Raw genomic sequence first — 138,213 nt, 5'->3', positions numbered from 1 at the left:
GTTCACGTTCTTCATAAGCCAGGCGACAAAAAAGCATTGCCAGATGTAATGACCGGTGAGAACTGTAATCAAGACAACCTCACGCGTTTCCATCGTTGGAGTCCAAATTCTACGAGGTTGTCATCAGACGTCTCTCTTCCCTTATTGCCTTTCGTTCCCGTGTCCCGTAGCTCTGCTGCAACGTAACGGTTCAGGCTGCCGTCAATATCAGTCTCCGCTCTCCGGTAACCACGCCTACAAGTCGATGACGTGCAGGTAACCACGCCACAAGTCGATGACGTGCCTTGATTGCGTTCACACACTCCTACGCCCCCCTACCCTAGGCCTGTACGTCACAGTCTTCAAAAGATGATTGACAGTGACAATAAATTAAAAACTTGTTTTTTTTTTTACTTGGATATTATGGATTGGGATCAGTCCAAAGTTGAAATGAAACATCCATAACCTCGTCCATATAGGCTACGTTTAGTAGTCCCAAAAAAAGGTTTTTAAGATTAGATTACTGATTAAAATGTATTGTCATCATACAGCACAAGTACAGTACAACGAAAATAACTTTGGCATCCAACCAGAGTGCAAATGTAGCACTGCAACATAAATATAGTGTACAGGTGGGGTATTATAGAGACAGTTACTACTGGCCAGCAGTGTAACTATAGTAAGAGTATATAATATGTACAGAATGATATAGATATAGTAAGGGACTATGTGCAGGCTTTAACCATTTAAAAACAAATACACCTCTTGCACATTTAAAGCATCACAAGACATTTCTGTCTAGATTATTTTTATTTTTATTCGTTTGATTGATATTTGATATTTGTATGTTTTAATAATGACTTGTTGAAACGAAGGGGAGGACTTTGAATAAGCCCTCTGGCCTCCTTCATCTAATTTTCAACATATTTTCTCTTTTTTTTTTACTGCATATTATTTTATCATAACTACTGTGCAACTAAACTAAACTAAATTAATATGAAGTTTACAAACAGACAATTGTCCAAATCAATTAGTAAAACTTGAATGTGCATTTATTCATACTGGCCCTTTAGGTCGCCAATTACAGTGGGATAACAGTGACATCTATAGTGAAAGCTCAGGAGCTCACCCTTCCCCATATAAACACTTTAGTATGCATGATTCAAATGGACACATAGTCATACTACACACTGTACACACATTATATGCATCGCATGGTTCAGTTAATCAAAATGCCATGGGATGGCTATATTTCTTAGAGATTCAATACAATAAAAAGTGTGCTTTTTCAATCACGTTGCATTTTTTAACAGAAGGTCTGTTGATGGAACATTACCCAAAATGTTAGAACTGTCGTTGTTGTCGTTGTTGTTGTTGTTGTTGTTGTTGTTGTTGTGAAAATGATGACTAAAGCCATTGATGTCTATCCCCCAGGATATCAACAGAATCAAGCCATTTCGGATATCCAATCTGCTGCTCTGCATCCTTGAAGATATACAGTACATACAGTACTCAGGTTACCCTGCTATAGGCCTATCAGTCACATCTAGCTGAGTGGTGTATCTGTTCTACTGTAGTGTTTAGTGAACAGAAAGCACCCTCAGCATACTGTCTGTGCTCAGAGAGGGTGCATTTAAAACACCTATAACAACACAAATTATACACCTGAAGCTGAAAAAAACGACATTAACATCCCATAATAAGCAATCTTATAACTGAATTAAAAAACATCAATGTACTGAATCTTCAATTTCAACATGTTTCAACTACTATCTTCTATTTCAACTACTGGTGTGATCACATTGGGCTCTGTAGCAGAGATTTCTGATAATGATAATGCTGTAGCCATTGCATACTACACTATTTAGAAAGTAAGTTTAGTAGGAGAAAATACAATTTTAAACATCAGTTTGCACGTATCACACTTAAACAGATGTGTCCATCAGTTATTGGTGTAAAGTTGTGGAATTCTCTCCATAGCGAGCTTAAGGGAAGTAATAGTGTTTATAAATTCAAAAAAATATATAAAAAAGAAATATTTAGTCAGTATGAAAATCAAATGTGATATGAGTGAGATCTTTTCTTTTTCTTTTCTTTTTTTTTCTCTCTTTCTTTTATTCTTTATTATTATTATTATTATTATTATTTAATTTTTTCTTTGTTTAACTGTGGATTGTGAGTTTCTGTATAATGGTATAAATTATTATTTGTATAAATTAGGTTATACGCCGACCATTAAGAAAATACTTTTTTCGTTTAGGAATAAGGGGCAGGTAACTATAAGATTTATTCTTCTTCCTGCTCCTTTTGTCCATGGAATGTTATTTATGATTGTGTAATGAAGAAACTCTGATTGTATGATTCCATGTGGCAAATAAAAACTCTGAATCTGAATCTGAATCTGAATCTGAATTCACTTTTGGGAGGGGGGTGCTTACAGTATTTGGCCTCCCAAGGGCCTGCAGGGTGCAGCTGCAGCCTCTGTATTTATACCCCCGACTGCAGCCTCTAGACAGAAAGCTGGTGTAAACAGGTCGTCATCCGGCATCGGGCTCTGCGTGGCAGGCAGGTGGACGGGCAGCACGGCTGAGTCAGGCCAACTTCTCCTTGTGGGCGAGCAGCCGGGTATCTGCCCCCCGTCTCTCTGTAGTCGACAACTGCAGTCGCTCCTCCTCTCTGACTCATCAACTTGGAGCAATCGGGAACTGATTTCCAAAGGTCAGTGAATACCACGACCGCAACACCAGAGGGAGCTCCACAAATCATGTTAAACCCAGATTCGGCTCAAACAAGGGACTAAACACGTTTCGCAATTATGCCACATCAATGTGGAACGCCCTACCCAAAGCTGTAAAGCAATGTGAATGCCTACCCACCTTCAAAACCACTCTCAAAGAGCACCTACGGGAGACTGCAATTCGAAACTGGCCCCTGTAAATGTCCAAACCCAACCCCCTCCAATGTACAGTAAATGACCTAACCCAATAATACACGAGACCCTCTTCTTGGGACCAAGTAAGGTTTCGTCGATAATCCAATGTATAGTTACCCCCCCCCCCCCCCCACCCGACCCGACCCCACCTACCCAACCCCCCCCCCCACCCCACCCACCCAACCACCTCCAATGTACAGTTTCCCCCCCCCACCCCACCTCACCTACCCAACCCCCCCCCCACCCCACCCACCCAACCACCTCCAATGTACAGTTTCCCCCCCCCACCCCACCTCACCTACCCAACCCCCCCCCTCCACCCCACCTACCCAACCTCCTCCAATGTACAGTTTCTTCGTCAAATGTATATAGTCTCTTTTTTAGACTCTTTTTGTATCACAAACAGTACTGTATTTGTAAATCTGGTATGTCATAAATGTCTAGATGTAGCAGTACAACTGTCTATCTGTATGTCATATATGTTATGATGAATTGAAAATGGGGGACCCTGATGTAAACAAGACGAAAGTCTTTCTCTGGTCTGCATCCCCTTAACAATTGTGTGTATTGAGCTGTACTGCAATAAAGTGCGCAATAAAGGCCTTTCACAGAATGTTTGGAATGCCAATTTCTGAAGAGGAAACGGTTGCTCTTTGCAAAACAACATTTTGCTATGTGTTACTGTATATATAAGAACAGATGTGTATCAACATTAACAACGATTTTAATATATTGGTCGGATTTAATCGTATCGAGCGGACATGACCGGGTAGCCTCTATAGGCATTGTCCAACTAACACCTCTCCCCAAGGCTATACCGGCCATGTCCGCTTCCATTCATTGTGCTAAGCTAGGCTAACGAGGAAACTGGTATCTATGTTGTTGTCTCTCTCTGGAGAAGACGGTAAGCTAATTTCCCGAAATGTTGGCGTGTTCCTTTAATTTTAGGCTGCCACAAACTCTGGATCTGACCCTGGATTTATGGTGGCGTCCTCATCATTCTAATCACATCCAAACTATGCAGCCCTTCGGAAATATGGATAAAAATGAGCACATCAATTAAATTAGTCTGACCTTCTGCAAAGTCAGGATTATGTGTGTATGGCTGTGAGCTCTCATCACACTGATGGCCCCTCGTGCAGAGTCTATAAAGTAAGTGTGTGTGTGTGTGTGTGTGTGTGTGTGTGTGTGTGTGTGTGTGTGTGTGTGTGTGTGTGTGTGTGTGTGTGTGTGTGTGTGTGTGTGTGTGTGTGTGTGTGTGTGTGTGTGTGTGTGTGGTGTGTGTGTGTGTGTATGTGTGTGTGTGTGTGTGTGTCTGTATGTGTGTCTGTGCGTGCGTGCGTGCGTGTGTGCGTGCGTGCGTGCGTGTGTGTGTGTGTGTGTGATACTTTACTGATACAAACATGGTCGGACAAGCTTGAAACCCACAGGAGTTAGCTAGGGGATGGGCATACATTATACAGGAAATTAGTTTACTGTTGTTGCTCAGTGACTGTAACTAATTCCGCATGTGTGCAGCAAACACAGCCTGACAGGCTACTCCTATCCAAATCCCTGCTGGATAATATAGTGAAAGGACGGTTACTTAGGGAGGATTTCATGAACGTGTATATTGATCTCCCTCTTCTCCACGGTCATATGCTGACAGCTGCGCCAATAAGTGATCTATGATGGCGGAGGAAACAGGAATACGGATGGGCTGTTGCATTTCTCATATTTTCTCAGGTGCTTGTCACAGTGCCCATTTGAACCCGCCTTCATGGCTTAATTTCCCCCAGGATGAGGTGCCATACATCTTATATGACAGGCAACAAGGAATACATACCTAGAGGACGTCTTCAACGCACCCCTTCAACCAATAGTGTACAGCACATTTACAAAAGGATTTGCACGACATCCCTACCTCATTCTTGAATTTTGGCATTTTAAAAGGCTTACATTTGTACTTTATTGTTTGCATTTTGGACTTCACTTTGTACTTTAGGTTGTACTTGAGTTTGTATATTGTATATTTTGTATAGTGTTTGGCCTTTATTCTTTTAACTTTTTTACTGTATGAAGCACAATCTCAGGGGGCTCATAGAGAACGAAGCATTTCACTGTAATGTACATTATATGTGACAAATAAAACAAACCTTGAACTTGAACATACAGTTTTTCCCCACATGGTTCTTGGATTGTTTGCAAGACAATATATTATTAATGTGCTATTGTATCATCAATTTAGGAACTCTATTTGCGGTGGTCCTGTTTGTGGGTCCGTGGTGGGCTACACTATGGGTAACAACAGCACAGGTAACACTGAAGAAGGTATACTCTGCCTCCCCTCACTTCACTGGTCTCGTTGCTACCCTGTAGATTACAAGTTCCAAGTTTTGTTTTATTTGTCACATATAATGTACATTACAGTGAAATGCTTGGTTCTGTATGAGCCCCCTGAGATTGTGCTTCATACTTAAAAAGAATAAAGACCAAACACTATACAAAATATACAATATACAAACTAAAGTACAAAATGCAACCAAAATGCAAGAATGCTAAATGAGCTATAGGGATGTAGTGCAAACCTTTAGTAATACATAGATAAAATATGGTGTAGTGTTAAAAAGTGTTGATTACATCTGTTTATGGGCTACAATGTGTGGTGTATAGAGGACACGTTCTCTATCACAAGACATGCTTCAGGAAACAACACATCGAACCAAATCAGTGCTAACTTGATAAAGGCCATATACATTTGACAGGTAAATCGTATTTAAAAGAGTGCTCGCTGTGGCTCGACTCGCTAAGGTGCATACCATGCGACCGCAACGTCCTGGGTTTGAATCCGGCCTGTGACCTTTGTCCCTGATTTGACCTTCTCTCTCCCCTGATTCCCTGTCCCTATCCGATGAAGCAGAAATGACAAAAAACAAATACAAATCAGTAAAAAAAGAAATGGAGCTATAGCTGCTTCAGTAGAACCCGCTGCAGGGGCTTGGACAGTACTTTACATTGTCTGCTCCCGGCTGCCCTTGAGGGGAAGGACGACGGGACGGGAAGTGCAGAGAACATTTCATCAGTGTGTGTTAAAAAGATCTGCATGACAAATAAAGACTTCTTCTTAATCGGTCAGTGGCAGGAAATGAAAAACAGTAGGCCAGAGAAAGCAGATTGTTCACAGCGTTGGTTGTTGTGTTTGTTATGGACAGGGGGGGGGGGGGGTAGTTTAGGATGATTCCAAGGGCCCAGCACTGGGGGGGCCCAATTTTTTTTTTTTTTTCTTTTTTTTACTAGACATCACTCAGGTGTATTATTGATGCTCTCATTGATACTATGTTTGTTTCTGAAGTGTGTGTGTGTGTGTGTGTGTGTGTGTGTGTGTGTGTGAGATATATAGAGAGAGAGGGGGGGCTTTGGTAGACTATTGCATTGGTCCATTCATTGAAGATGAACGCAATGCGACATCCTTTACTAGGCTCACCCACCAACAGTGCAGGTGCTGAACTGCTGATCCGAATGTATAGGTAAAAACCATATTATGCGTTTTCATCAATAAAAAAATTGCCAAAAAAAATTCCATTCACTGGGGGCCTACAAATACATTCTTTCATGGGGCCCAGAATCTGGAGCTACACCCCTGGTTATGGACACAGTAAATCCCTTCTACCATGGTTAGAAAACACAAATGTTTTTCATAATTTAACCTCCAACCCAGCAGATGCACGTGGTTCTGAAGAGAATCACCGCTGATGTATGGAGCAGAAGACGGAGCAGCACAGAAACGCTGACACCGACTTTAATTACTCCGTGCTCAGATCTTTTCCCCGGCGGCACCAGTTCCAGGCTGACAAATATCAAAACCGTTCATGTTTAACATGTTGCTCCCCTAGATAATAATAGATTAACATAATCTAATGGGACAAGATGAGTGAATATCCCAGAGGTTCCGCAACCTTTATGCGATTACCCCACACACTGAAAGTGCAACATTTAATAACCCAACTCACCACGAGTCCTATTGGTGGCTCCAATAATGAAATGACTGTATAGTATAACCTGGCTTTGTTCACATCTACAGTGTATAGTTTTAAATCAGAAGAGAGATTCCCAGATTTGTGATTATATCAAATATGTCATCAAATATGTCATCGTTATAATGTCACATGAGAATTTTGCAGTATTAATTAGGGAAGCCAATGATGGTTTATCTTGTGTCTCAGATTGGTTCCAGACTAATGAGCAATCGTTCTGTATCGTATCGCTCTCGCTCGGCATCGCTCTCTGCACTATCTCGCATACGTGCACGCGCACTGAATAAAGACCACAATGTACCTTTAATCCCAATATTCGTCTGACCACACCCCTATCAGCTTACCCATATAAGCAGGGGTGGGGCCACCCACTCGCCTCCTTCTCGCTTTCACCACAAGGAAGAAGTGCCTCGGTAGATCCCCACACTTGACACCATGATGGAAGAAAGGTTTAGGAGCAGCTTTGGGAAACAAGGATACGTTGACATCATATCTTTATTTTCTCTCTCACTATTTTCGAGAAAATACGGCGATATTGTCTTCGTACTGGAGTGTCTGGAAGATGATGATCATTCTAAAAACCCTCCACCGGTTTTCGTATTGGGAGCACGCCGCTGCATGCTTCTCAACTGCAGTTCCTTGCTGTGTTTGTTGGGGTGAAACCTGTCAGGCCACAGCTGAACTGTCGGACATGCCGCTGTTGTGAGAAGCGGTGCGTTCCAGGTTGGGTGAGTAGTGTTTGCTGGCGGGCTCCACTTGTCTGTTAGTGCTATGGGGGCTACTTGACAAAGTTTATGGAAACCGGCCCCAGGCTAGGGTCCTTTGTTCAGCCACCTAGGCGACAGAAGGCCTTGGTCTGAAGACCATTATAGTTTTAACTAGTGGGCCGCGACCATTGACACTGGTGATCCCTGTGTGTTCTGGACGAGTGGATTCTCTCTGTCACCGTGTTAAGGCCCCATCTTTCATATCCAAATGAGAGTATTCCTTCACGAGGGGATATGTGCATGTAATGTGCGATAGCGGCAGATTCATGTTCAAAGTCAGCTACACAGGCCAGTTGGTACTGTGCTGATTCCGTCGGGTGTGGTAAAGTCACCGTTGTGAAGCGGTGTTGACATCTTGTTTTCTCTCTTCTCTTAAAAAGTGAGGAGAGGTTCAGAACGGCGGCCTGTCTGGGTGAGTGTTATGTCATTGTTTACATGTTCATAGCTTACGGTTAGCCAGTCAGCTGTTAACTGCTGCGTTAGCCTGCTGGATCGCTGCATGGCCTGCTTAGGGCCTACTATTAGCCAGTCAGCTGTTAGCTGCGGGGCTAGCATGTCGTGGTCGCTAGGTAACGTTAGCTTGCTGCTATAGGCCATGGCTGGCGCGGGGTAGCTTAGCTTCTCGCGCGCCGCCGTGAGCTCGCTTCTGATCGCGTGCGTCGTTAGCTCGGCATCTCGCAAGCAGAAGCAGTAGCACCCGAACGGTTGGAGCGGCCGTTAGCTTGATGCTATTCTGTTGAACGTGCTTTGATTTTAACATGTTTTACACTCTTGACCGCGACGTCATCCTTGACAGGGGATGTTTCGTCGACCCTGCCCTGAGCCTGGACGGCAAGGTTGCATCAACGGGGGACTGTAGTACGGGTTGGGGCGGTGACGCTACCCAGTTCGGACAACACAGGAGCGGCTGTGTTCCTACGGTGTCTGTGACTGCACTTCGCTGATCTGCGTTCCGGGTAGGAACGGGGTTGACCAGACCTCATAACACGTCTTCTGGTTTTACTTTGCTAAATGTATTGTGAATAACGGTGTTTTTTCCCAAAACGTGTGTTGTTGCAATGCATTTAGGATACGTTGCGGGTTATGTGTGAGCTGTTTTTTGTCACTGGCAGTTAGCTTCTCCGTGCAAATCGGGATGTAATGATCTGGTTGTTGTGTGAGAAACATCATGGTGTTTATATGTACCGTGTACTCACAACTAAGGTAACTAACCTATGAAGCTATGCTTGGTGACAAGTGAGTAAAAGAATGTTCTTTCTCAGACTGTAATGACAATGAACAGTGTGTTCACACATTAACAGGTTTTCCTGTTTTAACTGGCCGTATTGAGGGTAAAATAGGAGGATTGTGTTTCCCCCCCGGTTCCCTGGGGACTTTTTCATCCTCCTATCAGACATGTTGTGCATTAATTGTGTCTTTTGTGTGGTAGGGATACGATGTAACTCTTAGCTTGATTGCTGAGGTTGTGCTAAATCTGCTGGAGAAACTTATTTCCTAAAGGGAAATTGGTTTGGTTGCTGTCATGTGTGCTTAGCAAGGCCTGTGGTCGATACTAATCAAGAATGATGTATTCTCTCATTGTGAAAAAAACGGCGTTCCTCTGTTGAGTGTTTTTGCCATTTTTTGTAGGTGATGATGGGTTGTGTGTGTCATGTGACCTACAACTGGGTTGTACTGGCCACAGAAGCACATGTGTATGTTGGACCGGGGTTCTTAGAGCCCTCTCTATTCTGTGTTTTTCCTTAGTAAAAATCAGATAGCAGGTTAGCTCATGCGCTGTGTGGAGCTGTGAAACGCTTCATAGAGCTGACTATGACTGTGTCATATTCTCTTTTTGTCGTTACATCGTATCATGGGTGTGGGGTCGTAAAGGGGTGAACTGGTAACCTTTCCTCTCCCCCTTGTTTCTGTCGGTCAGGGGTACACCCCCTGTCCTTCAAGGTTCCCGTCACGTGGCGGTTCGGCACGTTACGGGGGGGGGGGAGGGAGTTCCTGGTCCCACGGCCTGGTATATTGGGCGTGTGCACAGCAGGAATTCCCCCGCCATAGAGTACGTCACCGTGCGCGTCTCTGTTGGTAGGACTTCCGTGTGCTGTTCAGGTCCATGTGATGGATCTGTTTTCAGGGGGGGTGGTCAGGGCTCCTCCTCACCAAGCGCCTATTCAGGCCTTCTGTGAGTTCGGACTCCTTCTTCCATGTGAGGAAGCCTCCATCAGAGTACAGAGCCTTCCTCCTCAGATTGTCAAAGTGAGTGGACCCTCTAGAAGGGTCCTTTTCTATTGTATGTATATTCGATTCAATTCGTTTATTGAGTGTGTATGGGTTCAGTGCCTCTTCCCCGGAGGCCCTAAAACCAGTTTTTTACATGGCTCAAGGTGCAATATATTCTTTTCAATCTGTACAGCTCGCGTGGGAAGTCTCTCTGGGGATCCCCGTCTCTTTCCTATGGGAGGGTGGTGGGATGTAAAAATGTGAACATTTTTTACCCCGGCTGTGTAGACTGGGATACATACTGTTGATGCTTCCTTCTTTCTATTCCAGAAGTGTTGGAGTTAGGGAGTGTCACACCCCTCTTGTCGTTCCCCTGGGCGCCTTGGGGATTCAATGACAGGTCTAAATAGCCTGTTCATTGATGGGGGTGTGTCCCGACGCACGTATAGTGCTAGCTCGCTGTAAACAGGCGATTGACTGGCACGCCTTGGTTGCTTGTGGTTGAAACAGCGTTTTTATAAAGCAACTGAGATGGGGGTTTTTCCTCTTCCGACGACCACATCCCATGACCTGGGTGGGTTGTCGACGGATTCTCGTTCATGTCTGGGGGATGATGACGGGATGGATCTGAACATATGTGGTGGGGTCTCACGCCCTTGGGGTGGGCCACCAGGCGCGGTTCGTCCGAACGTCTGGGTGGCGCCTTCTTTTCATGTTAAGATCAACACGCATATCTGCCCTTCTCCTGGAGTAGGCATGTCGGCGTGGTTAGGGCACGGGACTGGTTCTGGTCACGCTGGTCCAGATCAGTTGAACCCGTTGTCCGCTGGGGATGCAGATCTGCTGTTCTGGTACCCTGAGGGACTTGGGCTTTTTTCAGGGGGAAAAATGCCAGGTCGGTCTGGGTGTCACAGGGTTAAGCGCTATGGAGACCCTGGTTGGGTATGTTTTACTCAGCACTGTCGTCATGGCTTACAGCCATGCCATTCTGTACGCGCTCGATCTCGTCGGATCTCGGCCGCTACACAGGTTGGTCCTGGTTAGTACTTGGTTGGGAGACCGCCGGGGAATACCAGGTACGGTGTGCTTAGGGGCTGGTTCTCCATTATTTTTCGCTCCTCTCTCACGCATGGCGAAGAGGGGCCTGTGGGGGTGGTTTTTTGACCTCCTCTGGTGACCCTGTGCTTCCCGTACTGCCAGGCCCGGTCCGAAGTGATGTTTGCGACCCGTAGGCCTGGGTTAACCCTTTTTGGAAACTGAAACACTTGTACTGCGGTATAGCCGGTGTATACCCGCAGGTGTGTTTTGGAGTTTTTTCTTGAGGGGTTATAGGAACAACCACCGCATTGGGTAACACCGAGGTGGTTGATTCCCTGGTGTGTTGGAGCAGTGTCAACTCCCGGGTTCACCGTTTGAGGGTGCCCCTGCACGTTCATGACGTCTGCCAATCGTGTCAGCCTTCTCTGCCTCGACCCCTCTGGGTGGGGGTTTTTAAATGGAGGCTTGGTCATGCAACACCGCCAGCTTACGCTCCTTCCGCCGGGGCGGCTGTGTTCAGCTGTCCCCTCTGGCGCCTGTCTCGTCCGCAGTCTCCAGGCTAGGGTTAACAGCCTGTTGCCTGGTTTTTCCCCGGTGCGCTGCCTGCTTCCGTTGGTTAACCTTTTTTGTGTGCTTACGGCCATGCTGACTGCCTGTTCTGCAGGGTCAGTGTGCCAGGCGGTGTACTATTGGGGGGACAGGGCCCGCTCGGCTTACGGCCATACCAACCTGAACACGCCCGATCTCGTCCGATCTCGGAAGCTAAGCAGGTTCTGGCCTGGTTAGTACTTGGATGGGATTCCGCCTGGGAATACCAGGTGCAGTAACTGAGGGGCCTTTGTCCGAATACGCTGGCGATGTGGGGGGCGGGGCACTACGTGCCCACCTGGTGGGGTCTTGATGCTGGCATCATGGACTTCTCCGGGCCCCCATTCTAGGGAGTCCAGTCCTTTTGGTGGGTCTGGGTCTTCCTTCGTGCTCCGCTGCTACGGCCTTGCCACGGGGTTGGGTTTGCCCTTGACCCCGTGATTCTGGGGGCAGTAACGAGGTTGTTCCTCCGTTCGTTCCCGGGTGGCATGCGGGTTGTGCGTGTGTGTAGTCGTGGGGTCAAGCCACGGTCTGCTCACCCTGTGCGTTGAGTTGCTTGAGTGCCTCTTCGCACGGTCGGGTCCGTCGCCCTCCCGTGAAGCCCCTAATAGGGGGGGTGCCCGCCATTAGGGTGGGTCGGGGGGGCTCGGCCCTCCCTGTTCTGATGGTTTGTGGGGGGCTGTCAGCGGGGTGTATTTGTCGGCCGTTGGCTCTCGCTCGGCCTCCCTTGTGCAGAGAGCGATGCCGAGCGAGAGCGATACGATACAGAACGTTAGGTTATGACTATAACCAAGTTCTGTTAGTATAGCGACGCTCGGCATCCGACGCCGCTGCAGCCTTTGACCTCGCCTTGTGGCGAAAGCTTGGGAAGGAGGCGAGTGGGTGGCCCCACCCCTGCTTATATGGGTAAGCTGATAGGGGTGTGGTCAGACGAATATTGGGATTAAAGGTACATTGTGGTCTTTATTCAGTGCGCGTGCACGTATGCGAGATAGTGCAGAGAGCGATGCCGAGCGTCGCTATACTAACAGAACTTGGTTATAGTCATAACCTAACGTTAAATGTAGAAAAATCTAAGTTTATTGTATTTTGTAATAAAGGTAAAAGTTATTCGAAAAAGGAGGCAAAGCTATTAATCGGTAACACCGAAATCAAACAAGTAACTTCAACAACGTTTTTAGGGATCTTAGTTGATGATAAACTCAATTGGAAAAAACACATTGATCATGTTTGTAAAAAAGCAATGAAGTCAGTAGGTATAATTAGGAAGGTGTGTTCATGGATAAATAGAAGTTGTTTAATCCTGTATTATAGTCTTATCTTTCCTTACATATCTTATTGTAACATAATATGGGCTAGCACTCATTCATCTCATCTTCAAAAACTTATTTTACTTCAAAAAAGATTTGTTAGACTGGCAACCCTCTCAGATCGATTTGAACCATCTTCTCCTCTTTTCAAGAAACTAAACATTCTGACTGTGTCTGAGGTTAATTCTTTCAGATATGTATATTTTTTCTTTTAATTCAGATGTTCATTCATATGTTATACGTCAGTCCAGGGACCTGCATATACCTTATTGTGGTACTTCACTTAGGCAGTTCTCAGTGAGGTATAGAGGGTCCAATCTTTGGAATGCAGCTGATCCTATACTGAGGAAATCTCCATCTCTGCTTATTTTTAAAGCAAACTACAAAAAAAATGCTCATATCCAAAAGTAGTAGATAGATAAATAGGTCATACATGTAGGTATGATTTTGGTTATGTGGGTGGGTAGGTTTGTAGGCAGGTGGGTGGGTTGTTATATATTATTATGTATGCAGTATACAGTATATGCATGTATGTACTGTGTGTATGTATGTTTAACACGTATCTTTTTAATGTATTCTGGTATTTTATAATATGTATATTTTTGTATGTTTGATTTTATAAAACAGGAGAAGTTCTCGATAAGCCGCTAGGCTTCTAACTTCTCCTTCACAATGGTTATAACTTATTATGTATTGTTTTTACTTTTGTTTAACTGTGTTAATAAATAAATACAAATACAAAAATAGGTAGCAGGGAAATGTGGATTTTGAATAAAACACAAGATACTTGAGCCCTAATCATAAGGAAGAAACCCAATCCCATTGCCAACATGTCTATACATAATTATACCATGGAACTACACACTGAATGTATTTCATGGCTCATAATTGCCCGCAAACAGCATTGCCAACTTCAACAGACCCGTGTCCCTTATTATGTCCCCCTGATGCGATAATGACACAAGATGGCATTGACGGAACGAATACATCACTTATTACAGACATGTTATACTGTAGTTCACGTGAAGCATTCATAATCAGCAGATACGTGCTGGTTGGTATAATGAGACTTACAGGATACAGAGCTGATGAATGATTTTCTCAGGTTTGAATCTGCTTAAGGGTTAATTTAAATTAAGCAAGAGTTTAACAGGTTAAAAGCCACGTGTTACATTCAAATAGAAATTACTTTACATTAATCAGTTATTAATTTAGGCAGTTATTCATTTTCAAATTGTAATCTGTTATTATTATGATCATGTGTGGTAAGTAATAAGTGGATATGGAATATTTCAAGGGACCCTAATTTGAATGGAATGGAAATGTATTGTTTTTCTGCCCACCATTTTGTTTGTCTTACTGTCCCAATAAGGTAGGAGACAGAAGCAGAAAGTGCATTTTGCAACAGGCCAATCAAATGCCATGCCTCTCAACTGTGAGATGGCAATTCATCGGCAAGGAGTAAAACACAACTAAACGGGAGTGTGCACTTTTATTTGACCATTGCATTACTGAAGGCACAGTGGAGTGATGGGAACGCAGCCAAAGTATGCGATACCTTCAGCTGCTTGATAGAAGACTTTAAACCAGGGGCACCCAAACCTTATGACATGGATTGAGTCCAAGCAATGAAACGTAACCCAGATGGTGGGATATGTGTGTTTGTGTGTGGGGGTAGTCTAAACATAATGCAATCTGATAAGGATTATTGAAAGATGCACTAAGATCATTTTAAAATGAGGACTGCGTAGGATCAACCACACACGACACGTGGAATAATAAACACTTGATTCAGTAGTGTACAGGTGGGCGGATTAAAACCTTACAGGAACACATAAACACGTAGTCACTTAAAACAAGGAAACATCTTAAGAGCATCTATAGAAACACAAGGTAGGAATACATTTTTATCACTTAATAAAAAAGAAAGAAATTGCATAGAACATGAAATATCTCAGGAACCTTTCGGAGGGCCAGAGTACATGTTAATTACTGTGGAGGGCCACAAAATTTAGATGGCCCCGCTTTAAAACAAAGAGAAAGGCTGCCATCTAGTGGCAAACATAAGGCAAGTGACAAGAAATAGCAAACAAGTGCAAAAAGATAATTTTTTAATTTGGTTCCTTCCCACCAGTAGTTTATCAACAATCAGACTGAAAGAAAAATAGACAAAGGTACACAAAAATGCATGGATTTTTTATATATATATTTATATATATATAGCACAATTAATTTTATGGAGACAGCGCTGTGTGTGCATACTTTTAAGACTAATGCCAATATCTCAACCATTCAGTTCAAAAGGTGTCATCCCAACGTTTTGGGATTTGGTTATGCAAGGATGTGGGGAGGGGGGGAACTGACGTTAGTGAAGCACAAACATGAACACAAAACCCAATCACTTATCCATAAAAACAGAACATTACATGGTTTCACTCACCACTTTCAATGACAATTTATTTCTGATGGAAGAATGATATTTTCCCCCACCTGTAGGCTAAGAGGTAATACTAAAAAAACACTCTTTATCCACTCACAAAGATCAGTAAATGTCTTATATTCAGGGACTATATATACCCTCCGTACATGTAAAAGAATAATAAAAAAAACAAAAACAAAGTACTTAAAGTGCTTTCTACCGACTCAAACATACATAATCTCTCAGAGAATGGTATTTATACAGCATGTTTGAGACTTAAAAAATCACTTCTCTTGTCTTCTGATTTAGCTGAGTTCAGTGCATGAGGAATAAAGACTTTTAAGGATGTAAGGCATGATTGCGATCAGATGGTTGGCTAAAGAGACACGGTGTCTGTGCCATATTGTGACATCACACATACATTATGTGACATCACACACACATTGTGACATCACACATACATTATGTGACATCACACATACACATCTTTTAACAGTGGCTTCTGCAGGGGATGGTGATGGTGTGAGCCACGTCAGAGGGTCATGAACGTTCCGAAGGTAATTCGCTTACATGACATCAATACATTGAAGGACTCTGTGCCATTAGGGGGTAAAAACAAAGTGTTCTGCAGAAAAATTATTAAATAAAATTCAACATTTTACACTAAAGGGATATTCCACCAAAATCGCCAACCGCACCTCATTTTACACTTTTTTTTAGACAGATTCGACTAGGACCTCCCCCTACTTTCTGAAATATACAACAGAATATACATTTTCTAACCACATTACTTTATTAGCGCTCCAGTATCGAAAGTCCGAAAACCAGTGTACAAAACGAGGCACATCTGTAGAGATTCATGGGATATCCTTTTAAAAAGGTGCATAATGTACGTAAACATCATTATAAACGTATTATTTTTAAATTTATTTCACGAATGGCCCCGCCGCCCCCCCCTCGAATGAATGACGGTGATTGTGACTGCATTTAAAACAAATGTTAAGGGTAAAAAGCTGGTTAGCATGGGGGGGGGGGGGGGGGGGGGTGTAGCGAGACACTATAGCCGGTACCTTCGGAGGCGAACCTCTCCGGGTACTCGACTCCACGCCATCAGAAGGACCGGCGTGGCGTTTTATACCAAGCACCACTTTTCTATTGTATACGATGCAAGTCGTCGTCTCGCGCCGTGTTCTTCTTTTTTTTTCTCTTTCTTTTTTTTTTTAGCTGAGTGGATATAAAAATATAGACATTTGAAACCCTGAATATATGTTCATTATGTGATTCCTCCGCAGCAAGACAAATGTTACAGCCGTCCCACTGACACGTATACATGTTCATTTTCAAGGTCCTCCTCCCCTCCCCTCCCCTCCCCCTACACACACACACACACACACACACACACCTTTAACATGTTCTCTCTCATTGCATTTAGAACACAGAATGGTCAATTAGAATGTTATCATCATCATCAACAACACGTCTAAATCCATCATTCCCTTGTTAATAGCCTAAGATTACCTCTGGGTGTGTGACACAAATTTACCAGGGAAAGAGGAGAGTGTGTGTGTGTGTGTGTGTGTGTGTGTGAGTGTGTGTGTGCGTGCGCAGGCGTGTGTGTGTGTGATGCTGCCGTTACATCAACATGTCTTTGTGGTGCCTGGCTATGTGCTGGCTCTTCTCCGACGGCCTCCTGAAGCCCTTGGTGCAGTAGTCACAGCGGTGCGGGTAGTCCTTGGTGTGGATGGAGATGACGTGGCGTTTGAAGCCGGAAGCGTCCGTACTGTTGTACTCGCAGTATTGGCACTGGTAGACCTTCCTGCCGCTGTGCGTCTTCATGTGCTTCTTCAGCTCGGCCGGCTGCCGGAAGCCCCGCCGGCAGCGCTTGCACTTGAAGGGCAGGTCCTTGGTGTGAACGGACAGGATGTGGCGACTCAGCGTGAAGGGGTCCGAGGTGTTGAAGTTACAGTGCCGACACTGGTGCACCTTGTTGCCCTTGTGCGTCTCCGCGTGCTTCTTCAGCTCAGAGGGCCGGTGGAAGCCCTTCTCGCACACGTCGCACTGGTGCGGGAAGTCCTTGGTGTGCACCGAGATGATGTGGCGCTTCAGGTCGCTGGAGTTGGTGCTCTTGTGCTCGCAGTGCGGGCACTGGTGCGTCTTGTGGCCCTGCACCATCTCTATGTGCCGCTGGAGCTCGCGCGCGTCGGCGTACGCCTGCGGGCAGTGGCTGCACTTGAAGGGCAGGTCGGCGCCGTGCTTGCTCTTGATGTGAGTCTTTAGGTTCGACTGGTCGGCGCAGCGGAACTCGCAGTGCGGGCAGTGGTAGGGCTTCTCGCCCGTGTGCGTCCGCATGTGCTTCTTGAGCTCCGACGGGTGGCGGAAGCCCTTGGCGCACTCCACGCACACGTGGGCGAAGTTCTTGCTGTGCACCGCCAGCAGGTGGCGGTTGAGGAGGCCCTGCTCCGCCGTCTCGTAGTCGCAGTACTTGCAGTGGTGCAGCTTGGGCTCGCGGTCCTTGACGATGAGCTTGTCGGAGCCCAGCGGGCTGGACTCGTGGTGGCGCCGGGCGTACTCCGTGTACTCCGGGGAGCGCTCGCCGTGGCGGCTCAGGAGCTTGTGGCTCTCCAGGTGGTTGTGGAAGTTCACCTTCTTGTTGGTGGTGAAGTCGCAGTCGGTGCACTGGTACTTCTTCTTCAGCAGGTGGTCGGGGTGGTTCTTCATGTGGCACTTGAGGAAGCCCCGCGAGCGGAACTTCTTGCCGCAGATGTGGCAGGGGTAGACCGTCAGGGGCAGGCCGTCCGGGCCGATGATCACGGCTGAGGGAGAGGGGGGGGGGGGGAACAGAATGGTTTAGTTTAGCTTAGCTTAGTTTACTCAGTTTATTTGATCAGGGACAGTGCATATCAATCAAACTTTATACATTTATAAATTCATACAAATTAAAACTGTAAATATGCCAACATTGCTAGTTGCTAGTTTTCAGTTGTAGTCCATGGGCTAGATCAGTGCTTCTCAAACTTTTTCTGTCAGGCCCCCCTTTGGCGGACCAAAATATCTTGGGCCCCCCCCCCCCCCCCCCCCTCGCCCCAACAAAATAGTCATGAAATGGCTGAAATAGTCATGTTTAAATGTATTGAAATAACACCAATATCGTGACCTTTCAAATTGACAACACCTTCCCTCGCGAGAGCCACCTTGCCTCGCTGTGAAGCAGCACTGCAGAATGGTCAGCTCCCATCTCCTCACACAGCGCAGAGAACAGGCGCGCTTTCAGGGGTCGGGTTTTGATGAAATTTACCACGTTTATAACTTCTGTCAAAACCTCATTCAGCTCAGGGCTAAGCTGTCTTGAGTTGACGCTGGCGCCTCTCTGTGAATTTACAGTGCGTCCATTGCGCGTTTGGCGAGACCCCCTTGATGAGCGCCTGTAGCCCCCTCCTTTTCCCTGCGCACCGTCAGAGCAAAAGCCCACACAGTTTTCCCATTTCCCACTGAAACTAGCTCTCCAGGTGGTATCAGATGAGATTTCAATTAGTTCTTCCAAGAGTTTGGATGGAGATGTGTCAGGAAGCTTCGTCTCAATGTTGTCTGTAAAGTTTTTTTTTTAATCGAGAGTAACTTGGTGATCCTTTTCTGTGTTTTATTAAATAATGATTTTCAGATTTTGAGAAATGGTCAAACTTATCCAAATATGGTATTTTCATGGAGAACAGTGCAGCTGCAACAGATAGCACTTTAGTGATAATTTTCTAATATATTCTTTTTTATATATAAAAAAAGAAATTATGATGTTTATTATCATTATTATGTTTATTATTACTGTCATGCCTCTGCGCCCCCCCTAGATGATGTTTAAGCCAAAAAAACGTTACGGTTCTGTGAAATCGGATAAAAAGCAGTAGAAAACCCCTCCAACAATTAACCCTTTCACTGCCACACTACCAAAGGCCCAGGGTTAACCCTTTCACTGCGACAACGCGGAAGGTTAACCCTTTCACTGCCACACGACCGACAAAGGGTTAACCCTTTCACAACCACAGGTTAACCGTCTGTAGTGTGGTAGTGAAAGGTTAACCTTCTGTAGTGTGGTAGTGAAAGGGTTAAAAGAAAACAACATTAAATCACAAAATAGAGATAAAAATATACTAGAAAGAATATACTAGAAAACTACAACATATATATCATGCCAGTTAGGATACCTTGTGTATACTGCACCTGTGTATACCGTTTACTTTACTTACTCATAGTATATATATATTCAGATTCTAATTCTTTATTGCCCATATTTATTGTAACTTATACAATGGCATGCACATTTCTTGATTCTGAAACACTTCTTTCAGACGTTGTTATTTCTCATAACACTCCACGTGATCCCAGAACCCGCCCACAACCGAATAGCTTTTTTACGAATCACTCCGCCGTTCGTGTTTTTATGAATGAAACCAAGATGGTGGACAATAATCTTTATGAATGGATGTATTGATATCGTCATAACGACTCATTCAAAAACGATAAAGTCACGTGGAATGTGTTAGTTGCTTACACAATGTTGGATTATGTAATTGGTTAGTCATGACTCATTGTGAAACAAAATATAAATCGCGGGAAGTGTGTTAGATGGCATTCGTTGTAGAACCTCCCTCTCCTTCAAAAGGACACTGTCATTTCACTGTTAATAAAATGTTCAATCAATCAATCAATCAATCAAATAACAACCGCTAACTTCACTGTTAGATGGCATGCTTTGTAGCAACCTATGTATAGATGTAGCACTGTCTATCTGTATGTCATATATGTTATGATGCATTGAAAATGGGGGACCCTGATGTAAACAAGACGAAAGTCTTTCTCTGGTCTGCATCCCCTTAACACTTTGGATGCCCAACCCGAGTTCTCAGGTTTACCCCCCGCGGGTTGAATGCCCATAACGAGAATATTCGTTTTTCCTCGTTTTTTTTAATTTATTAGCGATCTGAATTCATATTTCATCAACCGAGTCTACCGTTGGAAAATCAGCCACCCCAGGCGCTCAGATGTGAAAAAAGCGCCCCCTATCATCTCCCAGATGGTCATTCACCCTTTTGGATTGGACTCAGTGAAAATGAATGAGAAAAAAAGACCCGGACTCCACATTTTACTTCTCACTCATGTAACCGGGGTCGATCAGCTTCATGCTGGACCCTCAGAGCAGCGGGGATTATGTGTTTTTACTGTATACGCGGTGGATCAATAAAAGGATAGATTTTTTCGAATGGCGATCAGGAATTGGAATAATCCATTTGGATACCATCTGATCTCAGGTAAGGAATCTATGTTACCAGTCTTAGGATAATCAGACCCGTTTTCACGGAGATATAAGCATTTTCTTTTTTTTGTGATATGGCTGTTTGACTCTAAGAGCGATCAGGAACTGAGAGAATCGATTTTCAGCGCACGGCACTAGCGTGCACACGTACACATATACTATCGATAATCTAGCGTTTATTTGAAAACAATTCATAAAATAGGCCGACAAATGACAACGTTCTAGAATATTACAGTACATCAGCGATTATCATGGAATCCTCTTTTTTTTCGTGAAAACGAGGGGTTTTCTAAATGCTATGAAACGGAAATGAACCGATAAAAAAACAATCTGCTTCGACAATGTTGACTGGAAATAGGTCATTGATAATGCGACGGGCAGATTAGACACATTTAAAACATAGATTAGGCGATATTAATGCTAACATTGAAGTGGATGTGGGCATTCAAGCACTAAATGTGCGCCCCCTGCTGGGCATTCAAAGTGTTAACAATTGTGTGTATTGAGCTGTACTGTATTGTACCCATTCTGCAATCTGTTAATACAATTTTCAATCAATCAATCAAATAACAACCGGTAACTTCACTGTTAGATGGCATGCTTTGTAGCAACCTGCCTCTGCAAAAGGACACTGTCGCACAAAGCGATTTCACTGGATGTCCCGGACACAATGGAAGTATGGATATATTCGTAACGAATAATTTAAAAAAGATACCGTTAACTGGAATATGTTAGTTGTTTACACAATGTTGGATTATGTAATTGGTTTTGTTAGATGGCATAGGTTGCTTTTTTTTTTACCAACTTTTTCTGCCGATGGTTTTGTGAATAAATCTCCATTATGCTTCAATTACTGTGTGTTTATTGTATAGCAATAAGGTTGGATGAATTCGGCCATTGTATAAAAGTATTACAATTTACACCACTTGAAGTCGTGCGTTATATAAATGAGATCACGCCTATGGGGGTCTAACTACCCTCGGCTGCGCCTCGGGCCTAACAACCACCCATAGGCGTGATCCAATTTCTATAACACACTCCGTGGCGTGATGTAATGCTTAAATATGATATAACTGATAGGGCATACAGACCCTCATCTGCACCTTTGATTACACTGCTTACTTTATCTTTATTATAATTGTATTGCCTATATTTATGTCTTTCTACCATTACCCTGCCCATAGCTGTACCTCCCCTCCCCTCATGATGCCATGACGTCCCAATTTCCCCAAGGGTAAAGGAATATCTCATCTTAAAACTTGAGATCAAAGCGTTTTATGGTGCGGTACAAAGAATATTCATCTTTATGTTCCCTTTCGTGACCACATTGTTAAATGAGCCCCGGCGGGAATGTGGTGTTCATACCAGTCTGACACTGGCGCGCCTCTCCCTTCTTCCTCTTCTTGGTCTTGGGTTTGAGGGCGCGGTTCGCCCCCAGTCCCTCTCTGATCTGCAGATAAGGCGTGGCCGTTCCATTCTTCACGGGATCAATGCTGTTACCTGCACAGACACCCACCATCATGATTCAACTGAAACGTCATCGTTTTTTTTCCCGTTCGGTATAGCTGTTTGGCACGACGGAACCAAAGTGTTTACCATAAGCGTTCGCCCAGGACACGGGCACAAACATCTTGTTGTTCAGGGAGTCGTCCAGCTGGGCCTCCTCCTGTGCCGCGGCCTCCTCCTCCTCCTGGTCCACCACCACCTCCATGTACACCTGCTCAGCCATGTCCCGGTCGTCGTCTAGAACACAGTCACAGAGACAGACCACGTTCAAACGCCTTCCTTCCCCCGCTCGTCATCGTGCATCCACTTCCAAGAACAACAGGACCCGGCTTGATTAGACGTCGAGTCAAAAAGCATCAGATCAGTCGGCGACGGCGTCGCACTCTGTAACGCCTGGGTACTTACTGATGTCGTTGTCTTCTTCTTCGCTGTCCTCGTCCTCGTCATCCTCGTCCTCTTCCTGCTTCTTGACCGCCATGTAGACCATCTTGTCGCGGCCCACTCCCAGTCGGCCCGAGGACGCGGCTTCGAGATCGGGGTGACCGTTGTGGTAATCGTCCTCCGTGATCACCTCTGTTCCTCCTTTAGAGATAAAGGACAGTCAGAGCCATGATTCAGACACTTTCTTGGAGGGGGGATAGCCTCCAGATACTTTCTAGTCTCAAAGAGACTTCAAAGCACCGAGATGGAACAGAATAGAAGTACTTTATTAATCCAGAGGGAAATTCAGCACCACAGATCGCTCACAATAAACATGTACAGTAGGTAGTCAAAAATGAAAAATAATACACAGTCAAAGATATTCTAAAATATGTTCTTTCGTGATATTGATACGATGATATTCTGTCATGGAGTCACTTGCCCAAGTCGTCATCCGCTTCAGCTTTGAAGATGTAGACCTTGATGACCTCAGATCCATCCTCCTCTTTGGGCTCCTCGTCCTCCATCACCTCAGTGCTGATCTCCAGGGGGGTGTCTCCTATGTCCAGCTTCTCTCCGACCTCATCCACTGTAGTGATGCAAATAATTCATTACTTTTAGCCATAACTTAGTAGCCAAAATGCATAGCATGCCAGCAATGATTGAAACAAAAAGATTAAAGGGGAACTATCTTATAAATGGCCTTTTTCAGTGTTTAGCATTGTTTCCTAGCTATGTGGACTTATATTAATATGATCTATGTCTCTAATTCTCATATTGGCGCATTCTTCCAATTCTCCTCTCACAATATTCACCCTCACTGAACTGAGTCATCTGAAAATGTGATGATTTGTGATGTCAGAGAGACTCAGCTGCATAATAATGTTCAGGCGGCGCAGTGGTTTAGGAGCCCAGGCTCAAAACGGCTTAAGATCTTGAGGTAGAAAAATGCTGTTTTTGAGGACTTGATTAGAAATACAAAACAATGAATTAAAAAAAATAAAAAATTACAGAGGTGTTCCATAAACTCACAGGAATTGTGTAAAAGTGCCCAAATAGTGAAAGAAATAGTAAAATAGTTCCCCTTTAAAAAGCCCTGTAAGGACCAAATTAAATTGACATTATCAACTTCAGAGGCCAGAATGTGGGACCTATAAACACATTTACCATCCAATAGCATTGTGAGCTGAACAACAGGACCCATTGACTATGTAAATGTGTTAAAAAGAAATTATAAAAAAAAAAAAAAAAAAAAAAATATCCAAAAGCTAAAAGTGATTTTGTAATTTTGCAGCAGAGGGTCTTTTCGCACATGCATTGGACTCCTGACCTTAACTGCACATTGAACGCAAACATTCAAATAAAAATATTAATTAACACAGCAGAGCGTGTTGATTAACGTAGACTAACCTGTAGTGTTCCATACACAACAATGTTGTACAGTGGGCATTTCCCCAAAATGTACGGTTTGTGGGTAGAATGTATATCTGCGTTATCATTCAGGACCAAGGACAAGACACATTTGTCTCATCACGATTTGAGCGAGTTTGCGAGGTGCGCGGCCCAATGTGTTCCAAACAGTGACAGTGTGTGGAGGAGGGCGCCTCAGAGACAGCAGCAAAGTCATACATTTATATTCAGTGTTTTAGCCTGTATGAAACTATTATTAAGTAGTCATCATTTGTTAAATAGATTAAATAGAGTGTATCTGTCTCACATGTAAAAAAGAATACATGTGTGCGAAGCGGAAAAGGAGCACACGCTGTAACTAAAGATTATAACCTACAAGCGGACGGTTCAATGATCCCCCGCCCCCCCCCCCGTGCTGCATATAGGTTCAGTGTCCCATATGGCTCTGCTTGGGCGGCCTGCCCAGATAGATTAGGAGCCGCCCAGGTAAGAAAAAAAAGTCTCATTTCAAAACGCACACAGACCAGCGTGGACCTTCAATTTTAGAAGCTATGACATCTAGCTATTCATTGCCCTCTCGCGAGTTACGCCGTCTCTCTCTGTGTGCACTGCAGTGTAAACTCTAGCAACGGTTCCAATGCATCCAACGTGCTTTGCATCCTCACCACCCCTGTATGCCCAGGTCATGGTACAAACTAAACTAACATTAACTAAAATGGCCCCAAAAAACAGTTAAACCAACCCTGGAGCCGCTCACAGTGGAGCAGTCCTCTGGGCGAGTGAAGTTTGATTTTTGCGGAGATCCAACAGTGAGGAATGGGAGGGTCTGAGCCAGGCGGGACCCCTTCTCTCTCCCTCTCTGCAATGCATGTTAATAAATATTTCACTTAAGTTAATTCGCTGAAATATTCTAAAATCATCAAGTCTGCTATAAGCCATTCTCCCTCTCTCTTGTGTGTACATTTGCTATAGGCTACTCTTTTGACATGGATTAGTCTAATTAGCTTTAACAATCCTGATTCCTGAGCCTATTTTATTAAAAAGGAAGATATTGATTTACATATGTATATATATATATATTATATATATATATATATTAAATTATATTACATTTATAACCGTATCTCCTGTGCTGGCACAAGCAATAACATAGTGTGGACGTGGAGATAGGTCTGGCTATGCGAGACACTCAAGTGTAACAATATACTGATGGTACCCAAACGAACAATATGTTCACAAGTTCACAGAGTACCCCACCACGTCCAGTTAATCCCCAGACACCCCCTATTAAAGAAAACGTTCAATTTAGCGACGAAGGGGAGGATGAACACAGAAGGTTCCAGCTGAATAATTCAGTGAAGGTCTTTTTATATATAGATCTTTTTTTTCCTATTTCTTTTTACAGATGGCTGATGGTGGAAGAATTAAGGTGTGCAACTACTGCAGATATATTTTACTCTCTAATATCAGCATCTACCATAAAAATCCAGTATGGGTCGGGTCTCGTAAAAAAAAGTTTAATCTACTCTGTACAGAATATAATTGACCTTTATTTAATTTCAAACCTTTAATTTAACTTGAATACTTTTTTGGGTTGCCCTCATTGCGACCCTCCGTACACAGGCAGAGGATGTCCCCATCTGTCATGCCCTTGCTCTGCCTAGCACGTCGTTTAGGACCCCTCGCCTAAACCAAGCGCAGTATATACGTGAGAACACGTCTGCTATGGGTTTGGTATTGAAATGGTGAGGTTGATGGCCTCTTCATCTAACATTGCACAATATGGTCTGCATTAGGGCTGAACGATTAATCGATTTTAAATCGAAATCGCGATTTTAAATTATGCAAATCGCTAAAAAAAAATCGCACTAAAATAATTTTTTAACCAGGAAGTCCCATTGAGATACAAGATCTCCTTTGCAAGTTGTTGTTATTGTTGTAGGAACGGTTTGGGAGAGGGAGGTAAGGGGTTTTAGATTGTGTGTTGTGAAGTTTAGACTTCAGAGAGGGAGAGTAAAGTACAGAAAAAAGGTACCGTTGGGTACCGGTATCGATTCCCAGGTAAAAAGAAACATTTTCAGGCTCTGTGTCCCGAACAGACCCAGTGCGTAGGCCAGCTGCAAGCCGCATTTTACAATAAACCTCTGTGGGGCTGCCTAAATTTTTTTATTATAATCGCAAATTTAATCGCAATCGCAATATCTGTCAGAAAAATCGCAATTCGATTATTTCCCAAAATCGTGCAGCCCTAGTCTGCATGTGCATTACTTCATTATGTAGCGTGTGCTACATGGACGAAAGGGCAACTCCAATAACTCCTGCATCCCCATCTGTGTCATGCCCTTGCTCTGCCTAGCACGTCGTTTAGGACCCATCGCCTAAACCAAGCGCAGTATTTATATACACGTGAGAACGCGTCTGCTACGGAGAATCGCACGGCGTGCGCTACATGGACGAAAGGGCAACTCCAATAACTCCCGCGCCCGATTTTCTGGGGATTGTCCAGAGTTCATGTGCGGAAAAAGTCTCAACTCTAATGCAAACGAGGCTTGAAATGCATTGGACAGCAGAGCAGCATAACTCCAAAACCAAAAGGCATGTTGTTGTAGGGCTGGCGCTCTCAACTCACAGGAGATCATGAGGTAATCCTCCGAGTTGCTCCTCGCATCGTCGTCCTCGTCCGTCTGCAGAGCGACAGCCTCGGCGGGCAGCTCCTCGTGGATGATGGTCTCGGAATCGGCCTCGTCTACCATCACCTCCTCCGACACGAGCTGCTGGTCCAGGGTGTTGTCCTGGTGTTCGGACAGCAGCTCTGCCACAAACACCTGGTCTGGCATGTCGTGGTGGTGGTGATGGTGGTGGTGATGGTGGCGGCGATGACCAGAGTCCCGGATGAGGTTGGAGGTCAGAACGTGGTTGTGGTGATGGTGGGCCTCCAGAGCTTCCTCTATGGCGACTTCCGTCCCTAGAATGTTGTCGGGCATGATCACACTGTGTTCCGAGGACACCATGTCCTCGTGGCTCATCTCGTGGCCCTCCACCCCCTCAGTCTGTAAGTCTTCAACGTCGACCTCGAGACCGTCGACCACCTCCGCTTCCAGGCCCTCCACTTCCACCTCCTCCTCGAGGCCCTCCACAACGTGGGCTTCCAGGCCCTCCACTTCTACCTCCTCCTCGAGGCCCTCCACAACGTGGGCTTCCAGGCCCTCGACGTCCACCTCGGTCTCCAGGCCCTCCACCACCTGTGCCTCCAAACCCTCGACCTCCACCTCCTCCCCGTCCAGCACTTGGGCCTCGAGCTCCACCACCTGGGTCTGCAGGCCGTCCACCACCTCGGCCTCCAAGCAGTCCACGTCCGCCTCGAGGCCCTCCACCTCCTCCGTCTCCAGGCCCTCCACCTCCTCCACCTCCAGGCCCTCCACCACCTCCGTCTCGAGACCCTCCACCTCGAGGCCGTGTTCCAGCAGGATGCCTTCGTCCGTCATCACGTCAGACAGCAGCATCCCCTCGGGCACAGACACCACAATGTGCTCCCCGTCGATGTGAGCCAGGCCCCCCATCCCTGCCACTGGAGACACAAACACACAAATTATGTGATGGATGACAAAGAGCACGCAAAGATAAAACAGGGTGCAGTTTACCATAAAGACAACTGTCACGTAGCCTCAGTCTACACATCTTCAAAAGACAAGCTTAAAACCGATCTCTTTGCTCAGGCATTTAAATGAAACATCAGGGATATCCTGACACAAATTGTATTTTACCTGCACTATTCTTACCCTACCTACACTTCCTATCAAATCCATGTGTCGGTTCTATGCACTGTAATTTTAAGAGCACTGCTCTGTTGTAATTCAAAATTGAACTATTTTATCACACTTTTTTACTTCTTACTGATGCACTGCTCTGTTGTATGTTAAATACCCTGTTGTATGCCCGTTCTATTTTATAATTTTTAGAAACTGAATCCAACCGCACTTTGGTTTTACTCTGTCTATTCTATTTGTATTACTGAATGAAACTGTAAACAGAAAGGCCTATTGGGACGCTAGATCCTAATGTGAAACACTGTGATTTACCTTACTACCTATCTATCTTTTTTTATGCTCGCTTATGCCTGTATTTTTTTTTACTGTTGTGAAGCACTTTGAACTGCAACTTCTGTATGAAAGAAAGTGCTATACAAATAAAGTGTCTTATTATATTACACATTGACCTACCAAAGTCTTGCATGATCATAGTATGGGTCATCTTCAACTCCTGTGTGTGCAGCTCCAACACCCCTCCACCTTGATCCATGTCTCCACTGTGAAAAGACTGAGAAATACAGCTTGCGTAAGCGCTTTGAGATGCCTAATGTAAGGCGCTATATAAAATACATTTATTATTATTATTATTATTATTATTATTATTATTATTATTATTATTATTATTATTATTATTATTATTATTATGTCAGGACTTTCTGGCTGTTCAGTGTGCAGTATGCTAAATGAAAGCAACATTAAAAAAAATATATAATAATAATAATACAAAATCAAATGAAAGGACCAACTGTGCCAAAGTGATGGTGTAGGTGTGTAGTATTGGGTATACCTTCACGTCAGGCTCTCTAGAATAAAACCAATAGGCTATTTGCGGTGCTCCATTCCATTAGAGGAAAGGATACCTGGAAAGAAAACAATACCATTAAGTGAGGCAAAAATGGTACAAATACACTGCTATGCATCATCATTAATGGTCATGGACTGAGGTTATTACACATACTACTCCAGATAGCTGGAATAGGTCAAAATACTGCTAATGCCATCATCACTTCTGATTATATGCAACTGTATTGGGTCAACTTTTAGTCCCAAAAACAATACATTTTATTTGGTGCTGCTGCATATACGGGACAGTTACAAATGTGCCATGTTTATTAACAGAGATACGATCTCCACTGCTGCAAGCCATCTCGTGATATCATGGGGAGAAGACAATTATGGACCAGTTCACTTTGTTATACGCTGTAGTAGGGATATGGGATATGTTTGGACTTAAATTGAGGGAGGAAGGATTGATTGATTGAAAACTTTATTAACAGATTGCAGAATGGGTACAATACAGTACAGCTCAATACACACAATTGTTAAGGGGATGCAGACCAGAGAAAGACTTTCATCTGGTTTACATCAGGGTCCCCCATTTTCAATTCATCAGGACATATATGACATACATGACATACAGATACAGTACTGCTACATCTATACATTTATTTCCTCATATAAAGCAAACACTTCCTTGTATCTAAGAGCATTCAGTAAAGTCTTGTTCTTCCCATGACTCTTTGAAGCAAACCCACACATGCATCGAATTTTAGGGCTGCCAATGAAAGCTCTGCAGACGTTATGCAATGATACAAGGGCAGGGCGGCCACCGCCCTCCATCCTCCTCCCGCCGGGGGGAACTAGCAGCAGTCCTCCCGCTGGGGCTAACTAGCAGCAGGCTAGCGCTGCTCCCCCCGGCGCCATTTTGTTTAGCTCAACGGCTAACATATGTAATTTTAAACATCGATACTCTTAAGTCGCCACAGTATCGTTAACACAATGAAATATATTGAACTGATGGCCGCTGCACGTTGTTAAATAAAAAGATGTAGTAGCATATGTGTTTTCGTTGCGTTTTTACTTGTAACTTTGCAAAGACGACGACGAGCGTCTGGCTGGCTAGCTAGCGTGCTAACCTAGCTAGCTACACAGCAGCTCATGCCGCATTATCCATGTTGTTTTTGAAAACGGGCTGAAAGAGGCCTGGCTACGGCCGACTGGGCCCTTAGCGCCGTATTCGACATATCGTTCCAATCGATCCAAGATTTATTTACCTGATAACGAACTCGTCCGAGTCTACCGTCGATTTCCCCCTTTCTCGGTCGTGTCTGTTATTGTTTTGGTTTGTTTTGCACGGGAAGCTAAATGCGGCCTGCAGTTTTGGATCCCCGGGCACTCTTTGCTAGGCCTCGGCCAATCAGGTGGCTCGCTGACAACCAAAGGGAGGGCGGGGGGGCAGACAATGCGTGGCCTCGTTCACCGCTGATCCCTTTCTATTTGCGTCATGCATAAGAGAGCAGAGTTACACTATAATGCGGTTATTCTACGAGTTATAACTCTTTTTTATGTTATTCCATGTCTCAAAATTGCTACATTATATTATAGTAATAAAAGTTTTCCCACGTGGTTATTACTGTTATTACGCTCAGTCAGCGTGCACAGGACAGAAGAGGAGGCCTGCAGGCCATTTCCATCCACAAAAAGTGGGCAGCATTGAGCGATGATACACCCAACAGTTACAAGCAGGAGATGGTGACCTAAAGCTTTTTTTTATCTCTATAGTGTACAAGGAGTTGATAGCGGCTGTGCATTATGTAATTGATCAAGTCTGAGACCTCAACTATATTTATTCTAAATAAATAAAAGAAGACATTTATTAGTTCTGGTAGAGTTTATTGTTAATTTTTTTTTTTTACACCAGCTCCTAATTTCCAGAGGCACTCCGCATGAGGGTGCATAGCGGTCTATAAAGGCACAAGGCCTTCGTGCATAAACATTTTCTTTTATTATTACAGTGGTATCCAAAAGCAAACACTCAATTCACTTACAGATATACAGTAAAAACACCTGGAAAATGCATTCAGTATCTTCGACTACGAGTTCTTCTGGAATTAGAAAGTGTTGCAAGTTAAAATGCACCTTGGCACAAACAATCTACCCCGACGACAATACAAATCTTCTCTTTTCTTCAACAGCAGGTTTCACTTGTAATGATAAGGGCAGTGTGGTCCAAAGAGGTTGCATTGCAGTGTCCGCAGAGAAGCAAAAACACAAAGAGGATGGAGGATCTCTCAACGATTGCTCACAAACGCTAAAAAAAGAATCTAGCCCATGAATCAACGTGGGAGATTTGGAAGATCAAGACAGGTGTTGTAGTTTCATCACCAGGAATGAGTTTGTGGAGAAGTTGAACAACAAAACCTCATACCAACTTCATGCAACACTCGTATCACTTTGTCTAGTAGGAATTCACACAAAGAAAATTAACAAAAAATCAGCCATACCTTCATTTCATCAACATCAAGAAAAACAACAACAACAACAACAACAGGACAAAGTCAAGTACAACCCTTATTATTCCAGCAGTCTTCACACTTGCCATACAAAAATAATTAACGTAAAATTGATACAAGCAACTCTTCTGGAAGCTCCAAAATGGGTCCATAAAGCAAGCGGTATGTGTGTGTGTGTGTGTGTGTCTTGCTTGCTCCCCTCCCCTGTCGACCTCCCCTTCTCTTAGTAGTGTGTCCACGGAGTGAGAGGGTGTCATGCTAGGGGGGGGGGGGGGGGGGGGGAACAGGGACCTTCTTCCATACACAGGTGCAGTTCAGCCCGGTGCTCCAACCTGAAGGGGTCAGCAGTACAGTACACCGGAGTCAAGTCATCTTGTTTGTACTACGTGAGGTAAAGGAGGGGGGGGGGGGGGGGTTGGGATGTGTCATCCTTCATCGTCGCCGCGGGAACTCGGTCAGTAGCAGCCCTCTTTCCACGTTTCGTCCGAGATCTTTGTCATCCCCCCCAAAGACCTGTCAATCACAGATAATAAAAATGTGTGTTTAAATAGAGGAGGTACCTCCCAAAGCAATGTATAAACTCTAAAATATCTGTGACCGACGTTTATTTGACATTTGCCAGTGGGTATAAAACAGGAGGGAAGACTGTCCAAGTTTTAAACTGTGGATACCAAACGGAGAAGGTAAAGACGACGTTGAACTGTTGAACAGTAATCCAGAACTATTTTATTGCACTGTAAAATATATATATATTTAAATCTATTCTATTCTACAATTTTATTGCACTGCACTATTGCACTATTTTACTCCGTCTATTTTATCTTACTCTTTTTTTTTATTGTCGATTTAAAACTGAATCAAACTATAAACAAGGTGGCCTGTTGGGATGTTAGATCCTAATGTAAAAAACTGGGATTTTATATGTCTGCACTTTATGTGCTAATTTTATGGTTTTTTCTGTTGTGAAGCACTTTGAGCTGCAGTTTCTGTATGAAAGGTGCTATACAAATAAAGTGTATTATTATTATTATTTGCATTCAATTGTGAAAAAAATTAATATTAATGTTCTGCAGTGCGTAAGCGTCTTAAGCATTCACCTCCTGGTCGGCTGCGAGAGTCTGCTCCTGGTGGAGGGTGCCGGCACGCCCTGCCCTCGGCCCACCGGCTGCCTCGCCGTCCCGGTCGAGGCTCTCCCGGGTATATAGGTCCCGCCCCCGTTGGCAGGGCCCGGGGACTGAATCCTCCGGGCCGCTCCTGCGGGTACCCCCTGGATCACGGGCAGGCCTCTGGACGGCTGGCGGGCCGCCGCCATGGAGCCCATGGCTTTCACCGGAGCCCGCAGGGAGAGGGGAGACTGGCCGCTGCCACGTAGCCGACTGGGGGTCATACCTTGAGGAGAGAATGACGCACGGGGGGTTGAGATTTCAGTGAGCTCACAGAATCCTTCAAGTGACCAAGTCAGAATATGCCGTTAAGCCTTTGAGCCTGAGGTGTGATTTTTTTATATGCCTTTTATATGCCGTTTATATGCCGTTAACCCCCCCCCCTCAGAATACCATCTTGGAATTCTAGAACTTCCATAGATTTAGACATAGAACAGTTGCCATTGTTACTTCATCATTAGAACGTTCAGTCCTCAAAGATTCTAAATCACGTTGTACACCTCAAGAGGGTTAAGAAAAAAGAAAGAAAAAAAAACAGAACAAACACAAATAGTATGAATAATCAATGCAGCTACAAGAACCGAAACGTGTGGCCGCCCAAAGGAGTTGTGGGCCAACCCAAGGAGTGACACCAGGGGGCAGTGTGGGGCGAGTGGGAGAACAGGTTACGGGGCAGGTGAATGGGGTATTACTTGGGGTATGTTGACGGACACAACATTAGGGAAAGTGAGAGAGGGGGAAAAAAAGAGGATGAGAGACCTGAAGGAGAAGGAAGGACTGGAGGAATGATGTGTTATCATTGCAGAAGTCACCTGTAGAGTTCGGGTAACAGTGGAGGCCTGCGGGGCAGTTTGGTAGGTGGGGGGGCTGTGGGGTAAGTGAAGATACTGTGGTAGAGTAACTGGTAAAGTAGTGGGATAGGTGTTGGGAATCTGTGGGGTAAGCAAACGCAGAGCGACACGCGGAAAGCCCCACGCGGGATCAATAAAGTTGTCTGAATCTGAAAGGTAGCAGCCAGTCATTTCAACGAAGCGGTCTACATCGACAGCACGTGGCGGCAAAGACAGCCTTTTCTCTTTGGCTATTGGCAACTGGTGGAAAACCAAACTTTGATTCATCTTAGCTACCAATGGTTCAATCTAAGGGTGCTTTTACAACTTTACTTTAGTTGCAGTTTTTTCAACCCCACACTTATTCATGCAGGTCGGACGATTTTGAATCCTGATAAATGTGTAAGAACTTTGACTTGCACTTACGGAATGCTATTTAGAACGTCCAGTTCACGTCAACGTGATTTATTTAGTATTGCGACTTAGTATTTGCTAGTATAATGATCTTAATAAACATACGAAAACATGTTGAAAAATACAGAATATTGTCAACAGAAATCGCTTCAATAAACGCACAGTTTTATTTGGACTATTTTCCTGTATTTAGTTCCAATTGCATTATCACTTCAAACAAACCACTCCTGAACTGGGATCACTTGGAAGGTCACCTTGCATTGCCAGGATTAGGGTGTGGTTGTTTGTTCTGGGTTCAGTTGGGGTGTAAACACTTCACAGTTCTTCTCAACCACACTAAACAAGGCAGGCGTGGAAGTCTGGCCAGTAGGGTTGCAAAGCGAAATACACATAATACGATAGGAATTCAGTAGAATTACAACCCTCTGCATGCACAGTGCATTCTACCATCACACGCGTAGAGCACTCCAATACAATATATAATAATGTAAAGAGTCAACTCATTTAAATATTAATAAACTTTTTTAAATGCCGCTTTGTTCGTTGGTCGGATTCGCACTTGTTTTTTGTTTCCGTTCGAAGAAGGGTTTGCAATTATATCGGCTTATGATATAATTATAGCGCCTTTCAAGAGACCCAATATGGTAAAAGGTTTATGTTTATATCTGAATAAATACAAATAAATACAGCCTATGCAAACAAATAACCCCTATATTTCCATTTTATTCCTGTTAATTCCCATGGAAAGTTTCAACCTTTGAAAAACCCTGACATTTTGCAACCCTACTTGCATGTATGCCACAAAACTGCCGAAAACGCTGTAGCATCCAATGTGTCTTATATCTTATTATCCACTTAAAAGCCTAGAGGATTTTTGCCATTACCGAACACTTCCTGAATGCAGTTAGGATTTAGATATTACATCCAGTTAGGATTTGGGATATTACAGGAGCATCTTAAATTGTGAAATTCGTATAAATCGCCTAAAACAGGCTACTGAACTTGCGAATAAAGTTTAAAACTTTGCTAATGTTACCAAAATATGTCATAATGTCACACGAAAAAAGATACATTCAGATCTGTGCCACTAAGCCTTTAAAGTTATATATATATATTTTTTTTAAACTTTATTTTTTTTTAGCGTTTATCGCTTTTCTGGTCAAGCATGACCGACAGTTGTAGAGTGAAACGGGAGGGAGAACAGGGGAAGACATTCAGCAAATGACGGCGGGTCCGGGAATCGAACTCGGAGTCAACCAGAACCGTGACGCAGCACGGCTCCTCCCGACGCAGAAATAGCGCCGAGATACGCGGTGAGCTACTGGAGCCCCCTAAAGTTATATTCTTGAATGGATTCCGCAGCATAGGCTATATAGCTCACCATCATTGTTTAAACGTTTTCTTGCAGTTGTAAAGCTATGCATTCCACTCCAACAGCAGCCATGAAGATTGCAGACGTCGAACCGTAGGCTACTTTTAAGGACAGAAACTGGGCCCAACACCCACAGTCCTGAACCAGCTACACAGGCTATGTATGTTAATCACAACGGGACTGAGCCATTCATCCCACAACTGTTTCAAATGCAAATGAGTGTCTCTGTCGAGAGGGAATGAAATCTGCCATAAACAACTCGTTTGTTGACATTGCGGTTAAAAAGGAAAGTGATGATTACCGTAGTTTCTTTCCCTCTGGGTTGGCAGGTTTCACAAAACATATCAGCGTTGGGTGAAGGATAGAGATAAGAGATGGTCTCACACAATCTCTCGCACAGAAAGTCTGGTTCAATCCATGTGTTGCATCAAACTGACAACATCCTCCACTTTTACTGTTTATCTAAGTAGACTCCTTAAAAAATAGGCTAGGTGAGGGCTAAGTGAGGGCCAGGTGAGGGCTAGGTGAGGGCTAGGTGAGGGCTAGGTGAGGGCCAGGTGAGGGCCAAGTGAGGGCCAAGTGAGGGCCAAGTGAGGGCTAGGTGAGGGCTAGGTGAGGAACAGGTGATGAACAGGTGGCGTCTATATTAATACCAGCCGAAGAGTGCAAGAGCGCTTCCGCATTCTTCCCCATTCGCCGGTAAGCAATGCGCATTTCCTTTTCCTTCGCCCAGGTTCTCGCCGCACATGCGCATAAGGTCCTCGCTTGGTTCAGACCCCCATTCAACACGGTTAATCACAGATGCCAGAACGCGCCATATTAAAGCCTTTGGTTCATATTAGCAACGCTGGTCGCAACGCTGGTCAATCACATTAACGCTGGTCAATCACATTAATATCACAGAACACGCCATATTAAAGCGCTAACTTGTCTTGACTCACTGTTACTAACATTCGCTCTATTAAAACAACAACTGTGATATATCTCCTGCATCTTCTCACCGGTCTCTCATCTCGCTAGTGAGTTCAAGGGAAAGCTTCAAGTACAGGAAGGAGACATTAGACTAATTGCAACACAGTCAGTCACACAGGTTTCCATAGGCGTATATGTCACACTGCTATAGTACGTAGCATCAATGGACTTGGAACTCCTATTGTACATTTGACTGCTTTTAATCCTTGCCAACTATTTACTGACTCATTTCTGTCTGTGTGACCCATTGTCTGGCAGTCCTGCTGAATATTTAGCTCTGCAAACACGCGTAACTACTTCAGTTAGCTTATTCAATTGGGTTAAAGGGTAAATTGTTAAATGATTGTATTTGTAAAATGACATTACATCTCCATCTGGTAGTCTATATTGATGTCTTGGTTTTACCTTCACTCTATGAACAATGCTCAGTCACTTTTTTCTTTGTTGTATAAAGTTGGCATTAGTCATATTTTTTTTGTTGTTTTTTTTCTTTTTCATATTGTGTTCAATATGAAATACACCTGTCACAGTACGGGGAGGCTTATGGAATTGTCAATCAGCAGTCAAGAAAGCTGACTTCATTACTGCCTACGCCCATAGTCTAAATCTGCAGCTCCTGACTCTAACTGAGACCTGGATAACCCCCAATAACTCATCAACACCTGCAGCATTATCTACAAACTATAACTTCACTCACACACCTCGACCTTCCAGACGGGGTGGAGGCACTGGCCTCATGACATCTCCTTCATGGGCTACAAACGTAACACCACTCCCAGAACTGTCACTCTCCTCTCTCGAATATCATGCAGTATCTGTCTCTAATCCTTTCAATCTCACCATTGTTACACTCTACCGCCCTCCAGGTACACTCGATCACTTCACAGATGAGCTGGACATGCTTCTTAGCTCCTTACCGGAAGATGGTACCCCTCTCCTTCTATTGGGCGACTTCAACCTGCCTGACTCATCTCAGTCAGTCATAGTAGTCTCCCTCCTACAATCGTTTGACCTGACTCCCACTGCCATGCCTCCCACCCACAAAGCAGGCAACTCCTTGGATCTCATATTTTCCCGTAACTCCAGCATCATTAACACCACGGTAACTCCCCTACATGTATCTGACCATTCCTTCATATCCTTCTCACTAACTCTCATGCTTAACCGAAAGGTCTTCACCCCAACTCAAAGAGTCTCACTCAGACGCAACCTGCCCTCCCTATCCCCCTCCACCCTCTCCTCTGACATACTATCCGCTCTACCTTTGAGTGACACCTTCTCTGCTCTCTCCACAGAGATGGCAACCTCCACCCTCCTTTCAGCCCTTGCAACCTCCTTCAACAAGCTCTGTCCCCTCGTTGAGAAACCTGCCCGCCGTTCCCCACCCAGTCCATGGCTGACAGATCCAGTGAGAGAACAAAGACAGGTCCTGAGAGCAGCTGAAAGGAAGTATAGAAAGTCACGCCTCACTGCTGACATCGACACATATCACAACCTCTTGTTAACATTCTCCAAAACCATCACTAATGCCAAAGCTTCTTTCTTCCACCATAGGATCGAGGCCTCTGCCAAGAATCTTTGCAAACTGCATGCTACCATGTCCTCCCTCCTCACTCCCCCCCCACCCCCCCCTCCCTCATCTTTCTCTGCCGAAGACTTTGCGATCTTCTTTGAGGAAAAAGTGGAGAACATCCGCAGCTCCTTCTCCAAACCCCCACCCATTCCAAATGCTGAATCGAGAACCTCATCCTTCACTCTGTCATCTTTCTCTCCCATTACAGAAGCAGAGACCCTGACACTGGTAACGTCGAACCGTCCGACTACTTGCCAGCTGGACCAGCTACCCTCCCCACTCCTCCAGACCATAGCACCAGACATCCTCCCATTCCTAACTGCAACCATCAACTCCTCACTCAACTCGGGGGTGGTCCCCACCTCCCTAAAACAAGCCTGAGTCACGCCGCTCATAAAAAAACCAACCCTGAACCCTACCGTCATAGGCAACTACCGTCCTGTCTCTCTTCTCTCCTTCCTTTCTAAAACACTTGAACGTGCTGTATCCAACCAACTTACTGCTTATCTCTTACAGAATGACCTCCTAGACCCTAATCAGTCAGGCTTCAGGACTGGTCACTCCAGAGACAGCCCTCATTGCGGTCACAGAGGCACTTCACTTAGCAAAAGCGAAAGGCCTCTCCTCTGTCCTGATTCTCCTAGATCTATCTGCAGCCTTCGACACAGTCAACCACCAGATCCTCCTTGCGGCCCTCGCAGGAATGGGAGTGGCTGGCTCTGCGCTGACATGGCTGTCATCATACCTCAATGACCGCTCCTACCAAGTGTCATGGAGAGGGACCCTGTCGGCCACCCGCCCCCTGCGGACGGGTGTCCCCCAGGGCTCGGTTTTAGGACCCCTTCTCTTCTCCCTCTACACTAAATCACTGGGTAACATTATCACGTCTCATGGCTTCTCCTACCATTGTTATGCCGACGATACTCAACTCTTCCTCTCCTTCCCTCCCTCAGATATCCACGTCTCTGAGCGGATCTCGGCCTGTCTGTCCGACATCTCAGCCTGGATGACGTCCAACCACCTCAAACTGAACCTAAGCAAAACAGAATTGCTCCACCTGCCGGCCAAATCCTCCCCCCTAACCGACCTTTCAATCACAGTCGAGAATGCAGCTGTGACTGCGTCCCCGACCGCCAAGAACCTTGGTGTTGTCCTCGACGACCAGTTGAACTTCTCTGCTCACATCGCAGCGACGACCAGAACCTGCCGATTCCTCCTGAGCAACGTCAGAAGGATCCGCCCCTTCCTGACAAAAGAAGTCACCCAACTCCTCGTCCAATCAACAGTCATCTCCCGCCTCGACTACTGCAATGCACTGCTCGCTGGCCTCCCGGCCACTGCCACTAAGCCTCTTCAACTCATTCAGAACGCAGCGGCCCGCCTGATCTCAAACCTACCGAAGTCGGCCCATGTCACCCCACTTCTTAGGGACCTGCACTGGCTCCCCATTGCTGCACGAATCCGCTTCAAGGCCCTCGACCTAGCATACCGTGCGGCAAAGGGAACCGCTCCCGCCTACCTCCGGTCAATGGTCTCTAACTACACACCCTCAAGACCCCTACGCTCTGCATCTTCTGGCCGCCTCAGACCTACTCCTATCCAAGCTCCGGGAGGGTCATCAAAGAGAAGTCGCCTATTCTCAGTCCTTGCCCCACAATGGTGGAATGAACTACCCACCCCAGTTAGGACAGCCGAATCACGTCCAATCTTTCGCCGTCGACTAAAGACGCACTTCTTCAACCATTATCTGAATAAAAAAAATAAAAAAAAATCGAACCCTAACTAACCGTACTGTCATGCACTTGTCCTAATAAACTAACCTACACTGTAGCACTCAACACTTTGATCAACATTGTTGCTCAGCTGATAGAGTTGTGCCCTTCCTGATGGCTTGTCGTACAGAACTTGTAAGTCGCTTTGGATAAAAGCGTCAGCTAAATGACTAAATGTAAATGTAAATGTTCAACTTTACATGAGTTGCTTGAGGATACTGCAGGCTACCAGTACGTCCATCGACATGAATGAATGAATGACGTTATGGCGTTATGTGGTCCTCGTTTGGATAATATGTAAAGTACAGTTGACAGCTGCATTGTGTTAACGTTGCAATGTACAGGGAAATAACGTTATGGCGTTATGTGGTCCTCGTTTGGATAATATGTAAAGTACAGTTGACAGCTGCGTTGTGTTAACGTTGCAATGTACAGGGAAATAACGTTATGGCGTTGCGAGTGAATCTGGTCTGCGTCGCGATAATATACATGTATTCCATTTCGCCGTCTGAGCGGGGAAAAAGAAAATGCGCATTTGGAGGGCGTTACCGGGGCCAATCAGGGCAAAATGCGGAAGCGCTCTTGCACTCTTCGGCTGGGATTAATATAGACGCGAACAGGTGAGGAACAGGGTTGGGGTTACCTGTGGAGGGGGGGAGTGGGTGAGGCGGGACAGGGGTGGGGTTACCTGTGGGGGGGGAGTGGGTGAGGCGGGACAGGGGTGGGGTTACCTGTGGAGGGGGGAGTGGGTGAGGCGGGACAGGGGTGGGGTGGGGTGGGGTTACCTGTGGAGGGGGAGTGGGTGAGGCGGGACATGCGGTTGCCAGAGCTCTGGAGGTTAGCCTCCATGCTGCGGCTGTTTCTGACCGCCTCCAGGGAGCGTAGGCTGGTGCGGGGGGCCAGGTTAGGCATGCTGTGCCTCAACTCCTCTGGAACCACACAGACAAACACACACACACATCACGCTTAGATACAACAGAAAAGACAATACTATGGGATCAGGGATCAGTGCAACTGTAAACAATGTCTTAATCTGTAAATCTCCTCTGGTATCACACACACACACACACACACACAAAGACACAGCACACTTGGATACAACAGAATACACAATACTATGGGATCAGTGCAACTGTAAACAATGTCTTAATCTGTAAATCTCCTCTGGTACCACACACAGCAATATTATTGTTTCAGCACAACAGAAAACGATGTAAAAAAAAATAATAATAATAAAAAAAACTTCAGATTACCGGTAGCACTTTATTCAGTACAGCTATTGAAAGAGTCATTATAAATATTTAGGCATCTGGCTAGGCATACTGGATCACACTACATGTTCCTCGATGTAGGAGTTCATCAAACCTGCTCTCAGGACTGGATCACACTACATGTTCCTCAATACAGGAGTTTATCAAACCTGCTCTCAGGACTGGATCACACTACATGTTCCTCAATGTAGGAGTTTATCAAACCTGCTCTCAGGACTGGATCACACTACATGTTCCTCAATACAGGAGTTTATCAAACCTGCTCTCAGGACTGGATCACACTACATGTTCCTCAATGTAGGAGTTTATCAAACCTGCTCTCAGGACTGGATCACACTACATGTTCCTCAATGTAGGAGTTTATCAAACCTGCTCTCAGGACTGGATCACACTACATGTTCCTCAATACAGGAGTTTATCAAACCTGCTCTCAGGACTGGATCACACTACATGTTCCTCAATACAGGAGTTTATCAAACCTGCTCTCAGGACTGGATCATACTACATGTTCCTCAATGCAGGAGTTCATCAAACCTGCTCTCAGGACTGGATCACACTACATGTTCCTCAATGCAGGAGTTTATCAAACCTGCTCTCAGGACTGGATCACACTACATGTTCCTCAATGCAGGAGTTCATCAAACCTGCTCTCAGGACTGGATCACACTACATGTTCCTCGATGTAGGAGTTTATCAAACCTGCTCTCAGGACTGGATCACACTACATGTTCCTCGGGTCACATGTTCCGAACTTGTAAAGACTGCTTTGTTTTGGTTTTGTGCTCCGGACTCGTGGAATGACCTACAATGCACTTGAAATATTGATTCCCACGATAACATTGGGACATTTGAGAAAGAATGCTTCTAAATCTTAATGTTTTAACTAGGAATTGTTTTAACTTTAATGTTAATATTTGTATTCTTATGGTCTTTTATTTCTGCCTAATGTAATCTCTGCATCGTTGGAAACGAGGTTCCACCCGTTAATGTATTTCTGAGAAATAAATAAAAGGTTAAATGAAAATGAAATGAAAAAAATAAAAAAAACCTGCCCCGTACCTAGTGATCAGGGACTGGGATCAATTCACTATTCATTCATTCACCATCACTTTCACCAGCAATGAAACGGCAAATACCCCCCCCCCCCCCATCTCGCCGCGCTCGAACACCGATGTGTGCCTACCCTCGCTCTTGGCGAACTTGAGCAGCTCCGCACTGGGGCCCTGCAGGGAGCGCCGGGGGGTCCTCGCCCGCGCGGCCGCCAGCCTGCTGCCGCTGTACTCCTGGCTGTGGTTTGAGGAGGCGGCGGTGGTGGCGGCGCCGGAGGAGGAGGGGGACAGGCAGCGAGGCGAGCCCAGGGGGGAGGCGGCGAAGCGGGGGCGGCGCCGGGGCAGGGAGCAGCACTCGTCCTCCTCGTCCTCCAGGCTGTAGCGGTCGAACTCCTGGTCGCTGTAGGTGCCGCGCCGCAGGGACTGCGAGGAGGCCGAGGAGCTGCGCCGGGAGGCCGAGGCCGAGCTGGAGGCGTAGTCCTGCCGCAGACCTGGGATCAGAGACACGTCATGTTTCCTGACACACATGTGGTGCCACAGGCCTGAGATCAGAATCACACGTCATGTTTCCTGACACATAATTATGTGGTGCCTCAGGACCGTGCAGATTTGCGCGCTAGGGCCGGGGTGATTAACTGAGCTTCGATTACGAACATGGCTTCCCGCGATCGCAAGAACAAGATAATCCAGATAACAGATGAAACCCGCCCAATTTTCCGTCGTCCACTAAAAACACACTTCTTCAATCAATATCAGAAATGGAAAAAAAGATATAATAACATAATATATATAAATATATATAACATATATAGAATTAATTTGTATATATATAAATAAATAACTAAAATAAATAAGTAACCTTTGTACTGTCTTTTACTATTATGTACTCTGCTAAGGAATCTACATTGCCTATATGATTACCTACTAGATTCAGATTATTTTATTGTCACAACCTTTTAAAATGTACATTCATTCGGAAAACCTGAGATGCTTGTTTTTTCCTGGCTCCTCAACCGTAGTAGTTGATTATTGTGCCGCATGCCAAGTTGCTCTCATTTAGTCTTGTGTTGTAAATGCAGCGCACCCTTCCTCTACAATGCTACGTTCCACGTTTTATTTGTCGCATACATACACGAGACATGTAGTGAAATGAAGGTGTCCCAATGCCCACCTCGATTGTGCAAAAATACAAATAATAAAATAGATAATAAAATAGAATAGACGTGATAAAAAAGTAATATGAATAAAATACAATGCTAAGCTTAAGAAATAAAGGTAATGAGTAGGTATATACAATAATATACAGTCATGTTTGTCCGAGGCTTGTGTAACAAACGGCACAAAGACCGGTGGCTTCGTCTCTGGTCTTATCAGCTACCTGCCATATACTGTACTCTTTAGACTCTGTGACACGTGTTCATGGGCCTCTACTCACTCTCTTCCTGCAGGCGAGCCATGATCTGGACATCGGTGAGGTCCTGCAGCTTGTAGCCCATGGAGATGGAGTCATCCGACGTACTCAGCTCGCTGTCTATGGAGGACTGGGAGCTCAGAGCGGAGTGCATGCTCATAAACCCTGTCGACACACGAGCGCAGCTCCGTTTCAATACAAGGAAGTCGTGACACGTCGAAAAAGGCAACTAAATATGAAGAGTTCACGTTTCCAAATCTTTTAAACCCATTAACCAAATGAATTTGTACAAGACAGGTTTTTGGGGAATACCGTAATTTTCGGACTATAAACCGCGCCTTTTCCCTCCATTTTTCGACCCTGCGGCTTATATAACGGTGCGGCTAATCTATGGATTTTTACAGCTAACAGCCACTAGGGGACCTCTTAAATCTCACTCTTCTCTCACAGGCACACAGCTGCTGCAAGTTAATAAATGGGAGCTTCCTCAAACAGCCATCTCTTTCCCGAGAACCCTTACATATGGTAATTAAACATTAAAACACCTGCGGCTTATAGTCCAGTGCGGCTTATATATGTACACATCATTAAATTTAGCTGCTGCGGCTTATATTCAGGTGCGGCTTATAGTGCGAAAATTACGGTATGTGTGAGGTTATGGACATAATACAAATCAGCTTCGTTGTTCTTGGTGGAGTGTCCCTTTAAGACAGAGGTTCTCAACCTTTTGTGTGTGTTTGTAAAGGACCCCTGAATTATTAGGCTGTGGATGGCAATCGATTAGATTTGGTCTCTGGGAAGGAATCCCCACTGGACAAGACAAGTCCAGCAGTACTGCAGCGGAGAAAGTGAAACCTACGATCAGAATAGTCACTCGTACGTTTTCTCATGGACCTCTACCCTCTTGCGAATGAAATGGTGAAATGTTAACTATTCGCCATTTATTTTCCGGGGTCCCCCTGGAGCCCCCTCGAGGACCCCTGGGGGTCCCCGCCCACGGACCCCACATTGAGAACCACTGCTTCAAGATGAGATTCAGATATTTGCCCTGTTTCCCCAAGCACAGTTACCCCCGACATCACCCCCCCCCCCCCCCCCCCCCCCCAGCACTGTCCAGTAGCATTAGACCAGACTGGTTTGTGTGTTGACCATGCAGTGGGTAAAGCTGCAAGCATAGAGTCGCCCCCACCCTTCTGGCTGACGACAACAACAACAAACAACAACCAACAACAACATCCAGGGGCAATTGGTTATGTAAAAGCTCTGGGATTAGAGGGAGGAGTCACCGTCACCCACAAGCCAAGCATTTACAAGTTCATGCAAAGATTGGTTATTCATGGTGATCACACAACAACGGGAGCATTGTTGGCTCTTTGCACTGCGTCCCCGCGCTGTAACACACGCTGTGATCAGCGGGACAAGGATGCAAAGGGTTTGCAACCAACAGACACCGCAAAGCCAAGCTCAGGTATCATACACATCAGGGAGCGTATTATTAGTGCACAACACAAGATACCATATATATATATATAGTATCTTCAATGTCACCCGGTCATCTCCAACCTTTCACCGTTACTGTTCAGATGGTGATAAAGAAAATAAAAGGTTTGTGAATTCAACATTTCGAATCGTAAAAAATAAAAAATGGTTCTAAACCTCCGGAGTGGATCCCTGCGTTGTGCCGGGGGCAGAGAGTGAACGGTACAGTGTGTTAATGTCATGCCGTACCTGAGCTGCCACTGGTTAGTAGGGATTTGTTAGTTGATTTGTGGTACCCAGGTGAGATCAGGCCCAAGCCTGCTTCCGCTGACGGGCTGCTGTACATGTTCCTCCAGCGAGAGCCTGCCAGAGAGGAGAGAGAGAGGGAGAGGGAGAGAGGGGAGGAATTATGTGCCGTGTCCCAAACAATCACCTCCTCTTTGGCGAAACACCACCACTAAGTAGACGCTTGAGGGAAGCGCCGTTCGCAGCTGCCGTTGTTGCTACGCGACTATCGAGAACCCCTTTGAAGCGCGGCGCTCCGTTGTAAAGAACGTGGAGGGGAGAACAACACGGCCCTCTCCGAGGACCGGTGGACATGCAGCCTCAGGTTCCATCCAGGGCTCCGATTATACACTTGTTCCACCTGGATGAATCATAGGCCCCAGACACAGGGAAGGACACATAAAAAGGAGTGGATTTTAACACGTAACTCAATACTACTCAAATACAATATGGAATGTGAGACGGGGCGCAAAATGAAAGCAGTCAATCGGAGCCCATTTGTCATTTTGCATTGTAATGGATCCAAATGGTATAAACCGGAAGAAAAAAAACGTCACACACATCACCGCATATATATACCTATCCTCACCAGTCTGTACTTACCTGCACATAGTACTTTACTACATCTGCACATATCCTACTAGTTACGCTGCTGGCCAGTAGTAGTCATACAGTCTTTATTTATTATACTACAACTCTGTCCATACACCTGATTAGCACTACACTCAGTAGTACTCATTTGTATCTTTTGTACCCAGTTTAAATCACCTGTACATTGTATATCGCTGTTGCACTTTACTGCTACATTTGCACTCTGGTTGGATGCCAAACGTCTTTTCGTTGTACTGTAATTGTGCTGTATAATGACAACACGTTTTGAAAGTGTTACCGACCTGCTGGCCGAACACTTTTGCAGCTAACTGGATTATTTTTTGGTTGTGAAAAGTTGAGACAGAAGTTTGGTAGAAGAGTCAAGAGACACACAAAAACTAAAAAAAAATCCCAAAAGCCTTAGCTAGGTAATTTCACAAAACAACCTGGCCTATATCTTGCTTACCCAAGAGGTAAGAATAGATTTGATCCATGGGCCTCGTCTTATGTACTTTCAGATATTACATACACACCTGTTCGCTGTTCACAAACAAACCGCGTTTCGAGCCAATCAGCAATACCAATGGAGTCACGTGACCAAGTCGTCCTGGACCTGCGTGAACTGCTGCGCTAAAAGAATACGCCGGGGCTCTATGGAGAAACCACGGCACTCCCCCGACTAAAAGTAGTTCCAAACAAAAACGGCTGGATGTCATCTCGCCAAATCAGCACGGCTGCGAGTGTCACCTTTTACATATCTAGCCTTGGCATGGATTGATCGTTTAGATCGCGAGCATGGCTAACAAAAACTGCTAATAAATTGTAGTCTGCCCCGTTGTTCTGACCAGGGTTACGTCCCCTTCTGCTCCGGTGATGCGCGTGCTCACACTGAGCCTGACGTATACTGAGCGAACGGGTCTATATACACCTTTACCGTTAGCTGTGGAATTAACTCAGTTCAGCCTAAAAACCTGGTCTCTGCCACCGAGCGGCTTCACAGCCCGACAAGCTGTGCTGTGGCACCGTTTAACAGGGGAGCTGACCCAGGGGCGAGGTAATCCAACCAGCCCATGATGACTTCATCTGCTCATTCAGCCCTGGTGTGAATAGCTCTGTTGTTCCAAGTTCCGCGGCGCACAGGAAGTTGAAACCCGCTAGCAGGGTAAATAATGGAAGGGGTGTTTGTTGGATCAAACACAACTGCTGTCCCCACACACAGGCACAAACGCATGCATGCGTGCGTGCGTGCACACAGACACACACATTATTATATGTACACATACAATAAGCTATCAGGGGCATTGTTGTCATATGACTAACACACACACACACATGATCTCTGTTGTGGTGAATGGTAAATAAGACTGCAGTACATTCACAGGAGGGGGTAGACGGTCTCCCTGCGGTGAAAATACTGAATTGGGTGCCTTTCAACCCAGCAGCGGTATCGGCCAAACATTTCCATGGCGGTAGCAGAGGGGGACAAAAAGAGCCTTTAGACACGCGGGAACAAGATGGTTGTGGAGTTCATCGGGAAGACTGTGGTTTTGTCTTTGCCTCGAGCGCGACGACACCCACCGCGTGTGTCAGCGCACTTTCTTTGGTCCCTTTTCTCAACCAAAGTTTCAACCCACACAAGCACACATACTTTAGCTTGGATACATTGGTTCAAAGATTCCAACACAGGATGTTTTATTAATAAACTATACATCTGTCAATCTATTTTGACTGAGCATTTTATATTGTATTTTTCGGTTGTATATGAAGTAAATGGTGCATTTATATAGCGCTTTTATCCAAAGCGCTTTACCATTTGTTACTCACATTTGCCACATTCACTCACCGACGGCGGAGGCGACCATGCAAGGAGCCAACCAGCTCATCGGAAGCAGTTAGGGGTTAAGTGTCGTGCTGACACTTCGACACGCTGCCCGGGAACCTCCGGATTACCAGACGACTGCTCTACCTCCTGAGCCACTGTCGCCCCTGTTTGCAGTACTATTTCTGTTTGTGTAAATTGTGCACCCTGTGTTGTATTTTTATATCAGCATTGTATTTACATTACTTTTGTACTCTGTATAAATGTATGTATGCTGTATAAATAAATCCGACCTTGATCTGAATAAACTACGACACTGATATCAATTAACTAGGGATGTTCGATATTGGCTTTTTTTTTTTACCAATATCCGATATTGTCCAACTCTTAATTTCTGATACCGATATCAACCGATACCGATATATGCGGGGTTGCACCCGCAAAAAAACTGAATAATTTCAGGTAATTAACATTACATATCTCTTGTCGTGGAATTAACACAACATTATGCATACTTTTGACAATAAATAAAATAAGAATTTGCTTTCCTGGGTAAATAAATGTAAAAATAAATAAATAAACAAATAAAACATTTTTAAACAGATACCGATAATTTCCGATATTACATTTTAATGCCAATATCGGCCGATAATATCGGACATTCCTTTTTTTTAATCCACTTTTTCTCCTTATTTTAAATGTTTCTCCCATCCCAATTTCGAGTTTCCAATTCTCCCCTCCCTTGTCTTGAACGTTGCTAGACTATGCCCCCCACTGGTCGGTTGTAGAGAGGATAGAAGCCTTGCACCACGTGTCCCCTCCGGTACACGAGGAGGCAGCCGGTCACATCTTTTCACCTGCCAGCGCGGACTCTCATTGGCGAGGAGTAACACGTGGGAGGCTCACACTACCCCCGCTACTTCCTGTCTCTGCTGTGCAGGCGTCCCCCAACCGACCTGTAGGAGTCGCTGTCCACAACGTCCAAATCCCCACCCATCGACTTCCACCCGCTAACTCTGCCAATTGAGTTAGTATGACGACTGGCCCAAGCCGGAGGCAACGCTGACACCCGGAGTCTCTTGCATTGGGGACGAGCGCAATCTCGGCTGTGCCACCCAGCCGCCTAACATCGGACATCCCTACAATTGACTGATATTATCGATGCGGTTGGATGAATGCATACTCTGGTCCAGGCGGCTGAGCAGGGTCCGACACGCCACCTCCGTCTCGGGGCTGGGGTGGTCCAGAACCTGTCGGCACCACTTCAGCGGAGACTCCGGACCGGGCTCGGCTACTTGCTTCTTAGGAGACACATACAACCTGATGGGAGGAAGGGAGGAAGGAAGGAAGGAAGGAGGATAATTAATGTAATGGTGGAGACGAAGCGCTGCACGCTGTAAATGTGATTATGTTGGCGGGTTGGAATGTTGTGTACATTCAGAGACTCAGAAGGAGCCGCTATCCCCCGGCTGTCAGGATGCTCAATGACTGTATGTACAGTAACCCATCCATCTACTGCATTGCACACATGCACACGCTCACGTTAAACAAACACTCACCCTTAACACACGTTTAATACTACACCGTATTTGATCTATTTATTACAAAAGATTTGCACTACATCCATATCTCATTTTAGCTTCTTTTTTTAAGTTTTGCATTTTTGTACCTCATTGTCTGCATTTTACTTCATTGTACTTTACTTTGTATATTGTATAGTGTTGGGACTTTATTCCACTTTTACTGTATGAAGCACATTCGCAGGGGCTCATACAGAACCAAGCATTTCACTCACTGTATGTACATGTGCCTTATATACGTGACAAATACAACAAAACTTGAAACTAGAACTGGAGAGCGTTCGGGAGATGCGTCTCGTTCACATTTCAAGTGATCTGGGTTTGACTCAACAACTGCAAATACATGGGCCGTTCAGGAAATATAAACAGACGTATTTCTTTGTCTTAAATATTGGGTACAATGAAAACGTATTTTTAAACAGAAGGTATGTTTACATACAATCACCCAACATGTTAGAACTGTGGTTGTGAAAATGATGCCTAAAGCCCTTTGATATCCACGTGCACACATCATTACACAATATTTTATTTTTGACTACCTAAATGTTTACTGCGAGCGATCTGTGGTGCTGAATTTCCCTCTGGATTAATAAAGTACTTCTATTCTATTCTAATCCATTTGATCTACAGGTATTTATTATCTAAAGATTTGCACAACCTCTTCTACCTCATTGGATTTGCATTTTAGTTTTGTATATTTAGTGTTTGGTCTTTATTTGAATTTTTACTGTATGAAGCACAATTTCAGGAGGGTCATACAGAACCAAGAATGTAACTATAATGTACCTTATATGTGACAATTAAAACAAAACTTGAAACTACCCCCCTGGATTTGAACAAAATCAAGCCATTTCAGATATCCAATCTGCTTCCTTTAAATATTGCATAATATAGGCCGACACGGGGTCAGCTAGCTAGCCAGCTGTGACCATTTATTTATCTCCCGCTAGCGCCGTTAGCCAACGTTAGTCTCCCATAGCAACCAATCACACTGGTCCAATGAATCTGTTTACATTTGAAAGCTTCATGTATTCCGATACTAACTTGACATCTCCTTTCAATGAACATTCAACCTACTGAGAGTAGCCTGTGCTCAGAGAGGCTGCACTAAAACAGTTATAACAAATCAAATCATACATCTGTAGCTGAGGAAATTACACTCATTACATTAACATTCCACAATAAGAACATTTATGCCTTATCTATATGGAAATCTCTACTGCACGTGTAATTGGGGTGGGACAGGCCAGCATTGAGCTGTGGGTCGCAAGGCCGATAAAGTAAAGGCCACTACTAAGGGGGGAGTGGGGAAGGAAACTTCCAATGTCTTTTGTGGTGTTTGTGATAATATAATTTGTTCGAATTTTTAGGTTCTGTATTTATAATTTTTATTATTCTACTGTTATTCTAGTCATTATTGTTATTATTATTATTGTCTGGTGTTGTTCCGTTTATTATTACTGTATTTGTGCCGTCATGTTTTGTTTTATATAAAAAAAAAAAGAAAAAAGAGAGAAAATAAAGAAATTTGATAAAAACAAATGTATGACTGAATTAAAACATAGCTGTGCTGGATCTTTAAACTAAAAGGGTTCTGTAACGGATCCCCATATATGAAAGTGGCTGGCAACTTACTGCTGGTAAAATCACTGTTTATTTCTCGTTTTGCATAGTATTACATTCCTCTTCTATAAACAATCAAAGTCCCACCGTAAGAGCTATGGCCTCATACGGGTCCATTAAACCTTTTTGAATAGCGTCTTTCCTTCAAGCTAAGTTGAACTGAACATTTCACTGTCAAAAGCGCAAACGTAAAACACGGTTTTCAAAATAAAGGTCACATATATACACATAATGTTGTAGTAGGCTTCTATCAATTCTCATAATAAAAGTCCTGGATATTCATAAACATAAATTGGCATAGATCTCTATAAACCGCCCAATACATTAATCACTTTAGGCACACACTGAAAACCAGTGACACCACAAATATGAAGCAGGTAATTAATTACCCATAACAATAATAAACCTTTCATGGGGGTTATTTACAGGTTCAAAATCAAAGCAATGGGGCCCTGCGGGAGGAAGGCGGTACCGTATGGAGCGCGGGCCAAGTAATGAGATGGAGAACAGAGGCAGGGAGAAAGTGGCAGCCTAAGCCTACTTTACATTTCTTTGGGTGTTCTTATCGAGCACGCCTGCCACGAGGCACAGAGCACAACGTTTGGATAAGAACGGGCTAGAGAGCATTAACTGCTCTTGCTGGCCAGCGAGGTATGCACTTAATACCCTGCCTGGGTGGGTGTGTGGGAACTTCTACAGGGGGCTTGATGTAGGCATCATGGTTGGAGCAGCGCCAGCCAGGCTGCATGGCGGCAAACACACGGCATCCTACATGACCAGAACCCTTAAGCACCTTAAAAGGAACACGCCAACATTTTGGGAAATTAGCTTACAGTCTTGTTCAAGAAAATAGGGCCTAAAAAAAATAATGGTTTGTTTCCGGTTGCCGACCGACCCTGCCGATTTAGGTGCGACCCAATATATTTTAGGAGTTTAAAAAAAATAATATTTTTTTTTCCTTTTTTTTTTTAATAAAGTTTCATAGAAATCTTAGTCAAACCTTTAGTATTATGGATATTAAACATGCTGGCAGAGTACATGCATCCATATTGTTGTGAACATTTTAATTAAATAAAGAAATTCCCTATCCATAGTTGCCGTGGGAAAGAATAAAATAAAAAATTAAATAAATTCCCTACCTACCCATGGCCTTAACTGACAACCAACAGGAAACAAACAATATTTTTTGTTATGCCTAGATACCAGCCCCGCCCCCCCAATTTCCATGTTCCGTCATCTAATATTATTCCATTACCTTTCCTGATATTTTAGGTTTTTGCCATGGTATCGTTTTAGAACCGGTATCGTGAAAATCAGTCATCGGTATCAAAGTCAACATTTTTGTATCGTGACAACACTATATAGCAAAGAACATGATGGTGCAAACAACAAGGCTCAGTCACAAGTGTGTTTGCCTATGAATGTAGTCCTGAGAACAAAGAGTGAGCAAACATCCCCCAGTAGACATCCATCCATCCATCCCAACCACAGCCCAAACCAGTCTAGCTAGCCTAGTACAGATAGTGATACTGTTTTGCCAAAGCCAGGCCAACCATGATCCCTACCAGCACCTACTCCTGCTTAGCATATCTGGCTTGGGTTACATCCCAGCCTAGGCAGTGTGGCCACTGGCCAGCAGTATCCAGCACAGCGGTGCCAAGCTCTGTCCTCCGCCTGGCCCAGTCTCCTAATGAGAAGTCTTCTCCCTGTGCCCAGCCATCACTCCACATTACTACCCCCCCCCCCCCCCCCTGCAAGACGATTCGAAAATAGGAACGTTGGTCCCAACGTGACGGCCTGGCCCGCTACCATGCAGCCCGTCCCCACACCACGCCGTGCTCTGAAATGAATACACGTAACTGGTGTGTAGGATGCCCCCCCCCGCCCTCTCATCATTCCTGCTTTACTTGACGCTTGTCCGGTGTTGTCACAGGGTTCCCACAGACTAGGGCTGTCCCCGACTAAGGTTTTTTATGGTCGACTATGATTGGCCAAAATGTGCCGTTAGTAGACTATTGGTAGACTAAAAAAATAATAAAATTTAAAAAAAAGTATAATATAAAAAAAAAAAAAAAAAAAAAAAAAAATTGTATCATTCCATTTGGGCTGTGGGCGGTGCTTAATGTCTGAAGGAGTCGACTGAAGGCTTCTTGTCCTCTGCAAAAGCATGCAATTGGTCCACTGATGGATACATCTTGATATTTGTCTAGTCTAGTGTGTTCATTAGATGGGTGAAATCCTCTTTCAGTGCCTCTGTGCCTGTTTTCGTAGGCAGTGAGCTTCTGGTATGCGTGCCATTAGCGTTAGCCACGCTTCTAGGGCTCTTTTCTTTTGGAAAGAATGATAAAAAAATATATATATATTATATATTATATATATAATCAGCCCTACCACAGACATTGCAAAATTAAATTCAAGGACTTTTTAAGTACTTTTCCAAGCACTATTTTTCATTTTCATGGATGTCACTCGAAGGATAGTATTCACTTTTATGAATTAAATGCTGTTTTTTAAGCATCTTCTTGGCCTGCTTGCCAGCTAGAGCAAGCTAGAGCAATTGGAGCGTGTGACACAGCGACTCGTCAGATTTGATTGAACAAAACTATTATTTCTTGATTCAGAACAATTTGATCATGAATGAACAAAACATTCAATGCGAATGGGTGATTTGAATTTCAAGGACTTTTTAAGCACCTTGTAAAAAAAAAGCTGTTTTCAAGGAATTACAGGCCTTGATTTTTTTTGGTAAAGAAAACCCTGCTCTCATCATTGAGGGCTGTCTTAAATACTTCGAAGCTTCGTTCGATGGCACAAGCTTCGATCATTAAAAAAAAAATCGAAGTTTAAAAAAAAAAAAAAATTATTAATTTTTGTTCAAAAATCTTTAATTAATTTTTGTTCAAAAATCTTTACTTCGGTGTGTGTGTGTGTGTGCAATGGGGCCATTGGGTGGGGCCGGGGGACAAATACACTGGAGGAAAGTAACCCAGCTCAGCACTGCCCAAATTATATCATCACTATTGCCTGTTTGAAGGATATCATCCTCAAACACATATACACCACCTACACGCCTATTCTCAGTCCTTGCCCCACAATGGTGGAATGAACTACCCACCCCAGTTAGGACAGCCGAATCCCATCCAATCTTTCTCCGTCGACTAAAGACGCACTTCTTCAACCATTATCTGATTTTTTTTTTTTTAAATAAAATTAAAAAAAATCTAACCATAACTAACCTTACCGTCATGCACTTGTCCTAATAAACTAACCTACACTGTAACACGCAACACTTTGATGAATATTGTTACTCAGCTGATAGAGTTGTATCCTTCCTGATGACCTGTCGTACAGAACTTGTAAGTCGCTTTGGATAAAAGCGTCAGCTAAATGACTAAATGTAAATGTGAATGTAAATGCCTTGTAGAATTCCACACATAAAGAAATATACTGGGATGAATAAACAAAATAGGAAATAAAATGTAGAAATGCATGCAATACATAAATAAATATGAATCTCCATATATATGAAATAGAACATTTAGATAAGGTGCTACTGAGATGTTTTGGTGAGTTCTTTGTTTTTTTGTGGAAGTAGCCCTTCTTAAAAATGCATGAACATTCACTGATAATTGGTCTGTAGTGGAGTCTACAAGGTCTACATTGCCGGACCATGTAGAATCCGGACCTTGTAGACTGACATAATTCTGTGCATAGTTTAGTCTACACAGGCCATATTTCAAATAATCAAAATCTTACTTCATTCATATTAAACATTCTTGATTTGGGGGATTGGTAGTTCCCATGAAATCTGAAGTTGTTCAAACGACAACAGCGATCCACCTTGAATTAAATCACACTGTGTTGGCTGCGTCACAGTCATGAAAGGGGCTACTTAATTCATTAATCCAATCCACTTTATTTATAGAGCACATTTAAAAACAACAAAGTTTACCAAAGTGCTGTACAAGTCCCACAACATAAGATTAAAAAAAAAAAAAAATAATAATTAATAAATTTTTTTTAATTCAAAGCTTCGAATTAAAACCGAAGCTCGGCCCCGAAGCTTCGATTGCCAAAAAAAAATTCGAAGGTCAGCCATTCCTGCTTTACTTGAGGCGTGTCCGGTGGGGTCAGTTCCAGGGGAGAGCAACCGGGGAGAGCAACCGGGGAGAGCGGTTTGTTGGAAGTCTTTTGAACCAGCGTCCAGCGGTCACATGGGCTGCTTGCTTTGAGTCGGGCACAAAGGCCTGCGGGCGCCGGGCGGCTAACTGGTTTTTGGAGTAATCAACGATTGCTCATCTTCCCAGCGGGTAAACACAAAGGAAGCCGCCTCCCGCCGGGGGGGGGAAACAACAATGTAGACAGCAGTATCCAGGTCACACGTGCCCCCGGAGCGGGAGCGCGGCAGCCCCCTTGAGTGCAACTTTGAAAAAGTCAGGGGATTCGGAGTTATGGCCTCTCTGGGGTCTTGTTTTTAGGCCTACATCGCGCGTTATTTCTAAACCTAGCCGCATTTCTGGCAAGACGCTCTCTGATTGGCCGACGCTTGTTTCTACACTGGTTAAGCTTAGGCACTCTTTCGAAGTTGGTTAAGGTTAGAGTTTGTCTTAGAGCGTGACGGCAAGTTCTTTCGACGGTTAAGCTTAGGCACTCTTTCGAAGTTGGGCAAACGCGTCAGTGGCCAATCAGAGAGCGTCAGTCAGTGCCAATCAGAGAGCGTCTGCCAGAAATGCGGCTAGGTTTAGAAATAACGCCTACGTGTAATTTAATAGGTAAAGGCATCTTGGGATTTGTGGTTCTAGTTATCTTATCAGCGGTTTATAGGCTTGCTGATGACGTCATGACAAATACACGAGCTCATCTTTGGGGCAAAAAGGAAATGTATAATCCTGGTGAGAACAATGGGACAGACTACAATATATTTGCATTCGTTAGCCATGCTAGCGATCTCTAGACGATCAATCCATGCCAAAGCTAGATATGTAAAAGGTGCAAGACTCACACTGGCTAAATGACGTCCAGCCGTTTTCCTTTGAAACTACTTTTAGTCAGGGGAGTGCCATGGTTTCTCCATAGAGCCCCGTTGGACTCTGCTGAACCGTTTAAGAACAGGGGTTGGTCGCTTTAAAAGCAGCATTAAAGAAGTGGGGCCGGGTAGACAGCGCTGCATGCGAGTGTGGAGACCCTGAGCAGACTGTTGAGCATATCCTGACCATCTGCCCCCTATATAAACCACCCTCTGTCCCCTATATAAACCACCCTCTGTCCCCTATATAAACCACCCTCGGAAGCTAGCCTCGTTGACGTGGGACCAGACTTAAGGGCATGTCTACAAGATACGGAGTTGGACCTCTGACGTTACACGAAAAAAAAGCTTGCGCAGGTAAAGGGCAACTCAGTCACATGACTCAGTTGGTATTGCCGATTGGCTCGAACACGGTATGTTTATAAACAAGAAACACATCTATAGCGAAGGCCTTTCAAGGCCGTCACATTCGGATAAACGGCAGTGGAAAAACGGTATCATTCGACGCGAGCAGATGGACAAAGACCAGCGATTTGTCAGAAGGTTTATCGTACTTTACGGACGACGCCGTCCTCTGCTTGACTCTTTTCCTGCGAAGATGGGGTCCTCCTAACTTTACCCGAGCCCCAAAAGACAAAAAAGATTTCCATTGAATTCCTCTAAATGTCAATCCTAAATGTCAATCCTTTCCCCCCTCTCTTCCCAGCCGCGGTCACGCAGTGGCCCTGGATCACGTGGCACGCGAGTTCCACCCAAAGCAGTTAATCTACCCAGCGGCATGCAGCGTGGAGTCGATCAGATTATAGCCCTGTTGCGCGGATTACAGGATGTTGTGGCTATGATAACCTCACAAAGCACATATGGCACGGCTAATGATGCGAGACTGAGAATAAGTCATTACTGGTCTGGCTGTTTTTAAGCCCCACGGCTGAGCTGCTAAAGCAGCCGTCAGCAAAACAATATGCTACCTGTTTTAGACTATGCTAAATTAGGGCTATTAGATATGACCCGAAACGCGATAATTCATTAAACACACCGGCACACAAATACCCCCTTCTCCATCGCATTGGCGCTGTGTTGGCATGTTTGTAATGTCTATTTGTCAACATGTTTGTATTGTCTGTTTGTCAACATGTTTGTAATATGCGTTTGTCAACATGTTTGTATTGTAATGTCTGTTTGTCAACATGTTTGTAATGTCTGTTTGTCAACATGTTTGTAATGTCTGTTTGTCAACATGTTTGTATTGTAATGTCTCTTTGTCAACATGTTTGTAATGTCTCTTTGTCAACATGTTTGTAATGTCTGTTTGTCAACATGTTTGTATTGTAATGTCTGTTTGTCAACATGTTTGTAATGTCTGTTTGTCAACATGTTTGTAATGTCTGTTTGTCAACATGTTTGTATTGTAATGTCTCTTTGTCAACATGTTTGTAATGTCTCTTTGTCAACATGTTTGTAATGTCTGTTTGTCAACATGTTAGTATTGTAATGTCTGTTTGTCAACATGTTTGTAATGTCTGTTTGTCAACATGTTTGTAATGTCTGTTTGTCAACATGTTTGTATTGTAATGTCTCTTTGTCAACATGTTTGTAATGTCTCTTTGTCAACATGTTTGTAATGTCTGTTTGTCAACATGTTTGTATTGTAATGTCTGTTTGTCAACATGTTTGTAATGTCTGTTTGTCAACATGTTTGTAATGTCTGTTTGTCAACATGTTTGTAATGTCTGTTTGTCAACATGTTTGTATTGTAATGTCGGTTTGTCAACATGTTTGTAATGTCTGTTTGTCAACATGTTTGTAATGTCTGTCAACATGTTTGTAATGTCTGTTTGTCAACATGTTTGTATTGTAATGTCTGTTTGTCAACATGTTTGTAATGTCGGTTTGTCAACATGTTTGTAATGTCTGTTTGTCAACATGTTTGTATTGTAATGTCTGTTTGTCAACATGTTTGTAATGTCTGTTTGTCAACATGTTTGTATTGTAATGTCTGTTTTTGCTTCACCTGATCGCATTGAATATTTTTTGGGACGCCAAATTCATTATGCTGTGGAGGGGTATGGCGTGGGCCAAATGGACATATGATCTACCAGATGGCAATCAAATAATTGGAATATTATTTTTGGAATCGCACCGGCCAAAGGTAAGAGCAATTTGATGTCAATTTCAGCTTGATCGTGCAAGGATTTCATAGCCATCCCCCAGATCAGCGTATGTTGTGGTAATAACGAATGCTGTTATTGGCAATCAATTAATCAGAAACGACCCCCCCCCCCGCCCCCCCCCCCCCCTTTCATGCATTCATGATGGAACATAATACCGATCATATGCCTTTGGATTTTTAACTGTATCGTGTGTAGGGACGAAACTAGGGATGCCCCGATCACGTTTTTTGCCACCGATACCGATCACCGAGCCATATCGGCCGATACCGATCCGATATCGATCGTTTTTGGTTTTATAAAAAAAATATATATATATATATATACTTTTTTCTTTTTTTTTTTTTAATAAAATATATATATTATATAATTATACTTGTAGTTGTATTATCTGCAAGACATCGCCACCACGCAACAAGTCAAAATGCTTGCTATCTCCACTGTCTGTGTGTATACTCTGCTTTGATCAAATCACATTCAGCATGCCCTCAGCAGGGTATATCTGCGGCTCTGCAGATATACCCTACTCCCTCAGCTAGCCCCGTTTGTGACTGCGATGCAAGCTGGGGCTCGAATACGCATCGAATCAATGTTATAAGACATTGATATCAGGAGCTATCTGTAGCTACTGCTAGCCGGCTAGATAACGTTAAGACAACGCCTCAGTGAACTATTTAGTTGAATGGGACATTTCGTTTTGAACAGTGAGCTAACGTGAGCTAACGTGAGCTATCATGCACTACTAGACTATTGCTGGAGCATTTGTTGATATCAGGAGCTATCAGTAGCTAGCCGGCTAGATACCGTTAGACAATGCCTCATGTATTAAACTAAAAGTGAATAGTTGACTGGGTAATTTTGTTTAAACAGTAACGATAGCTAGGTAGCTAACGTTAGCTCACGGTCCCATGCACTGACTAGACTAGAGCAGACTATTGCCCGAGGCAATAGGAGCCGCCTCTGTGTTTACACGGGTGCAGGAGGGGCAGGGGAGGAGGAGCGGCAGTTTGCAGCTCCGTGTGTCGAGTGAGATCTCCGCTAAGAATTGGATCATGTTTTTCGATCGGTTTTCACGATCGGCGAAAATAAAGCATTATCGGAATTCACCGATCTCATATTTATACTGAATATCGGCCGATACCAATCACTGGCCGATCGATCGGGGCATCCCTAGACGAAACGCCAATGGATTTAACGCTATTAGAGTCGCGCCTTATAAATAGCCTCACAGGAATGATCCCAGATCATTCCGATATAACACTCATATTTACCACGGTATAAAACGGGAACGTATGGATGGGGGAAAAAAATATTTGCATCTTGAACGATCTTACTACTGTCAATTGGATCCATAGCTATAATATATAAAATATAGATTTAGCTCTACAAACAGTGAAAGTTTGTAATGGAAAACTGGCCTAACTACAGCGGGCCCGTCTAATGGCTGGCACCCATTGAGTTAAGGCAAAATGAAACCCATGAACAGGGTAAACAGAGCAAGTACAAGCTGGTACAGGCTGATCTGGGGCACGGTGGGGTAAATACAATTAAGAACGATTATTTGTAATTAGCAATCTGCCATTACCGATCCTTGTAGGTAATCAAATCCTGTTCATTCAATTTTGACAAATGAGCCAAGTTCTTCTTGTCCCAAAATAGGATAACTTGACTGGCACTCAGTAAGCGTCAACGGGACATTCAAGCAGACACAGCAGGATAGTTTGAGGCTGTGCCGCTGTGCAGAAAAAAAGCTTTCTAAAAGAACTAAGAGGTTTATGCCTGGCGAGTCAATTATTAACCCATCTCCTTGGAAGATCAAGAAAAGAGGGTGGGGATTGAGACAGGTCAATTCACACACGTTGGAAGTGAGAGTCTTTAGAAATCGAAACCGGATTGTCTTCTCTAGCATACAGAAAACAATCCGAAGCATATCGAATGTGTTTATCTCAGGTTCCATTTGCCATGTCGTAGCCTCGCAGGTACATCTAAAAGAAGACCAGCGTGTCTCCTATCGGGCTTAGGAAGCCAACGTTGTGTCTCTGGGCCAAGCAGTCATCTTTTGAAGGGTCACTCCAGTTGACCGAGTTTGTGTTGACAGTGACACAGGCAGATCTTTGGGTTAGATTAGTGATGCACGATATATCGGCCGCCGATATAATATCGGCCGATATGGCCGTTTTTTTACACATCGGTATCGGTCCGATATCAAGATAGGGCCGATATTAAAAAAATAAATAAAAAATTATTATTATTTTTTTTTACATGTTTTGGCCTTAAATAGTTTCAAAATATCAGTCATTTCTGAAAATAAGTTACAAAAGTAAAAAAAAAAAAAAGTATGCGTTTTGGAAAATAGCTCTTTATTTGATTATCATAAAAAAGTGTTTTCTATACAGAGATATCGACATCGGTAAATATCGATATCGGCCGGAACAGCAATATTAATATCGGTTATCGGTATCGGCCACAATTTTCACATCGGTGCATCACTAAGAATAATGGTTCGGGAAGTCCTCTTGTGGGCCCAGAAAATCTCACGACCATCATAGGAGAGACCTCCTCCTCGACCCTTCCAGTTGCCGAACCATCTAGCAACCATATTCTAACTTATCCGATTCGAATCTGCCAAGTAAGTAGCGGTGAGTTAAATGACGCTTGTTGTGTAACTAGTCTCCGAAAGCCACTGTGGTCTTAGAGCCAAGCTCAGACGCCTCCTCCCACGGTGATATTCACATGTCAACACGGCAGTGCTGTGCGCAGCTCCCCGACTAAAATCACCTTGGCTGGCTGCCCCTAGCACAACCCACGATGTGCCCCATCCTACTACAGCATCTAACCCCCCCCCCCAGACACATTATTGTTTGGTGATCAAATAGCTCTTGCCACAGCCAATTCACGAAGGCTTTTTGTGAGGACGAGAATAGCACTATGAAGTCCTCTCCTAGTTATACTTTATCCTCCTTCTCATGCATATTCTTTCTCACTGTTGTTGAGCATTGCATCAAATTACTATTGCAAATTAAGCCCCTGGGAGCAGCAACTGACCTTAAACTTTAAGCCAGGGCTTGTACTGAACAAGTGACTCATGTGGCTGCGGGGGCATGTAAACACGCAAACACAGCGGGCAGAGCCGAGTGTGACATCAGTACGACGCTTGGACACCGATCGGCAGATCTTCTAGGGGGAGGGGGCAATGAATGACACAATCGTATTATATGGGCTGCCATGTACACATAATCGATACAATTGTATTTATTTATACAAAGAGGCTTTTTTCCTGTTTCCAGATTAAAAGAATGGTGCTTTGGGGGGTTTCCCACGCAAGTGTTAAACAGAGCTTGCACTCTAACGTCGGTTGCGTCACAGTAAAGCAGGTTGTTTGCAGTCTTAACGCGCACCAAGGCAAACACTGTGCGTGTGCTACACATCCGTCTAGAGAGACTACACTCTGCAAGGATCGGAAAAACCAACGCAATGAATCTACACAGCAGTCCTGACACAGAGCTGCGTGAGAAATGGAACGATGAACTCGCGGGAAGGAAGGAAGGCCGCCGGGGGCAAAATAGCCGCCGGAGACCGAAAGAGACATGCACAGCACAGGCGTCGATACCTACCAGCTGTTCTCATCCTCCACCTCTGCACACTCATCCTCCAGGTCCAGGACGTCCAGCTCATCCAGGGCCGTCTGGTCCTCCACCCCGGAGTCACTCTCCGCCAGTGTCTCCGAATCATAACTGTCCTGAGAGGGACTCTCCGGGGTCTGGGTTAGACTCTGTGCCGACTCTGGTCCGTTACCGCAGCAGGGCAGGGACAGAAAGGCCACACGTGGCCGCCCCCCACCGCTGTCCTCGTCCTCCTCCTCCTGCTCCAACCTGTTGGCCATGGGCAGGGGGGACATCTCCTCGCTGCTGCTGCTGCTGTCCTGAGGGGGGGACAGCAGCTCAAAGTCCCTGCTGCCCAGCTCAGCAGCACTGGTGGTGTGCTCCAACCGGAGGTGGGAGACGTTGTTGGTCACCCCGCCTCCACAGGAGAGCCTCTCGTTGATGTTGGTTGTGCCGGCCGTGTGGTGGTTGCCGTTGCTGCTCGCCGCCAGTCCCCCGCCGCCGTGGAGAATGTTCTTGCTCCCCCGGTTACGGAGTGTCTGGTTCTGGACCTCAAGTCTCCGAACTAGCTCCTGCAGCTTGCGCACCTCCTCCAGCTCCTCCCCTGCCATGTCCTGTTCCTCCGCCTCCTCGTACCCGGGCTGGGAGCTCTCCATGAGCCCACTGGAGCTGGCATAGTCGGGCTCCTGGTCCACCACACTGCTGCCATCTGGAACCACCATGCTCCAACTCTGCTGGGGAGGAGAAGGAGAGAGAGAGAGAGGAGAGTCGCTGTGAGACGTGGACACTACTCACGCCTGCTCATTTGCATGACAGGAAACACTGGTCATGCCTGATCATAATTATTCGTACGTGTGTGAATGAATGAATGAAAACTTTATTTAACAGATTGCAGAATGGGTACAATACAGTATGGCTCAATACATACAATTGTTAGGGGGATGCAGACCAGAGAAAGACGTTTGTCTTGTTTCCATCAGGGTCCCCCATTTTCAATTCATATAGTTTGTGCATCATTCATTGACAAACTGTGCGTGCGTGCGTGCGCCCCCCCCCCCCTAGAAGGATTGGAAACAATAATATAGTTGTTACGCTGCACAGGAAGCCATATATAACAGACGTTCTGGGAAGAAATGGACTCTAACGTTAACGATAGCGACGTTACAATGCAAGGGACTTGCATAATGTATCGGACAGGAGGAGGGGGATCACACCACGTCTTGTCCGTAATCCCCCCCCCGCGCCATTGGTACGCTAACTAAGTCAGCTAGCATTATTAACGCTGAGCTACCTTTAGCCACAACAGTAATCGATGGTGATCATCGATCATCAATCCCCCCCTCCCCCCATAATGCTATTCGCTGAGATGGCAACCACTCGCTAACGTTACAGCGGCAATCAAATCCAATGCAGCAGCACACTGCACACAGCACATGCAACAACACCATGCTGTTGCTGTAATAAAATCGTTGTACATCAATGCATTCGCTGAGATTGGTACAGTATGAGTGTTTTGGTCGCATTAGCTTAGCTAGCGAGCTAGCAGCAAAACAAACCTATAACGTACCCGGTGAGTTGAGCCGGAGCGCCGTGTTGTGTTGTCGTCTCGAACCTCGGACTTATTAACCTCCTCTCCGCATGAACCACTCTAACGTTAACCCTTTGGGTTTTTTTAAGATATGATTGTCTGTGTATTATAACGGAATAATAACCCCCAGGTTAATCCATGTCCTCCTGTTGTGTTATGGCTAACCCGATAGCATGTACCTGCCTGGTAAACTACTACTAGCTTGTTGATTGACTCTAGTTAGCCCAATCATATCAGACCTACAGCATTGCTAGCCCCTCCCTCCTCCTAAAGATTTTTTCTCAGGTATTTGGCGCCCCCTACGGGATACTCGCAATACTGCTATAAAACGTGTTGAAGTTCCTCTTCTAGACATCAGGTGTCTCTGTTTACTCATCGGTACCTTTATCATTCATTCGTTCGTTCGTCCATTCATTCATTCATTCATTCATTCGTCCATTCATTCATTCAACCTTTATTTCAACTCTCAAGTATCAAGATCATTGAAGCAACTTAAAATAAATAGTCATAAGATAAGATAAATACAAGGAATGAAAACAGTAAAATAATTACACATTGAATAAATAGGACAAAGCACAGATGAGGAGAAGAACAAATCGTGCATACTGATGCAGGGAGGTTCGTACTGAGCTCGGAAGACCCGCCTTTAATTTATTTGCTCCAACCACTTGGAACTATCTAAAGACACCTTAAAACCCAAGAAGTTGGTAACCCTTGGTCATTTTAAATCTACGGTTTTAAACCATTCCGTCTGTACCTGTTTTAATTGATGTTTGTATTTTGTATCTTGTATTGACTGTTTTTATATACTTGTTTTAATTGATTTTTGTCTTTATTTTATACCTTAATTGTGTGTTTGATTGATTGATTGATTGATTGATTTATTGATTGATTGATTGATTGATTGATTGATTGATTGATTGATTGACATTTTTATTAACAGATTGCAGAATGGGTACAATACAGTACAGCTCAATACACACAATTGTTAAGGGGATGCAGACCAGAGAAAGACTTTCGTCTTGTTTACATCAGGGTCCCCCATTTTCAATTCATCATAACATATATGACATACATGACATACAGATAGACAGTACTGCTACATGACATACCAGATCTACAAATATACAGTACTGTTTATGAGTACAAAAAGAGTCTAAAAAGAGAGTAGGCCTATATACATTTGAGGGGGAAGAAACTGTACATTGGAGGAGGTTGGGTAGGTGGGGTGGGGGGGGGCGGGACTGTACATTGGAGGTGGTTGGGTGGGTGGGGTGGTTGGGTAGGCGGGGTGGGGGGGGGGGGGGGGGGAACTGTACATTGGAGGGGGTTGGGTTTGGACAGCCAGTTTCGAATTGCAGTCTCCCGTAGGTGCTCTTTTAGAGTAGTTTTGAAGGTGGATAGTGATTCACATTCCTTTATAGCTGTGGGTAGGGCGTTCCACATTGATGTGGTATAATTGCTAAACATGTTTAGTCCCTTGTTTGAGCCGAATCTGGGTTTAACATGATTTGTGGAGCTCCCTCTGGTGTTGTGGTCGTGGTATTCACTGACCTTTGGGAAGTATTTTGACATGTACATGGGTACCTTAGTGGTGTAGTGTATCTTGTAGACCAGGCCCATTGCAAATTGCTGTACTCTGTCGTCTACTCTAAGCCATCCTAGGTTGTCAAAGTGTGCAGGGGTGAGGTGGGTTCTAGGAGTAAGGTCAAGCAGTAGTCTGACCAGTTTGTTTTGTGATGTTTGTAATTTTGTTTTTAGCGCCTTTGAGGTGCTTTGGTACCATGCGGTGCAAGCATAGTCGTAGTACCCTTGAATGAGTGCTCCTGCCAGAGTCTTCAGGGTATTCTTGTTTACCAGAGAGGAGATCCGGTATAAGAAACTATTTCGTTGGTTGACTTTTTTGATTTCATTGAGCCATTTTGTCACAGTACAGGAAAGATTTGCCTCTAGGATGGAACCCAGGTATGTAATTTCATCTTTCCTTGTGACAATATTGTCACCCACTGTAACTGAGAAGCCGTCGGTCTTGCTGAGTTTGTTTTTTTAACCGAAGAGAATGGACCCTGTTTTACCCAGGTGTAGTGATAGTTTGTTATCAGCGAGCCAGGTGCAGATTCTGGCACATATATATAATCATGTTCTTAAAGTGTTACTGACCTATTAAACTTGCCTCAAAATTACGTGTGGGCTGTAATAAATTGAATGTTGGGGGAGGGGGGGGGGGGGTGAGAGATTGTGAAACTTGCGAGAAAGTGATAGCAAATCTGCATTCTTCAAGAACGTGCACCAACAAGCAGCTCTGCATGCAGGCCTGTACATCAAGTATATCCTATGGCACTTTTTTTTTCTCTATAGCTGTTAAGCAACTACATCATGGAGTTGTATAAAGCTTTCATAATAAATCCAGCGGGATTGTATACTTTTTATGGTAATTACATATGTCACACATCGTAAGCTTGGTTTTACCTGGTGGATGTCGTGAGTAGGTCACTGCCTCCGGCATGGTTGAGACAGGAGGTGATGTAAGGCATGGAGAAACAGAATGAAAACATTCCGTCATATAAAACATCACGTTCATGTGACATAAGGTACATCTAAGATGAGATCAGATAAGCTATTCCTTTATTAATCCCCATTGGGAAATTCGGGTCTACATGTACTATAAGCATATCTGTATGAAATTCAAATGAGATCTTTCTGAAAGAAACAGGAAGCAGGGCTGCTGAGGCGTGGCTTGGATGCATCGCCAAGCAAATAACTCCAGTAGACTATAGACTCACACCCGGACTGGAGAGATGGAATTTGGAGCAGTTTACAGCTTCACGTTTACTATTGGACCTTGATAGTCCACATAATCTGAGGAAGATGCAGTTGCGTCGAAACGTTCAGTTATATTTTGTACCTAGATAAAGAAAGAAAACCAAAGATGCCCCGTGTGCTCCAGTAGGCTGTCTCTCCTCTATAACAGTCTCAGTCTTCATTGTATTCCGTCTCTTTATCCCCAACAACAGATCCAATTTCACTTCACTTATGTTGCACAAGCTCAAAGTAAGGAAACGGGGATGATTAAAAAATTCCTGCACAACTTGTTTTGCACAGTCAATAATGCAGTGCTTTGTTTGGAACAAGGGAGACTCTTGACACAGGCCTCAAACACCGCCGACTCAAGTGAAACCCCAGAAGATACTGAGAAGACAAAACATCCAGATTACAATTAGAACAACTGTGACAGATATTACAGCTTTAGACCCATGTCAATACACATGACGTGTACAATACACCGAAGGCTTCTCCGGTATCACAATACCATGGCTGGCTTCGTTGTCTGGGTTTTGGAGACACTACACCTGATAGTATCCATTTTCCATTTTTACCTACAATCTGCTTTTGTCCTTTGCTGTTTCTCTTGTCTTGACCTGCACCCTATGGCATGTATTCACAGGCTCATGCTCCCTATAGAGCCCAGGGAATGAAAAACACACATTCCTTGTTTTTGGGGCTGCGTAAAAACTTGAGTCTCCTCGATATAGAGATTTTATGTTTATCGTGAAGCCTCCCGTAGGGTTGTTGCAACTGAAGGGCATTTGCCTCATTTGAGAGACATGTGGGAGTGATAATCCCTTTCACCTACAGGATATTTCAAAGACGCGTTTGATCGTTTTTTGGGGGGGCTGAGTAGCATGCCTTTACCCACAAGTATACTAGCGTGCTTCACTGCAAGCGTGTTCAAGCAGGCCTGTGGTTGTAAAACACCAGCCAGTCTTACAACACATACAAAAAAAAGAAAAACACAGGAATGCTAACCCATAAATCCCTTCAAGATATCTCTCTTTTTTCCCCTCTTTGTTCGGAATTAAAACGCCAATCCCTGATAATTGTAACTATCAATGTGGGGTATATTCACATAGCCTACATTATTAAAACGTTTGATTTTGAGATAGAATAATCAGTATTTGGAACCTTTTATACCCTAAATTGGAAAACAGATTCGTTTTTACTCTAGTGTTTACAAACATTACAAATGTAAACAATCCGTAAACAATTGAAAACTATAGTCTACCTGTTGTCTGGTGTTAGTCATTCTAGAGCTCAGTCAGCCGGCCATGGTTACACTGGGCTAAAACAGCAACGTTTTGTTGCTGAATGATTACGTTTGCATGTACAAGTAAAAAATAAACACAGTTTTGGCAGGAAAACGCGTTTCAGCGGGAACACTGAAAAGGTGTTTTCGTTTTGGAAACTCGCCGACAATGGTGCCATGTAATTTGCGCAAGCCGGATACGGAGCCAAATTCTCCCCCTCCCAGACCCATGTCATGTCAACAAACCCTTACCACGCAAGAGTCGACTGCATGAGCAGCTCAGAGCTCCTCTTTCAACATAACAAGCATTAAACAAAATGGCCCAGTCATCTATTCACTTTTGTTTAATACATGAGGCGTTGTCTTGGATTCAAAACCAAATTCACAGCAATACTCAACAACATGGCACCCATAAGAACCACCAGGGTTAAAAATCGCGCTGAGGCATGGATGCACACTGAAATACTGGCCGCTATGAAAACCAGAGACAAAAAATGCTCTGAACTTCATAAAAGTCAGACAAAGCTTTCCAATAGCTCAAACAGTGAACTCCAAGCCCACATGGTTGAACTAAAAATCCAAATAAACAGACTAAGAAATGACGTAAACACCATGATCAGAACCGCAAAAAGAAATTTCATCAACGACAAAACTGAGGAAAACAAAAACAAACCCTGCGAACTTTGGAAATTACTCAATAATCAACTAGGCTGCAGTAAAAAACTTAAAACCAGATTCTAAAACATAAACATAAAGACGGACAACACGCTCATCACAGACAAGCTGGATGTAGCCAATTACTTAAACATCTTCTTCACAAACATAGCCACAACACTGGTAAACAAACTACCCTCCCACTCAGTGCATTATGGGGTAGAACACATAGTAGCATACTACAAAAACCTAGGGGTCCACAAAGACGACTTCAAACTTGAAATGGTAACAACCGATGAGGTACTCAAAAAATTGAGCGCCCTCCAACCTAACAAGGCCACTGGCCATGACAACATCCCCTCCAAATTCCTCAGAGACGCAGCAGCCGCCATCACCCCGGTCATCACACACATAATAAACCTCTCTATAAAACAGGGGCACGTCCCCAAGGACTTCAAAATTACGAGAGTGACCCCTCTGCACAAAAAGGGCAGCAAATTAGACCCAGGCAACTACCGCCCTGTTTCTATTCTTACCTCCATCTCGAAAGTCATGGAGAAAATAGTCTACGAACAGGTCGAAAAGTACCTGGCGGAAAAAAATCTAATCTACGAATTCCAATCTGGCTTCAGAACGTCCCACTCCACTGACACATGCCTCCTCTATTTGAACGACCACATCAAACAAGAGGTGGACGCGGGCAAATACTGCGGCATGGTCATGCTGGACCTACAAAAGGCCTTCGACACTGTCAATCACTCCATTCTAATGGACAAGCTAAAGGCAATTGGTTTTGATAGCTTATCAGTGAGCTGGATGCAATCCTACCTGGAGGGGAGAGAACAGATGGTAGAGGTAAACGGTACTCTATCCCCCCCCCTCACAGTGAGCTGTGGTGTTCCACAAGGAAGCATACTAGGACCGCTACTCTTCCTAATTTATGCAAATGACATGTCGTCAGCCTGTGACTGCAACTTGTTCCTGTTTGCGGACGACTCAGCCCTGCTGGTCTCTGACAAGAACAAATTGCAGGTTGAAAAAACCCTCAGCACGGAACTAGGCAAAATCTGCATATGGCTTGCTGATAACAAACTATCATTACACATGGGCAAAACAGAGTCCATTCTCTTCGGTTCAAATAACAAACTCAGCAAGACCGACGGCTTCTCAGTTACAGTGGGTGACAATATTGTCACAAGGAAAGACGAAATTACCTACCTGGGTTCCATCCTAGAGGCAAATCTTTCCTGTGACAAAATGGCATCCAATGTAATAAAAAAAGTCAACCAACGAACTAGATTCTTGTACCGGATCTCCTCTCTGGTAAACAAGAATACCCTGAAGACTCTGGCAGGAGCACTCATTCAAGGGTACTATGACTATGCGTGCACCTCATGGTACCAAAGCACCTCAAAGGCGCTTAAAACAAAATTACAAACATCACAAAACAAACTGGTCAGACTACTACTTGACCTGAACCCCAGAACCCACCTCACCCCTGCCCACTTTGACAACCTAGGATGGCTTAGAGTAGACGACAGAGTACAGCAACTTGCAATGGGCCTGGTCTTCAAGATACACTATACGAACCAAAGGTCAGTGAATACCACAACCACTACACCAGAGGAAGCTCAACAAATCATGTTAAACCCAGATTCGGCTCAAACAAGGGACTAAACACGTTTCGCAATTATGCCACAACAATGTGGAACGCCCTACCCAAAGCTGTAAAGGAATGTGAATCCCTGCCCACATTCAAAACCGCTCTTAAAGAGCACCTACGGGAGGCTGCAATTCTAAACTGGCCACCGTAAATGCCCAAAACCCTCACCACCTCCTAATAGACAGTCTCCTCCCCACCGCATGTATATATTCCCTCCCCGCCGTATGTATATTTCCCTCCCACCCACCCACCCCCTCCTAATGTACAGTCCCCTCCCCATCATATGTATATACTCTGTCAGGATCTAGGGGTAACAGTACTGTATATTTGAATACCGCTTATGTCACAAATGTATCAGTACTAAATACCTATATGTCCCTATGCCATAAATGTCATGTATGTTGTGTATGTCATAAATGTCTATATGAAATGAAAATGGGGGACCCTGATGGAAACAAGACAAACGTCTTTCTCAGGTCTGCATCCCCTTAATAATTGTATGTATTGAGCCGTACTGTATTGTACCCATTCTGCAATCTGTTAAATAAAGTTTTCATTCATTCATTCATTCATTGTCTAATGTTATCTAGCTACTGATAGCTCCTGATATCAACGTCTGATATCATCAGTTTGGCATTCGTTTTCGCAGGTGCTGGCTGGCTAGCGTCGCTTGTGAGCTAACGTTAGCTACCTAGCTACTTACTTACTTTCAGACCCTGTTAGTCAAGTTGAACTATCGCTCTGGGGACGCTGATTAATATAACAAGCTACAACAGTCTGCATTCCCTTAACAATTGTTTGTATTGAGCCGTATTGTATTGTACCCATTCTGCAATCTGTTAAATAACGTTTACATCCATTCATTCTGCTAGCATTAACGTTACTTCGTTGCTAGCCACAATGCTATACTGTTATACTGGCATATCCCAATCACGTAAGCTAACAAAATCAGCGATATTTTTGTTAGACTAAACTCCGCTCTTGGTGGTCAATTGTGTTGATGTTAGTTTTGTTTCATCAACAAATCATCAACAAATGAGGCAGAACACACAGTGAATGTATCAGTTTTTGTTTATTTCTTTTTTTATTTTATTTTTTATTTTCAATTTTTGACATGACATAAAACTAGACACACAAACATTAACAGTAAATATCCACAATAAATCACAGGACTATGCAGTCCAGTATTTGAATCAATATAAATGTAGGTTACAAGATATATACATAATACTTACAATACAATACATACATATGCTCTTGCTCGCTCTTCTTCCCCCCCCCCTCAGGACCCCCCTTGGATAATCCATCCATTCTTTCGTTTATAACCAAGGATTACAAATTCATATGCTATGCTTTATCTTCTCCACCACATCTGACCAAATTGCTATGCTGGCTTCATTAACACCTAGGATTCGTGCGGTAGATATCTCTAAATACATCATATCAAGATAGGTAAGAATCCAAACCTTCAGGCACATTTTATCTGGCTGAATCCAACGTGATGCTATTAGCTTTTTGGCAGCCGTAATACCGGACAAGATTAGCCTCTTTACATGTACAGAGTATGATAACTGAGAGACATTATTCAGCAACAATACCGAAGGAAGTACAGCAGGTATGGTCAGAGATAAAAATTCTGATAATTGCATGATTACTTCTTCCCAGAATATCTTAACAGGGGGGCATTCCCAATACATATGCATAAATGTACCGATATCACCCTTTAGACACAAGGAGCGTAGAGAGTCTTGTGTCTTGTGCCCCATTCGGTTCAATCTTATAGGAGTCAGGTAAATCCTATGAATAAAATTAAGATGAACCTGTTGATGATCCGGGTTGCGTGACGATAGTCAGTTTTTGTTTATTGCACTTTATTTCTTGCTGAAAAATAAATGCTATGTGGCTAAATGGCTCATGCGAGGTATAAAGATGGTGGCTTTTGAGATTTTGAGCAGGATGTGGAGTGTCTCGTTCAACCTTTCTGATTGGTTGAAAATGGCCTTCATGTTTGAACTACATCGCCACCTACTGCTTTGGCATTGTACTACAACTACATGTATATAGTAGACGAGACAAAACGACGTCTAACTTAACTCTTACTTGCCTGCCAATACGCAGCGTTCTGAAAAGCGAAATGAAACTAAATGAAATGGCCCTAGTGTAACCGCAGCCCAGCTAGAGAATGAAAACACGTCACCATTCTTATGTGTGGTGTGTGACTATATCCATTTGGTTACATTTCACTAATTGGGCGCTTGAGGAATTAAGACCATCAGCTGTCTTTTACTGTACAGTTTGTACCCATTTCAGACAGTAGCCTAATTGAAAAAGATGCAACAGCATGTCGTTTATTACTGTACATGTGGATCACCGATTGGGCCTTTAAATCTTCAGAAAGAAAGATTTGCATACTGCAAAGATTAAATTGCCGATTACATATCAAATGGATTCTAATCTGTGTCTGTTCATACTCGGTACATCTCACACTCGTTTTTAGTTTAGACTTTATTTGAACAGGGACAACACACATTAATGAATATTACTGTAAATGTGTGAGACAGTGTTAGCCAAAGCTCTGGCTGTTGTCAACTGTTGTCCCTGGGCCTGGTGTTAAAAAGCAGCTAAAAAAGAAAGCATAATATATATATATCATGCAGACAGTTAATTAAGAACAGGTTAAAAACATGCAAAATATGAGTAAGATTGAGCTAAAGAGCACATTGACGACATATGTTAGCAAACATACTACAAACATAAGGACGCTACGTGTATTTTATTGTAGTTATGGTGCTGGGTGAACAACCTCTCCCTCAACGTTGACATGACCAAGGAGCTGGTCGTGGACTGCAGGACCGGGGGAGAAGGCTGGACCCCTTCAACATCAACGCGTCTGCTCTGGAGAGAGTCAGCAGCTTCACGTTCCTTGGTGGGGCCCCAGATCCTACGGCCTTCTACAGAGGCACAACTAGGTGCATCACTGCCTGGTATATATAAATATCTGTACCTTGAGAGTGCCTATATATTTATATACACAGATGATACATACTAAAGATCAACATGTTTATAATACCAGACATGCAGCTATGGAAAGATTCACACTTCCACTACCCAAAACAAATTCATTAAAGAAAACTGTAATGTAAGGCGGCTACGTGGCGCAGTGGGCAAGGCGCTCGCCACGAATACTGGAGACTGGGCTCGAACAGGTTGCCTCCCTGTTCGAGCCCCGCTCTCCACATTGCTTTCAGTTTAGCTGGTCGTCCACACTAATACACATTGGCCGTATTAGGGGGAGGGAAACTGAAGAGTGGGGATCGGGCGTTGTGGACAGCGACTCCTACAGGTCGGTTGGTGCGCCTGCGCAGTAGAATCAGGAAGCGACGGGGGCGGGGCCCCTCCAAAGCCCAGACCCCCGACGCTGAAAGATCGAGCCGCGCAGGTGGAAATATGCGACTGCTGTTACCTCGAGTATCGGAGGGGACTTGTGCTATGTATGACTTAGTCCACATTGCAGCCGGCTTGTGGGAGGCAAGAAACAGCGTTCAAAGACAGGGGAGGGTTGAATTGGATGATATGAAAATTGGGATGGGAGAAAAATAGAAAAATGGGAGAAAAAGTGGATCAAACAAAAAGAAAACTGTAATGTATAGAGAGCTATGTCAAACTGGAACAAACTGCCATTACATCTAACACATATTACTAGTAAGACAAGTTTCAAAAATAAATTGAGAATAGCGATTTTACAGAAGGAAATAATTTTATGATATTCCTTTTTTTATTATTATTATTATCCAAATTAGGGCATTTGTGTGGTGGTAGGTGAGAGTTGGGACCTCTGTCACCTCTCCACTTCTGTGGTCGGAGCTTCATTCATGTAGAGTAGACAGACAAATTACTAGTTTACTGTCATTATTATTCTTTGTTTTGGTGTTGTTGCTTGTACAATGTGCATGGAAGTATTGTTTTATTCTGATTGTACAATGATTTTATGTTTGAATGTGTTATATTATTTTGAGAGGACCCCAGTAAGAGTAGTTGTTACTGAGGTAACAACTAATGGGGATCCTAAATAAACTGAAACTGGTATGGAACCTGCTCTGCCCTCGACTACAAAACGCTACAGAAGGTTATGTGAACAGCCCAAAACATATATGGTTGTGAGCTTTCCTCCATCCAGGATATATACAATGGTTGGTGTGTCAGCAAAGCCTGCAAGATTATTAAAGACCCTTGCCTCAAGGCCAGGACCAGCAGACTCCAGAACAGCCACCCCCACCCGGGCAGTCAGACTCATTAATAAATAACACTAGCGGCCGGCTACCGGCCTGTGACTGTGATAATCTAGTGATATATTATCACTGTTTCTGCTACTGATTTGCACAACGACACCCATGCAGTATCTGTTATGTCACAGTCTAGAAGAGCTATTTTATCATTGATTGGACAGCCACTTTGCACCCACTACACCCACACTGTGGGTATCGTATTGTAAATTGGTGCAATTCTTTATCATTGCTTATGCAGCTTTAAACTATTTTTTATTCCTTTCTTTTTGTCTGTCCTACTCTGTCGATGCTGCTGCGTGGCCGAGGAGCCAAGAATAATAATTTCACTCCTCTATGCTCTGACAGTAATGGATGATGATGTGACAATAAAACTGATTCTGACTCTGTGTTTACATTGTATTTAAAATATACTTCTATTCACTAGGGTTTGATGTGCTGCTTGTATATAGTATGTCTCTTCTATGTACTGATCTTTGCATGCCTGCTTTACTGTATTTTAATGCGTTATTTAAGGCCTTGTACAGCACTTTGGTCAACTCTGTTCATTTTAAACGTGCTTTATAAATAAAGTTGACTTGTCTATGTGTCTTTTGAGGATGAGAGTGAGTTTAACCCATAGCACCGCTACTACTCACCCCAGTCACTTCACAACATCTGAAGTCCATTGTGACTGCGCTTCCTTTACACTCACCCTCCTTGAACTCACTCCACTCCACCCATGGCATCCGGGTCACGACACCAATGTAATGGTTGTGACATCGTCACCTTAAACTTCGATGCCCCGACGGAGTTTTGAACCCGTGGTCTCCCACGCCGCGGGCAACAGCACAGACCCGCTATACCAAAAAGTGAACTCACTGCTTTGTAACGTGTCTAGTTGTCTTTTGAGGATGAGAGTGAGTTTAACCCATAGCACCGCTACTCACCCCAGTCACTTCACAACATCTGAAGTCCTTTGTGACTGCGCTTCGCGGTACCATCCATTACATATATATATATATATATATATATATATATATATATATATATATATATATATATATATATATATATATATATGCGGTCAATATAAATAATATATATGCGGTTTATACAGCACTGTTGTAGCAGCATCCATCCATCTATCTATCTACCGGTATGTATCTTATGGATATGGGCAAAATACAAGGTCCCCCAATGCGTAAGGACTAGAGATCCTGGAACTCTGTGTTCCAACATTAAATCATTTTTCGTGTGTCTGGAATCTAGTATGTGATTTGCACCTAGGTTTGAACGACCTCCTTCTTGGCATGTACAGACCTGCTGCTGTCAAAGCGCAAGAGAGGGTGTGTCTACCATCCCGGCTGCTATTGACCCAGATATAACTAAAGCACTTCGTGTACAAGTGGGGGAGATTTAATAGTGGTTCCTACTGCCTGCAGTAGCGAAAAACGAGCCTCAAGGATTCTCTTCTCTTGGTATGAAAAACATGTTGATTTTGTGTAAATGAAATCCCCTTGTTTGCCTGGAGATTATAAACTTCAACAAGTATTTGTCACCTGACGTTCAGTCTGGGAAGAAGAAGGTGTGCTCTGTGGCGACAGGGCAATGTTTGAAATGTTCTTTGTCACCCGTGGTTTAAAAGACCTCCGGTCATATGCGTCTCACATTACACCATCCTGTCCTGACTTGACCTCTCTAGAACTATGCAGTGTGCACCGTTCTAACAAACCCATATCCATTGATTGGTTGATTGAACATTTTATTTAACAGATTGCAGAATGGGTACAATACAGTACAGCTGGGATGCAGACCAGAGAAAGACTTTCGTCTCGTTTACATCAGGGTCCCCCAGCCATGCACACTTCTTTAGCGTGAAGGTTTGACGACTTCCTTCCTGAAATAATCTAGACATTACATTCTGGAACATGGATTTTTTTTTATTAGCATTAGCATTTTTATTTGTCCGAGTTCAATAAAAAAAAAATGTGTGATCAGTTTTTATTTTAAGTAGTAACGTGTCGGACTCCCTGGAAGAAGAGATCTTGTATCTCAATGGGACATTCCTGGATAAATAAAAAAAATACAAACCCCTGACTCCATTTCGATGACGTTTCGGCCCCCAGGCCTTCTCCAAGATCAACAATAACAGTAGGACACATGTACTGGTAGGTTAAGTAGGACACACCCTAGTTACGTAGCACATCCGCGATTGGACAATCATGTTCCACCGTTAGGATGAGAACAATGACAGGAACTACATCCAATCAAATCACTTCAAACAAAGTGACAAGAACCAATATGTCTCATAACACATATACTAGGCTTTTTACATTTTTTGGTTAAGTATATTCAAGAATTGTTTTATTTCTGAATATACTTGAATAGATATACAGAAAAAGTTAAACGGCTCTAGAGACGAACATCACAACTTAAAGGGCAACAATTCCATGGCCTATAGGCAAGTTCACTCTATTTGTTGAACGAGACATTTCTTTTTGATCTAAATTAGCTTTATTCTATAGTAGTGTTCTCAGTTGTGAAACAAAATGTACCCATATACACTGAAGCTACGCAGCTTCAGGCTTTATACTTCATGACATCACAAGTTTGAGGGGAATTTGGGAGTTGCTCATTTTCACTAATATTCTTTGTAGTCTTAGACCAGAGGAACAACATGTATGGATTTTTTAATCTGGTGTAGCTCCCCTTTAATCTAAATATCCCATATAAGTATATTACAGAAAACACTTCCAAGTCATAATCTATAATCACTCCACAAGGTGACGGGGTTCTCAGAAGATGGTGGCTCCAGTAGTCTACCCTGTGGGGGGGGTCGGGTTGATTAAAGTCAACAAAATGTGCCGCTACTGGATAATTCATGTTTTTGTATTCAATAGTGCTGTTGAATAAATAGTTTCCAGCGTATGACTTACCACAAGGGCACGCAATAAGATAAAACGACCCGACTTAAAGTGCGACATGAAATAACTACTTTCATAGGGATCTCTCCCCCCATGTGAGGATGTTCAAAGCGGTGACAACGCATTGTATAATTACAAGTATAAGTATGACTACAACAGCCACAGCGGCGGTTGCCCTTGGGGATTTGTGCTAAAGTAGCACCTGGTACCGACTTGAAGGAGGTAAGTATGTCTACCAGCTGGTCTCTCAGGTTCTCACATCTTTTATAGATCATGAGCTTGTTCTTTGAATACATTATAGAGTTGACGAATCAGATTCAAGTATGCCAGTGTTGTAATTATTCCCTTTATCCATCCTGAACCGTTAGAATACAGTTGTAAACATTGTTTTTTTTTTATCCACTTTTTCTCCCATTTTCTATTTTTCTCCCATCCCAATTTTCATATCGTCCAATTCAACCCTCGCGTCTTTTGAACGTCGTTTCTTGCCTCCCACAAGCCGGCTGCAATGTGGACTAAGTTATACATAGCACGAGTCCCCTCCGATACTCGAGGTAACAGCCGTCGCATTTTTTCACCTGCGCGGCTCGATCTTTCAGTGTCGGGGGTCTGGGCTTTGGAGGGGCCCCGACCCCGTCGCTTCTTGATTCTACTGCGCAGGCGCACCAACCGACCTGTAGGAGTCACTGTCCACAACGCCCGATCCCCACCCTTCAGTTTCCATCCCCGTAATACGGCCAATGTGTATTACTGTGGACGACCAGCTAAACTGAAAGCAATGTGGAGTGGGGCTCGAACAGGAGGCACGAGCCTAGTCTCCAGCATTCATTGCGAGCGCCTTGCCCACTGCGCCACGTAGCCGCCTCAGTTGTAAACATTATATAGTCATTTGATTTCACTGTAGGTTTAGAGATGATCAGTCTTTTATTTTAGTGGCATTCAGGACAGAATCCATGTATCCTCTTTGTTGAAAGTAGTATTTTTTTTACTCATGTTCCTGTTTTCTGGCTAATCTGCAAAACTGATTTAGAGGGAGACTATTTTTAACAGTAAGGGATGATCAGTCCGCCTTGCATTTCTAGCAGAGATCTTCTGTATAAAAGTAATCCTCTCCAACAATCTATAAAACGGATGAGGTAGTCAGAGAACAGTAGAGGTATGTAAAAATTACTAGCTACAAACAACCCATCATCCAAGTTCCTCTTCCGTAATAATATATTCTCCTTGAAGCCATGGTTAAGAGTAAATAAACGTATCATCAAACAAGCCCATGTACACAAGTCAGAAGGCGAATATAAAAGTCATCTCGGAACCAATAATTGTTTTAAAGTCAAACCTGGCCAACTTCTAGCGACTTGATATAAACCGTTTTCTAAAAGTAACCCAGGGCCTCACAACCTCCTCAATCAGTATGTAATGTATACATAGCAGTCACATCAAAGGACACTAAATAAAGTACCTCAACTAAACAGGGGAAGGTTGGTTCTTGGCTAATTGTCTGATAAGTAAAAAAAAAAATCAGAAAGTCATCTTAGACATTCATTAACACAAGTCAACTTTATTCATAATCACAGTTTGCACTCCCTTTTTTTTCTTCCAGAAATGATATTTAGATTAACATGACTCCAAGTGCTTAAGGGCAGCAATCTCCTTTCTGGCTAGAGGTCAGATTTTCTTTTAACCAACACGCAGCCAGATCTTTATCTTGTATATCCCTTTCAGTGCCGCATGGAAAAGCACAATCAAATACACCCCTGCAACAGCAATAACGGTGGGACGGTCAGACCTTCGCCCATAGCATTAGAGTACGCGCCAACATAGTGATATAAAAAATAGAAGCCGAATCAGAGGGGATGGACAGATTTCCACAGTGGAAGAGGTGTGGAGGAGAGGGGGAATCGTGGCCGTTCCGCTTCATTTGGTCTTGCACTTTTCCTTCTTCTCCCGCGCAATATCTGAGTGTGAGAGAAAGACAGATATTCAGTGAGAATGTGCGATTTAACTTAGAACAGTTAGAGAGAGTGAAACCGTTGGCGTTTATCTCGCTATCCAAACCGGCTGTAAAATAAGCTAATAAATTGTTGATCAGCTGATGCCATCCGGCAAACGGTAGCGAAGCCTCTAGGCCCTGCACCCCCCCCAGGCAGTGACTCATTAACCTACCTGCCCACTACACACGAACAATCAAACGCACGCTCGTATAGACATCTGCTGCACCTTACACGCTATAGCCACACCATTATCATGGTACTATATTTATAAAGTATTGCATTTTTTGCTACTTTAATGTTATTTTTATGCCGCCATTTCACGCCTAGTTAATTATATTGCCATTACTGCTGTAAGGTTGAGAGAAAGTCACTCTCTACTCGTATGAGGATGAGACAGTAAGAATGTGAATTATAGCTGCTGTGTGCAGCAGAAAAGACACCAGACTTCCTAGTCACATAAATGATGACCGTGCAGCTGATAAAACATATGGTTCCACTTCAGAGTTTGGCGCTGTGATTATTATTTCCTATACCTAAACCAATGGCGTGGTTGATCGGTAGAGTACCTTTCTCGGCACAATCCATGCCATTCCTCATACCACCTCTGGCTAATTAGCCACAAACAAATGCAATGTCAACAGGGTCATGCTCCTGTGTACAAGCCGACTGAAGACAACGGAAATCTACTCTAGTGCACACGAGGCAGATTTCAGTTGTCATCAGTCAGCTTGCATTGACTTCGCATTCGTGTGTGACCAACTAGCCTTGGATTGTGCCGAGAAGGAACTGGTTAATCAACTAACATCATTGGTAAAAGAGACAGATGGGGATCCACAACTATACCTTTATAATCTGGCAGAACTTCCATTCAAGGATCAATGGTCTCCTGTAATTAACAATACCTCATGGCACGGTGTCAAAAGTGTTCCTAGAGAATCAGCTATGCGAGGGCTGGAATGCTTATGGTCAATCTATAATGTCTTGGCGTCACAGTATGGTTTTCCTAGTTATTTACATTTAGCTGACACTGTTATCCAAAGCGACTTACAAGTTTTGTACAACAAGTCATCAGGAAGGGTACAACCCCATCAGCTGAGTAACAATGTGCATCAAAGTGTTGAGTGCTACAATGTAGGTTAGTATATTAGGACAAGTGCATGACAGTAAGGTTAATTATGAAAAACATTACATAAAACCCAAACATCGGTCAACCTCTGGCTTGGGAGATCAATTTGAAACAATACTGCATCCAAGTTGTTTGCAATAAAATAATAAGTAATGTTGTTGCATCTAAACGTCTGGTACAGACTGTACATGAAGAGACTAGAATCAGCTCACCTTGGGTGATCAACTCCATAAAGGCCTATTCAGTGATCCAAACATAAAACAAATTTGTAACCCCACCACCAAAAATAAGAAATTCACATTTGCAGGACAAACACTAGACCGGTAAAGAGATCTTGATCAAATACATACCCTCTTTGGTGGGGAGATTGTTCTTTTCTGCCGTCTTGACGTTCTTTAGCGATGCCCGTTTGAAACCCTTCACTTCCTCTTTGATTTCCTAATAAAACAATAAAAGCAGGGTGTGGGAATTGTGTGAGAGGGGAAGGAACAATTTTTAGAACCAGGTATGATGAAGAAAGAGTGGCGAGAACCGTCTTGAACAAATAATCCAATGTCGTCACCCCGACACTTATCTACAGTGCAATGTGCAATCTCCATGCAGGTAAAACACAGCCTCGCCTACACAGAGGCACTGCGACCCAGACAAGTCTGGAGGGTTATGCAATAGAGGTCAAATGAATCACCTAACCCACACATTGTAAAACAAACAATCACCCACTTGTCTCAACTATTTTCAAGTAAGCGGTTTGCATTGGCTCTTAGTAGAATCAACCAAGTAAGAGTGTAAGCGAACATTACATTTCAAGTTTACATCACTCACTTAGTCGATTGAACTTAAAAAAAACTATTTGTAAGAGTTAACTTGATATTTTTATATTAAAAAAGTAGGGATGTCCGATATTATCGGCCGATATAGGCATTCAAATGTGATATCGGAAAATATCGGTTTAATTTTTTTTTATTTTACATTTCTATAACCTTTATTTACCCAGGCAAGCAAGTAAGAACAAATTCTGATTTTATTTATTGTCAAAAGTATGCATAATGTTGTGTTAATTCCACAACAAGAGATATGTAATGTTAATAACCTGAAATTATTAAATTTTTGGGGGGGGTAAACCCTGCATATATCTGTATTGGAAATTAAGAGTTGGACAATATCGGTATAGGTAAAAAAGCCAATATCGAGCATCCCTAATTAAAGGAAATATTTCAGTCCTTTAACAAGTTAAGACTCGAGGTCCCCTAAACAAGTCTTTTTAGCTGAAAGAATAAACTCAGATTATTCATTCTAGCAGCCTACACCCCTCTACCCCAGTCCTGTTCTCAGGGAGCCGCCCACGCAGCATCTAGCAGTGGTGCACCAGCCTCGACCGTAGAAGACAACTCTGAGAAAACTTTCAGGCTAGACGTTGCAGATCAAATTGCTCCAGATCCAGCAATATTGCAGTTAAACATTTTGTCAAATGAGTTTTCAACTTTAGGCAGAAGAGAAGATTTACGAGCGAGCCGCCATCTTCTACACATGCATTTATAAAGATCTCTTCATGTGTGCGCGCACACGGTCTTACTAACTATGGCAATTGTGGCTGCAATTCTGAATGGCTCATTTCAAGAGGGAGGGTTCTCGTCAGTTGAACTGCAGAAAAAGGCACATATTTAACATTTTCTCAGTGTTGGGACAAGCCCTCACTCTGTAAAAACAAACACAGGAAAAGGCCATTTCACAATAGGTCTCCTTTAGAATTTACTCTCGTTAAGTCTGCTCAACTAAAAAAATAATATATATATATATACATATATAAAAAGCCAATGCAAAGTTACTTGAAAATATATGTTCCAACAACTTAAAAAAAGGATTTAGGTTGTAAAATGTATTATGTTTTTTATTCTCATTTTCACAACTTGGTTCAATGTTTCACCTGGAATAGGGCAAAGACACACACCTGTGACAGACAAACGAACAAACAAACGTAGTTACCTGTTCCTCTTCTACCTTCTTCACCTGGTCCAGCACTGAAAGAAAGATGTGGATCAACTTATAGTGTGTGATTTAGAACAGAAACACCCTTTCAATACAAAAAAGCAATAAGCTCCAATCAGAAAACAACAATGTGTCGAACAAGGTCCTCATTCCAAACAATCAAAAATCTCACATAGCAGCTGGATGTGTCTAGAACAATAATGCATCAAATGAACGTGTAGCCGATGGAAAAAATTATCCTGGCAGATGGAACTTCCATTCACGGGTCAATGGTCTCCTGTAATTAACAACACCTCTCCGCACGGTGTCAAAAGTGTTCCTAGAGAACCGGCTATGTGAGGGATGGAATGCTTATGATATAATGTCTTGGCTTCACAGTATGATTTCCTAGTTATGAAACCATTACATAAAATCTCAAAATCAGTCTACCTCTGGCTTGGGAATAGAGATCAATTTGGAACACGATACTGTATGAAAGTCATCCAAGTCAGGCACAAACTGTACATTAAAATACTAGATTCAGCTCACCTAGGGTGTTAATTCCTTAAAGGCTTATTTTCTACTGTTGACTCTCGGAGGCATGCCAGACTATACAGATTGTTATTTGTGCAGAACTCGTCACCAGAGCCCACTAAAGGGGGAGCTTCTCTGTACTTCCTTAAAGTCTGAGCCGCTGTTGTGACTCAAATAATCCTGGGAACCGATAATGGCCACACCGTCCAAGAAAAGCTAGCTGCTAACGTGAAACTTTCATTATAAGTTGATAACCATACCAAACTAATTGTTATTCAATATACAAGATTAGTGATAAAAACACATACCCTCTTTGGTGGGGAGACTGTTCTTTTCTTCCGTTTTGACGGTCTTTAGGGAGTCCTTTTTGAAATCCTTCACTTCCGCTTTGACTTCCTAATAATGAAAAAAAAGCAGGGATGGGAATTGGGAGAAGGGGGGGAATCATGTAGGCAAAAGAGTGCAGAGACTCGTTGACCAATAAATTATTTGTCCTCCGAGATGGTATTGTACAATCTGTATCGTACAATCTGCATGCAGGTAAAAAAATAAAACCTCAAACAAACCCGACACTGCAACACAGACAAGTCTTTGAATCATATCCCAGAACGATGGAGTGGGTGGGATTTTACAGATTTACCGTGACGCAGCAGCATACTTTTCGCATCGATAACCCCATGACCTTGCCTCTAGTGCCACCATCAGTACAAATAAAATGTTTTGATTATGAACACCCAACTCTTAGAGCTTTGATTCCAATCTTTCACATTCACGGTATACATTTATGACCCCTAGAGCAGTGGTTCTCAAACTGTGGTACGCGTACCACTAGTGGTACTTGAAAACATTTCCAAAAAAGCTTTTTTTTGCAGTCAGGCCACTGAACTTAGAAGCAGGCCAGGCCAGTGTTTCTGGTTGCGGCAGCGCGATAGTTAGATAATCTAAGTGGGGAACAACCAGGAGATCACTGTGACAGAGAGTAATGCAGTCTAAACAGTCATAAATCTTTAATTGAACTTCAGCCCTGATCATAACCATTTATTTTTAGATTTCTTGTAATGTCAGATAAAAAATTAAATACTCCCACTTTTCTGAAAAGAGTTGGTGTTAAATCTGACATTACAAAAAATCCATCAAAATATGTGTTGCTGCTAATCATTGACACATGCCTAGCCTGTAATAATCCCCCCCAGAAAAATGTACTTTGCATTTGATATATTGTAAATATTTTACTTTGTGTGTTTTTTTTAACAATAATTTGTGATGCCCATCACAAACACTGGCATTTAAAGGGTAAAAATTCAAAAATTCCTGCACCAGAATGCAGGAAATTAAGTTTTTGTAACAAAATAAGTGTGTGTGTGTGTGTGTGTGTGTGTGTGAGAGAGAGTGTGAGAGAGAATGACGGACAATTGCTTGCTGTGTGTGAGAGAGAGAGAGAATTAAGTACATTTGCTGAAATACAGTTGTTCTTAATTTTCTCACTTGCTATGTGAGAATGTTAGTTATTGTGTTCTCAATGCCCCTTGCATTGTATGAGTTGTGTGGAAGCGTTTGCTAGTTCCAGTGCTATCCCTTTGTACATTGTGGCTGTGTCTGACAAAAGTTAACAATAAATAATGGTATTAGGAATACATTTGCCTCCTGCGTGAACTGTGCATAGCTGAATAGACTGTATTTTAACGCCGGTCATATGGTGGTACTTGGAGAGCCAGCTACGTTCTCAGGTGGTACTTGGTGTAAAAAGTTTGAGAACCACTGCCCTAGAGGATGAGCACTATTGATTTGGGTGAGCCCATGACCGTAGCTCTGTCTAGTGCCACCATCAGGTCATCAATTCTCAAATTGGTGCATCTTGAATACCTTTCATTCAAATATTTTCCAATTTGCTGTGCACATTCATGACCCGTAGGAAGAAGCCTACCAATTTTGGTGACCCTGTGACCTTAGCTGCAGCACTACCATCAGGCCAGACTTCATATCCGACATGTGAACGTGATGACTCAAATAGCCTTCATTCAAATATCGTCAAATTTGCGGTGCATTCAGTAAACGCCATTGATTTGGTGGAAAAGGCCAAACTCTCAATTTTAGATTTAGTGCATCTCGAATACGTTTTGTTCGAATCCATTCTAATGTACTGTGCCACAGTCATGAAACTGGTATCCAGAGATGAGTCTACTCCTCATGTAACAACTTTGCCATAAAGGACCTATGAAGTCCACCATATTAGAATTTCCACCATCTTGAATTATTGCAAAAATACTTCCCCCCCCCACCCCTACCCTGTTCACCAGATTTCTTCATTTTAGTTTACCAAACTTGCCATGTGGTATCTAAGGACCAACATCTTCAACGGTGTCATTTAGATAATTGATAGGCCAACCCATATGACCACCAGATCCAAATCAGGACAATCAGCAATTTCAGAAAATTGCCTGGTAAACAGGAAATTATATTACTTGTGAATGCGCCGTCAAATTTCCACCAAACCTGACAAATATGTTTGCTTTGCAATAGCAAGGAGGGCTGTGAAGTTCTGAATAGCCTTAGTGGCGCTATGCTCATAAAACTAAAAACTAGTTGTCAGCGGCTAGGATTAGGGGCATGGTCAAAAGGTGGATTGAGGATTCGGGACGTTCTGGGAAATACCTGCTGCAGGTCACCAACAGCACAGTCAATCTAGTTCAGTCAATGGCAGGGGTGTAAAAAGTACCCAGAAATCTCAAAATCTTACTCAAGTAAAAGTCAGAGTATCGGGCTAAAACACTTTGTCAAAAGGTTTCTACTTTTAAATGTACTCTGTACTAAAAAGTTAGAGTAAAACTTGTTCTGACAGTCTATTCTTCTGATGGCAGGTGTTTAATCAAAGATCCCCACTTTCTAACATGGGTATGGGCGGGTTCATTTTCCATTGATGGGGATTTGATTGGCTGTATATATATACAAATATATATACAAATATATTAAAACAGTTGGACCTGCGAGATTTGTACTTTGTAGGTCTGCATTTTAAATGTAAGGAGTAAAAAGTATGTTTTCCACTCTGAAATGTAATTGAGTAAAAGTACAATTATACAAACCTAATACTACTTGAGTAAAGTACAAATCCCCAAAAACAGTACTTAAGTATTGTAACAAAGTACAATTACTCAAGTACTTTGCACCCCTGGTCAATGGTAACAACACCGACTGCCAAGCCAAAGCAAAGTTGCTGAAAGATTCAAAGTTTAAACAACTTAAGAGGATTTATGACATGTTTATTTATTTTAACAGTGCACAGCACTCACATTTCACAACTCTGTTCTATGTTTTATCTGGAATATGACAAACAGACACGCACCTCTGTGACAAACTAAAAACAAAAGTAGTTACCTGTTCCTCTTCTACCTTCTTCACCTGGTCCAGCACTGAAGGAAAGACAACAGATGAGGATGTGATTTAGAACAAACACCTTTTCAATACAAAAAAATGTTAAGCTCCGCATCAGAAAATAATAATGAGTCATTGAGGACCTAGTTTTTTTTTTTTTTTTAATCCTATATAGCAGATGGATGTGACTTGAGGATGTGTGCGTGTATGGGGAGGAGTTATGGTGATTCCCATACATTCATTTGAACAGTCAAGTGAATGATATGCATTTCATCCATATGCAGTTCACCTGCATCTCAAATGCCCTCAAGTGTGAATGGAACCGTTGGCGTAATACTTTGTCCTTCTATCCCATGAGCTTGAAAATAAGCTCATAGCTGCTGCGTATAGAACAATAAGGCTCAATGTGGCGAGTATAATTTGACCGTGCAGCAGATGGAACAAACGGTTCTGGCAGATGGCACTTCCATTCAAGGGTCAATGGTGTCCAGCGATTAACAATACCTCTTGGCACAGTTTCAGCTATGAGAGGGATGGAATGCTTAATTCATTAAAGGCCTATTCAGTGATCCAAATGTAAACAAATGAGTCGCCACCAAGAATAAGAGACATGTTTTCATTCTCTAGAGGGGATTTTTCGGCGAGATGGGTTTAAAAGGTTCCCCTCCACTTTCTTCAGTCAACTCCTCTTGGAGGCATGACTGACTACACTGATTGTTATTTGTGCAGAACTCGTCACCAGAGGCCTTTTCACATTCTTCCACTGAAAGGGGGGGGGGGGGGGGGGGGGGGGGGTGGGACTTCTCTGTACTTCCTTAAATCTGGGCTGCCAGTGTGACGCAACTAATCTTGGGAACCCATCATGGTCGCAATTGCCCAGCTGGTCACAGTCATCCAGGAAATGCCAACATGAAACTCATATTATAAGTTGATAATATCCATATAATAAGATTGTGTATAGTTTAACCAGCTTGGAGGAAGAGGTTAGGGGGAGGAGTGTTCATAAATCAAGATGTAGGGATGCTGCCAAGCCATATTCAGTCGTTTATTGAACATTTTATGGAAAAACAATGCCAATTGTTATTAAATATACAACATTTCAAAAACATGTGGAGAGTGATTGTTAAAATACATACGCTCTTTGGTGGGGAGACTGTTCTTTTCTTCCGTTTTGACAGTCTTTAGTGAATCCTTTTTAAAATCCTTCACTCCGGCTTTGACATCCTAATAATGAATGAATAAAGGAAGGGATGGGAACTGTAAGGGGGGAATCATGTATGCAAAAGAGTGCAGAGACTCGTTTTGACGAATAAATAAATCTAGTCATCCGAGATGCTATCGTACAACCTTCATGCAGGTAAAACTAAGTCTCATCACTTAAAACAGAGACACTGCAACACAGACAAGTCTTTCAGGGGGATGAACCCTATTGATTTTGGTGACCCCATGACATTTCCTCCAGCACCACCATCAGGCCAGACGTTCATATCCTACATGTGAACGGTGAAAGTGATGACTCAAAAATAGCCTTCATTCAAATATTGTCAAATTTGCTGTGCATTCAGTAAACTCCATTGACGCCATTATCTTTTCCTCTAGCGCCACCATCAGGCCAAACTTAAACACCTTGTTTGAATCTTTTCTAATTTATTGTGCAAATTCATGACCCTTAACACGTTGAGTGCCACGGACGCTTTGTCGTTAGTTCATGCCGCCAGTTGAATGCCAGCAACGCTATATAGCGTTTGTTTGTCGTATTTTTTTTAATTCGCGATTTTAATTCATATTTCATCAATCAAGCCTCACGCTAGTGCTGCAGACTCTCTGAGCTCCATTGGGAAAATACCGCCCCCTATCGTCTCTCCCCGTGGTACTGCACCCCATTGGATTAGACGGATGGGGGGGGGGGGGGGTCCAGTTTCCTCATTTTACTTTTCCGTCAAGCCAACTGAAGGATCGAAGTGATTGCCGAGCCGCAAAACAACGTGGAATACATATTTCAGTACCCAGCGCTGAATCAATAAATGCGATTGATATTTGGAATGGCGATCAGGAATTGGAATAATCTTTTTGGAGAAAACATCTGATCTGAGGCAAGCAATTTATTTTACCAGTCTTGGGGTAATCGGATCGGTTTTCACCTATATATCAGCGTTTGCCCCATGTGTGTGACTAATCTAGCGTTTATAAATTAGGCCGAAAAATGACATTGTGTATTACAGAATATTCCAGTAAATGCCCTTCATCACTGAATCTATATATTTTCCTGAAACTTAAGAAAACGAGGGCTTTTCAAAATGCTATAAAACGGAAATGAACAGATTAAAAAAACAATCCGTTTAGACAAAGTTGACTGCAAACAAGTCATTGATAAGCGACGGGCAGATTAGACAGCCATAATTTAAGACATAGATTATGCGTTTAGAGCGCCATCATTGAAGTGGGTGGTGGCATAACGATAAATAGTGCACGCCACGCTGGCAATCAAAGTGTTAAGGAAGAAGCCATAGTCATGAAACTGGCATCCAGTGATGAGTCTCCTCATGTCACAACTTTGCCATAAATCCACCATATTAGAATTTCCACCATCTGGAATTATTGAAAACATAATTTCCCCCTACTCTCCTTAGCCTGCAGCCTGATTTACCAAACTTGCCATATGGAATCTGGGGAGTAAAACCTTCAACTGTGCCAGATTAAAATCAGAACCATCAGCAATTTCAGAAGATTGCCTGGTAAACAGGAAATGAATAGTTACTTGTAAATGCACCGTCCCAATTTCCACCAAACTTTACACATACGTTTGCCTTGCAAAAAGGAGGCCTATGCCGTTCTGAATCATCTTATGGTCTTAAATAAAGTGGCGCTAAGCTCATAAAACTAAAAACATGAACCAGTTCTCAGCGGCTAGGATTAGGGGCGAGGTCTGACAGATTGAGAATTCGGGACGTTCTGGGAAATACCCGCTGCAGGTCACCAACAGGACATGTCTAGTGCAGTCAATGGAAACAACACCCACTCACTGTAGAAGAAATATCATAACTTCAGCCTCAACTAAGTAACAGTTTGCATCTGCTTTTATTCGTTGAACTCAAAATAGCAGTTTAATCAACAAAATAAGAGTGACTATAACATTTTTTAAGTTTACATCACTCACTTGGCTAACCAAACAACTATTTTTTAGTAGAAATGGAAGTGTTGTGAATTTGATAAACATTCCCTCTCTCCATAAACATTCGCTCTCTCCAGTTAGTTGACTCGAGAGAGGAAGCCAATGCAAAGGCTACCTCGAGACAAATTCTTTTTTTTACAATGGTGACTCACATTCTCACAAGGGAGAACAAAGAGCTGTGGTGTTCTAGACTGAGTAACAGGCATTCAATCTACAGACCAAAGTAGGAAGCATGTTGTTAAAAACACACCAACATTTTGGGAAATTAGTTTATAGTCTTCTCCAAAGAGAGACAAGATAGATACCAGTTTCCTCTGTGCATTCAGTAGAAAGCCATCTGGCTGCACGTTAGCCTAGCTTAGCACAATGAAGGAAGCAGACATGGCCGGTTAGCCTAGGCATTGTCCAACTAACACCTTTCCCGAAGGCTAACCGACCCATGTCAGCTTCCCTTCATTGTGCTAAGCTAGGCTAACATGCAGCCAGATGGCCTTCTACTGAACACAGAGAGGAAAGTGGTATCTATATCTTCTTCTCTCTCGAGAAGACTAAGCTAATTTCCCAAAATGTTGGCGTGTTCCTTTAAGACTACTTTGTTCAAAGTAGGACTGACTTGGTGTTCATTATGCAGGTCCATTAGCCTGGAACATGGCAAACACACACGACAAACAAAACAAAAATGGGTTAGGCATAAGAACCTGTTGGGTTTCTTCTTCCACCTTCTTCACCTGATCCAGCACTGAACGAGAGAAGATACATTTATTTATAGCGTGTGATTTATAACCTAAACACTTTAAAATACAAAATAAATACATGCATGATGAAGAAAATGGGGGACCCTGATGTAAAGAAGATGAAAGTCTCTCTCTGGTCTGCATACCCTTAACAATTGTGTGTATTGAGCTGTACTGTACCCATAATCTGTTAATAAAATGATCAATCAATCAATCCCATTAGAAAACAACAGTGTGGTTGCGTCTATGGTCCTCATTCCAAAGAATCAAATTTGACATAAAGCAGCTGGATGTGGCTAGATCAATATGGTGCGTGTGTGTGGGAGTTATGATGATTCCCATAAATAAATTTGAACTGTCAAGTATGCAGTTCACCAGTAACTAAAAATTCCATAGCGTGTGTGTAACCACTGGTGTTAAAACAATACTTTCTCCAATCCAGACCGGCTTTAAAATACACTTATAGCTGCCATGTCGAATAATAACATCATGAGGTATGCGAAAATGGAGTATAATTTGACCGTGCAGCCGATATGGATTGGTTCTGAATCCATCAGAATTTCCATTCAAAGGTTAATGTCTCTTGCAATTCTGAATTAGAGAATGAGCTAAGAGAGGACTGGAATGCTTATGGTCGATCAATGTCTGGCTTCAGCGTATAGTTTCCTAGCTATGAATCCATTACATACAAACTAAAGCCGTTCGGCCTCTGGCTTGGGAACGGAGATCAATTTGGAACATGACCTTGATCAAAGATCGATATGTTTGCAATAAAACAAGTTATGTTGTTGCACCTAAAACGGCACAGTAAAAAAGGCTAGGTTCAGCTCAACTAGGGTCTTAATGGCCCATTCAGTGATCCAAACAAAGGGTAGCCCCACCACCATAAATAAGAAAGACACGTTCTCAAATTCATACGTTTCCAACTCGAAGAATTTACATTGATGTGGAGAACCAAAAAAAAACTTGGGGCTTTAACTTCTTTAGTTCCTCCCAAAGAGTTTGGTTCCTCCCTGCACTGCAGTATAATATCATTTAGAGGGGGGTTGGGTCTCAGGACTCCTAATGAGCCCAGCATGCTCCAGCAGCACTGTAGTGACACAGGGTGCTCTCCCAAGCACTGCATGCCAGGGGAGAGAGAGAGAGCAGGAGTCCTCCCGTCTCTGGAGGGAGAAGATCAAGCGACAAACTCTCCCCCTCGCCATTCCACCAATTCATGTCACAACCATATCTGGACGGAGGACATTTCTCCCAACAACCAACTCCTCCGTTATCCTCTGGTTCACTATGACAGCCAGCGACTGCTGGCCGGTTGCTCCTCATTAAGCCGATAAAGGATCGCATGGGCGAGGAGCAACACCTTCTAATCCAGACTGAAGAGGCCTAGAGCTGTTCTCCAGTCGAGGCACTTCATGTAACTCGTTTAAAAAAAACAGCCGATTTACGACGGTACCGTGTAGAAGAGTACAGTGGCTCTGCTTTGCGCACTGCAAACTTAAGTGACAGACAACTGGACAGTGGTAAGATACTGTGTGGTGGAGGGTACAGGCGGATGTGCAGGGGAAATGCGTTTGCCTTCCTGCCCATCAGGCTGTTGGGCGCGTATCAGTAGCAGCCCTCCTGTTAATCAGTCATTTATCTGGGCTTTGTGGTGTTCGCAGACTCCTCCTTCCTCCTAGTAGAATGAGTGGGAGGTGTTTAGCTATGCTCAACAGAAAAGGGTGGGGCAGCACTACTGGATAACAAATTTTTTCCCAGGAAATTACACTCCCACGGGTAAAAATAGGCCTACGTACACTCCTGGGAGGGGAGGGTGTTCCTCTCTTCCGTGGAAGCCTTCTTTAGCTGTTTCTTGTCATAGCCCTTCACTTCCTGACCGATTGGGTTTGTTGCTGGCATTTTGGATGATTGCTAATGGAGAGGAGAGAGAGAGAAGAGACACAGAAAGACTAATAGTGTAAATATGTATATAAACAGGGATGGAATTATGGAAGAATATAAGCACAAAGAGAAACATAATTTCATCATCCGAGATGCTATCTACACAGTGCATGTCCATGCAGGTAAAACCAAGCCCCACCTCCCCTAAACAGACAAGGCTTTTGGAGTGTCACTGGGAACACAACACCCACCCATAGCATTTCACATAAGCATCCAAAGAGGTGACCAGAGTTTATAGAGGGAACAAGTGTTGTAGAACTATTGTTGTGGAACATGGCGCGCGCATGCGCACACGGCTCTGTAAAACAAAGCCAAAAATGGAAGAAAAAAAGAAATTAAAAACCTAGACTTTTTGTCCAGAGAAAAAGTTTAGAGGATGTGCTACCGATTTTCCTACCAAAATACAGAACAATCCTAATAACAATGGCGGCGACATGCGTCTGATGAATTATAGCAGTCATTTTTTCCCCACAACTAAAAGTAATGGAGGCAAAAATAGCTATGAAGTTCAGCCCAAATCCACATAACATTCCCAACCAGGAGAGAGAGCGCATTTCACAAGAAGACTACGCAGCTTGGTTTAGAGGAAAGTGCGTGGTCATTTCAACAGCAAGAAATTACACACAAAAAGATTGACCAGATTAAAACAGTCACTTAGTTTCCTTTTCTCATATGGCGATAATGAACAGTTGTGAAGTGATAACTATATAGCAGTGAAACGGCCCTGCATCCAGTGGAATGCAGCTGCGGACAGAGGAGACACTTTCGACACGCACTCCCTTCTGCACCAAACACTGCTCGATTGCAGACGGATGTCAAACTCGAAAAAAGATACAATTTTAACGGAATCGATTATAGCCCCATATATATTTGACCATTTCCCGCTATAAATTTATGAACAATGAATGACTTTATACATGTCATTAAAATGCTTTATTTTCGCATAGAATATAGATTAACAACTGAAGAAGGCAGATGCGATGGAAATGATTTAGAATGATTTTTACCTGATGCGTGCAGTGCGACTTTCCTTTAGGATACACAGGTAAGAACTGAGTCTGTTCAACACGGGCAGAGCAGCCAGAGCAACTGGTTTAAATAGTGTAAACACGCCCTTATGCGTTCCACCGGCATGGCGTCATCCGCACCGTCATCTGTAATCGTCACGCCTCTTTTTTGGGGGAAAACCACTTGGAGAATAAACAGGGGTTATTATAGGTGGCGTTTGTTCACAAACTACAACAAAACAAACAGATATAAATAACACACGCCGAAGACTATGACCATGACCATGCCTGATAACATTATCAAACTAACTTTTCACTACAGTGATTGATTGATTGATTGATTGATTGATTGATTGATTGATTGATTGATTGATTGATTGATTGATTGGACATTTTATGAACAGATTGCAGAATGGGTACAATACAGTACGGCTCAATACACACAATTGTTGAGGGGATGCAGACCAGAAAGACTTTCGTCTTGTTTACATCAGGGTCCCCCATTTTCAATTCATCATGGCATTTATGACATACATCACATGACATACAGATATACAGATATATATCATGACATTTATGACATACATGACATACAGATATACAGATATATATCATGACATTTATGACATATAAATAAATATTGGCACATTCTTCAGTCCGATCCCCTTACTGGGGCAGCGTTTCAGCACTCGCCTAATTATTTTTATAAACGACAAGCGAACCTCTCTAATCTTTTAGTCAAAACTGATTTTCCCATAAGGAAACCCACACATTTTATGTCCAACATCCTTCATGGTAATTTCCCCTGTCAGGCCTGTGTACAATGCCAAGGCATGATTAAAGATAAATTCTATACACACCCAAAAACGTGCAAGCGCATACCTGTTAAAGGGTGCATTACTTGTAATTCCTCAAATCTGGTGTATCTGCTGAAATGTCTGTGTAATTTTTCTTATGTGGGTAAAACAACTAGAGCATAAATGTTCAGTCAGAAATTCAGATGTCAAGTCATCTGTAGCTAGACATTTTTCTAAATGCAAACATGCGGTCAACGATCTGAAATACATGGGACTCGAGTTAGTCAACAGGCCCTCTAGAGGGGGTGACAGGCATAAGCTGCTATTGCAACGTAAATGTTATTATATCCATTGGGAATGAATGAAGAGAACGTGTTAACCTAATAAGAAACTCAGCAAGACCGACGGCTTCTTAGTTACAGTGGGTGACAATATTGTCACAAGGTAAGGAAAGATGAAATTACCTACCTGGGTTCCATCCTAGACTAGAGGCTAATCTTTCCTGTGACAAAATGGCATCCAATGTAATAAAAAAAAGTCAACCAATGAACTCGATTCTTGTACCGGATCTCCTCTCTGGTAAACAAAAATACCCTGAAGACTCTGGCAGGAGCACTCATTCAAGGGTACTACGACTATGCTTGCACCTCATGGTACCAAAGCACCTCAAAGGCACTAAAAACCAAATTGCAAACATCTCAAAACAAACTAGTCAGACTACTGCTTGACCTGACTCCTAGAACCCACCTCACCCCTGCCCATTTTGACAACCTAGGATGGCTTAGAGTAGACGACAGAGTACAGCAACTTGCAATGGGCCTGGTCTACAAGATACACTACACGACCAAGGTACCCATGTACATGTCAAAATACTTCCCAAAGGTCAGTGAATACCACGATCACAACACCAGAGGGAGCTCCACAAATCATGTTAAACCCAGATTCGGCTCAAACAAGGGACTAAACACGTTTCGCAATTATGCCACATCAATGTGGAACGCCCTACCCAAAGCTGTAAAGGAATGTGAATCACTACCCACTTTCAAAAACACTCTCAAAGAACACCTACGGGAGACTGCAATTCGAAACTGGACCCTTACAGATGTCCTAACCCAGTTGTACAGTAAATGACCATGTATGGCGTTGTCAGTATTCCAATGTACAGTGTACAGTGTCCCCCACCCACCCCCTACTCAACCCCCCCCCCCCCCCCCACCTCCAATGTAGTGGTCTGCATCCCCTTAACAATTGTATGAATTGAGCTGTACTGTACTGTACCCATTCTGCAATCTGTTAATAAACTTTTCAATCAATCAATCAATCAATTTCCTATAAGTGACTTTTACCATCATCATTATGATTTCATTATTATTATTATTATTATTATTATTATTATTATTATTATTATTATTATTATTATTATTATTATTATTATTATTATTATTATTATTATTATTATTATTATTATTATTATTATTATTATTATTATTATTATTATTATTATTATTATCATTGTTTTTACAAATGAGGAAATGTTTTCTTCTGTTTATGCTGCTCTTAAGAGAATTTTCGTTTTGCAAATATTGCAATGGGCTCATTTATTTAGCCCTAGTAGCTATGGGTAAGATGTATTTTGTTTCTGGTCATTTTTGTATTTAAGAATTGACTGCATACTATAATGTCCTTCCTAGGGTCAAAGTTGACCAGTAATCCCAGGCACACCTGTTTTTGATGTCACTTCATGCCCACCTTGTATATAGCCACCATTTTTCCAATCTAATACTGCTAGCCATCAACACTGAAGAAGGAACACTTGTTCTGAAACATGTCTGTATCCGGCAGGCTGCAATTAACATTTTCGAAACCTGAGAGTGCTGGTCCAGCTTCCTGCTTTATTCTACATTTATGACATACACAAAATGGAGTATAGGGACCGCACTCGAGGAAAATCATTGTTTTCATTTGTATATGCACAAGTTGTATAACGCACAAAACGCTTTCAGCCATCCGGTCTTCATCAGTGTGCCGGATGGCTGACAGCGTTTTGTGCGTTATACAACTTGTGCATATTAAAATTAAAACAACGATTTTCCTCAAGTGCGGTCCCTACTCCATTTTTTGTAACTTAATTAATGTTGGACTATGCACCTGTCTGAGCGCAGTGGTTACCCTTTTTCTACTTAAAATGTATGACATACACGACATACAAATATACAGTAGGCTACTGTTTAAGAGACAGAGATCCTAAAAGAAAATATATACATTCGAGGGGGAAGAAACTGTACATTAGGAGGGGGTTGGGTGGGTGGGTGGGTGGACATTTATGAAATAAGCCCACAGTACCTGCTGTACACCAATCTCCTCTCGGTTCTCTCTAATTTGCCCAAGCCATTATCAGCAAGAATATTATTGAATAAACATAATACTGGCACCTCCCCAAATAATATACTCCCCTCCTTTTTATATATCCATGGGAATTGTCACTTTTTGACCGAATGTTAGCTGCAAAGTCGTAGTAACTTGTAATTTTCACCTAAAAAGTTATCTTACCGTAACCCTAGCCTTAAAGGCATATTTCACTTTAGTAGTACTTGTAAAAAATCTGCAGTCTTACCTCTATCTAAACTACAAGTAAGCTAGCGACCACACCTATCGTCAACAACATACAAACAAATTGACCGGATCTGCTTTTATTTTTCAAAGGAGATAAACCTTTGAAGACACTTTTGAAGATAAAATGCCATAACAAACGTGTACCCTTGACTCAGAATTGTCTGTTTTATTGAAATCTGCACAGCAGTAATTTGATTATACCTCAGAAGAATAAGGGGCAGGTAACTATAAGATTTATTCTTCTTCCTGCTCCTTTTGTCCATGGAATGATAATTATGATTGTGTAATGAAGAAACTCTGATTGTATGATTCCATGTGGCAAATAAATACTCTGAATCTGAATCTGAATAAAGGATATTGATAAAGGATTTGCACTACAACTCGTACACCTACTGTAAATTGTACCTAAATTGCACCTCATCCCATTTCTGCCTTGCACTATATAGTATTGTATATTAGTACACTGCACAGTATTGTATATTATATGGTAACTCAGTTACGTCTATTGTGCATCTAACATTGTACATATGTCTAAACTGAACACTGTGACCTCATTTTTTTTTACTTCTAATTTACATGCTATACTATGTTATTTTATTTCATACTTATCTTGTCTTGCACAGTCTCTGGAGCGTAACAGTAAGAAGCATTTTGTATAAAAGTATTCTGTACTTCTGTATGACAACTATTAAAGAAACTTGAAACTTGAAAGTATAATATTTAGACTAGGTCCCCAAAATGAATGGAAGTGAAAGAGGTGCCTGACACCTAAGAGGAATGGTGACGTTGACAGCAGACGACAGGGACAGCAGTGGTCACTACTCTAGCTTACTTGTAGATGACTTTAGATAGACGTAAGACTGTTGATTTTTGACAAGTAAAGGAATGTGAAATATTCCTTTAACCACTCCCATCACCTAAAAATACATCTACAAATGTCGTTCCAGTTCTGGATTCTGGACACTAACCTGTTATTTCCCACATTCTCTCTCTTGGTAGGCCTATATTTGGTAGGCGTATATTTGGTAGGCTAGCTTACTAGCTTGCTTTGCATATTGGATGTTCTGTGTGCATACGCGCTCATGGTAAAATAATTCCACATGCACTAATCACCTATAGGAGCAGTCCACCCTAGTGACAAACTGTCAAAAAGGGTTTCGTTTTTGAGATACCTTTACCGGAGGTAGGACAAAACACAGCAATATTGTTCCTCATCTCTATGGCCTCCCATATATTAAATTGATTCTTGTACATACAAATATTTCACTGCAAAAATGGTTAAATTGATAGATATTGTTATACACCCCCAAAATAAAAGCTCAAATAAAGTCTGGCTGTATGGGAGTTGAGGCATACAAACTCATGAAGATGAGTTCAAGCTGAGAGCGCTACAACAGAAACAACCTGGATCGTGATACAATGTAGGAAATATAGACCTATGAACACATACCTAAAATAAGCGGGAATGTAAAGAATTCATATCTATGCTGGATGTTGTCAGTTACTTTATAGTAACTCTGCCATGTATAATAGTCACAGAAACACTGGTGAGGGCTTGTCCGAAAGGTGTGTTGTGATGAATCAGGTGATGTCACTTGTACTGTTGCATAGTCAGGGAGGGAGTCCCATCACTAAATGTATCTAAATCTAACACCATCCCATATCTGGAGTCAGAAGAATACTGGCAAATGATCTCAAGTAATAGTAATACAACAGAGATAATTCACTTGTTCCCATCCTGCTTTGCCTATTGGATGGTCTGTGTGCATACGCGCTCATGCTGAAAGAATTTGACACTCCACCAATCGCCTACAAGCACCCCCACCCTTCACTTGCTATTACCCAGCACCACCCTGCTGCACTACATTGGTTTGCACCACACACAATGCTTCTTGTTCAATGGTGACTTCAAGGTAATGAAGAGCGATGTAGAGATGTCCCAACAGCTTTTTTCCAGGGTCTGTATATGCTTCTGCTTCCTGTCCGATGGTCCTCCTGATCTCGGTCTCTGCTGCCTGGTGTGCTTAGGTGATCCCCACGCTGCTGCGCTGTCTTGTTCAGGGGGCGAGAAGGTAGCGAGGCACCTCCCACTCCCACATCGTGCACCAGGAGATCCAGAATGTCCTTGGCCATCTGCCCGGTCTCCTGTACTCTGATGAGGATGACTGTGGCCCCGCCTCCCCCCTCTGCCTCCGGTGCCTTGGCTCCTGTTACGACATCACTGACCCCCCCCCCTGCCTCCGTTGCCTTGGCTCCTGTTACTATCCAGGAGGAGCGAGACGACATTGCTGACTCCACCGGCTCTGTAGCTTCCTCTGCCTCTCCGCTGTGCAGCCAAAGAAGAGACAGCAGCAAGCTGACTTACCAGAGCTGATCAGGGCTACGTTGGCAGTGAAGGGGATTCCCTTTCCAGTGTCCCTGCTCTGCCCGAGCCTGACAGTATGGTGGGTGACTCTATCAGAAATCCCCTTATCTTCACCCCCCTCCCTGTCTACAGTAGCTCAAGTGGCCGAGATCAGATCTTTCTTGTTGGCCAGTTGGAAAGACATTCAGCCCCAAGTGTCACTCTGGCCCTGTCCCCTTGAAAGATGAGGGGCCTAACCTAACCCCTCATCCCAAGATGAAGGCTTCAAAGACGTCCACACTGTCACCGTCAGCATGGTGAATTCCCTCAACCAGTCTGGCGACAGCACATTATTCATCCAACACGGTTGACACCCATGCCTCCAGAGAGGCACTGCGTTCTGAGTTCCCCAGTGTCTCCTCCTCACAGGCCTCCAGGCCAGCAAGGTGCTGTTCCCTCCCTTTACACACAGCCCTCCCATAAGTCGTACCACTTCAGTCCGGGCAGACAGCGGTAGAATCCATGGGGCGACCAATTCAATGTTTAACACAGTGTGGCTCGCCTTCGGAACATTACACAGCATGGTGAGATCTATGCGGCCTAGCACCGTGGTTAGACATATCTTTAATAGGATAGGTCACAGCTTGCTATTCGAGAGCCCTTACCCTCTGTTGAGTGAAACAGACTGTGTTATCACCAGACCAGACAAAGACAGCCGCCATTGTCCGCCGAATTACAGTAGCTGTTATCAAAGAAGGTCATCGCCTTCGTCCCTCCACAGGAGACGACGAAGGGTGTATACTCCCATTATTCCTTGGCTCCCAAGAAAACGGGAGGGATGAGACAGATCCTGGACCTTTGCCTCGCTCAATCAAACGGATTGCAGTGAGGGCATTCAGAACGCTCACAGTCAGGAAGCTGCTGCGTTCTGTCGTGCCGGCAGATTGGTTCACGTCTATATACTTGAAAGACCTTACTTTCACGTGCCTATTTCCGCCCCCACAGGAAGTTTCTTCCCTTCAACTTCCAGGGGATGGCTTACAAGTACAGATAATGCCATTTGGATATTGGCAATACGTTCTCCAGTGTTTGGAGATGTCCTTGGAACAGTTATGCCACCGGGACATCTACCTGGAAGACATTCTGGTTCTGTGTCAGAGGAAGGGGTGAGATAATAATAATAATAATAATAATAATAATAATAATAATAATAATAATAATAATAATAATAATAATATCTTAGATTTATATAGTGCCTTTCAGGAGACCCAAGGCGCTTAAAGATAACGCATGCCAGACAGTTGACTTACTCTGCTAGGCTTTGCAATCATAGAAAAAGAGCTGACCCATTGGTCACCACCTTCCACTACCACTGTATATATGCTGAAGAGAGGCCCACGTTGCAGAAATGATTGCTTATCTCCAGTTGCTTCTCTACTGTGAAGGTCTATGTTCAAGCCATCTCTGCTTGTCACAAGGGCTTCGATGATAAACCATTAATCAGCGACCCTCTTTTAAAGAGCTTCCTGCAGGAAGCAAGTCAATAAAGCCCATTACGTGTGCCTTATCGCCGCGATGGGATTAGGCCTCGATGTCTACTCTAAACCAGGACCAGACCTCCTTATATTGGCTTTCCATCAAGACCACTCCACCTTTGGCTCTTACATCTGCCAAGCATGTCAGCGAGCTGTCCGCTTTGTCAGTCCGTCAGAGGTGCCATGCTAAGATCTAACCGCACCTTGTCCTGAGCACTTTTTACCCTCCTGCCCATGTGGATGAGAGGGAGAAAGACCTATTGTGTCCAGTGGCCATGCAACAGTGACTCAGCCACAGGCAGCACGCTCTCCAGACAGCGCCTTCTCACTGGCTATTTGAAGGCATTTCCTTTACCTCTGGTCAAGATCAGACCAGGTTAGTGTTCGCCTCATCAGCCCTTTTTGGAGGTGCATTAGTGGAGCACATTTTGCTCTTAGTTTCCCTGACTGTCTCATTGGAAGCCTCTATTTTGTATTGATATTGTGTGCCATCGGGTCGGAATCACAGGAACGACATTACAAAGCAAAGTCTTTCCAAACAAAACGTGCTTTATCAACATAAATAACTCCACATTCACAGTTAGCTGTTGGCTGTTTAACCTCTCAAAGCTTCTTTATTAAAACAAATCCCAGTTGGGAAGCTGCTGGGACGTGGGAACAAACCACAAAATCTCATTTGCAACAGCAAACAAGAGGGTTTATGGGAAATGTGTCTAATCATGAGAATTACGCTACCAGTTGTTTCAGCAATGGTCTCATGTGTTTACTGTAATTCTACCAAGGTATCAACCAACTAATCTATGATGTGATATATTATTGTTGAAGATTCTCCTTGTAGTGGCTATAAAACATTTCCTTTTCAAGCTATTTAAGATCACACTGAGCCAGAGCCTCATTATTTTCAATTCTGTAAAAATAAATTGGCCAAAAGGAAACTAAAATGGATTTAAATTTAAACCTGATTAAATTATATCTTAATGTTTCCATATACAGTATGAAACGTATCCACATATTAACATTATGTAATGCTACCAGCACTTTTACTGAAGTGACCTTTCTCTCTGCAGTAACATTACTTTGTCAATATTCTTCTCAACACTGAGTCAATGCTTAATTGTATTTAGTTTGGGACACCACCACATACATTATAGTGATGTAACTCCCTAACTCCACTTCCATTCATTTGTGCTAGGCTAGCTTGCAGCCAGATAGCTTTCACAGAGAGGAAATTGGTATCTGTTTTCTTGTCTGACTCTGGGGAAGACAGTAAGTGCATTTCCCATAATGGTACATTTATATAACGCTTTTATCCAAAGCGCTTTACAATTTGTTCCTCAAATTTTACCCATTCACACACAGACGGAGGAGGCAACCATGCAAGGTGCCAACCTGCTCATCGGGAGCAATTAGGGGTCAAGTGTCTTGCTCAACAATATTTCATAAATCATATGACACCGGTCTGTGATTTCAAGGTTTGAATATTATTAGGGTGTATTGTCAGTCGGTGCATAATACTGTATGTAGTCTCTCTTGCATAGCCAGCCCCTCACCACAGCACCATCTAGTGGACTGAAATTGACTTGCTATAAATCCAGAGTTGAGGACCAAGTGTAAAGTGTATGACATCTTCCAGAAATTGACTATGTTGAATATGTGCCACTTGAATACCACACTAAAACACTGGGTTACATTACTTTATTGTACTGCGAGTCAATAGACAAACACAAATGTAACCTATACATTCAGGTGGGCTAGTATTTAGCACACGTTCTTTGAGGTCACATGTCTGATAAAAATAAACAACACACACAGACAGACAGACAGACAGGACAGAGATGTATTCCGTGTTACACAGGCTAGGTGCATGGCTACATCATTAACTTGCTATTCCATTCCATTCAAGGGTATACAGACAGAGTCAGTCTCTATATAATGAGGACACGGGGCATTGCAGGAGTTTTGAAAAGAGAAATCCGTAAGACTAAACATGGCAGCAATGTCGAAACTTGATAGCTCCAGTGATATGGCTGATCTCTCTGCACTGATTTAGGTCATTTAGCACCCGACTGTGTTCTACAGGTGGATTCACTCCAGCATACGGTGCAAGGGATGCATTACACTGTATCCCGGGTGTTGGTAGGTGCAGCCAAACAAGGGCACTGGTAGGTGCGACAGGCATAAAGTCCTTACAGGTAATAAATAACACATCTGATCTATCTCAAATATCCTCTTTTCTTGATCCTCCAATCACAACTGTCGCTTCCCTCGGACAAAATGACAGTGGCGATCGGAGGATCAAGAAAAGAGGGCAGGGTTTGAGATAGGTCTATTATCATGAAGCAAGGCACCTACAATTTATCATTACATACATGTCATACATCTTTATTTTTTTAAAGGTCCCATGCATTATAAATGGCATTTTCCAGTGTTTAGCATTGTTTCCTAGCAATAGGGGATTATATCAATGTGGTCTGTGTCGTTAATTCTCATATTGACTTATCAGTCTAGTCTCGAGTTCACAAGATCTTCCCTCACTCAACTAAGCCATTCTGATTTGAAGGTATTGCTGACGTGAATAAGGTACTGATTTGCAGTAACGCCCCCTCTATGGTTGTAGCGCATAGTGTAACCCGACACTTCCTCAAAACGGGTTTTGACAGAGGCAGAGAACGAGCGAGCGAGAGAGAAGGAGAGAGAGATAGAGAGGGAGAGAGAGAGAGACCGCGCGGTCCCCGCGCGCAGGAGTGTGTGTGAAAATGTGTGTGCGTGTGCCGCGGGGATGAGTCTTCTCTCACACACACACGGAGCATTTACACAGGTTGTGTGTAAATGCTCTGTGTGTCCCTCTCTCTATCTCTCTCTCCCTCGCAGTCGGGAGCACTAGCTTATCAAAAATATCTTTGCGCATGCTCCCACGCCCGTATTCCGATCCGTGCAATAATAATCACAGAGGTATATATTGTCATTTGAAACAAGTTACCAATGCATTGTCCCGTGGGATTATGCCCCCCCGCAGCTAAATTAATTAGTCTCTCCCTCAATCTCTCTCCATCTCTCTCTGTGCCAGTCGCAGACTGTGTGGGTGACTGCCACTCAAAGCGCTTATGGGCGGAGCCCATCCCATAACAGCCTGAATTCCAAAGGGAGAAAAATTATGCTTTTGAGTACTTGATTAGAAATATAAAACAATGAATTTTTTGGGGAAAAAAACGTACAGATGTGTTCCATAGACTCAGAGGCATTGTGTAAAGTTGCCCAAATAGTGCAAGGAATAGCAAGACAAGTCCCCTTTAAACTTTTTATCATTGCATAGTAAACTTTGATTCATTAAAACCTGATTTCAGAAACTGAAGGCTTTTACAAAATCCCATGATACAACACTGCTCACAATGGAGGCAGTATCTGCTGGTCGAGTCTCGTCACCCTGGTACACTGGTGGTGGTGTTCATCTTTGACGATAAAATATCGGACATATCGCGTTTGAAATAGGAGGACTGAATATGGCGGTGGTGGGCCTCATCAAAAACAACGATGAGTCGGCCTACAGAGAGGAGATCCAGCACCTGGCGGCGTGGGGCGCAAACAACAACCTGAGCATCAACACTGAGCAAACCAAGGAGCTCATCGTGGATTCGTCCACATCAACAGGACGGAGGTTGAGCGTGTCTCTCGCTTCAAATTCCTGGGTGTCCACATCGCCGAGGACCTCTCTTGGACCCTCAACACCTCAGCACTGGTCAAGAAGGCTCACCAGCGCCTCTTCTTCCTGAGAAGACTGAGGAAATCCCATACCTGTCCCCTCAGATTCTGGTGCGCCATAGAAAGCATACTCGTCACCACCAACTGCATCACAGTCTGGTACGGCAATGGCACCGACTCTGACCGGAAAGCACTGCAGAGGGTGGTGAGAAGCGCCCAACGCATCATCATCGGTACATCACTCCCTGCAATTGAGACTATCCATCACAAACGGTGTCTGAGGAAGGCATGCAGCATTGTCAAGGACTCTCATCCCAATCATGGACTGTTTGCACTCCTTCCCTCTGGGAGGCGCTATAGGAATCTCCGTTCCAAGTCAAGCGGGCTCAGGAACAGCTTCTTCCCCTCAGCTGTCATCTCCCTGAACTCTGTAACACGATGACAGCCCCACCCTCATACCATTGAACTCTGAACTCCATTGCCTACACTCTATCTATAGGCTCTCATTGTCTACTCTAGGCTCTGTTACCCATACTGTACAAACTGTACTGAACTCTGTTGCCTATACTCAATGTATACCTGCCTACTGCCTTCACTGTCATCTGTAATTTATATATATTTATCCACTTATCTGTCTGAATATACCTGCATATAATCATTTTAATATACCTATTTATATACCTGTATATAACCCATATAACTCTGTATGATAGCATGTACAATAATGCTGTATACTGTATATATATATATATATTTATATTTACTGTATATATATTTATACACATCTGTCTGCATATAACCCTTTTATATACCTGTAGATAGTGATACTATATCTATACATATTCCTTACCTACTCTTACTAGTTATACCACTGGTGGTCAGTATGACTTACTACCATATACCTGTACATAATAATACTCCAACACTGTACATACATCTGATTAGCATTATTACTCGGTAGTCCTCATTTATATATACTCAGTTTAATCACCACATTGTATATGACTATTGCACTTTACTGTTACATTATGCACTCTGGTTAGATGCCACACTTCTTTTCGTTTGTACTCTACTTATGCTGTATAACGTCGACAATACATTTGAATTGAATCAAATCGAATCTAATCGAATGATTCATGGAAAGAGAGAACTGTCCCACATTGAGAGATGGCTCTGGAGCTCCCCTGTGTGTGTGTAGCCCTATCGACCCCTGGTGCTCCCCTGTGTGTGTGTAGCCCTATCGACCCCTGGAGCTCCCCTGTGTGTGTAGCCCTATCGACCCCTGGAGCTCCCCTGTGTGTGTGTAGCCCTATCGACCCCTGGTGCTCCCCTGTGTGTGTGTAGCCCTATCGACCCCTGGAGCTCCCCTGTGTGTGTAGCCCTATCGACCCCTGGAGCTCCCCTGTGTGTGTGTAGCCCTATCGACCCCTGGAGCTCCCCTGTGTGTGTGTGTAGCCCTATCGACCCCTGGAGCTCCCCTGTGTGTGTGTAGCCCTATCGACCCCTGGTGCTCCCCTGTGTGTGTGTAGCCCTATCGACCCCTGGAGCTCCCCTGTGTGTGTAGCCCTATCGACCCCTGGAGCTCCCCTGTGTGTGTGTAGCCCTATCGACCCCTGGTGCTCCCCTGTGTGTGTGTAGCCCTATCGACCCCTGGAGCTCCCCTGTGTGTGTAGCCCTATCGACCCCTGGAGCTCCCCTGTGTGTGTGTAGCCCTATCGACCCCTGGAGCTCCCCTGTGTGTGTGTGTAGCCCTATCGACCCCTGGAGCTCCCCTGTGTGTGTGTAGCCCTATCGACCCCTGGAGCTCCCCTGTGTGTGTGTAGCCCTATCGACCCCTGGTGCTCCCCTGTGTGTGTGTAGCCCTATCGACCCCTGGTGCTCCCCTGTGTGTGTGTAGCCCTATCGACCCCTGGAGCTCCCCTGTGTGTGTGTAGCCCTATCGACCCCTGGTGCTCCCCTGTGTGTGTGTAGCCCTATCGACCCCTGGAGCTCCCCTGTGTGTGTGTAGCCCTATCGACCCCTGGAGCTCCCCTGTGTGTGTGTAGCCCTATCGAGCCTGGAGCTCCTCTGTGTGTGTGTAGCCCTATCGACCCCTGGAGCTCCCCTGTGTGTGTAGCCCTATCGACCCCTGGAGCTCCCCTGTGTGTGTGTAGCCCTATCGACCCCTGGAGCTCCCCTGTGTGTGTGTAGCCCTATCGACCCCTGGTGCTCCCCTGTGTGTGTGTAGCCCTATCGACCCCTGGAGCTCCCCTGTGTGTGTGTAGCCCTATCGACCCCTGGTGCTCCCCTGTGTGTGTGTAGCCCTATCGACCCCTGGAGCTCCCCTGTGTGTGTGTAGCCCTATCGACCCCTGGTGCTCCCCTGTGTGTGTGTAGCCCTATCGACCCCTGGAGCTCCCCTGTGTGTGTGTAGCCCTATCGACCCCTGGTGCTCCCCTGTGTGTGTAGCCCTATCGACCCCTGGAGCTCCCCTGTGTGTGTGTAGCCCTATCGACCCCTGGAGCTCCCCTGTGTGTGTGTGTAGCCCTATCGACCCCTGGAGCTCCCCTGTGTGTGTGTAGCCCTATCGACCCCTGGAGCTCCCCTGTGTGTGTAGCCCTATCGACCCCTGGTGCTCCCCTGTGTGTGTGTAGCCCTATCGACCCCTGGAGCTCCCCTGTGTGTGTGTAGCCCTATCGACCCCTGGAGCTCCCCTGTGTGTGTGTGTAGCCCTATCGACCCCTGGAGCTCCCCTGTGTGTGTGTAGCCCTATCGACCCCTGGAGCTCCCCTGTGTGTGTAGCCCTATCGACCCCTGGTGCTCCCCTGTGTGTGTGTAGCCCTATCGACCCCTGGTGCTCCCCTGTGTGTGTAGCCCTATCGACCCCTGGAGCTCCATGTACAGTTTCTTCCCCCTCAAATGTATATACTCTCTTTTAGAAACTCTCTCTTAAACAGTACTGTATATTTGTATATCTTGTATGTCATAAATGTCCTGATGAATTGAAAATGGGGGACCCTGATGTAAACAAGACAAACGTCTTTCTCTGGTCTGCATCCCTTTAACAATTGTGTGTATTGAGCCGTACTGTATTATTGTACCCATTCTGCAATCTGTTAATAAGGTTTTCAATCAATCAATCAATCAATCAATGTGTGTAGCCCTATCGACCCCTGGAGCTCCCCTGTGTGTGCGTACTCGTAGCCCTATCCAATATCAGCCCGAGCGCCTCTGCTGCCGGTCATAGATCGCGGTGGTGATTCCCCATGTGATACACGATCGCAAGATAACCAGGGAGCCCCCCCGGTACAACAGGGCGACGCTCCGCTGGCGAGACTCCCACAGCCTCCTCCAGCAAGCCCTCACGCCCGCCGCCTCCCCGCCCACCTGCGCTTGCATGTTAGCCACCAGCACGGACAGAGGGTACAGAGGCAAGCTGACCACCATGGAGGTCAGCGTCCCCGAGACGAAAGAGGACGCCAGGGGAGAGAGCCCCTGTCCCTCCACGGCGGCGCACATGGGGCCCTTCAGGCCGAAGTAGAGGCAGCTCCCCAGGGCGTTGCGGGCGGCTATGGGCAGAAAGGCCCTGTAGTAACCCGCGGCCGGCTTCTCCGAGCTCAGCCTGACCACGACGCTCCTCAGGGTGGGCAGACCGCGGTCGTTGTGACCGTTCTGCAGCACGTTTTGAACGCGTTCGAAAGGGGTGAAGACCAAGGCCTCCACCGCGCCGGCGCCTAGGCCCGCGAGAGCAGGCAGGGCCGAGAGGGGGGTCACGCCGGGAGAGGAGGAGGAGGAGGAGGCGCGGAGGAGCCAGTGGACGAGAGTGTCCTGGAGACCGAAGAGCAGCGTGCCGTTCAGTGTCCGCATGAGTAAGGGCGGGGCCACGCCCCTGTACAGCTTCAGAGGTCCCTCCTTGTAGAGCTGTCCCACCGCCCGGCGAACCGAGGTGTTGTGGAGCTGCTGGCGGAACACGGTCTTGTAGACGGGGAAGACGACGATGGTGGGGAGGGTGGAGAGCAGGCTGGAGGTCCCGCCGTGCACGTAGCTGTGGAAACGCGCCACTGTCGGGGCTCCGAGGGGCTCCTCGTCTTGTTTATGGTCAGGACCCCGCCCCATCCCTGAGACAGACGGACAGACGGATCTATTTCAGAATAGACATGGGATGATTGGCAAGCCCATAGCCATGACAGATACAATACAATGAAAGCTTAGTGGAAAGTGAAAGTTAAGTGAAAGCTTAAAAAAGACTTAATAAAATGGGTTAGAAAATCGGTTTTAGCTGAACAATTTATTTGACATTGGTATGGCTTAAATAATGTAGTAAACAATGGTTTACTTACTTAAGCTGTCAGCGGTCGGAAACAGGTGAAAGAGAAAGCCTATTACCTCATTTCATTTTAATTGCACATTGTTCATCATCATCACTATCACTCTACGACTAGAACTCCAGTGAGTCTGTGTGTCAAATCAATCAACAGACAGACGGCAAGCTGTAAGCAGGTTCGTATTTTAGGTTAACCCTCTGTCGCAACCTGTTCTACATTGAAAATTAATGCAATTCGGATATATTTACAATTAGATAACGACGATGTGCTATCAGCCTATCACTACAATAAGCTGTACGCGTCAAGGGGAAGGATGGTGCAAGGAAATGAAATGCCGGTGTCCGTGGTTGTCCCGCCCCTTCTAGAATAACCATTGGATAGACCGGCTGCGCTGTGCTCGACGATTGGAGATTAACACCCATCAATCTCTGTCGCCAGTCGGTACAACTTATTTATCTAATTTAATTACTTTCGTTTAGCAATCAAAGATGCCTATAAGCAAATTATGTCAGCCCACTGGGAACAGTAGGCTTGTATAATTTTAATACACCACCTGGAGGGTTTTCTTACATTGCTCATATCTAGGGTGACCAGATGCAAAAAGTCCAAAAGTGGGACAACAGTAAGATTTTGGTGGGACAAAGTGGGACAACAGTAAGATTTTGGTGGGACAAAGTGGGACAGATTGATAATGTACATTTTTGTATTAGAATAACTGAGTCTGGCAAAATGACAGGAGCTAGTTTCATACCACAGTCGGCTGACCTGTATGAATGGGAGTGTTGTACTGTGTGATAGACACTTATTATCTCAGCTGCAGTGACCTTGTCCGTCTGGCTATCATTGTTTGGTTTAAAAAGAAACGTATCCATAGATCTGGATGTTTCTTTTTGGTGAACCACTTTCAAGTGAGACTCACGTCCACTGTGGCGCTTCAAGTCGTATTCTCCTCCATGCGCAATTGAAAACGAACTATGACACAAAACACAGAAAGCCTGCTGCGGATTGCCTGCCATCTGCCTCACCCAGTCATGTGTCGTTTGCCAGTCTTGGTTGTAACTGCAGGTCCGTTTCTTTTTACTGCTTTCCATCTTGAACTAGTTCGCTTGTAATGTTGTTGTGTTTTTTTTTACCAATCAGATTTGCGATATGCGGTAGCGTCACAAGTTCAACTCTCACGAGCAGAGCAGTGCGCTAAATTACGATAACCAATCAGATCTTCGATATGAGGTAGCGTCACGACTCAGTCTCAGTCACGTCACAAGCAGGCAAGCAGCGCGCTAAAGTACTATAACCAATCAGAGCAATGTGTGTGGACAAGAGGCGGGTTGCTACGTTTACTGTCTGTAGGGAGGGGCTTTTAGACGCATGTTTTTTTTTGGCTTCGAAAAGAGGGACATCCTCTCAATATGAGGGACGCGGGACATTTGGTCAAATGGTGGGACAGTACAACCAAAAGGGGGACACCTGGTCACCCTACTCATATCTAGACACAAGATAGACAGTTGAAATAATCCCCCTTTGTCAATAATGCAAATTCGTTGCATGCTCTCTCACGCTACTCATGTCAAATATAGTGTTGTAGCCAACCATAATATACAGTAGACTAGGCTACAGTATTTATTTTATTATTGTAAAAAAAAAAAAAAATCCATTTAGTGAAAACTCTGGTGACGAAATTGATTGATTGAACCCTTTATTTATACTCAGGTGAGCTCTGCGGTGAGGCCACCTCATTCAGAACTGCCGAGTGTACAACAAGATAAAAGTAAAACAACAAAACAATGTGCAGTGCAATCAGTTAAACAGTTACAACATGAATCATTTAGAAATGAAATCAGACATTTAAATTCCCTAATGGAAGGAACTTTGATTGAATGTCATTCCAGGACGTTGGGGCTGTATACGAGAATCCTGATGAATTGAAAATGGGGGACCCTGATGTAAACAAGACGAAAGTCTTTCTCTGGTCTGCATCCCCTTAACAATTGTGTATTGAGCCGTACTGTATTGTACCCATTCTGCAATCTGTTAATAAAGTTTTCAATCAATGCTGTCCTGCCGAGTCCTGTACTAGTCCGTGGTATTTTAAATGTGATCCAGTTACTAGATCGTGTTTGATGAGAAATTCCTGACGTAGCCTACAAATAAATCCTTCTGGTTCCTTTCAAGGGAAGGAGGACAGAGGAAATCAAACTAATTTTAAATCTTTGTTCGTTTTTACAACCTGGTCACCTTTAAACGGTGCAGCCTGCAGGATATATGAACAGACCAGGGTTATTCTCGTTTTGTATTTTTAATTCACTTTTGTTTATTTCAATTAGTTTCCAGAGTGAGTTTAATTTTTTTTATCCGTAATAGTTGTTTAATTTCTTTTTTGTACTATGGAGGATATCTATAGTGATCGGGGCAATATTTGAGATGTTCATAATAGGTATTAGTGTGTAATACAAACATCACTTTATGAAGGTAAGTCATAGACATTCGAGCTACACCAATTTCTCCTCATGCTTGTACGACAAATTTAACCAAATTAAAAACTCAAATTAAAGACATTTTCTACATAATCACATGTCCAACTAAGATTTCAGGGATGTATAGAGTAGCTCTCACTATCCAGGGGATGAATGTTGAAAAGGTGCTCTGGTGACAAGTTCTGCACACATAATAATCTGTACAGCAAAGCTATGGCCACAAAACTAAAATCAAATCCTGTAGATAACAATTAAACTCACCATTCAGCAGCTAGAAGGACGTTATCTGGTGTTGGTACTTGAGTGGAGAGGATCTTTAAAAATATGTAATGTCGTCAAACAGCAACCTCTAGGCAAAAGAGCCCCACTTGCCTGGCATTGCACCTTGTATAAATATTTAGTTTTTGGTTTTGGTTAGTTATAGTGTGAATTCCTCCAGAGCTCACAGAGCCGGCAGGTGTGGCCAGCAGTATCCCCAACACACACATCAGACCAAAACTCAAATGTAAACAAAGTGCAATACCAAGCAGGGCTCTTTCACCTAGAGGTTGCGGTTTGGCAGTGGTTTGAGGAATGGAGAAAAAAAAATCAACAATCGAGGGAATGTAAATCCTCACACCCTTCATAAAAGATGGAACCAAATCCCACCAAACTTTGAGCGGTAGCCATTTCTCATCCAGGCATCTTTTTAACCCCCCGCCCCCCAGGGAAGACGCGAAGAAAGCTGATCGACTGTCTTAGTGGATAGATGGCTATATGCAGAAAACACTTTATAACAACAATCTTATATAATAAAAACAAGCGGTAAAATATATATTGGTATATTTCTGGAACATTTGTAACATTTCCTGATATGGAGAATTTATGAAAGCCCCCCCCCGATTATAAACTAAAATGCACATTTCAAAATAAAATCCCATGATATTCCACCTAATTCCCCCAAGCAAGGGGAGGCCAAAACACATTCCAGAATTCAAAGCACATGACATTTTCACAATCTTTATTAAGAACACATTCTGCAATCAGATATTTGGCGCATTCACCCTACTGGAAAAAGTAAATACAGACGGTCAGTCAGATTTGGAAAATGTAAATAATATGACATCGTTCTTCCAGACGTTTATACAAATGTAAAGACCAAAATCAAAAATAGCAGGTGAACTATTCTTTTTATTTTTTCTTATTTTATTTATTTTTTTTAAAAAGGAAGCTCCAGCCCGCAGAGACCCCACGCTAAAACCCAACAGCTTCTAAAAAGAAATACAACTTCAACCGAGAACCTCGAAAAGCAAACCCCCTGTTCACTGGGCAACCGCACTCAACGAGGGCGCCTCAAGAGTCTAAAGAATAGTCTTCCCAAACCTCCTCGTCTGTAGCTTGATATGTCTCAGGCAAGTGAAAGCTCTCTTCCGGTAAACCCCCACCATGCTTCTTTCAGTCACGACACCTTCCATTTTGAAAACGGTAGGTCTGTGCAGATGAGGAGGGGGAAGCAGTGTTGCCAGATGGGGGGGGGGATCTAAAATTATCGTCCGGGAAGGGCTTAGAATCATTGCATTGATTAGTACGGATATCGTACGGAGGGGAAATTTATCGTACAAATACGATAATTATCATACACATACGATAATTATCGTACGTCTGGCAACACTTCAGACTACTGAGGCACACGGTGGCTGAGTGGAGCGTCAGTGGCTTTGTAAACTAGAGCTCATTATTACACATTCACTTCATCGATGAGCATTGCGTTCTTTCACACCACACATGATGCAGAGAGAACTTTCGTGATACTGAAATCTGGACACGCTCGCTCTTTCGTAAACATAATCTAATAAAAACAGTGTAACAGCTTTTCTCTAAAAGGACTAGATACCATCTCCCGACAACAGGAACGCGCCGGGAATAGCAATTTTATTTCATTTTTTTTCCTTCTTTTCATTATAGTATGACCAAAGCTCAGAATTATACCTGAAGGGGAATTAGGACAGCTCCTTTATTCACGTGTTGTGAAAGTGAGGAGGGGGCGGAGCTTCACAGGGAATGAAGACTTATTCATCCATACACAATAAATAAGCTGGCCTGAATTGGTAGCTTCAAGTTGATTGCTTTGGTGCCCTGCCCCCCCCTCACCCTGGATTTTAAAGGTTAATATTCAGGCGGGAAAGAGGACTCGAGTGACTTGGGTCAATATTAGTAACAGACACGACTGTTTTAAAGTCATGATTCCATGGTTAGTTAGCAGCAGAACTTTTCTAATGGTGGTGTTGAGGGCGAGGGGGGGTGGAGGAAATCCCTCCGCTCTTCTGATTTGGTGTTAACTGCAGGTGGCTGGTGGCAGGAGGACACTGGGTGTTACAAGGGGACGTGGCTGAAGAGATAGGAGACAGACTCGCCGTTGTGAGTCCTGCGGATGGCCTCCGCCAGGATCATGGAGATGTCGATGACCTGGAGAAACGAGCAGAGGAAACAATTACATTTCAGTTGCAATAGACCACCACGACACTTAACCGGTATTCAACCCCAAATCGATCGGAACTTCCATGCGCAGATTGCCCACAGAGTCTCTCTGGATTGTCCAGAGCTCTAGGTTTATCAATCTGCGCGCATGCAGAGTTTGGTGAGTAGGTCTGAAAAAGTGACTATAGCTCGGCAGAGAAAGTGCCGATGGACTTGGGATTGGTCTCTCCGTATTCACGAGACTCAGGCGTATAAAAGCCTATTGGATCAAGTCTCCCGCACCCCCCACAGCCGTAGCTACAACCACTTAATGTCAAGGCTCTCATCCACATTTATTCATTCAAGTGACCCACTGTCACCTCCATTCATATGTAAATACATGCAATGTAACTCACTGTGCCTTGTATATATATATATATTTATCTATTTTTACCTTATTTTCTAGCACTCGCTTGTATTTAAATATGTTTAAGTTAAGTATTGTGTGATTTTGTGTGAAGGGCGGACTAGCAAAGTAAGATTTTCATTGTATGGCAAACTGTCTGCTGAAGCTTCGAATAAAAAAAAAAATTACCATATCAAACCCTGCCCTCTTTTCTCGATTCTCAGATAGACAGTGACGGCTGCGATTGGAGGTTCAGGAAAAGAGGGCGGGGATCGAGATGGGTCAATTAGGGCTGGGCAAGGTATAGATATGCATAATAATATGTTGTCCCCCTTCAATGTGTGTGCAAAATAAACTCTGCATTGTTTTTTGGTGAAGTGCCCCTTTAAGTTGTATCGTGGGAATTGTGATACGCAATTTAGTTTTGTCTATCAAATTCAATTAAATTCAATTATTTCTGGAATATATGAGCATGTTAGGCCCAACTGTAAATGACGGTTTCAGTATGAGACTGTATCGCGTTACCATGTAATCCAATTAGGGCCGTCAACAAATATTCTATATTCAAATTATTAATCAAAATTGTAAAAAAAAAAAAAAAAAAAAAAAATTGCTGCATGATGGACAGGAGACACTTTCATTTAGCAGAGCTGAAGAAGTAGTCTACTTTTCAGTTTTGAGCACTTAGCGCTTTATTTATGTATTGCATGCATTTCTACATTTTATTTGCTATTTTGTTTATTCATCCCAGTATCTTTCTTTCTTATGTGTGGAATTCTACAAGGCATTTACATTCACATGTACATTTAGTCATTTAGCCGACGCTTTTATCCAAAGTTCTGTACGACAGGTCATCAGGAAGGATACAACTCTATCAGCTGAGTAACAATATTCATCAAAGTGTTGCGTGTTACAGTGTAGGTTAGTTTATTAGGACAAGTGCATGACAGTAAGGTTAGTTAGGGTTAGATTTTTTTTATTTTATTTTTTAAATTTTATTTCAGATAATGGTTGAAGAAGTGCGTCTTTAGTCGACGGCGAAAGATTGGATGGGATTCGGCTGTCCTAACTGGGGTGGGTAGTTCATTCCACCATTGTGGTGCAAGGACTGAGAATAGGCGTGTAGGTGGTGTATATGTGTTTGAGGATGATATCCTTCAAACAGGCAATAGTGATGATATAATTTGGGCAGTGCTGAGCTGGGTTACTTTCCTCCAGTGTATTTGTCCCCCGGCCCCACCCAATGGCCCCATGCACACACACACCGAAGTAAAAATAAAAATAAAATAAAAAATTTGATTTTTTTTTTTGATTTTTTTTTAACTTCGTTTTTTTTTTAATGTTCAAAGCTTGTGCCAAGTATTTAAGACAGCCCTATATCGAACCATATCAAACCCTGCCCTCTTTTCTCGATTCTCAGATAGACAGTGACGGCTGCGATTGGAGGTTCAGGAAAAGAGGGCGGGGATCGAGATGGGTCAATTAGGGCTGGGCAAGGTATAGATATGCATAATAATATGTTGTCCCCCTTCAATGTGTGTGCAAAATAAACTCTGCATTGTTTTTTGGTGAAGTGCCCCTTTAAGTTGTATCGTGGGAATTGTGATACGCAATTTAGTTTTGTCTATCAAATTCAATTAAATTCAATTATTTCTGGAATATATGAGCATGTTAGGCCCAACTGTAAATGACGGTTTCAGTATGAGACTGTATCGCGTTACCATGTAATCCAATTAGGGCCGTCAACAAATATTCTATATTCAAATTATTAATCAAAATTGTAAAAAAAAAAAAAAAAAAAAAAATTGCTGCATGATGGACAGGAGACACTTTCATTTAGCAGAGCTGAAGAAGTAGTCTACTTTTCAGTTTTGAGCACTTAGCGCTTTATTGTAAATCATCCCTCAGGGTAAAACTTTATATCGATTCAATTGATATTGAATAATGAATAGAGATAAAGCATCATGCAGGTCCCCAATGGTTTCATTACCATTTCCCGTTTCATGCCAAGGAAAAGATATTGTTCAGTATTTATCACAGCTTGCTCGGAGGCGCGTTGCTGCGTATGAATGTCCATTCTATATGCCTTAAACTTTCATTTATTTGATCTCGCTCCGAGAGACGGCCCCTTCTCAATCTAGCACCAATTACTCCTCACTCACTGAGAGAGAGGTATGTTGATCGTAAAAGGTAATTTATTTTGTTTACATAATGCGTAATAACAGGTATTCGAATGGCTCAAACCTATGCGTTTTATTTTTTTGAAGGAATAGTCGAATGTCATTTTAGGCCAATTTTGATAGCCCTAAATCCAATATGATGAATAATGAGTGGATTATCCAAAAAGTGATTTTCCATACTTGTATAACATATATTGTTATTGAAAAAGCTCCTCTTGAATATCGTGATATTGATCCTGTTCCATATCGCCCAGCCATACTTAACAGGCAGGCAGAAAAGTGGATTTTCTTTTACTTGAACTTGAGGGGTTTTAGGTTGTGAGTTCCAAAAATGTTTACTTAGTTATTTCAAGTTTAAAGCTCAATATATCAAAACGTGGCACTTTACAGTGAACAGGAGGTCTATTTGCATTACAAACAATAGATTGTTTTTCATTTAAATGTCTGGAAGAGCTAAATTATTATTTTTCAAATTATATTTGTTACCTTTTTTGAGTTTATCTAAATGTTACAGATTGTGTTAAATGGGCATATTATGATATCGTCTCATATCGATCGCAGGCACCTGCATCATATCGTATCGTGGCAGACTTTGTGATATCGGCAAATATCGTATTGTTGCCCAAATAATCGATATCGTATCTTGATGAAAGTGGCCATCCCTATTAGAGTACATACATCAAACACCAAATCCCATAATTCCTTACACGTAACGTGTCTAGCTGTGTGATGTCAACTTGTCAGCATGAAAATGACAGCACCAGGATAGCTTAGCACAATAGATTAACAGACGGTGTCGCTTTTGGGATTTGGCACAAACCCATTTATTATTTACAAAAATATACAATAAGGACTATGGCCATACGATGCCTGGTCATACGGCATTATTCAATATACACAACTATATTAAAACAACTACTAGCCGGGGCGGTTAGGTGGCCGAGCGGAGATTGCGTTCGTCACCAGCCCCGGAGCTGAGCTGGATTTGCCTGTTCGAATCCAGCTCACAGCTCCGGGGTTGTCACCAGCTTGGCTGGCCGTCTGCACTGATACAATTGGCTGTATCAGAGGGTGGGAGAAGCTGGCGGGGTGGGTCCGGGTCGTTGTAAACAGCGACTCCTACAGTTCGGTCGGGGCGCCTGCTAAGCGCGGATTGGACGTGAGGGGGATAGTGTGGTCCTCCCACACGCTACGCCCTCTCAATGAGAATCCGCGCTGCCAGGTGAAAAGAAGCGGTGATTGGCTGGACGTGTGTCGGAGGAAGCACGTGGTAGCCTCCACTCTCCCAGATGATCTGACTGTGGGGGGTAAGTGCGCAGCGACCAGGAAGGGACTGGGAATTGGCATACGACTAACATTGGGATGGGAGAAAATCGGAGGAAAATGGAGGAAAAAAAAAAAAAAAAAAAAAAAAAAAAAAAAAAAAAACTACTAGCCACATCGTTACTAGAGAAACTACTATAACAAGTTGACGCTGCTATCGGACGTCAGGCGGAGCAGGAAGTGAAGAAGTCACTGGCTCAGGTTAAATCAAATTAAGCCTGTAGCAGGCGGCTGAGTGGCGCAGTGTGCAAGGCGCTCGCCACTAACGCAGGAGATGCTGGTATCGAGCCCAGCTCTCGGTGTTGCTACCGGCTTGGCCGGTCGTCATACTAACACAATTGGCAGTGTTAGGGGTGGGAAAGCCGGTGGCGGTGGGTTTGATTTGCATCAAAATTGGACGTTGTGGACAGCGACTCCTACAGGTCGGTTGGTGCGCCTGTACAGCAGAATCAGGAAGTATCGGGGGCAGCGTGAGCCTCCCACGCGCTACTCCTCGCCACAGAGATCGCGCTGTTCAGGTGAAAAGATGAGACAGCTGCCTCCTCGTGTACCGGAGGGGACACGTGATGCAATGCTTGGTCCTCACTGCAGCCGACCAGTGGGAGGCATAGTCTAGCAACGTTCAAGACAGGGGAGGGGAGAATTGGCGAGGCGAAATTGGGATGGGAGAAAAATAGAGAATAAGGAGAAAAAGTAGATAAAAAAAATGTATTAAGCCTGTAGCTACATCAGGTACAAACTAGGGCTGACCTTCGAATTTCAGACATTCGAAGCTTCGGGCCGAGATTCGATTTTAATTCGAGTAATAATAATTATTTTTTATATATTCAAATTTTCCCATTCGAATCCCATGCCCATCGAACGAAGCTTCGAAGTATTTAAGACAGCCCTAGTACAAACCATGGAGCACCACTTAGTGACCAATACAATAGGCACATTTGTATATAATATATATACAAATATAACACATTTATACTCGTGCTACAAGATTTTGGCCTGTGCTATAAAACTATCAACCTCTGTAGCACCAGTGCTATGTGCAAAAAAAGTTAACGTACAGCCCTGAATATATATATTAGTGCTGTCAATCGATAAAAATATTTAATCGCGATTAATCGCATGATTGTCCATAGTTAACTCGTGATTAATCGCAAATTAATCACATTTTTTTATCTACCTTAAACGGATCTTTTTCAAGTTCCAAGTTTTAATACTCTTATCAACATGAGTCAACAAATGCTTGCTTTATGCAGCCATTTAACACAAAAGGATGACCCTCATGCATTGCAAATTTGCATCAAATTCAGAACAGAGTGATGCACAAAATAACAATAATTTAAAACAATGAATAAAGTGTGCATGAAATAATAGGGGAAAGAAAACGTTAGGAACTTGTTACATTCACCCACACAAGGGCTGAGTAATCACACACGCCCCCCTCTCTCTCTCACACACACACTCTCCCAGCTCTCTTGCCCCTTCCTCATCTCTCTCACCCCCCTCTCTCTCTCTCTATATATCACACACACACACTTCAGAAACAAACATAGCATCAATGAGAGCATCAATAATACACCTGAGTGAAGTCTAGTAGAAAAAGTAAAATGTTTATTTTTTTCTTAAAGGTTACCGGTAATCTAAAAAAAAAAATAGTGGCGTTAATAGAATCGGGCGATACCGCGTTAATACCGCGTTAACTTTGACAGCCTTAAAGGGGAACTATTTTACTATTTCTTTCACCATTTGGGCACTTTTACACAATTCCTGTGAGTCTATGGAACACCTCTGTAATATATATATATTTTTTTTATTCATTGTTTTGTATTTCTAATCAAGTCCTCAAAAACAGCATTTTTCTACCTCAAGATCTCGAGCCGTTTTGAGCCTGGGCTCCAACCACTGTGTGCAGCTCATCTTGTACCTCGCCATTATCATGCAGCGGTGTCTTTCTGACATCACAAATCATCACATTTTCAAATGACTCAGTTCAGTGAGGGTGAATATTGTGAGAGGAGAATTGGAAGAATGCGCCAATATGAGAATTAGAGACATAGATCATATTAATATAAGTTCACATAGCTAGAAAACAATGCTAAACACTCAAAAAGGCCATTTATAAGATAGTTCCCCTTTAATATATATACACACAGACGCACACTTCATACTTGCTCATTGTTCACTGTTCATTCTTTTTGCACATTACTGCTCAATTGCACAAACCTTTCTATTCTAATTAGTGTATATACTTGACCACATCGTGCACAATTGTACAGCCATGGCCTATTTTATCTTATTCTACTTTTTTTTTTTTGTGGTCTTTTTCCCCCTCCATTTTCCTCCGATTTTCTCCCATCCCAATGTTAGTCGTATGCCAATTCCCAGTCCCTTCCTGGTCGCTGCGCACTTACCCCCCACAGTCAGATCATCTGGGAGAGTGGAGGCTACCACGTGCTTCCTCCGACACACGTCCAGCCAATCACCGCTTCTTTTCACCCGGCAGCGCGGATTCTCATTGAGAGGGCGTAACGTGTGGGAGGACCACACTATCCCCCTCAAGTCCAATCCGCTCTTAGCAGGCGCCCCGACCGAACTGTAGGAATCGCTGTTTACAACGACCCGGACCCACCCCGCCAGCTTCTCCCACCCTCTAATACAGCCAATTGTATTAGTGCAGACGGCCAGCCAAGCTGGTGACAACCCCGGAGCTGTGAGCTGGATTCGAACAGGCGAATCCAGCTCACAGCTCCGGGGCTGGTGACGAACGCAAAATCCGCTCGGCCACCTAACCGCCCCTTTTATTTTATTCTACCGTAATCGTCTGTCTGCTACTGTTGCACCAAAAGATCAAATCAAATTCCTTGTATGTGTAAAACTACTTCGCAAAATAAAGACCTTTATTCTGATTCTGAACCGTTGCTCTCAAGGTCGCCCCCGAACCCCCCACTAAAAACAATACACAATAGCTGGCAGTTGTGGTGAAGCTTATACACTGCCAACAGTATAATCCCTTTGTAGGCAACTGGGGCTTTTCTAATGTCAATCACAATACACGCTGCACGGCCCAATCAAATCTCTTGAATCAACCAGTGGCCCGGGTACAACAAATGACAGGAGAGGAATGTCTCCAGACCCTTGAATCTGTGATTTCAGTCTGGCGTCGCTAGACTAGCGGAGACAGAGCCTTCTACAAGCCCAGCGGGAATTAAAGGGGAACTATCTTATAAATGGCCTTTTCCAGGGGTTTGCATTGTTTTCTAGCAATGTGGGGTTGTACCAACACTGTCTAGGTCTCAAATTCTATTGTTGGCGCATTCCTCCAGTTCAGATGAGACAAAATCCCCCCCCCCCCCCCCACTGAATCAAGCCATTCTGATTTGACTCGCTCGCTGACGTGAATAGGCACCGATCGGCCACCGCCCGCCCACAATCAACTGTGATACGTTTATTAGAGCAGCGAGTGGAAATAATGCGGAAGCGGTTATTTAGCAGAGACCTTCAGCTGTTCACACACACATCGTGAATCAACCAGAGAATTATATAAAACGGGTGGGAAGGTAATGGGAGGAGTCTCTCTCTTTCGCTTGTATCACAGTCAACCTGTTGCAAAATATCAGAGCGCACGCGCGTATTCCGATCCATGCAATAATATTCACGGGGGTATATATTGTCATTTGAAACAAGTTACCAATGCATTGTCCCATGGGATTATGCCCCCCCGTGGCGAAATTAATTAGTCCCTCTCCATCTCCCCCAAAAGGTATCTGCCAGTGCAGACTGTGGGTGACTGTCACTCAAAGCGCATTGCGAGTATGGGCGGAGCCCAGCCAAAAACAGCTTGGAATCTTGAAGGGCAGACACTGCTGCTCTACAGTACTCGATTAGAAATACAAAACAATGATTTTTTTTTAACCTTACAGATGTGTTCCATAGACTCACAGGAATTGTGTAAAATTGCCCAAATAGTGAAAGAAATAGTAAGATAGTTCCCCTTTAACTCCAGAGTAAACACGGATTAAGGCTGCTTTTCTTTTTCTTCTGGAAAGGCAGCCTTGCTTCTTCATTCCCCCAGTGTGTCAAAAGTAGAATATCGTTCTACCGAGCGCATGCAGCACAAGCAGCCAATCAAAGTAGCCCGTGTCTCTCCCGCTCTCTCCCTCCCTCCCGTGCTCTCTCTTCCCTGCTCAGAGGAGGCACTTGCCTTTGTGACGCGCCTCGCTGCTTTCACATGCCAGCAGAATGCATTGTGTGAGCGCGGCCTTGTGTGTGTGTGTGAATGATCCCACAGGGTGACCTCTGAACCCTGCGGTGACCTCTGAACCCTGCGGTGACCTCTGAACCCTGACCTGTATCTTGGGGCAGTGCTTCATCTTCTCCTCCTGAGGGATCGTGTTGGTGACCACCACGGCCTCAAAGCAGGCGTTGTTGATACGCGAGATGGCCGGGCCGGAGAAGATGCCGTGGGTCAAGATGGCGTACACCTTGGTGGCGCCGGCAGAGACTAGTCTGGGGGGGAAGGGAGGATTTAATTAAATCTTTATTTTGAACATGTGAAATCTTTATTACATACTGTACATATTTTGAAAAAATTAATGAAAAGCAACAACAAACCAAAATAGTTCAAACAAAAACAATATTAACTTTGCATGTCTGAAAAGGAGTAGGAAGAAGTATACATTTTATTTTACACTTTAATCCTACCCCTCACTCAGCGATTGTGAATAATATACCGGTACATCATTCTAAGTCTATCCACATAAATGCAATATTCTAGATAGATCTAAATATATGTACCCCCACAATAATAAAATAAATAAACCTTTTAAAAACTGGTTCATGTTTGTACCTGGTGAGAATCAGGTCCGTAGGCCTATAGCCCTTTTAAAACCGGTTCATGTTTGGGCATTTTGCTTTGGCTCCACATTCAGACTGTTCCAGTTTCACTCCACAGATTGAAATACAAAAACTCTTCATCGTTGTACAAACACAAAGAGCTTGTACATTTTCAAATGATAACTTTCCTTTCTCTACGTTTGCGTCATACATGATTTATGCCGTTTGAAATTCCACAAGATCAGTGAATTTTGAAATGTTTTTGACTTTAAGAATAATAAATTAGTATGATCTCGATATCTGGCATTATATCCTTAGGCTGTGATCACATTGGACGCCCACTTCTCAAACGCGAGGCACGGTGCTGTACATAAGAGAATCAAAATAAATTGTTTGCCTTTTACAAACATACCGTGTTCAAGCCAATCAGCACTACCAACTGAGTCACGTGACTAAGTTACCCCGGACCTGCGCAATCTGCTGCACTAAAAGAATACGACGTGGTTCTATGGAGAAACCATGACACTCGCCTGACTAAAAGTTGTTTCAAACGAAAACGGCTGGATGTCATTTAGCCAAATCAGCATGGCTGTGAGTGTGAGTCTTTCACCTTTTACATAATCTAGCTTTGGCATGGATTGATTGTTTAGATCGCTAGCATGGCTAACAAATGCAAATATATTGTAGTCTGCCCCGTTGTTCTGACCAGGATTGCGTTCCTTTCTGCCCCGGTGATGTGTGCGCACACAGAGTCCGATGTATATGGCGAACAGGTCTATATACCACTGAATACCGTTGCTACCTCAGCTAACGTTACATAAGTTACATACATTAATACTCGCAGCCCCTCCAGGTGTTGCCGTTCATATTTCGGTCGTGGTAAGACCTGGTCGTACAAACACGTTTTTGTTGAAAACTGCCAAAATGTGCTTCTCCCCCATTATCGATGAGTTTGTTTAGCTGTCGATTTGATTGGTCCGTCGACAAGAAGGTGACATGGACGTTGGTGTGCTCCGTGGCTAAAGTCGAATCCTTTTCAACCGAGAGCGGCCCGAAAAAGCACTGCTTCAAAAACAGGAGGAGTGTAGAGTTTGGCGTCTGTCGTGACGAAACTATAGAAAATAATAGAAAAAGGGAAAAAGGCATCCAATGTCCAATCACAGCCGTATTTTGGCTATTTTTCTTAGTATAAATGCAAAGAACAATGTGTTTATCAAGAAAGATCCCTCGTCATAGAGAGCTAGAGAGTGGTTTTTATTAACCACTCGAGGCTAACTGCCTAAGAAAACGGGCACAGAAAGAGGATTTCACCCATCTAATGAACACACTAGACTAGACAAATATCAAGATGTATCAGTGGACAAATTGCATGCTTTCGCAGAGGACAAGAAGCCTTCAGTCGACTCCTTCAGACATTAAGCACCCCCCCCCCCCCCACAGCCCAAATGGAATAATCCAATAGTCTGACTATTTACCGTTTAGTTTTTTTTTTAAAACTTGTTCGAGATAAATAAAAATCTAATAAAAAACAATGATTGTACTATTAGAGGTTTCTAAATCGATGACATAACCTCTTGAACCTTTTAATAAAAAGCAGTCCGAGGATGGTCGAATCGTGTTTTCTGGTGCTGCAAGGTCCCAGATGCACACAACTAGGGCTGCGCTCGACTAAAGAAACAGTCATAGGATTTTGTAAAAACGAATGTAAATTCTAGGAGTGTAACGGTACACAGAAGCTAGGGTTCGGTACGTACCTCGGTTTTGGGGTCACGGTTCGGTACAACACGAAAAAAATATTTGTAATGATTATTACATATTTATAATAATTATAAATGATTATTAAATATAATAATTTTTTATTAAATTATACTTAGTTCCACCTAGGCTTGCCGCGGTAGTCAGTCAGTGATAATGGTGTCATTCTGTGTTCAGGAATCCACTTGAGTAAATTAATTGCCTACTGCCCCCACCGGTGTATGCTTAAAGTTTCACTTCTAGAGTCGATTTAACTTCACGTGAAGCATCATCATCTAAATGTGGCAATACAAGCTTGATATTCAATGTTAAATGAATGACCTTCTGTGTTAAGACTGTTAGTAAGCCAGTGTCAAGCAAAGTAAAGATATTGAGAATACATTTGTAAAATGTGCAACCCTAGTTTCACCTGGTGGTATGAGACGTATTCGTCGTATGGCTGGATGTACCGAACCGTGACGTCCGTACCGCGGAGTCGCGGGACGAATACACGTACCGTTACATCCCACTACATTCATTTCTTGTCGCTCCACAGATGAATGAAAGGACATCTTTCAAATGTATTAAAAAACCACAGTATATATTGTGAATACGATTATGATGCCAGAGGAGATGTGCTCATAATTTACTAGCCATGACTAATGACTAGCAACTCACCCTCCCTCTCCGACATGGATTAAGCTAATTATCTTTTTTTAATGAATTTTTAGCCTAAAAGATCTTTAATTAAAAAACACTTCCATAGTGTTCCATAATCGTGAAAAACGTTTACGGTATTTCCTCCAACAATGATCGGGCCACTCAAATATAACATTGTGACCAGTAGCTAGCAGGGTGTAGGCGTTACATATTACAGGACCGGCGGCCCTCCACGCGGCTAAGGGCCAAGCTGGTTGCGGCGTGCGGCTTACTTGTCAGCAGCGTGGCAGACGGTGCCACAGGTATCAGCCATGTCATCCACCAGGATGGCGACCCGATCCGTCACATCTCCGACCAGAACCATGCGGTCGACCTCGTTGGCCTTTTTCCTCTCTTTGTGGATGAGGGCAAAGTCTACGTTCAGCCTGTCCGCTATGGAGGTCACCCTGCCGGGGGGGGGGGGGGGGAAGGAGCATACTGGTTAAAAATCACCACCACAATAAAAGGTCTAATCATTATTTCTGTCACATTATTTCTGTGAGATAAGTAGTTTAGTTTACTCAGTTTATTTGATAAAAAAAAAATATATAAAAAAAATATATATATATATCAATCAACAGTCAATACAAATTAAAAACTGTAAATATGCCAACATTAGCAGGGTTGCTAGTTTTCAGTTGTAGTCCCTGGGCTAGATGTTTAAGCCAGAAAGAAACAGAAAAATAGGACATTAAGCTAATATAAAAACAATTTAAAACATATTCTATACATTCATTCACTAGGCGTTCATGCATCTATAAAAAACAGTGACAAATCAAAGCCCCTACATGGACAAGCACTGTATAGGCAGGCATACATAATCAGGACAGTCAGGCTAGTGGGCGGGGGTTGGGCAGCTGGACTGCGACGTGACTTGCTAATGGTCACAGACCCGATTTTCTAGCAGCCATGCTTTGAAGGACCCGAGTGTATTTGTACTGTGTGATGGTATGGTGTTCCAGAACTCTGCAGCTCTTATCGAGAAGGCTGATTTACTAAATGAGCTTTTCCTCCCTGGGATGATAAAAGTAAGGCGGACACGGACACACACGCTTGAAGCCAAAGTAAATTCCCAATAGAGATATGGCAAGGTTGAGCTATGGCTCAAGGGCAAGTTTCTCGTTTGAACATTGTAGTCCTGTGTGGCTTGGAGATCTTGAGCATGGCACTAACACGGTCAGGGTTTGGGGTTCGATTCCCACTGAGGCCACCAACACTGAAAGCATGTATCCAGTCATTCCATCCTAAAGCAGTTCAAGTGGTACCAGTACTGAAGTGCAGTAGAAAGCCTCCCTCTCTCTCTCTCTCTCTCTCTCGCTCTCATACACACAGTATAAACTCCTCTACTGCCTACAATTGCCTTAAGGCTCCCAGAGTTGGGCGTACTGTGAGCGGAGCGGACCGCGTGCGGCATATCCAGTCGTTTGAGGTTTCATAGTTGAGCGTACCAACGCGTACCAATTTCATACATTTCTCGTGTCAGATTACTAATTTCCCACAATCCTTGCGCGCCGTTTACACTTTCTGTTATGGCGTCGTCCACCGATGTCAAAATAAATAATCTAGTTTATCTCCGTTTCCAAGATTTCTAAATAAAACTGGCAGTTTTACACACTTCATTTAGAAAAGCCATTCAAACTTCTCAAGTTTCTTCAGATGATGAAAAAAATACATGGTCCAAATGTATATGAATTGGAATGGATAACAATTAGCGATAGTAAAACTAAGTTTAGCGCCATCTACCTGCCAAAGTCTTACTGGACCAATCCTACCCATAGAACCATGATCCTGCCCTACTCTCTCTCTCTCTCTCTCTCTCTCGGCACAGTGTTCAGAGTAAAATGCAGATCGGTGTCACATTTAATGCAGGTCGATGTCAACCAACACACCGAGCAGCCTTTTGTGTGACACCAAGTGAGCGATGCGGACGTCCGCGCGGTTACAGAATTTTGAGCTTCGCGCGGACGTACCCTGCAGTCCTCTGCGGAGTCCGTTCCGCCTGATTCTGAGGGAGCCTTTACACTGTACTCATAACTACCTATCTTACTCTATAGTCCATGACAATAACACTGTATATACAGTACATTTATCATGAATATATATATATATATCTGCATATATACTCGTTTACATATCCACACTGTATACTTTATTTAAAAAAAATGTTATCCACTTTTTCTCCCATCCCAATTTCGTATTATCCAATTCTTCCCTCCCCTGTCTTGAACGTTGCTAGACCATGCCTCCCACTGGTCGGCTGCAGTGAGGACCAAGCCTTGCATCACGTGTCCCCTCCGGTACACGAGGAGGCAGCCTGTCGCATCTTTTCACCTGAACAGCGCAATCTCTCAGTGGCGAGGAGTAACGCGTGGGAGGCTCACGCTGGCCCGATACTTCCTGATTCTGCTGTACAGGCGCACCAACCGACCTGTAGGAGTCGCTGTCCACAACGTCCAATCCCCACCCACCGGCTTTCCCACCCTCTAAGAGTGCCAATTGTGTTAGTATAACGGCCGGCCAAGCAGGTAGCAACGCAGAGAGCTGGGCTCGATACCAGCATCTCCTGCGTTAGTGGCGAGCGCCTTGCCCACTGCGCCACTCAGCTGCCCTTGTATGCACTTTATTTCTGTATATATCCCATACCTACTCTTAGTAGTTAATACTACTGGCTAGTATGGCTTACTACCATTAGTGTATTTATACTTGTATCACTGTACAGAATAACGTACATACATTAGCTTAGCATTATTTACTAGTCTAATGCATATTGTTACACTGCCTCTTATTATGCACTTTACCATTACCCTGCACTCTGGCTAGACGCCAACTTCTTGTCATTGCACTGCACTCGTGCAACGACTTAATAAACTAGAATCCAATCTAGAAATGCAGCATTTAAACAGAATCACGTAGCAGAGCGGGGGCTGTGTGCTGACGCACCTCTTGGCTCCTCCAGCGTCGGGCGAGACGATGGTGCAGGTCTTCCATTCGGGGATGTTCTCCTTGATCCACTTTAGGACGGCGGGCTCCGCGTACAGGTTGTCCACGGGGATGTCGAAGAAGCCCTGTGAGGAGAAGACGACACACACGGTGGCATGAAGAGAGAGAAGACACACAGCATGGATATAACAGAGAGGAGACACACAGCAGCATGGATAGGACTCATCAAAATAAATAGTTTGGTTCCGGTTGCCGACCGACCCTGCAGATTTAGGTGCAACCCAATTTATTTTATGAGAAAAATATTTTTTACAATAACGTTTCATAAAAATCTTAGTCAAACCTTTAGTATTATGGATATTAAACATGCTGGCAGAGTACATGCATCCATGTTGTTGTGAACATTTAAATTAAATAAAGAAATTCCCTATCCATAGTCGCCGTGGGAAAAAATTAAATAAATTCCCTACCTAACCTACCATGGCCTTAACTGACAACCAACAGGCACCAAACTATTTATTTTGTTAGGCCTAGAACTAAAGAGAAGACACACGGCAGCATGGCTAGAACTAAAGAGAGAGAAGACCTATAGCAGCATGGATAGAACTAAAGAGAGAGAAGACCTATAGCAGCATGGATAGAACTAAAGAGAGAGAAGACCTATAGCAGCATGGATAGAACTAAAGAGAAAGAAGACCTATAGCAGCATGGATAGAACTAAAGAGAGAGAAGACCTATAGCAGCATGGATAGAACTGCAGCACCCGGCGTCAATAACCAAGACAAAGCACTCACTCTTGTGTGTTATTGCTTAATAAATACACCTTTATTTAATCTGATAAAAAAGACAACGAAATATGGGCATATATCCCAGCGATCATTATCGGGTTTCTCTTAGTCGGGATAAGAGCTCGTTATTGGGATACGGTGTTTACATGTGTCAAATCAATGTGTATTGATTAACAATATAGGGGAAGTGAATCTAGCACCGGCGTTGTGGATGTGCGCGCGTTCTGTTGCTACTCCGCTCACTGGAGAATTGACCCTTCACGGCGCATAGTGGCGAGGAGATGCAGTCGATTATTTCAGGTTCAATAACCGTTATGGAATGCGAGTCATCATGAACGTTTTCCAGGCATAATAATAATAATAATAATGCACGTTGAGTGATTCTGATCCACACATGAATTCAACTAAGTGTAAAGCTTACACAGCTTGTTGTGATTAACCGATTAGAAGGTTCCAATCGGCTGAGGGATTTACTTCAAAAACGGGACGAAATGCAAACGTCGATAATAACAGCGTGTGAAGTTTGGACACGCCCACGTCCTCGCCAACTGCCGTCACGAAAATAGCTCAGATCACCAGTGTCTGCGTTTTAAGACGTGGTCCGACACTGTTCAAGCATATCGAAGCATATCAAACATCGTATGTTACGCAACGTAGCTAGCAAGCTAACATTTGTTTAGTTAACCAGGCTGAGTGCTAGCTTAAGTTACAATGTGCTGTCAATGTCCTACAACTACCTACAAAACTATCTTTTTGTCATCGTTGACAGATGGGTGACGCTAAGGGTCAGTAACATTATTCGTCAAACAGTATCGAACTTGAGTGCTTAAGACTTGAGTGCATATAAGCATAGTAGGTAATAATATGGGCAAGATAGATTCCTAAGTAGCAGAGTGCATACTAGTAAAAGACAGTAAAGGTTAGTATTATTTTTTCTTATAAACGGCACATTTTTGTTAATTTCCACCCAAATAGACCGTGTTCTATAGCCTACAAGCCGAATAAATATCCTGCCTCATGTAATCTTTGCAAAGTCCATAGTTTTCTTTGCTCTCACAATGTTTACATCCCATCCGTGTTAAGTTTCACTTTACATTTCGGCAAAGTTGTAATGTGTCCAACCTCCTTTGATTGGCAGGCAAGTTGGCTTGTTAAGATTTAGAGAAGGATCGTATACTCTCTCACTCTGCGTTTCACGTCACCCCTGTGCTTGTGTGTGCGTGCTGGAAAAACACTAAACAAACTTTTCTCCTACTGTGCACTATAGCACCACCAACTGGAGGTCAAAAACTGAATTGGGGGTGAGGCTGGGTAGCACAGTGGACTAAGCACTCGCCTATCACCGTAGAGACTTTGGGATCGAATCCAGCTGTCAGTGGTACCTCCGGCTTGGTCAGTCGTCCCTACTAATATAATTGGCAGTGTTAGCGGGTGGGAAGCCGGTGGGGTGTGTGTCCTGGTCGTTGTAAATGGCGACTCCTACTGGTCGACCGGTCCGCCTGTTCAGCAGGGAGGGGATCTGGGGGGAAATAGCGCGAACCTCCGCACGCACACGTTACGTTCCCCCAGTGAAACTCCTCGCCGACAGGTGAAAAGAAGCGGCTGGCGACTCCACGTGTATCGGAGGAGGCATGTGGTAGTTCTACACCCTCCCCAGGCCGCCCCTGTGCCTCAAATAGATCCGCTATCAGCTCTATCTTTAATCTTTCAAAATGTTCAGTTGCTATCGCATGCAATCATCCGTGTTTCACTACACACATGAGTGCATGCCTACCAACTGTTTTTACTGCAACAGAATGGCCCTTCTAAGGTTTCTCTCCTCCACATTGCCTCTGGTCCATTTTTTCCTATTGCTAGGTTTTAGTGAGTTTTTCCTTACCTTCGCGTGGGGGTATGTCTGGGAGTGTTGCATTTATTTATTTAGAATTTATTTAAAAAATGTTGGACCTTATGGTGTTCTTGTTTTGTTCTTGACTTATTGTGATGTTTCTTCTTGACTTGTTTAGGGGCCTTTCTCACTCACCAATCGGGGTCGAATCAGCGCCCCCGGGGACGGGGGGGGGAGTGTTGTCACTCAGACGGACACACCCCTTTTGGGTGCGAAGCGGCGCTGATTCGTATTACCCCCCCCTGAACCTGGGACGCTTGAAATAGGTGGTCTCGGGTGCTGGCCAGTGGGAGCGGGGGGCGTGACACACACAACGTCGTTACTGTAATGCTTTTCATGCTTGCTTGAATTTTGGGCAGATAAAACCACACAGCAACAACTGGACAATACCCACAAAAACGATATTTATGGGCAATTTGAGAGTTCAGACCTCAACCAAAAACAAGCGTGTGGAGCCTCACAGCTCAGTGGATGAAAACATGAAGCCACGTTACAAAGCACAGCACTTCTGGCTCGCATTAGGCCTGGCAATTTATCGGTTTATTTCTATAAGACCAGTGGTGCCCATTGCCAACCAGTCGGCCGTGGTCGACCAGTAGATCTCTCCATGCAGTATAATTGCCACGAGCGATGGGATAATGTTAGCTGCTGAACAGGCTAAGCTAACTAGCGTTAGCCGTTAGCTTAGAGTTTGCCACAATGCTATACTATTATACTGGCATATTCCATTCACGTTAGCATGTACGCTAACAAAATCAGCGCCTATGAGACTAAACTCCGCTTTTGGTGTTCAATTGTGTTGATGTTAGGTTTTGTTTCATCAACAAATGAGAGGCAGAACACAGTGAATGTATCCGTTTTGTTTATTGCACGTTCTTTGCAGAAAAATAAGTGCTACAGTGGCTATACTAGACTAGTACTAGGCTAAGCTAACTAGCGTTAGCCGTTAGCTTAGCGTTAGCCCTGGGAAATGCTCAAAAGCGAACTCTACAACACCATCCATTCGTGAGAAAAGGGGGTGGGTTATATTGACAAGGCTTGACAACAGAGGTTCAAATATAACTTCATATTTATTGGTTATTTGTTTTATTTTATATCAGCATCCAGTCTCCACCGTGTCTCTTCCTGTTTACATTTTCGAGTGTGACATCATCGCCTACGGCAAGCTTACAAGATCAAAACGCAAACCGTAAACAAAACCCAGAGCGTACCAAGACTGAGTGTGTACACAAACTAGAGGGGGGAGAGAGTTCGCATCAGATCTCGGAATGGAACATAACCGAATGGGTGAGTGAGAAAGGCCCCTTAAAGAAGACGTGTCCGGCCCATGGGGACATTAACGTGTGTTGTCGGGCCTTACAAATAAATTTGATTTGATTGACTTTGTGGCTAACCATACAGAGCCAGTATGAGGAGCAGCATGGGTTGTGCTGAGAAAGGACTCCACTGATCAACAACATCATTGGTAAGCAGGCGGTGCCAGTGGCTCGGGAGGTAGAGCAGTCGTCTGGTAGGCACCTTGCATGGTCGCCTCTGCCGTCAGTGTGTGAATGTGTGAGTGAATGCGTAAAATGTGAGGAACAAATTGTAAAGCGCTTTGGATATAAGCCCTACATAAATGCACCATTTACCATTTTTATTTACCATTTAAGCAAGAAATATGGCTTAAATATTAAATAAAAATCAGAACTATCACTTTATGCTTCAATTACTTTTCCCCCAAATAAATCATTTTAAAACACTTCCTGCCACGAGTATTTAGTATTTTCATTTTGTAATAAGATACGACTGTGTTTTGGTGTCGGTGTCTTAGACGGCGCCACTCACCTGGATCTGGGAGGCGTGCAGGTCCATGGTGATGATGTGGTCGGCCCCAGACACGGACAGCATGTTGGCCACCAGCTTGGCAGAGATGGGCGCTCGGCTCTGAGGTGAAAAAGATCCCCTTTCAGTCACATGGAGCCCGTTATCAAACCATACGCTCCAAGGGCTCCATTCTAAAAATAACAACTTCCTCCGGGATTGAGTTAAAATTACACCCTCCCCGAGTTATTTTATCTCTGGGGCAGATTTATGCATTCCAGTCATGACGTTTTTTTTTTAACGATAACAATAATACAATTTGAGAATAATGGTAAAAGATTGCAGCGTTGGAAGTCCCAACTACAATCGGTCGGCGGTGCCAAACAAAAGAGAAACAGACACACTGATCAATCAAACGAAGGCCGCAGGGTGTTGATGCGGGACGGCTAATGACACAAAGGGGGGGGTAAAGTAGCTACACAGATGGCCCTCAGCCCCACCTTATCCTTCTTGTCTTGACGGGCGTAGGGGAAACAGGGGATCACAGCTGTGACCCTGGAGGCAGAGGCGATCTTACAGGCGTTGATCATGATCAACAGCTCCATCAGATTGTCATTGATCTCCCCGCAGCCGCTCTGCACGATGTAGACGTCCTCCCCGCGCACGCTCTCCCCGATCTCCACACTGCCGGGAGGAAAGAGGACAGCAGAGCAGACAAGACAAGCGCTTTAGGAAGAGCCAACGCATCGTAGCACTCGGGAGACGGTTAACCGGCAAAGGGGTTAAGGGCAATTCCAGCGTTATGGATGTTACATTCAGAGAGAACATTGGAAACTTAAAATTGACAAGGCAATAAGGCCTTGAATTGAAAGTATAATTTACACATTTTAGTTACACTTAGAGATAAAGATGAGCCTGCAGTAAGAAATGTTTTGACCTTTTGGATTTTGATAGGTGACAAAATACACAGCGTTATGGATGTTACGGAAATGGACAAGCTTTTCGGACTCACTGAACACATGATGAAAACTTTTTCAAAGAATAACATGTGTACTATCACGTAGGGAAGGGTTTGAGGTACCCAAAAAGCACATTCAGGAAAACCTGGCATTTCCTCTCAAGGAATAAATCTAGTTATGCACCGATGTGAAAATTGTGGCCGATACCGATATTAATATTGCTGTTCTGGCCGATACCGATATTTACCGATGTCGATATCTCTGTATAGAAAACACTTTATGATAATCATATAAAGAGCTATTTTCCAAAACGCATAATTCTTTTTACTTTTGTAACTTATTTTCAGAAATTACTGATATTTTGAAACTATTTAAGGCCAAAACATGTTTAAAAAAAAAAGAAGAAAAAAACGTTTTCTTTTCGTTTTTTTTATATCGGCCCTATCTTGATATCGGACCGATACCGATGTGTAAAAAAAATGGCCATATCGGCCGATATTATATCGGCGGCCGATATATCGTGCATCACTAAATGAATCACAAAAAAGTGCCGTTATGGATGTTACTAGGGCTGCAACTAATGACTAATTTGGTAGTCGACTAATATGCCGATTATTTTTTCGATTAGTCGACTAATCGAAAACCAATGTAAACAACAACAATTTTTTTTTTTTATTAATTACCTATCTTTGTGAAAGTGGCTTCTCAGCTCTGGTCCAGCTGAAGACAGAGCAGAGGAACAGATTGGACATTGAGCATGACCTCAGAGTTGCTTGTCTACCATCACCCCAGACTTTGAGACTCTTGTCAGGACCAAACAACAACATCATAACATGATGATCCCATAGCAAATTAAAATAATGACTCATGAAACATTTGAATTTGGATCTTTAAGCCACTTTAAATGAAAATGTATTTGAAGAACAATACAGCAATCACTCATAACAAGATAAATAAATTAAATAATACAAATTAAAGTGGAAGTGTACTTTAAATAACTTTTGTTTGCTGTGTGTGAGAGGAGTCCGTGTGTGTGTGTGTATGTGTGTGTGTCTTACTCTGATCGCTGTGTGAGTGAGAGGAGTGTGTGTACTGTGTAATTTGTGTGTGTGTCTTACTCTGATCGCTGTGTGAGTGAGAGGTGTGTACTGTGTAATTTGTGTATGTGTGTGTGTCTTACTCTGATCGCTGTGTGTGAGTGAGAGGAGTGTGAATGTGTGTGTGTCTTACTCTGATCGCTGTGTGTGAGAGAGAGGAGTGTGAATGTGTGTGTCTTACTCTGATCGCTGTGTGTGAGTGAGAGGAGTGTGTATGTGTGTGTGTCTTACTCAGATCGCTGTGTGTGAGTGAGAGGAGTGTGTATGTGTGTGTCTTACTCTGATCGCTGTGTGTGAGTGAGAGGAGTGCGTGTGTAATGTATTGTGTGTCTAGTCTGATCATCATCTCCTGCAGGGGAACAATGTTTTCAATGTCCAAAATTTGCTATGGGATCATCATGTTATGATGTTGTCTGGAACCCTGAGAAGCCACTCTCACACATTTTTTTTTTTTTTTTTAATGACTAATCGACGCAACAATTTCTCGTCGACGATTTTTTATAATCGACGTCGTCGATTATGTCGACTAATCGTTGCAGCCCTAGATGTTACATTTTTGCGTTATGGATGTTACACATCTGAAATAGACAAAAAACACTATCAAAAATAGGGCTTTACCCACATGTGTTTAACTTCAGTGGACCATTTTGAGGGTCAAACCAGTCTGGATTCATTCATGTTGTAGTCTGAAAAAATTGCAGGAAATGCTACTTCCGGTTTTGCACTCAAACAGGAAGTGAACCAGAAGTAATGTTGCACTATTTTATTAGGTTATTAAATATACATACAAATTCATTCATCAACAACAATAATGTTACAACATTAGATTTCCAAGTTAACATCCAAATTCCTTAACAACAAACATGTTAAAACATTAAAATGAAAGTTGAATAAACATCCAAATTCATCATCAATCAACAACAAACATTAATCAACAACAAACATGATGTTAAAGGGAGAGGTATGAGGAGAGAGTAGGCTACGTGTCCCTTCAAAACCCAGCTGAGACGATGGTTGGAGCTAAACCAAACCTGCACACACCTCTAACCCTGCTAGACTAGGGATCAGTTAGAGTAGGCTAAAACAGGTTAGGGCTGTTATGTTAGATGCCAACTGATTTTATTTTACCTACTGTAACTTTGTGTTTATTTTAATCATGACTGTATATAATGCGCTTGTTTTTACCCCATAACCTGATTCTTTCCAGTCCACTATGTAGCCATGCTACTTCTGGCAGGGGGACCACCAATGGAAATTAGCCTATGTCTATAATTGGGTACATTTACACCTGATGTAAGTTTATTTGAGTGTCATTAACCTGCCGTTATGTGGCAGTGAAAAGGGTTAACCTTCTGTGTATTGTCGCAGTGATAGGGTTAACCGTTTTGTAGTGCAGCAGTGAAAGGGTTAATGTAACGTGCAGCGTTTCCGTTAGCCGGTAATTACCGGTATTTGACCGGCAAAATCTGTTGAAGTCCGACATATTTAATCTCTCCGGTCTTAATGTCCGGTGAAAATAATTCCCTGAGTCTAAGCACAATTTGATTATTTGAATTGTATTAAAATAGGCTAAAATTAAATAGCCTATGCTATGAACGAAACAATCATTACATTTGTTTCATCGTTGCTTCACCAAGCAGGTATAATAATGTTGTCAGCGAGAGCTTAGTGCTGGGTTTTGCGAGTGCATGTGTAGCTGCAGAGCCGGAGCAGCAGCGGCCATTACAGCGGCCATTGCAGTACTCCAATTTAGCCATTGGCAATTCAATGTTGGGTGGGGGGGCGCTGCTGTGCGGTCCCCAGATAGAGCCAGAAAAGAGCCAATAACAGCTGAATCTGCTGCTCTGCATCGACATACTCTCGCAAATAAGTCGTTGGGAGGTGGAGAGAGAGTCGTCACGCAAACCCACGATAATGTTGCCGTCTCTCTCTGCCAAATTTCTCAGTTCTTCGCTTGATATAATTAATACAAATGTCCAATATAACGGAATTCGTTAGCTCATAAAAATGTGATTATAACAGACTGCTGTTTATTATTGTCGGGCGACTGCCCACAGACACCTATTTGATTTAAAGTCGGCAGCAGCATGGAGTCTCGGGACTTATTTTATTTGGAATATAATGGCTTTATACGCAAAAGTAGCCTAGTTTTAAGTCAAAATATTATAAATCTACATGCCTTGATGTCATTCTTTTGTTTTGTTGTCATTCTTTTGCCTATCAATTGTTTTTAAGCTCAATAAACTCTGACCGGAATTTCTCTCATTTGACCGGTAGATTGAAATCTACCTACCGGACACTGAGGCCGGCAACAATTTTTTCTAACGGAAACCCTGGTACCGTGTCCCACTTGAACAAATAAATAAAAATCAAGTCCACTTCACTCTGCCTGGACTGGTTCAGAGAAATGGTATATCCCTCTATTATCCATGTGAGGATTGAGATGTTCAAGAATCTGATCAAAACTGACCCAGGACTTGTCCTCTTTGGTTGGAAGTGCAAAGACCAGGCCCGGTTTTTTTTTTTTTTTTTTTTTTTTTTTTTATTAAATTTCAGCCCCCGTCTTGTCTTGCTGGGTGACCAATCCTACAAATTGCCTGTTAGTTTTGTTTGTCTCAAACTCAACGAGGAGACAATCCCCTGTCTTGATGGTAGGTGGTGTGCACGAGACAGCTGGGGGTCTAGACGGCTGTTGACAAGAGAGAGGTGGTCTTGTCAGAGGAGACAGGTGGTCTGGCCAATTCAGATGAGGAGAAAAAAGTGTGAAAGTATGATGTATCAGCGGTGGAGTACATCTTGTGTTTGATATTCCCCTATGATAAAACCTCGATGTGATGCACTCCCTGTGTGCCATGAAGGGTGGGGACATCTGCCTCCAGCTCCTGTTTCTCACTGAAGCTCTTGATCTCCTCAGGTGTCACTTTGTGTAGGAGCCAAAGCTACATATTTAGGTTATTGTATTATATGAATGTTTAATATTGATTGGATTTAGATAAGTCATTGAACCGTTGTATTTGTCATAATGGAACATTCTAGAGCATTTGTGATGTCACAGTATGTCATGGTCGAGCATTCTAGAGCATTTATGATGATGGCATAGCCGAACATTCTAGTACATTGAACATTCTAGAACGTTTGTGGTGATGTCATAGTCAAACATTCTAGAACATAGAACATTCTAGAACCTTGGCGATGTCACAGTATGCCGTCATGATAGAACGTTCTGGAACATTCGTGATGTCACCGTATGATATCATAACCGAACATTCTAGAACATTTGTGTCTCTATAGCCCACGATTCTCTCGCTCTGGCAGTGTAGCTTGAACAGGACTGAACGGATGGACTCAACAACCAAGACTGACGCCTGCATTTCTCAACCAAGGTGCCAAGCCTTCCGGTTTGCTGGGGAAAGAGCCGGCAAGTGGATTTACGGCTTTCCAGTGTAGAGGAATTTTCATGTGTCGAGTCGGCGGTGATTTTGGAGACTGGGAAAATACAGTTTTCTTACCTTGTAGTAGTGACTTGAATATTTAGGAAAATAGATTTAGGACCACTTCTGTAAAGAAAGACTTCGCTGTGGAAGAGAAATAAACCATTTGGATATCTTCGTTTTACACTGGAGCGGCTGTGGACATTACTTTTCTTTATCAACGAACGTACTACTCATGAGTAAGTAATTTAACCAGTAGAGTGGAACGTCGGCCCTCATACTTCGTCAACAGATATGTTTGGGGCACCTCTGCCCAGCGACTCAGGTGAAGTCGGCAGCAGTGTTGACAACTGCCGCCTGTCGGCTGACCACGGCTGTGCTGACTGCTCGCTTGACCGTGCCTCCTACTCAAGTCGACGGCTCCCTTGCCATGGCTGGTGGCAAAAAGGTGCCACTCAACGTGGAGGTTGGGGAACATTTCCCGGAAACTTGACGAAAAAAAGACCCACAAAAATGTGTTCTTGAACTGGGAGGCAGCTCCATCACTGAATATGTGCAGAACTGTGTCATGTGTGGATGTTTCCTCCTGATGTTTTCAACAATCTTTCCCATGAAGGTTGCCACAGCCTTCTTGTCGTGGTCCAGGCTGTCACTCACCACCACATAGGACAAGGGGTCGGCGTCAGACCAGGCAACGGAGGTGAAGATGGAGATTTGCTTCCGATTCCAGTGGGCAGACTGGATCTCATCCTGGTACGCTGGCGTGTAGTTCTCAGCAAAGTCCACTTGCAGAACCATGCAGGGAACAAACTTAACTTTTTGACTTAGCAGCCATTTGGCTGGTAGATTTAAAAAACTACCAGCCATGCAAATTTTTTACCAGCCAAAAATTATAAATAGCTTTTTAGTATATCGCCATGTGTTATTATTACTATATAATACTCTCATATGCTATTTTCAATTAATATCATAAACAACATAAGGAATATTAGCATAATTTTTAGTGGACTGAAGGAATGAGTCAGCGTTAATAGTTTTAAATGCAAATAATTTATTGAAACATAGAAGTGGGGTCGGGACACACACACTGTTTCAACTCACCACCCCTGCATCATATTGTAGTCTGTCTTCAAACTTCCACTCCTCTCTAAACTTTTTTATATTTGAATATCATCAACATTATCTGTCCATCCTCAGTAATCCTCAGTTTACTATAATATACTCCTGTCCTGAGTCCTGACTAGTGACTTCATCGTCTTTCCAAAAACGCACGCACACACAGGGAAGGGGAGAGTGCCCCCCCATTTCCCTTCCCCCAGTCCACACTGTGTCTGCTGTTCTCTATGGCTCTGCGCCTCTGATCAGGATTAGCTTGTTAGCTTACGCTAACGTTGTAGTGATTGTAATGGTACATAAACGTTCATTTCTGGCGATGTGGGCATAAAGGAATGGCGACGGTGCAAAGCATGTAGATGCATTTGACCCGTTGTGAGAAGAAAAAAAACACCAGTCTTATTTCGGGTCGTGTAGGCGCACTGCTGTGTTAACGCTGCCCTGCTTTCAGAAGCACGGACTGGGCGGATATCATATGACTCGCGGAGTTGCTGCAGGGTTTTTCAAAATAAGAGTATCATATGAACCTGAACGTTGCTAGCTGCCGGAGCGATAGATATGACTGGAGCTGCGCTTGGGGCGGAAATGAGACCCGCACAGGATTTTCAAAATAAGAGTATCGATATGAACTACACGCCAGGTGGCGGGCAGACCTCACATTTTTACACGCCAAACCTTAAAGGGGAACTCCACTTTTTTTGGAAATTAGCTTATTTAACATCTTCCCTGGAGTTAGACAAGAAGATGCATACCTTTTTTGTCTCTGTGCGTGCATTTTAGCTTTGGGAATAGACGCTACGT

General features: G+C 43.5%; 5 protein-coding genes across 7 annotated transcripts in view; all 5 read right to left on the bottom strand.

The window, feature by feature from the left end:
• Positions 1-16,648: 16,648 nt before the first annotated feature.
• On the bottom strand, positions 16,649-29,879 carry znf711 (zinc finger protein 711). Its single transcript, XM_084331216.1, has 9 exons — positions 29,762-29,879; positions 28,495-28,567; positions 28,119-28,215; positions 26,528-27,466; positions 22,931-23,077; positions 22,474-22,650; positions 22,159-22,305; positions 21,928-22,062; positions 16,649-18,070 (listed from the first exon to the last, which is right to left on the bottom strand). The coding sequence occupies exons 3-9, from the start codon at positions 28,195-28,197 to the stop codon at positions 16,890-16,892; spliced, it is 2,805 nt and encodes a 934-aa protein (XP_084187342.1). The 5' UTR covers positions 28,198-28,215; positions 28,495-28,567; positions 29,762-29,879; the 3' UTR covers positions 16,649-16,889.
• A 496-nt stretch (positions 29,880-30,375) lies between these two features.
• LOC311242712 (SLAIN motif-containing protein-like) lies at positions 30,376-62,757 on the bottom strand. Of its 3 annotated transcripts, none has more exons than XM_084331721.1 (9): positions 62,568-62,757; positions 61,013-61,734; positions 48,185-48,321; positions 44,556-44,669; positions 42,852-42,992; positions 41,551-41,907; positions 39,882-40,025; positions 32,098-32,389; positions 30,376-31,513 (listed from the first exon to the last, which is right to left on the bottom strand). In XM_084331721.1, exons 2-9 carry the CDS (start codon positions 61,720-61,722, stop codon positions 31,456-31,458), a joined length of 1,953 nt encoding a protein of 650 aa, XP_084187847.1. In that variant the 5' UTR covers positions 61,723-61,734; positions 62,568-62,757; the 3' UTR covers positions 30,376-31,455. The 3 variants fall into 3 exon arrangements, with proteins under 3 accessions (XP_084187847.1, XP_084187846.1, XP_084187848.1); XM_084331720.1 differs by having other exon boundaries at positions 61,013-61,731; XM_084331722.1 differs by lacking the exon at positions 39,882-40,025 and having other exon boundaries at positions 61,013-61,731.
• Positions 62,758-77,709: 14,952 nt separating this feature from the next.
• Positions 77,710-92,120, bottom strand: tmsb1 (thymosin beta 1). The gene is made up of 9 exons (XM_084331552.1): positions 92,021-92,120; positions 90,869-90,983; positions 89,037-89,077; positions 86,303-86,390; positions 85,170-85,204; positions 82,103-82,190; positions 81,279-81,313; positions 79,646-79,733; positions 77,710-78,133 (listed from the first exon to the last, which is right to left on the bottom strand). The coding sequence occupies exons 2-9, from the start codon at positions 90,969-90,971 to the stop codon at positions 78,093-78,095; spliced, it is 519 nt and encodes a 172-aa protein (XP_084187678.1). The 5' UTR covers positions 90,972-90,983; positions 92,021-92,120; the 3' UTR covers positions 77,710-78,092.
• A 14,082-nt stretch (positions 92,121-106,202) lies between these two features.
• On the bottom strand, positions 106,203-107,446 carry LOC311242809 (solute carrier family 25 member 53-like; the record flags this gene model as incomplete). Its single annotated transcript, XM_084331852.1, has 2 exons — positions 107,327-107,446; positions 106,203-107,104 (listed from the first exon to the last, which is right to left on the bottom strand). Exon 2 carries the CDS (start codon positions 107,100-107,102, stop codon positions 106,203-106,205), a length of 900 nt encoding a protein of 299 aa, XP_084187978.1. The 5' UTR covers positions 107,103-107,104; positions 107,327-107,446.
• A 3,322-nt stretch (positions 107,447-110,768) lies between these two features.
• Positions 110,769-138,213, bottom strand: part of prps1b (phosphoribosyl pyrophosphate synthetase 1B) — a 35,026-nt gene continuing 7,581 nt past the window's right edge. Inside the window, exons 2-7 of the mRNA XM_084331652.1 lie at positions 131,313-131,496; positions 130,837-130,935; positions 126,334-126,458; positions 123,627-123,800; positions 120,474-120,633; positions 110,769-112,230 (exon numbers count right to left, since the gene is read on the bottom strand). Coding sequence (XP_084187778.1) covers positions 112,138-112,230; positions 120,474-120,633; positions 123,627-123,800; positions 126,334-126,458; positions 130,837-130,935; positions 131,313-131,496 — 835 coding nt within the window. The 3' untranslated portion in view covers positions 110,769-112,137. The remainder of the gene's footprint in view (positions 112,231-120,473; positions 120,634-123,626; positions 123,801-126,333; positions 126,459-130,836; positions 130,936-131,312; positions 131,497-138,213) is intronic.

Source organism: Notolepis coatsorum (genome assembly GCF_963971535.1).
Source record: "Notolepis coatsorum genome assembly, chromosome: 16".
Lineage (NCBI taxonomy): Eukaryota > Metazoa > Chordata > Actinopteri > Aulopiformes > Paralepididae > Notolepis > Notolepis coatsorum.
Note: the sequence above shows the minus strand (reverse complement) of the source record. Positions and strands in the feature narration are given on the sequence as shown.

Excerpts from the sequence above, each read along its gene's own strand:
- znf711 (XM_084331216.1), bottom strand. The coding sequence starts at position 28,197 with ATGGATCAAGGTGGAGGGGTGTTGGAGCTGCACACACAGGAGTTGAAG. Across the intron at positions 27,467-28,118 it reads TATGATCATGCAAGACTTTG|TGGCAGGGATGGGGGGCCTG; the intron begins GTAGGTCAATGT and ends TTGTGTCTCCAG. Across the intron at positions 22,306-22,473 it reads AGAAGAAGACAACGACATCA|ACGACGACCGGGACATGGCT; the intron begins GTAAGTACCCAG and ends ACTGTGTTCTAG.
- LOC311242712 (XM_084331721.1), bottom strand. The coding sequence starts at position 61,722 with ATGGTGGTTCCAGATGGCAGCAGTGTGGTGGACCAGGAGCCCGACTAT. Across the intron at positions 48,322-61,012 it reads GTGGAGGATGAGAACAGCTG|GTTGTATGTGTCTCCTAAGA; the intron begins GTAGGTATCGAC and ends TCCTCCCATCAG. Across the intron at positions 40,026-41,550 it reads CAAGTTCGCCAAGAGCGAGG|AGGAGTTGAGGCACAGCATG; the intron begins GTAGGCACACAT and ends GTGTGGTTCCAG.
- tmsb1 (XM_084331552.1), bottom strand. The coding sequence starts at position 90,971 with ATGCCAGCAACAAACCCAATCGGTCAGGAAGTGAAGGGCTATGACAAG. Across the intron at positions 79,734-81,278 it reads AGAAGGTAGAAGAGGAACAG|GAAATCAAAGAGGAAGTGAA; the intron begins GTAACTACGTTT and ends TTGTTTTATTAG. Across the intron at positions 78,134-79,645 it reads CAATCTCCCCACCAAAGAGG|ATATTGCGCGGGAGAAGAAG; the intron begins GTATGTATTTGA and ends TCTCACACTCAG.